The sequence below is a fragment of the Salvelinus namaycush genome, unplaced genomic scaffold, assembly GCF_016432855.1.
Source record: "Salvelinus namaycush isolate Seneca unplaced genomic scaffold, SaNama_1.0 Scaffold176, whole genome shotgun sequence".
Lineage (NCBI taxonomy): Eukaryota > Metazoa > Chordata > Actinopteri > Salmoniformes > Salmonidae > Salvelinus > Salvelinus namaycush.
In genome coordinates, this window is record NW_024058519.1 from 30278 (window position 1) to 174456 (window position 144179).

General features: G+C 44.7%; 4 protein-coding genes across 10 annotated transcripts in view; 3 read left to right on the top strand and 1 right to left on the bottom strand.

Annotated features, from left to right (window-relative positions):
- The first annotated feature begins 4568 nt into the window (after positions 1-4568).
- Positions 4569-40555, top strand: LOC120037544 (pyruvate dehydrogenase E1 component subunit beta, mitochondrial-like). Its single transcript, XM_038983574.1, is given in 12 exon segments — positions 4569-4621; positions 4717-4776; positions 8800-8907; positions 10864-10926; positions 11027-11062; positions 11294-11447; positions 11670-11747; positions 11750-11797; positions 12753-12863; positions 24192-24283; positions 29746-29887; positions 40276-40555. Coding segments are annotated over 12 exon segments (1074 nt in total). The 5' UTR covers positions 4569-4585; the 3' UTR covers positions 40422-40555.
- A 1923-nt stretch (positions 40556-42478) lies between these two features.
- Positions 42479-66187, top strand: LOC120037545 (BTB/POZ domain-containing protein KCTD6-like). 6 transcript variants are annotated; one of them, XR_005474825.1, is made up of 4 exons: positions 42480-42778; positions 60740-60955; positions 63204-63336; positions 65621-66187. XR_005474825.1 is itself a non-coding variant. In XM_038983575.1 (3 exons), exons 1-3 carry the CDS (start codon positions 42677-42679, stop codon positions 65692-65694), a joined length of 309 nt encoding a protein of 102 aa, XP_038839503.1. In that variant the 5' UTR covers positions 42479-42676; the 3' UTR covers positions 65695-66187. The 6 variants fall into 6 exon arrangements, 1 of the variants encoding a protein (XP_038839503.1); XR_005474826.1 differs by having other exon boundaries at positions 60740-60939; XR_005474828.1 differs by lacking the exon at positions 42480-42778 and adding an exon at positions 43458-43841.
- Positions 66188-77669: 11482 nt separating this feature from the next.
- Positions 77670-89613, top strand: LOC120037546. Of its 2 annotated transcripts, XM_038983577.1 has the most exons (3): positions 77689-77748; positions 79246-79320; positions 87982-89613. In XM_038983577.1, exon 3 carries the CDS (start codon positions 88041-88043, stop codon positions 88962-88964), a length of 924 nt encoding a protein of 307 aa, XP_038839505.1. In that variant the 5' UTR covers positions 77689-77748; positions 79246-79320; positions 87982-88040; the 3' UTR covers positions 88965-89613. The 2 variants fall into 2 exon arrangements, with proteins under 2 accessions (XP_038839504.1, XP_038839505.1); XM_038983576.1 differs by lacking the exon at positions 79246-79320 and having other exon boundaries at positions 77670-77748.
- A 31784-nt stretch (positions 89614-121397) lies between these two features.
- Positions 121398-144179, bottom strand: part of stab1 (stabilin 1) — a gene marked incomplete at its 5' end in the record, with an annotated part of 178735 nt that continues 155953 nt past the window's right edge. Inside the window, 9 exons of the mRNA XM_038983579.1 lie at positions 121398-121920; positions 122331-122432; positions 131060-131212; positions 132323-132436; positions 132658-132822; positions 133414-133533; positions 133760-133866; positions 139295-139460; positions 139943-140076. Of these exons, the coding sequence (XP_038839507.1) occupies positions 121855-121920; positions 122331-122432; positions 131060-131212; positions 132323-132436; positions 132658-132822; positions 133414-133533; positions 133760-133866; positions 139295-139460; positions 139943-140076 (1127 nt within the window). The remainder of the gene's footprint in view (positions 121921-122330; positions 122433-131059; positions 131213-132322; positions 132437-132657; positions 132823-133413; positions 133534-133759; positions 133867-139294; positions 139461-139942; positions 140077-144179) is intronic.

Consider the following 144179-nt stretch of genomic DNA (forward strand, 5'->3'; position numbering starts at 1 on the left):
TTACTTGAACTCCTAGAAGGCCAGCATCCCGGAGTCGCCTCTTCATTGTTAACGTTGAGACTGGTGTTTCGCGGGTACTATTTAATGAAGCTGCCAGTTGAGGACTTGTGAGGCGTCTGTTTCTAGACACTCTGATGTACTTGTCCTCTTGCTCAGTTGTGCACCAGGGCCTCCCACTCCTCTTTCTATTCTGTTTAGAGGCAGTTTGCGCTGTTCTGTGAAGGGAGTAGTACACAGCGTTGTACGAGATCTTCAGTTTCTTGGCAATTTTTTGCATGGAATAGCCTTCATTTCTCAGATCAAGAATAGACTGACGAGTTTCAGAAGAAAGTTATTTGTTTCTGGCCATTTTGAGCCTGTAATCGAACCCACAAATGCTGATGCTCCAGATAGTCAACTAGTCTAAAGAAGGCCAGTTTTATTGCTTCTTTAAATCAGGACAACTGTTTTCAGCTGTCCTAACATAATTGCAAAAGGGTTTTCTAATGATCAATTAGCCTTTTAAAATTATGAACTTGGATTAGCTAACACAACGTACCATTGGAACACAGGAGTGATGGTTGCTGATAATGGGCCTCTGTACTCCTACGTAGATATTCCATACAAAACAATCAGTCGTTTCCAGCTACAATAGTCATTTACAACATTAACGATGTCTACACTGTATTTCTGATCAATTTGATGTTATTTTAATGGACAAAAAATGTACTTTTCTTTCAAAAACAAGGACATTTCTAAGTGACCCCAAACTTTTGAACGGTAGTGTATATATATTGAATTTAATATCCTTGTCTATAACTGTTCTGTACTTTGTATTTGTACATTTTATGTGGACCCCAGGAGGAGTAACTTCTGCATGTGCTGTAGCTAATGTAAATAAACTAAAATACTGTATTATAGCCTACTGTAATCTACTGTATTATAGCCTACTGTAATCTACTGTATTATAGTCTACTGTAATCTACTGTATTATAGCCTACTGTAATCTACTGTATTATAGCCTACTGTAATCTACTGTATTATAGCCTACTGTAATCTACTGTATTATAGCCTACTGTAATCTACAGTACTATAGCCTACTGTAAACTACAGTACTATAGCCTACTGCCACCTACTGTATTATAACTGACTGTAATCTACTGTTAATAATACTGTACATCTATGGATTGGATTTTGCACAGAATTGACAGATTTTGTCTATAGCCTGTGTGCAAGGTTGGGTAGGTTACTTTAGTGCCCTTTAAGAGGCATTAGAAGAAGACAAAAATGTATGTTACCAACTGAATGAGATCTATTGCAGGATAAATCAATGTTAAAGTTTACATAGCTGGCCATATATGGATGTAAAATTTTACTTTATGAGCTGGTTATTTAGGCTTCTTCTAACCCATCGCTTTCTACTACTTATAATAATACAATTAAATTATATATTTACATTAAAAACCAAAGTCTATCAGAATTCCAGTCATTCCAATAAATGTTATACCCCTTGATCTTCAAGAATAGAACTTGGAAATATGGAAGTATAGATTAGACAAATAGTTTTACCTGAGCATGACCCCAAAACGAAGGACTTATTAGCCAGCCCTACTCTGTTGTTTAGGATTCAGTTGTCATGGACGACTGATTGGGGCTCATTGATTCAAGTTGAAAAATAAATGCTGTGCTCATGGAATGGCTTTGAGCGCTACTGAAAAGTGCTATTTACACGTGAAAAATGAATGCCATATGCTGCATTTGCTATAGGCCTGTTGTTTACCTTTTAGTTCTTGACACGTTGATATCTTGATAATATACAGCTGCTTAAAGCAGAAATCCACAGATGAAGCAATAACAAAATGGACACCCCGCCTCTGTTGATAAAAAGCTGAGGGATGGGCCTGGAGAAATGTAACCACTCTCAGATTAATAGACAGACCAATGGATGCAAGGACTGACCATCCATGATATCACAATGCTTGTTTTAACCATGTTATGAGGCTAAACAGTGTTTGTTTACATTTACAATGTTTACAAACATTGGAGTAAAACAAGTTTATATTTTGGGTTCTCCTGGAGTGTGACAGTTGAACTAAACTCATGAGGCATTTAGAAGTTATATTCTTCTATTTTATTTGTATCAGCATGAATTAGATTGAGCAATAAAATCCCCACTTTTTCTCCACAGGCTGGGATCTGTACTATGCAGCTGTTATTCTATAGGCTGGGATCTGCACTATGCAGCTGTTATTCTATAGGCTGGGATCCACACTATGCAGCTGTTATTCTATAGGCTGGGATCCACACCATGCAGCTGTTATTCTATAGGCTGGGATCCACACCATGCAGCTGTTATTCTATAGGCTGGGATCCACACCATGCAGCTGTTATTCTATAGGCTGGGATCCACACTATGCAGCTGTTATTCTATAGGCTGGGATCCACACTATGCAGCTGTTATTCTATAGGCTGGGATCCACACCATGCAGCTGTTATTCTATAGGCTGGGATCCACACTATGCAGCTGTTACAAGAGTGCATTTTTCACTGTCTGTCCACTGGTTTCAAAAACAATGATTGATTAGGCAGCTTAAACTTCTCGAATTCAACCATTTTTGGGTTCAAATACACATTTAGATTTGTGAACAGCCATCCACAACAACCACAATCCGTAAGGCGCAAATAGCTAAATGAGAGAGCAGCAGTGTGATTCACATTAATGCGCTATGTAGATATCAATAATAAGTGATATCCGTATCGCCGTAGACGACACCTCTGCTGTCATCCTGACGTCCAAGCGTTTATTCAAGTTGGATAATCTTTGGATGCCAACAGCAGTCGCACCATTGGAAGACGTAGCTTGGACTGTAGCCTATAAAAGCCTTTTCCTGCTCTTTTCCCACAATCCATCAAACACATTTGGTGAGTCATCATAGTGGTCTCTGATGTGGTCAGACTCGCTCAGGTGGAACACATTTAAATGTGCCTTTTTTCAATGCTGATTTGAATGTCATTGAGAAAACAAGAGACATTTCTAAGATTTTTTTCCCAAACATCCTTTCTGAATTAATCCTCGAGGTAATCATCTGGTTTTTCAAAAGTATCTGTAATCTGATTACAATATTTTTGCTGGTAACGTAACGGATTACAGTTACCAGTTTTTGTAATCCCTTACATGTAAATGATTACATGTAATCCGTTACTCCCCAACCCTGCCTGTGTGCTGTCCAAATATGTCCAACATCATGATGCCTAAATACGACTAGCGCTGTGAGCCTTCTATGTAAATACCCAGACAGCCTCTGGTGGTAGCTGTAATCACTGCCTCTAGTCTGGGCTAGGCTACATCAAACTTCAGTAATCTAAAGTGACAGATATGCACAGAGATTTAATTAAAAAATATGCTATTTATTTAACTAGGCAAGTCAGTTAATAAAGAACAAATTCTTATTTACAATGACGGCCAAACCCTAACCTGGACGACGGTGGGACAATTGTGCGCCGCCCTCTGGGACTCCCGATCACGGCCGGTTGTGATACAGCCTGGAATCGAACCAGGGTCTGTAGTGACACCTCTAGCACTGAGATGCAGTGCCTTGGACCGCTGTGCCATGCTATGCTATGCTATTGTAACAGTATAACTTTAAACCGTCCCCTCGCCCCGACACGGGCGCGAACCAGGGACCCTCTGCACACATCAACAACGGTCGCCCACGAAGCATCGTTACCCATCGCTCCACAAAGGCCACGGCCCTTGCAGAGCAAGGGGCAACACTACTAATAGGTTTCAGAGCAAGTGACGTAACTGATTGAAACGCTACTAGCGCGTACCCGCTAACTAGCTAGCCATTTCACATCCGTTACACTATGCTACACAGAAGTTGACTGTCGGTTCGTGGTAAAACATAGTAAGTAAGGGTTAAGGTTAGTGCAACAGGGTGATGATGGTTTTTGCTCTTGCCATTGAATTTCCCCAGTTGCTCGAGTTCTTCCGCTTCCTTTTCATGAGAGTGGTTGGTCCTGATTGGTTCTCTATACCTTGATTGCTTAGACTGACCAGAGACATTTCAGAAAGGAGGAGATATGAATTCCAAGGGTGATTGAATGGAAACCGTTAAACGCCGCACCCAACAGACGGTCGACCAATCGCATTCACGTTGTTATGCTGCGTCGCTCAGTTGCTAAACCAATCGTCACGCAATCCCTTTTCAAAGTCAGGGTATGAGTCGAGAAACCTGCCTATTTTTTTAATCGAAAGTACATAATGTCACAATTCCACAGCTATACTATATTACAGAGAAGCAGCTAATTATCTCACATCTTGTAAAATGTGTTGTACCACTTGTTGACGAAATTCATGCTAATGTTGGGTTTTGGAGCTAGCGCTCAATTGAAGGAGAGCTCTCGTTGTCCCAGAATTGTCTCAGAATCGCCCAGAATGCACCGCGAGGCCCATTGAAGACGCATATGCAAAGTTCACAATATGGGGTTAATTAGATGCCCATCTCTTCAAAAGTATCTCTGGACGGACTCAGACAACTGCTCTGATTGGACCTGATCCTTTTCCAGGACAAGTCGCTCCTCCCACTCAGAGGACAGGTCAAAGATGGCGTCGTTGAGGTGTTTTCTTCGCTCCGGGAAGGTATTTATTAACTTTAAATCCAAGTGCAGACAATTACCTATTTTTTTTCGGATGAGACAAAAAACGAGAGCCCTTTTCTGTGTTGTCTTGTGCAGAATGCCGTCTCGGTGGTCCTACGAAGGGACTTCAGCAAGACATCTCCGGCTGCTGTGCAGGTGAGAGCTAGCTGGTATCATCTTTGCTAATGGATTGATCTAATTAACAACTTTCAACGTGTTTTCACTAGTTACCACAGACAAAGTCAAAATGGTCTATATTGTAAAAATTCATGAAAACAGAAACGTGCCTTTTGGTATTAATGTTTTTTTTTTAAAATTTTAAATGTAGAAATAGATGGGGTTTATGACTTTTTGGCTTGCAGCTGTCAATTGTGTATACCCCAAAACGTAATATTTGCTCGTGTCATTGAATTTCTTGAACGGTAGCATGTACTGTCGATTCAAGTCATCATAACAAGTTGGCCAGCTCACGGCCTACGATGAACGTCTTATACTCTTGTGCGATGTTAAGGCCTGACTGACCCATTAACAAGGACAGATTCATTTATGCCGGGGATACACTAAACGATTTCGCAACGTTTTTGCCATCCCAGACACATTTTCATGCTCGGTGTGAAGTCCTATGAGCTAGGATCACCACTTCGGGACTTGCGTCGTTTGAGCGGGTCAAGGACTCACGGACGATGGCTGTTCCGTTCTCTAGACCCCTGTCTGACGTCCCGATAATTTCCTTATATGTCAGAAATGTTGATCACGCGTCTTGTAGTATGAGCAGTGCCACGACGCGGTTGGGTAAGGACTACTGCAAATAACCAATGAGCACTCAGCATGTGAGACCAAAACAATGACGTGAAGAGGAAAGCAACAACACACTTTTATTTATTTTATTTAACCTTTATTAAACCAGGTAGGTAAGTTAAGAACAAGTTCTAATTTACAACTGCGACCTGGCCAAGATAAAGCAAAGCAGTTCGACACACAACAACACAGAGTTAAACATGGAGTAAACAAACATACAGTCAATAATACAGTAGAAAAATAAGTCTATATACAATGTGAGCAAATTTTGTATTTATTTTTTATTTCACCTTTATTTAACCAGGTAGGCAAATTGAGAACACGTTCTCATTTACAATTGCGACCTGGCAAATGAGGTGAGATAAGGGAGGTAAAGGCAAAAAAAGGCCATGGTAAAGTAAATACAATTTAGCAAGTAAAACACTGGAATGGTAGATTTGCAGTGGAATAATTTGCAAAGTAAAGATAGGAATAATGGGGTGCAAAGGAGCAAAATAAATAAATAAATACAGTAGGGGAAGAGGTAGTTGTTTGGGCTAAATTATAGATGGGCTATGTACAGGTGCAGTAATCTGAGCTGCTCTGACAGCTGGTGCTTAAAGCTAGTGAGGGAGATAAGTGTTTCCAGTTTCAGAGATTTTTGTAGTTCATTCCAGTCATTGGCAGCAGAGAACTGGAAGGAGAGGTGGTCAAAGGAATAATTGGTTTTGGGGGTGACCAGAGAGATATACCTGCTGGAGCGTGTGCTACAGGTGGGTGCTGCTATGGTGACCAGCAAGCTGAGATAAGGGGGGACTTTACCTAGCAGGGTCTTGTAGATGACCTAGAGACAGTGGGTTTGGCGACGAGTATGAAGTGAGGGCCAGCCAACGAGAGGGCCAGCCAACGAGAGCGTACAGGTCGCAGTGGTGGGTAGTATATGGGGCTTTGGTGACAAAACGGATGGCACTGTGATAGACTGCATCCAATTTATTGAGTAGGGTTTTGGAGGCTATTTTGTAAATGACATCACCGAAGTCGAGGATTGGTAGGATGGTCAGTTTTACAAGGGTATGTTTGGCAGCATGAGTGAAGGATGCTTTGTTGCGAAATAGGAAGCCAATTCTAGATTTATCTTTGGATTGGAGATTAATATGAGTCTGGAAGGAAAGTTTACAGTCTAGCCAGACACCTAGGTATTTGTAGTTGTCCACATATTCTAAGTCAGAACCGTCCAGAGTAGTGATGCTAGGCGGGCGGGCAGGTGCAGGCAGCGATCGATTGAAGAGCATGCATTTAGTTTTATGTGCATTTAAGAGCAGTTGGAGGTCACGGAAGGAGAGTTGTATGGCATTGAAGCTCGTCTGGAGGTTAGTTAACACAGTGTCCAAAGAAGGGCCAGAAGTATACAGAATAGTGTCATCTGCGTAGAGGTGGATCAGGGAATCACCAGCAGCAAGAGCGACATCATTGATGTATACAGAAAAGAGAATCGGTCCAAGAATTGAACCCTGTGGCACCCCCGTAGAGACTGCCAGAGGCCCGGACAACAGGCCCTCTGATTTGACACACTGAACTCTGTCAGAGAAGTAGTTGGTGAACCAGGCGAGGCAATCATTTGAGAAACCAAGGCTATCGAGTCTGCCGATGAGGATGTGGTGATTGACAGTGTCGAAAGCCCTGGCCAGGTCAATGAATACGGCTGCACAGTATTGTTTCTTATCGATGGCGGTTAGGATATCGTTTAGGACCTTGAGTGTGGCTGAGGTGCACACATGACCAGCTCAAACCAGATTGCATAGCGGAGAAGGTATGGTGGGATTCGAAATGGTCGATAATCTGTTTGTTGACTTGGCTTTCGAAGACCTTAGAAAAGCAGTTTGCGGAAATCAAGAAATGTGAGAACTTCCAAGGGTTGGGCTAGCCGTTGACCTACCCGGGGTTGGGCTAGCCGTTGACCTACCCGGGGTTGGGCTAGCCGTTGACCTACCCGGGGTTGGGCTAGCCGTTGACCTACCTGGGGTTGGGCTAGCCGTTGACCTACCTGGGGTTGGGCTAGCCGTTGACCTACCTAGGGTTGGGCTAGCCGTTGACCTACCCGGGGTTGGGCTAGCCGTTGACCTACCCGGGGTTGGGCTAGCCGTTGACCTACCCGGGGTTGGGCTAGCCGTTGACCTACCCGGGGTTGGGCTAGCCGTTGACCTACCCGGGGTTGGGCTAGCCGTTGACCTACCCGGGGTTGGGCTAGCCGTTGACCTACCCGGGGTTGGGCTAGCCGTTGACCTACCCGGGGTTGGGCTAGCCGTTGACCTACCCGGGGTTGGGCTAGCCGTTGACCTACCCGGGGTTGGGCTAGCCGTTGACCTACCCGGGGTTGGGCTAGCCGTTGACCTACCCGGGGTTGGGCTAGCCGTTGACCTACCCGGGGTTGGGCTAGCCGTTGACCTACCCGGGGTTGGGCTAGCCGTTGACCTACCCGGGGTTGGGCTAGCCGTTGACCTACCCGGGGTTGGGCTAGCCGTTGACCTACCCGGGGTTGGGCTAGCCGTTGACCTACCCGGGGTTGGGCTAGCCGTTGACCTACCCGGGGTTGGGCTAGCCGTTGACCTACCCGGGGTTGGGCTAGCCGTTGACCTACCCGGGGTTGGGCTAGCCGTTGACCTACCCGGGGTTGGGCTAGCCGTTGACCTACCCGGGGTTGGGCTAGCCGTTGACCTACCCGGGGTTGGGCTAGCCGTTGACCTACCCGGGGTTGGGCTAGCCGTTGACCTACCCGGGGTTGGGCTAGCCGTTGACCTACCCGGGGTTGGGCTAGCCGTTGACCTACCCGGGGTTGGGCTAGCCGTTGACCTACCTAGCCGTTGACCTACCTAGGGTTGGGCTAGCCGTTGACCTACCTGGGGTTGGGCTAGCCGTTGACCTACCTGGGGTTGGGCAGCGTTTCGTTAGATCTTCTGTTTGTTTGACTTTAACATTAAATTACATTTTACGAAAACAGTTTAAACATTTTACAGTTTTGGTCATTTAGCAGACACTCTTACCAGATTCAGTGAGTCAGTATTGAGTGCATACACAATGTTTTGTACTTGTTCCCCGTGGGGATTGAACCCACCACACTGGCGTGGCGAGCGCCATGCTCTACCAACTGAGCCACATAGAATAACAACTAGTGAAGGTAGTGGCTAAAGACAGTCACAGCATCGAGCAGGGCTGCCTGTCTAAAAACCAGTTTTCGCTTTGTCATTATGGGGTGTTGTGTGTAGATATTTTTCTCCTTTAATCCATTTTAGAACGAGGCTGTAAAGTTACAAAGTGGATCAAGTAAAGGTCCTGAATACTTTCTGAATGCACTGTATTTTATTATCTTGTTTTTTTGTGTCGTTAAATGTGTCTTTATTTCAGGTGAATGTCCGAGATGCCCTCAACCAGGCGATGGATGAGGAACTGGAGAGGGATGAGAGAGTCTTCCTTCTAGGGGAGGAGGTGGCTCAGTACGATGGAGCCTACAAGGTAACAATGTACACTCGTTATTAGGTACACCACCCCATTCACCAAAATGTATCGCTCCTACAAGACAGTGAGTCACATGGCCGTGGCTTGCTATATAAAACGGGCATCGAGGCATCCGGTTACCGTTCGGTTGAATGTTAGAACGAGTGACCTAAGTGACTTTGAGAGTGGTATGATTGTCGGTGCCAGGCGCGCCGGCTCCAGTATCTCAAAAACGTCCACCGTCCTCGGCATTTCACGAACGACAGTGTCAAGGGTTTACCGAAAATGGTGCGACAAACTAAAAAAACATCTAGTCAGAAGCAGTCCTGTGGGAGAAAACAGCTTGGTAATGAGAGAGGTCTGAGGAGAATGGAAAGAGTCACGCAGGTTAACAGGCGGCAACACAGACAAATAACGGTTCAGTACAACAGTGGTCTGCAGAACGACATCTCAGAACACACAACATGTCGGTCCTTGTCATGGATTGGCTACTGCAGCAGACGACCACACCGGGTTCCAATCAGATAAAGACAAGAAGAAACGGCTCCAGTGGGCACATGATCACCAACACTGGACAAATGAGGAGTGGAAAAACATTGCCTTTAACATGACAGCAAGTTTGGTTCAGTCCCCAGACCTCTACCCAATAGAGCCTCTTTGTGATGAGATAGAACGGGCTGTTCACAGCATGAATGTACCACCTTGATCAGAAATATGGTGTAGACATTGTAGCTGGAAACGGCTGATTTTTAATGTAATATCTACATAGGCGTACACAGGCCTTTTATGGTAGAGTGGCCAAACGGAAGCCACTCCTCATTAAAAGGCACATGACAGCCCACTTGGAGTTTGCCAAAAGCCTCTCAGACCATGAGAAACACGATTCCCAGGTCTAATGAAACCATGATTGAATTATTTGTCCTGAATGCCAAGCGTCACATCGGGAGGAAACCTGGCACCATCCCTACGGTGAAGCATGGTGGTGGCAGCATCATGCTGTGGGGATGATTTTCAGCGGCAGGTACTGGGAGACTAGTCAGGATTGAGGCAAAGATGAACAGAGCAAAGTACAGAGCGATCCTTGATGATAACCTGCTCCAGAGTGCTCAGTACCTCAGACTGGAGTTAAAGTTCACTTTCCAACATGACAACGACCCTAAGCTCACAGCCAATACAACGCAGGTGTGGCTTCGGGACAAGTCTCTGAATGTCCTTGAGTGGCCCAGCCAGAGCCTGGACTTGAACCCGATCTAACATCTCTGGAGAGATCTGAAAGTAACTGTGCAGCAACGGTCCCCATCCAACCTGGCAGAGCTTTAGAGGATCTGCAGAGAAGAATTGTAGAAACTCCCCAAACTCCCCAGAACACTTGGCTGTAATCACTGCCAAAGGTGCTTCAACATAGTACTGAGTAAAGGGTCTGAATACTTGTGTAAATATGATTTTTCAGGCTTAAAAAAAAAAAAGTTTAAAAAATTGCTAACATTTCTAAAAGAACAAACAGTTTTTGTTTTGTCATTATGGGGTATTGTGTGTAGATTGACGGGGTTACAATTTTAATCCGTTTTAGAATAAGGTTTTAGAATAAGGTTGTAATCTAACAATGTGGAAAAAGTCAAGGGGTTTGAATACTTTCTGAAGGCGCAGTATATAACCATTATAATGTCTCTGACCTCTACTGCTGTTAAATACCATTATAATGTCTCTGACCTCTGCTGCTGTTAAATACCATTATAATGTCTCTGACCTCTGCTGCTGTTAAATACCATTATAATGTCTCTGACCTCTGCTGCTGTTAAATACCATTATAATGTCTCTGACCTCACTGTACACCAAACTGGACTGTCTTTATAACAATGTATGACAAACTATTGTGGATTCAAAAGTGGTTAAAAAATGTACTTTTTTCAAACAATCTATGGTTTATTTGACAACTTGAAAGGTATTAATTTATTTTAGCTTGTGTATTCATAGGTCAGCAGAGGGCTGTGGAAGAAATATGGAGACAAACGCATCATCGACACGCCAATCACAGAGGTAAACAGGACCACAAGACTGTTTATTTTTCAAAAGTTGTTTCTATGTTGTCTGATGGTCTCTTAAGGACTATAACGGATGCGTTTTTCTCCCCTTATAGATGGGCTTTGCTGGCATTGCTGTTGGTGCTGCATTCGTAAGTCAATTACTATTATTATAATGGTATGTATGGAAATGTCCTATAGAAAGTAACATTGTACAAGCATCTCCTAACCCTTTTATATTGAGTGTTAAATGTAATAAAACACAAACGAGTGAATGTCTACATCTGATTTTGGTAGAAAGATGCCAGCCTTCTCATCGTGTCCAAAGGAAGTGCGCTATATAGGCAGCCGTTTGAGAGTCATCCCTCATGCTGTGTTTCCAGGCCGGGCTGAGGCCGATCTGTGAGTTCATGACCTGGAACTTCTCCATGCAAGCCATCGACCAGGTGATCAACTCGGCTGCTAAGACCTGCTACATGTCAGCCGGAGCCCAGCCTGTCCCCATTGTGTTCCGCGGCCCCAACGGATCCTCCGCAGGTAAATTAACAAACATCTATGCCAGTGTTTCCCAATCCGGGTCCTGGGGACACAAAGGGGTCCACATTTTAGTTTTTGTCCCTTTGGTTCCCCAGGATCAGGATTGCATTGATCTATGCAGACTCTTTGCTCCGTTCTGAATTTTATTCTGGGATCGTCACCTTTTGGGGAAACTTGAAGTGTCTTGGCTAAGGAACATTTTTATGATTTCTTTGTCTGCAGGCGTGGCAGCCCAACACTCCCAGTGCTTCGCTGCCTGGTACGGCCACTGCCCCGGCCTCGGCCTCAAAGTAGTCAGCCCCAGGATGCCAGAGGACTCCTCAAAGCAACTATCAGGGACAACAACCCTGGTGAGCATTGAGTTGCGTCCCAAATAAACTCAGCAAAAAAAAAGAACCGTCCCTTTTTCAGGACCCTGTCTTTCAAAGATAATTTGTAAAAATCCAAATAACTTCACAGATCTTCATTGTAAAGGGTTTAAACACTGTTTCCCATGCTTGTTCAATGAACAATAAACAATTAATGAACATGCACCTGTGGAACGGTCGTTAAGACACTAACAACTTACAGACAGTAGGCAATTAAGGTCACAGCTATGAAAACTTAGGACACTAAAGAGGCCTTTCTACTGACTCTAAAAAACACAAAAATAAAGATGCCCAGGGTCCCTGCTCATCTGCCTGAACGTGCCTTAGGCATGCTGCAAGGAGGCCTGAGGATTGCAGATGTGGCCAGGGCAATAAATTGCAATGTCAGTACTGTGAGACTCCTAAGAAGCAAGAACTGGCAAATCTGGTGCAGTTCATGAGGAGGAGATGCACTGTATTATTTAATGCAGCTGGTGGCCACACCAGAAACTGACTGCTACTTTGGATTTTGACCCCCCCCTTTGTTCAGGGACACATTATTCAATTTCTGTCTTAGTCACATGTCTGTGGAACTTGTTCAGTTTATGTCTGTTGAATTTTATGTTCATACAAATATTAACACGTTAAGTTTGCTGAAAATATACGCCGTTGACAGTGAGAGAAAGTTGTTGTTTTTTTCTCCTGAGTTTCGCACCCTATTCCTCTACTGTTGACCAAGGGCCCATAAGGCTCTGTTGAAAAGTACTGCTCTACAAAGGGAATAGGGTGCTAATCGTCTTTTCATGTTTCCTCACATCCGCTCCCTCGGCGGTATTGGAGAAGGTTCCATGGCGAGAAGAGGGGATGTCCTGTAGTGGAGACATGGAAGTTCCTGTGCTGTAACCATGGTGACACCTGCTAATCAAAACCACGTTGTCTTGTATTTCTCCTCCAACAGTGGTGTTCCTGGAGAATGAGCTGATGTATGGTGTGCCCTTTGACCTCTCTGAGGAGGTTCTGCAGAAAGACTTTGTCGTACCTATTGGAAAGGCCAAGGTGGAAAGACAAGGTAACTAGCAACCACTGGTGAAGATAAATGTTTATTCGATATTTTTAAAATTATTTTTTATGTTCATTGTACCCTCCCCTGGAAAAACATAGAGATTATTGATGATTTTATTGTGAGCGAGAGTTGGAGATTTATGGTTTGGAGATCACAGACAGAAGCATGTCTGTTCTAGGAAATATATTCCCAAATGTATTTTATTTTCTCTGTTAAGCTGTGTGCACTGAACTGCCATTCATGATTGTTGCTGACACCGATGTTCAGATGAATTAAATAGTCCAATGTGCACCACAGCAGCCTCGACTCAGACAGCAGTGTGTAGCTGCTGGTAAAGGCATTCAAAGCCTCGACTCAGACAGCAGTGTGTAGCTGCTGGTAAAGTCATTCAAAGCCTCGACTCAGACAGCAGTGTGTAGCTGCTGGTAAAGTCATTCAAAGCCTCGACTCAGACAGCAGTGTGTAGCTGCTGGTAAAGTCATTCAAAGCCTCGACTCAGACAGCAGTGTGTAGCTGCTGGTAAAGTCATTCAAAGCCTCTATCACTCAGGATGGAACTTTCCACTCCTACTGTTTTTGCCACCTATTTACCTAGTCATGTAATGGTGTTATTATAGACAATAGTTGATCTATGTACCTAGTCATGTAATGGTGTTATTATAGACAATAGTTGATCTATTTACCTAGTCATGTAATGGTGTTATTATAGACAATAGTTGATCTATTTACCTAGTCATGTAATGGTGTTATTAAACCAGACAATAGTTGATCTATGTACCTAGTCATGTAATGGTGTTATTATAGACAATAGTTGATCTATTTACCTAGTCATGTAATGGTGTTATTATAGACAATAGTTGATCTATTTACCTAGTCATGTAATGGTGTTATTATAGACAATAGTTGATCTATGTACCTAGTCATGTAATGGTGTTATTATAGACAATAGTTGATCTATTTACCTAGTCATGTAATGGTGTTATTATAGACAATAGATGATCTATTTACCTAGTCATGTAATGGTGTTATTATAGACAATAGTTGATCTATTTACCTAGTCATGTAATGGTGTTATTATAGACAATAGTTGATCTATTTACCTAGTCATGTAATGGTGTTATTAAACCAGACAATAGTTGATCTATTTACCTGGTCATGTAATGGTGTTATTAAACCAGACAATAGTTGATCTATTTACCTAGTCATGTAATGGTGTTATTAAACCAGACAATAGTTGATCTATTTACCTAGTCATGTAATGGTGTTATTAAACCAGACAATAGTTGATCTATGTACCTAGTCATGTAATGGTGTTATTATAGACAATAGTTGATCTATTTACCTAGTCATGTAATGGTGTTATTAAACCAGACAATAGTTGATCTATGTACCTAGTCATGTAATGGTGTTATTATAGACAATAGTTGATCTATTTACCTAGTCATGTAATGGTGTTATTATAGACAATAGTTGATCTATGTACCTAGTCATGTAATGGTGTAATTATAGACAATAGTTGATCTATTTACCTAGTCATGTAATGGTGTTATTATAGACAATAGTTGATCTATTTACCTAGTCATGTAATGGTGTTATTAAACCAGACAATAGTTGATCTATTTACCTAGTCATGTAATGGTGTTATTAAACCAGACAATAGTTGATCTATTTACCTAGTCATGTAATGGTGTTATTAAACCAGACAATAGTTGATCTATGTACCTAGTCATGTAATGGTGTTATTATAGACAATAGTTGATCTATTTACCTAGTCATGTAATGGTGTTATTATAGACAATAGTTGATCTATGTACCTAGTCATGTAATGGTGTTATTATAGACAATAGTTGATCTATTTACCTAGTCATGTAATGGTGTTATTAAACCAGACAATAGTTGATCTATTTACCTAGTCATGTAATGGTGTAATTATAGACAATAGTTGATCTATGTACCTAGTCATGTAATGGTGTTATTAAACCAGACAATAGTTGATCTATTTACCTAGTCATGTAATGGTGTTATTATAGACAATAGTTGATCTATTTACCTAGTCATGTAATGGTGTTATTATAGACAATAGTTGATCTATTTACCTAGTCATGTAATGGTGTTATTAAACCAGACAATAGTTGATCTATTTACCTAGTCATGTAATGGTGTTATTATAGACAATAGTTGATATATTTACCTAGTCATGTAATGGTGTTATTATAGACAATAGTTGATCTATTTACCTAGTCATGTAATGGTGTTATTATAGACAATAGTTGATCTATTTACCTAGTCATGTAATGGTGTTATTAAACCAGACAATAGTTGATCTATTTACCTAGTCATGTAATGGTGTTATTAAACCAGACAATAGTTGATCTATGTACCTAGTCATGTAATGGTGTAATTATAGACAATAGTTGATCTATTTACCTAGTCATGTAATGGTGTTATTAAACCAGACAATAGTTGATCTATTTACCTAGTCATGTAATGGTGTTATTAAACCAGACAATAGTTGATCTATTTACCTAGTCATGTAATGGTGTTATTATAGACAATAGTTGATCTATTTACCTAGTCATGTAATGGTGTTATTAAACCAGACAATAGTTGATCTATGTACCTAGTCATGTAATGGTGTTATTATAGACAATAGTTGATCTATTTACCTAGTCATGTAATGGTGTTATTATAGACAATAGTTGATCTATGTACCTAGTCCTGTAATGGTGTTATTATAGACAATAGTTGATCTATTTAACTAGTTATGTAATGGTGTTATTAAACCAGACAATAGTTGATATATTTACCTAGTCATGTAATGGTGTTATTATAGACAATAGTTGATCTATTTACCTAGTCATGTAATGGTGTTATTAAACCAGACAATAGTTGATATATTTTCCTAGTCATGTAATGGTGTTATTATAGACAATAGTTGATCTATTTATGTAGTCGGCTTGTGTTTTAAGTGAGTAATATTCCTCTCGGGGTCCATTCCAGTTGGGAGAGCCATAGAAGAGAAACATGTCTTCTGACAAGCAGTCAATGCACAACAATTCTTAATCCAATTGCGTGGAAACTCTTTTGAAAACAGTTTTGTCCTTTTGTTAGAAAAGAGGGGGATCCTGGTTTTTCCATCGCTATAAAGTTTATTTTTCTACTCCTTCAGTTGCTTGTGTCGTTTTACAACCAGCGTTTCAAGCGTGGTTTAGGAGCGGCTGCGTACCCGACCTCTTAAAGGGGCAGTGGCGTCTTCAAAGGGGAAATGACATACTTTGTAACAGAAACAAATAATAATAATCAGGATGTTGGGGTAAATGGAGATGGACACACCCCATTCTTTAGTCATGTACTTTCTATATCGCTATGCTGCTTGTTGGGTTACAGGTGATCATGCTTATTGCTAACAGCACATCTGATAATATAGACAACAAGGCTGTATGCCTGGTCCAATATGTACACATTTCATTTAACGTCATTTTTTTTTACTGGTGGAAATTATATTTTAGATGGTGTCAGCGTCATTTTATTTGAATTTATTTTGGAGTAGTCCTTTTTAAAAAGTCCCCAGAACTGAGCTTGTCAGTCCTCGGATGACCTGAGCAAGGCAACTGGAAATGGTCCAACTTGCAGTTTTAATACATGTATACAAATTATCCTCTTTCCTTAAAAGCAAGATGGCCGTGACTTTCTGACATGAATGGGGAGGTTAACTTGGCCCCGGACAGTTCATCTCAGACTTAAGTTTCAGTTATAGGATTTTTTTTTTTTACCCCTGGAAACCTCAACCCAATCACTCACAAATTAAGTTAATGTCACAAATAATTAATTCAAGGTTTTATTTACTAGAATAAGTTGTAAATATTAGGTAACAGATACAATATAAAGACTGTATGTACAATGGGATACAATGCAATTTGAGGTGAATCTCCAAAGTTGAATATGAATGGTTTCCGTACTCGACTCAAATACAATAACACTTTCACAGGACTTTGAGAATTATGTGATTCGTATTCATTGAAAGAGAAAGTGTGAGAGGGCTACATTGACAGCTGTCACAACTGTGAATTATAGACTGTGAATTATAGCTTCACCAAACAGGAATGGACAATGGGCTAGGCTATCAGTTAGCATCCGTTGTGGACAATGGGCTAGGCTATCAGTTAGCATCCGTTGTGGACAATGCTGGGACAATGGGCTAGGCTGTCAGTTAGCATCCGTTGTGGACAATGCTGGGACAATGGGCTAGGCTGTCAGTTAGCATCCGTTGTGGACAATGGGCTAGGCTGTCAGTTAGCATCCGTTGTGGACAATGGGTTAGGCTGTCAGTTAGCATCCGTTGTGGACAATGGGCTAGGCTGTCAGTTAGCATCCGTTGTGGACAATGGGCTAGGCTGTCAGTTAGCATCCGTTGTGGACAATGGGCTAGGCTGTCAGTTAGCATCCGTTGTGGACAATGGGCTAGGCTGTCAGTTAGCATCCGTTGTGGACAATGGGCTAGGCTGTCAGTTAGCATCCGTTGTGGACAATGGGCTAGGCTGTCAGTTAGCATCCGTTGTGGACAATGGGCTAGGCTGTCAGTTAGCATCCGTTGTGGACAATGCTGGGACAGTATTGATCATGGGGCTTGTAAATTATACCTGCCATCCCACTTACTCAATGACTTCCACTACTTTACAGACACACACACACACAATGCCACTTTCAGAGGAATTTAAGAATGCTATGGGTCATTTACTTGTATGCTGACGTTGCCTGCCCGGTTGGTTCCCGCTAGGATAGGATGACGTAAAGGTCTGTTGTCCTCTTATCTTGACAGTCGTGCTTGAGGCCAAAAAATAGCTCACAGCCAAAGGCGCGAGACCGGTTCTGGCCTCAGTCCAGGAAAGTCATGTCTACTAGTTTTTCCCCCCTCCGTTTCTCTGATCCCACCCGGGATGTATTGTGAACTCAGTCCGTTGGTCTTGAATGAGCAACAGTGCTCTCCGCAGGTTCTCTGGGATTGATTGATTCTGTCTGAGTCGGATAGGGTGTCGTCGGTAGGTGTTTGTTTTCCAAGGAGATGGGATCATTCAGTTCAACTTGGTGTGGCCGCATCTCGAAGAAACTTGATCACCGCGTCTGTTAGTGATACTCACAGAGGGCGGACTCTTGATTCGGAGAACGCCACACATTTATGTTCATATGAGATAAATATGTGATTTCCTCATAAGTGTTCACAGAATGATTCTACTGTACAGAAAACAGTTTGTCTCTAGGATGAAATGCATAGCCTGCAGGTGCCAAACATACCTTCTATGTCACAGTAAATCCGTATTCTACCCCTTTTAATGACATGGAACAACCAGGAGAAAATGGTCACAATATGCGTCATGTTATACCAACATGTCCTCCAGTTATATTGTTCATAAGGGTCACTGGGCTGTATTGGCGCCATTTCTTATGTTACATAGAGTAAAAAAGGTCCTACTGCTCTTCCCCAGCAATACGCTACCCTGGCTACTGCTCTTCCCCTGCAATACGCTACCCTGGCTACTACCCTGGCTACTGCTCTTCCCCTGCACTACACTACCCTGGCTACCGCTCTTCCCCAGCAATACGCTACCCTGGCTACTACCCTGGCTACTGCTCTTCCCCTGCACTACACTACCCTGGCTACTGCTCTTCCCCTGCAATACGCTACCCTGGCTACTACCCTGGCTACTGCTCTTCCCCTGCACTACACTACCCTGGCTACTGCTCTTCCCCTGCAATACACTACCCTGGCTACTGCTCTTCCCCTGCAATACACTACCCTGGCTACTGCTCTTCCCCTGCAATACGCTACCCTGGCTACTGCTCTTCCCCTGCAATACACTACCCTGGCTACTGCTCTTCCCCTGCAATACACTACCCTGGCTACTGCTCTTCCCCTGCACTACACTACCCTGGCTACTGCTCTTCCCCTGCAATACGCTACCCTGGCTACTACCCTGGCTACCGCTCTTCCCCTGCACTACACTACCCTGGCTACTGCTCTTCCCCTGCAATACACTACCCTGGCTACTGCTCTTCCCCTGCAATACACTACCCTGGCTACTGCTCTTCCCCTGCAATACACTACCCTGGCTACTGCTCTTCCCCTGCAATACACTACCCTGGCTACTGCTCTTCCCCTGCAATACACTACCCTGGCTACTGCTCTTCCCCTGCAATACACTACCCTGGCTACTGCTCTTCCCCTGCAATACACTACCCTGGCTACTGCTCTTCCCCTGCAATACACTACCCTGGCTACTGCTCTTCCCCTGCAATACACTACCCTGGCTACTGCTCTTCCCCTGCAATACACTACCCTGGCTACTGCTCTTCCCCTGCACTACACTACCCTGGCTACCGCTCTTCCCCTGCACTACACTACCCTGGCTACTGCTCTTCCCCTGCAATACACTACCCTGGCTACTGCTCTTCCCCTGCAATACACTACCCTGGCTACTGCTCTTCCCCTGCAATACACTACCCTGGCTACTGCTCTTCCCCTGCAATACACTACCCTGGCTACTGCTCTTCCCCTGCACTACACTACCCTGGCTACTGCTCTTCCCCTCCACTACACTACCCTGGCTACCGCTCTTCCCCTGCAATACACTACCCTGGCTACTGCTCTTCCCCTGCAATACACTACCCTGGCTACTGCTCTTCCCCTGCAATACGCTACCCTGGCTACTACCCTGGCTACTGCTCTTCCCCAGCAATACGCTACCCTGGCTACTGCTCTTCCCCTGCAATACGCTACCCTGGCTACTACCCTGGCTACCGCTCTTCCCCTGCACTACACTACCCTGGCTACTGCTCTTCCCCTGCAATACACTACCCTGGCTACTGCTCTTCCCCTGCAATACACTACCCTGGCTACTGCTCTTCCCCTGCACTACACTACCCTGGCTACTGCTCTTCCCCTGCAATACACTACCCTGGCTACTGCTCTTCCCCTGCAATACACTACCCTGGCTACCGCTCTTCCCCTGCACTACACTACCCTGGCTACTGCTCTTCCCCTGCAATACGCTACCCTGGCTACTGCTCTTCCCCTGCAATACACTACCCTGGCTACCGCTCTTCCCCTCCACTACACTACCCTGGCTACCGCTCTTCCCCTGCAATACGCTACCCTGGCTACTGCTCTTCCCCAGCAATACACTACCCTGGCTACTGCTCTTCCCCTGCAATACGCTACCCTGGCTACTGCTCTTCCCCTGCAATACGCTACCCTGGCTACTGCTCTTCCCCTGCAATACGCTACCCTGGCTACTGCTCTTCCCCTGCAATACGCTACCCTGGCTACTGCTCTTCCCCTGCAATACGCTACCCTGGCTACTGCTCTTCCCCTGCAATACGCTACCCTGGCTACTGCTCTTCCCCTGCAATACGCTACCCTGGCTACTGCTCTTCCCCTGCAATACGCTACCCTGGCTACCGCTCTTCCCCTGCAATACGCTACCCTGGCTACCGCTCTTCCCCTGCACTACACTACCCTGGCTACCGCTCTTCCCCTGCACTACACTACCCTGGCTACCGCTCTTCCCCTGCACTACACTACCCTGGCTACCGCTCTTCCCCTGCACTACACTACCCTGGCTACCGCTCTTCCCCTGCAATACACTACCCTGGCTACCGCTCTTCCCCTGCAATACACTACCCTGGCTACCGCTCTTCCCCTGCAATACACTACCCTGGCTACCGCTCTTCCCCTGCAATACACTACCCTGGCTACCGCTCTTCCCCTGCAATACACTACCCTGGCTACCGCTCTTCCCCTGCAATACACTACCCTGGCTACCGCTCTTCCCCTGCAATACACTACCCTGGCTGCCGCTCTTCCCCTGCAATACACTACCCTGGCTGCCGCTCTTCCCCTGCAATACACTACCCTGGCTACTGCTCTTCCCCTGCAATACACTACCCTGGCTACTGCTCTTCCCCTCCACTACACTACCCTGGCTACCGCTCTTCCCCTGCAATACACTACCCTGGCTACTGCTCTTCCCCTGCAATACACTACCCTGGCTACTGCTCTTCCCCTGCAATACGCTACCCTGGCTACTACCCTGGCTACTGCTCTTCCCCAGCAATACGCTACCCTGGCTACTGCTCTTCCCCTGCAATACGCTACCCTGGCTACTACCCTGGCTACCGCTCTTCCCCTGCACTACACTACCCTGGCTACTGCTCTTCCCCTGCAATACACTACCCTGGCTACTGCTCTTCCCCTGCAATACACTACCCTGGCTACTGCTCTTCCCCTGCACTACACTACCCTGGCTACTGCTCTTCCCCTGCAATACACTACCCTGGCTACTGCTCTTCCCCAGCAATACACTACCCTGGCTACTGCTCTTCCCCTGCAATACACTACCCTGGCTACTGCTCTTCCCCTGCAATACGCTACCCTGGCTACTGCTCTTCCCCTGCAATACGCTACCCTGGCTACTGCTCTTCCCCTGCAATACGCTACCCTGGCTACTGCTCTTCCCCTGCAATACGCTACCCTGGCTACTGCTCTTCCCCTGCAATACGCTACCCTGGCTACTGCTCTTCCCCTGCAATACGCTACCCTGGCTACCGCTCTTCCCCTGCAATACGCTACCCTGGCTACCGCTCTTCCCCTGCAATACGCTACCCTGGCTACCGCTCTTCCCCTGCACTACGCTACCCTGGCTACCGCTCTTCCCCTGCACTACGCTACCCTGGCTACCGCTCTTCCCCTGCACTACGCTACCCTGGCTACCGCTCTTCCCCTGCACTACGCTACCCTGGCTACCGCTCTTCCCCTGCACTACACTACCCTGGCTACCGCTCTTCCCCTGCAATACACTACCCTGGCTACCGCTCTTCCCCTGCAATACACTACCCTGGCTACCGCTCTTCCCCTGCAATACACTACCCTGGCTACCGCTCTTCCCCTGCAATACGCTACCCTGGCTACCGCTCTTCCCCTGCAATACACTACCCTGGCTACCGCTCTTCCCCTGCAATACACTACCCTGGCTACTGCTCTTCCCCTGCAATACACTACCCTGGCTACTGCTCTTCCCCAGCAATACACTACCCTGGCTACTGCTCTTCCCCTGCAATACACTACCCTGGCTACTGCTCTTCCCCTGCAATACACTACCCTGGCTACTGCTCTTCCCCTGCAATACGCTACCCTGGCTACTGCTCTTCCCCTGCAATACGCTACCCTGGCTACTGCTCTTCCCCTGCAATACGCTTCCCTGGCTACTGCTCTTCCCCTGCAATACGCTACCCGGGCTACTGCTCTTCCCCTGCAATACGCTACCCGGGCTACTGCTCTTCCCCTGCACTACGCTACCCTGGCTACTGCTCTTCCCCTGCACTACGCTACCCTGGCTACTGCTCTTCCCCTGCACTACGCTACCCTGGCTACTGCTCTTCCCCTGCACTACGCTACCCTGGCTACTGCTCTTCCCCTGCACTACGCTACCCTGGCTACTGCTCTTCCCCTGCACTACGCTACCCTGGCTACTGCTCTTCCCCTGCACTACACTACCCTGGCTACTGCTCTTCCCCTGCAATACGCTACCCTGGCTACTGCTCTTCCCCTGCACTACACTACCCTGGCTACTGCTCTTCCCCTGCAATACGCTACCCTGGCTACTGCTCTTCCCCTGCACTACACTACCCTGGCTACTGCTCTTCCCCTGCAATACGCTACCCTGGCTACTGCTCTTCCCCTGCAATACACTACCCTGGCTACTGCTCTTCCCCAGCAATACACTACCCTGGCTACTGCTCTTCCCCTGCAATACACTACCCTGGCTACTGCTCTTCCCCTGCAATACGCTACCCTGGCTACTGCTCTTCCCCTGCAATACGCTACCCTGGCTACTGCTCTTCCCCTGCAATACGCTACCCTGGCTACCGCTCTTCCCCTGCAATACGCTACCCTGGCTACCGCTCTTCCCCTGCAATACGCTACCCTGGCTACCGCTCTTCCCCTGCAATACGCTACCCTGGCTACCGCTCTTCCCCTGCACTACGCTACCCTGGCTACCGCTCTTCCCCTGCACTACGCTACCCTGGCTACCGCTCTTCCCCTGCACTACGCTACCCTGGCTACCGCTCTTCCCCTGCACTACGCTACCCTGGCTACCGCTCTTCCCCTGCACTACGCTACCCTGGCTACCGCTCTTCCCCTGCACTACGCTACCCTGGCTACCGCTCTTCCCCTGCACTACACTACCCTGGCTACTGCTCTTCCCCTGCACTACGCTACCCTGGCTACTGCTCTTCCCCTGCAATACGCTACCCTGGCTACTGCTCTTCCCCTGCACTACACTACCCTGGCTACTGCTCTTCCCCTGCAATACGCTACCCTGGCTACTGCTCTTCCCCTGCACTACACTACCCTGGCTACTGCTCTTCCCCTGCAATACGCTACCCTGGCTACTGCTCTTCCCCTGCAATACGCTACCCTGGCTACTGCTCTTCCCCTGCAATACGCTACCCTGGCTACTGCTCTTCCCCTGCAATACGCTACCCTGGCTACTGCTCTTCCCCTGCAATACGCTACCCTGGCTACTGCTCTTCCCCTGCACTACGCTACCCTGGCTACTGCTCTTCCCCTGCAATACGCTACCCTGGCTACTGCTCTTCCCCTGCAATACGCTACCCTGGCTACTGCTCTTCCCCTGCAATACGCTACCCTGGCTACTGCTCTTCCCCTGCAATACGCTACCCTGGCTACTGCTCTTCCCCTGCAATACGCTACCCTGGCTACTGCTCTTCCCCAGCAATACGCTACCCTGGCTACTGCTCTTCCCCAGCACTACACTACCCTGGCTACTGCTCTTCCCCTGCACTACACTACCCTGGCTACTGCTCTTCCCCAGCAATACACTACCCTGGCTACTGCTCTTCCCCTGCAATACACTACCCTGGCTACTGCTCTTCCCCTGCACTACGCTACCCTGGCTACTGCTCTTCCTTGGCTACTTGAAAGCCTGGCTGGTCATTCCCAGTAAAACATGCAGATCACAAGGCGGTCTGCTGATTTGCAGAAGGCGTCTGTTTTTTCTGTCTCCAGACCCCCTCCTCCGGGCCACTCAGGTAAAAGGAGAAAAACAAGGCAGTTTATTTGTTCTTGTGAAGGGAAGCTTGAAGGGGTCAGTAACAGAACTGGAAATCTTGGCCTGGAATGTGCCACTTAGTTGTGGGTGGTGGAAAACAGAAAACTCCTAAGGGTGCGTAAGTTCACTCGTAGGCTCTTGTTACAACACAGATATACAAAACATTGTACATGACCCAACCATTTCTGCCTGTCTGTTTACTCCAGGAACCCATATCACTCTAGTGTCACATTCCCGTTGTGTGGGTTTCTGTCTGGATGCAGCGGCCGTCCTGGCTAAGGAGGGGGTTGAATGTGAGGTGAGTGTCCTATTTATGGGGTCAAAAATTTGATTTGTACATGTTTTTATATAAACTGAACTTACAATCATTAGTAGCCCAGCAGTTAGAGGAGAATGGCGCCAGAGGGGGTGGCTGACGTTTTTATGGGCTACTAACAAATTGATCTCTTTTCTACATTTTTATTTTTTGCATTGTTAAACTTATTTGTACATGCAGTTGAAGTCGGAAGTTTACATACACGTAGGTTGGAGTCATTAAAACTCGCTTTTCAACCTCTCCACAAATTTCTTGTTAACAAACTATAGTTTTGGCAAGTCAGTTAGGACATCTACTTTGTGAATGACACAAGTAATGTTTCCAACAATTGTTTACAGACAGATTATTTCATTTATAATTCACTGTATCACAATTCCAGTGGGTCAGAAGTTTACATACACTAAGTTGACTGTGCCTTTAAACAGCTTGGAAAATTCCAGAAAATGATGTCATGGCTTTAGAAGCTTCTGATAGGCTAATTGACATAATTTGAGTCAATTGGAGGTGTACCTGTGGATGTATTTCAAGGCCTACCTTTAAACAATAGTTTGCAAGTATAAACACCATGGGACCACGTAGCCGTCATACCGCTCAGGAAGGAGACGCGTTCTGCCTCCTAAAGATGAACGTACTTTGGGGCAAAAAGTGCAAATCAATCCCAGAACAACAGCAAAGGACCTTGTGAAGATGCTGGAGGAAACGGGTACAAAAGTATCTATATCCACAGTAAAATTAGTCTTATATCGACAACCTGAGCAAGGCAGAAGCCACTGCTCCAAAACCACCATAAAAAAGCCAGACTACGGTTTGCAACTGCACATGGGGACAAAGATCGTACTTTTTGGAGAAATGTCCTCTGGTCTGATGAAACAAAAATAGAACTGTTTGGCCATAATGACCATCGTTATGTTTGAAGGAAAAAGGGGGAGGCTTGCAAGCTGAAGAACACCATCCCAACTGTGAAGCACGTGGGAGGCAGCATCATGTTGTGGGGGTGCTTTGCTGCAGGAGGGACTGGTGCCCTTCAAAATAGATGGTATCATGAGGACGGAAAATTATGTGGATCTATTGAAGCAACATCTCAAGACATCAGTCAGGAAGTTAAAGCTTGGTCGCAAATGGGTCTTCCAAATGGACAATGACCCAAAGCATACTTCCAAAGTTATGGCAAAATGGCTTAAGGACAACAAAGTCAAGGTATTGGAGTGGCCATCACAAATCCCTGACCTCAATCCCATAGATAATTTGTGGGCAGAACTGAAAAAGCGTGTGCGAGCAAGGAGGCCTACAAACCTGACTCAGTTACACCAGCTCTGTCAGGAGGAATGGGCCAAAATTCACCCAACTTATTGTGGGAAGCTTGTGGAAGGCTACCCGAAATGTTTGACCCACGTTAAACAATTTATAGGCAATCCTACCAAATACGACTTGTGTATGTCGACTTCTGACCCACTGGGAATGTGATGAAAGAAATAAAAGCTGAAATAAATCGTTCTCTACTATTATTCTGACATTTCACATTCTTAAAATAAAGTGGCCTAAGACAGGGAATATTTACTAGGATTAAATGTCAGGAATTGTGAAAAACTGAGTGTAAATGTATTTGGCTAAGGTGTATGTAAACTTCCAACTTCAACTGTATGTCTCTTATGACCAAAAAGCTTCAGAGCAGCGATACCTCGAACTGGACTAATAATTTTTCTTTAACCAGTCGCTCGCAAAGGATATACTGCTGCTCCCAGACCAAGCCCAAATCCACATGAAGACGAGTCGGAGTGCCTTGTGAGAATTCATCCGAGAGTGGGTAACCCGCCTCTACCATCCGACCTGTTGGCCAACGTGGAATCGCTGGAGAATAAACTGGATGAGCTCCGTTCGAGACCATACTACCAACCATACTACCAACGGGACATTAACTGTAATGTTTCACCGAGTCGTCGTCATTGAACGACAACATGGATAATATACAGCTGGCTGGGTTTTCCGGCAAGACAGAACAGCTACCTCCGGTAAGACGAGCGGAAGTGGTCTGTCTATTTGTCAATAACAGCTGGTGTGCGATATTGATGAAGTCTCAAGGTGTTGCTCGCCAGAGGTAGAGTACCTCATGATAAACTGTAGACCATACTATTTACCAAGAGTTTATCTATATTTTTCATAGCTGTCTATTTACCACCACAAACTAATGCTGGCATTAAGACCGCACTCAATGAGCTGTATTCCGCCATAAGCAAACAGGAAAATGCTCATCCAGAAGTGGCGCTCCTAGTGGCCGGGGACTTTAATGCAGGGGAACTTAAATCAGTTTTACATGCAAGAAAGCTTAAATCGATTTTACCTAATTTCTACCAGCATGTCAACCAGAGGAAAAAAAACTCTTGACCACATTTACCCCACACACAGAGACACATACAAAGCTCTCCCTTGCCCTCCATTTGGCAAATCTGACCATAATTCTATCCTCCTGATTCCTGCTTACAAGCATAAACCAATGCAGGAAGTACCAGTGACTCACTCAATACGGAAGTGGTCAGATGACGCGGATGCTAAGCTACAGGACTGTTATGCACAGACTGGAATATGTTCCGGGATTCATCCGATGGCATTGAGGAGTATAGCACATCAGTCACCGGCTTCATCTATAAGTGCATCGACGACGTCGTCCCCACAGTGACCGTGCATTCGGAACGTATTCAGACCCCTTCTTTTTCCATATTTTGTTATGTTACAGCCTTATTCTAAAATGGATTAAAAAATATATAATAATAATCCTCAATCTACACACAATACCCCATAATGACAGAGCAAAAACAGGTTTTTGGAAATTTTTGCAACTGTATTAAAAATAAAAAAACATACCTTATTTACATAAGTATTAAGATGCCATGAGACTCGATATTGAGCTCAGGTGCATCCTGTTTCCATTGATCATCCTTGAGATGTTTATACAACTTGATTGGAATCTACTTGTGGTAAATGTAATTGATTGGACATGATTTGGAAAGACACAAACCGGTCTATATAAGGTTCCACAGTTGACAGTGCATGTCAGATCAAAAACCAAGCCATGAGGTCGAAGGAATTGTCCGTAGAGTTCAGAGACAGGATTGTGTCGAGGGAAGGGTACCAAAAGATGTCTACAGCATTGAAGGTCCTCAAGAACACAGTGGCCTCCATTAAATGGAAGAAGTTTGGAACCACCAAGACTTTTCTTTGAGCTTTCCACACGGCCAAATTGAGCAATTAGGGGAAAAGGGCCAATGGTCACTGACCGAGCTCCAGAGTTCTTCTGGTGAGATGGGAGAACCTTCCAGAAGGACAACCATCTCTGCGGCACTCCACCAATCAGGCCTTTATGGTAGAGTGACCAGACGGAAGCCACTCCTCAGTAAAAGGCAGGCTGCCCCCAGGTGGTAGGGTAGGTAGCAACACATCTGCCAAGTTCCTTGGTGTCCACATCACTAACAAACTATCATGGTCCAGACACACCAAGACAGTTGTGAAGAGGGCATGACAATGCCTATTTCTCCCCCAGGAGACTGAAAATATTTGTCATGGGTCCCCAGATCCTCAAACTTCTACAGCTGCACCGTCGAGATCATCCTGGCTACCCGGACTATTTGCATTGACCCCTTTTTTTCCCCAGCTGCTGCTACTTGCTGTTTGTCTATGCATAGTCACTTTACCCCTAACGACATGTACATATTACCTCGACTAACCTGTACCCCTGCACGTTGCCTCGGTACCAGTGCCCCCTGTATATAGCCTCGTTATTTGCTTTTTGCTTTTTCTTAACTGCATTGTTGGTTAAGGGCTTATAAGTAAGCATTTCACTGTAAGGTCTACTACACCTGTTGTATTCGGCGCATGTGACAAATAACATTTAATTTCAGGAAGTATTCACACCCCAAAATGTGAAAATGGAATTGATTTGGAAAAAATATATAAATAAATAAAAACTGATGTCTTGAGTCAATAGGTATTCAACCCTGTAAGTTCAGCAGTGAAAAAAAATATGATTTAATCCATTTTTTAATTCAGGCTGTAACACAAACAAAATGTGGAATAAGTCAAGGGGTATGAATACTTTCTGAAGGCATTGTATAGGTAATTGAAATGTGTTTGTTTTTTAAGTTCTGTAGACCATTGATGCATAGCACCTTTAAACAATCCCTGGAATGAGGTTTGAGTCAACGAGTGTTTTTGAAAACGTACAACATTTCTAAAGTATTGTTCTGTCTCCTGCTAGGTGGTTAACCTGTTCTGTCTCCTGCTAGGTGGTTAACCTGTTCTGTCTCCTGCTAGGTGGTTAACCTGTTCTGTCTCCTGCTAGGTGGTTAACCTGTTCTGTCCCCTGCTAGGTGGTTAACCTGTTCTGTCCCCTGCTAGGTGGTTAACCTGTTCTGTCCCCTGCTAGGTGGTTAACCTGTCCCTGTCCCCTGCTAGGTGGTTAACCTGTTCTGTCCCCTGCTAGGTGGTTAACCTGTTCTGTCCCCTGCTAGGTGGTTAACCTGTTCTGTCCCCTGCTAGGTGGTTAACCTGTTCTGTCCCCTGCTAGGTGGTTAACCTGTTCTGTCCCCCTGCTAGGTGGTTAACCTGTTCCTGTCCCCCTGCTAGGTGGTTAACCTGTTCCTGTCCCCCTGCTAGGTGGTTAACCTGTTCCTGTCCCCCTGCTAGGTGGTTAACCTGTTCCTGTCCCCCTGCTAGGTGGTTAACCTGTTCCTGTCCCCCTGCTAGGTGGTTAACCTGTTCCTGTCCCCCTGCTAGGTGGTTAACCTGTTCCTGTCCCCCTGCTAGGTGGTTAACCTGTTCTGTCCCCCTGCTAGGTGGTTAACCTGTTCCTGTCCCCCTGCTAGGTGGTTAACCTGTTCCTGTCCCCCTGCTAGGTGGTTAACCTGTTCCTGTCCCCCTGCTAGGTGGTTAACCTGTTCCTGTCCCCCTGCTAGGTGGTTAACCTGTTCCTGTCCCCTGCTAGGTGGTTAACCTGTTCTGTCCCCCTGCTAGGTGGTTAACCTGTTCTGTCCCCCTGCTAGGTGGTTAACCTGTTCCTGTCCCCCTGCTAGGTGGTTAACCTGTTCCTGTCCCCCTGCTAGGTGGTTAACCTGTCCTGTCCCCCTGCTAGGTGGTTAACCTGTTCTGTCCCCTGCTAGGTGGTTAACCTGTTCCTGTCCCCTGCTAGGTGGTTAACCTGTTCCTGTCTCCTGCTAGGTGGTTAACCTGTTCCTGTCCCCCTGCTAGGTGGTTAACCTGTTCCTGTCCCCCTGCTAGGTGGTTAACCTGTTCCTGTCCCCCTGCTAGGTGGTTAACCTGTTCTGTCCCCCTGCTAGGTGGTTAACCTGTTCCTGTCCCCCTGCTAGGTGGTTAACCTGTCCTGTCCCCCTGCTAGGTGGTTAACCTGTTCCTGTCCCCTGCTAGGTGGTTAACCTGTTCCTGTCTCCTGCTAGGTGGTTAACCTGCGCACCATAAGACCTCTGGATGTGGACACCATTGAGGCCAGTGTGATGAAAACCGGCCGTCTGGTCACAGTGGAGGGGGGCTGGCCCCAGTACGGAGTGGGTGCTGAGATCTGTGCCAGAATCATGGAGGGTACGTCGAAGTTCTCTTGTATTATACATTACGGCTACGTTTTCATAGTGCAAAAGCAATGTGAAGTGTACCATAGTGGAAGAGGCGAATCGAGAGATTTTACTCTGCCCAAAATCTGTTCACGAAGATTAAGCCCACGAAGGGAGGAATTTTTGTGGAATTTGGTTTAAAAAAAATGTTATTGCTAATTTACAACGCGAGGCTTATTGGATTTAATAAAACGTTTTGTAATGGTGAGGTTGTTATGCACTGATATGTGGAAGCACGTGGCATTTTGGCAAATTAAAAAAAAAAATCCCGGGGAGGGGGGGTGTGACTCATCAAGTTTTAGCATTGACATTGAAATAGAGGGCTTTCACCATTTAAAAAAAATCTAATTTGAATCAAATTTACACATATATTTAGATGTTATTGCGGGTGTAGCGAAATGCTTGTGTTCCTAGCTCCAACAGTGCAGTAATATCTAACAATTCACAACAATACACACACATCTAAAAGTAAAAGGGAATTAAGAAATATATAAATATTAGGACGAGCAATGTCAGAGTAGCATTGACTAAAATACAGTAGAGTAGAATACAGTATATACATATGAGATGAGTAAAGCAGTATGTAAACATTATTAAAGTGGCCAGTGATTCCATGTCTATAGGGCAGCAGCCTGTAACGGGCTTCCTCCTTCTCTTCATCCGAAGAGGAGTAGCAAGGATTGGACCAAAGTGCAGCGGGGTGTGAATTCATAATGATTTATTAGACAAGACGAAAAAACACGAGAACACTTTAACAAACTACAAAACAACAAACGACGTAGACGCACCTGAACATAGGAACTTACATGACACGAAGAACGCATGAAACAGGAACAGACTACATAAACCGAACGAACGAACAAACAAACCGAAACAGTCCCGTGTGGCGTAACATACAGACACTGACACAGGAGACAACCACCCACAACAAACAATGTGAAACAACCTACCTTAATATGACTCTCAATCAGAGGAAACGCCAAACACCTGCCTCTAATTGAGAGCCATACCAGGCAACCCATTAACCCAACATAGAAAACACATAACATAGACTACCCACCCAAAACTCACGCCCTGACCAATAAAACACATACCAAACAACAGAAAACAGGTCAGGAACGTGACACAGCCTCTCTATCAATCAATCAAATTTATTTATAAAGCCCTTCTTACATCAGCTGATGTCACAAAGTGCTGTACAGAAACCCAGCCCAAACAGCAAGCAATGCAGGTGTAGGAGCACGGTGGCTAGGAAAAACTCCCTAGAAAGGCCGGAACCTCTAAGGTGCAGGGTTGAGTAACCGGGTGGTAGCCGGCTAGTGATGGCTATTTAACAGTCTGATGGTCTTGAGATAGAAGCTGTTTTTCAGTCTGTAGGACACAGCTTTGATGCACCTGTACTGACCTCGCCTTCTGGATGGTAGCAGTGTGAACAGGCAGTGGCTCGGGTGGTTGTTGACCTTGATCTTTTTGGCCTTCCTATGACATCGGGTGCTGTAGGTGTCCTGGAGGGCAGGTAGTTTTGCCCCTGGTGATGCGTTGAGTAGACCAACACCCTCTGGAGAGCCCTGCATTTGAGGACGGTGTAGTTGCCCTACCAGGCGGTGATACAGCCCAACAGAATGCTCTCAATTGTGCATCTGTAGAAGTTTGTGAGGCTCTTAGGGGCCAAGATTAATTTCTTCAGCCTCCTGAACAGGGAGTACAGCAGAGGGCTGAGCACACATCCTTGTAGGTTGTCTCCTGTGTCAGTGTCTGTATGTTACGCCACACGGGACTGTTTCGGTTTGTTTGTTCGTTCGTTCGGTTAAGGTTGTGTTGAGGATCAGCGAAGTGGAGATGTTGTTTCCTGCCTTCACCACCTGGAAGTCCAGGATCCAGTTGCACAGGGGGTAGGGTTCAGACCCAGGGCCCCGAGCGTAATGATGAGCTTGGAGGGTACTATGGTGTTGAATGCTGAGCTATAGTCAATGAACAGCATTCTTACATAGGTATTCCTCTTGTCCAGATGGAATGCTGCCAGCTATCCACGGTTTCTGAGTTGGGTAGGTTTTAATAGTCACTGTGGGAAAAACATCCCCTTATACCCTTCCTGATGAACTCAGTCAATGTTATTCTCAGAGGCGACCCAGAACATATCCCAGTCCACGTGATCAAGACAATCTTGAAGCATGGATTCCGATTGGTCAGACTAGCATTAAATAGACCTTAGCAAGGGTGCTTCCTGTTCGAGTTTCTGCCTATAGGAAGGGAGGAGCAAAATGGAGTCATGATCTGATTTGCCGAAGGGAGAGCAGGGGAGAGCTTTGTAGGCATCTCGAAAGGGGAAGTAGCAGTGGTCGAGTGAGTACTACCGTCAATGTGGTGGTCAAACTTCGGTAGCGTTTCCCTTCAATTTGTGTTATTAAAGTCCCCAGCTAAAATGAAATGCGGTTTCCAGTTTGCATAATGTCCAGTTTAGTTATTGGAGGGTCGTCGTGGTATTGGCTTGAGGGGGAATACTCAAGTGACTATAACCGAAGATGATTCTCTTGTGAGGTATTCTAGGTCGGGTAAACAAAAGGACTTGAGTTTATGTATGTTATCACGATCACACCATGAGTAGTTAATCATGAAACATACACCACCACCAGCCTTCTTCCCGTAGAGTTCTTTATTCCAGTCTACTCTAGGGATGCACGATATATCAGTGAACATATCGGAATCGGCCGTTATTAGCCTCAAAATGCCAACATCGGTATCGGCCTGATGTCTGTCTAGTTTAACACCGATGTGCAAAACCGACGTCAAAGCTGAAGTGCCTATATAACGTAGGTACATGGCGTAATGACGCCACGTACATTTTTGCGCTACACGTGCAACACAGCATTCCTAATTTAGCCCACAATGTCTGCTGTGTGGATCAAGCAGACAACAAGTCCAGCAGTCATTTGAAAGAGTAAGAACATTTAAGCGAGACAACTCAAAAGGCGAAATCCATTAAAGCCAATATAATGGAATTCATTGCCCTTGACAATCAACTGTTCTCTGTCGTGGGTGATGTTGGTTTTCGCCGACTGGTCGAGCACCAGTACACACTACCAAGTGCGCTATTTTTTCAGATGTTTCCCTACCGGAGTTGCACAGTAATACCGTCACTGCTATTAGCTTCACGACATGCATGCTATGGAAAGCCGTTTGGGTCTTTGCATGTCAAAAAAGATACAGTAGCACTGTCAAAGCTGTACAAAAAAAGTCTGCAAACACCGGCCACAAACGATGTGTTTTCAATCCCGCGTTGGTAATAAAGCATAATTTGTTTGACCGCAACTTCTGGGTTAGCTAGCTTTTAGCTTGGTACCTAGCTAACACCAATATAACCAGCCTGAAAACAATGACCAGTAGAACCTGCAGTCATTTTCATTATTCTTAGCAATGATTTAGGAATCCTTGTGAGTAAGTATTAGCTAGGTTGCCACTTGTTGTTCGACTATTGAAATTGAACTTCAGTTCATGAAAAGTAGCTTGCCAGCTATTTAACCCTGTTGCCCAAAGCTAACGTTATAAGCAGCCAGCTAGCTTCATGTGGCTAGTGAGGCTTGACCGGACCGGGTTATGTGTTGTGAAGCTAGCCACAATAAGGATTAGGCACAATAGTGGAATTTGCAATTTGCCTTCAAAATAAATGTATGCCATTGACAGTGATGCAAATGAATACAAATAGTAGAATTATGCCATACTTTTATTTTGAAGGCTAACCGCAATGTCCACTGTTGTGGCTAACCCTTATTGTGGCTACCTTCACATAGATGGGTCCGACCACCATTAATCAAATAAGAACTGTTTTATAAATTAGGATTATTTTAGATAACACCTAGCTATATAGTTAGCTACTATAGCTACTGAAACAGATTGTCGTTTTGCTTTGTTTTGGGGGAAGAACATTGTTTGCATCCATGAGCAAACAATGACCAGCATTGATGTATCGATGAATCGCTGTGACATATGAAATACGAGTGATAGTGTAATCAATGTGTAATAACTACGTAAAAAATTTATGAAAGCGTTAAATTATTATGTGACGTACAGTCATATTCAGGTCCTGATTGGTCAACAAGCTTAATTGACACGTCAAATAGTGTATATTTTGTTTGAAATCCTGGTTGAGAATGAAATGACTGAACAACGAAACAGCAGAGCAAGTAAGTGAAATACATTTTGATTATGTTTTACTGGTAATGGGGACATGCGTAAATGCCAACAAAATAACAAAAATTATCCCTAAAATAACAAAATTTTAGGGATAGGCATCCCGCTAGCGGGACACCTGTCGACAACATCCTGTGAAATTGCAGGGCGTGCAATTCAAATAAATAATCGCAATATTAAACATACAAGTATCTTATATCATTTAAAAGCTTAAATTATTGTTAATCTAACTGCATTGTTCGATTTACAATGGGATTTACAGCGAAAGCATACCATGTGATTGTTTGAGGACAGCGCCCCACATCAACATATTTTTCAACCAGCACAGGCTTCACAAAATCACAAATAGCGATTAAATAAATCACTTACTTTTGAAGATCTTCCTCTTTGTCATCCCAAGGGTCCCAGCTACAACATGAATGGTCGTTTTGTTAGATAAAATCCTTCTTTATATCCCAAAAAGTCAGTTTAGTCGGCGCCATCGATTTCAGTAGTCCACTCGTTCAACTTGCAGACAAAGGAGTCCAAAAAGCTACCACTAAACTTTGTTCAAACAAGTCAAACTACGTTTCTATTTAATCCTCAGGTACTCTAAAATGTAAATAAACTAATATTTCATACGGAAAGTAGTATGTTCAATAGGAAAGCAAAATTAGTGAGCGCGCGCCGAAAGACTGATATTGTTCCAGTGCTCTCTTCACCAAAAACTCAATTCTTGCTTGTTTTTCAAAAAACAACCCTGAAACCTTGAATAAAGACTGACATCTAGTGGAAGACATAGGAATTGCAATCTGGGAGCCGGAATTACATAGGACGCATAGCTTACCATTGTAAGAGCCTGGGATCTCAAAAGAAAATCTTCAGATTTTTGCCTGCCAAATCAATTCTGTTATAGTCTCCGACATTATTTTAACAGTTTTAGAAACTTTAAAGTGTTTTCTATTCAATGCTACCAATTATATGCATATCCTGGCTTCTGGGCCTGAGTAACAGGTAGTTTACTTTGGGCACATCAGTCAGGTGGAAATGCAGGAAACTAGACCCTATCCCTAACAATAGTCAGTTAAGAACAAATTCTTATTTACAATGACGGCCTACCCCGGCCAAACCCAGACCACGCTGGGCCAATTGTGCGCTTTCCTATGGGACTCCCAATCACGGCCAGATGTGATACAGTCTGGATTCAAACCAGGGACTGTAGTGACGCCTCATGCACTGAGATGCAGTGCCTTAGACCGCTGCGTCCATGTGTGTGTTAACTATTTCACTGTACTAGAATGATAAACAGGCTGCTAAAAAAAATTATATCGTATTGTTTTTTTTTTGGCAAGGAAAATATCGGAATCGGCCAAAAATGTCATATCGGTGCATCACTAGTCTGCGCAATGAACTGAGAACCCAGCTGGCTGTATGGATGGGGACAGTATATCCAGAGAGTCATGATTCCGTGAAACAAAGTATGTTACAGTCCCTGATGTCTCTCTGGAAGGAGATCCTCGTCCTGAGTCGGACTAGAAGTCCAGTCCGAATACCTGTTCTCCACCGGGTGGCGTCTTGGAGCAGCCTCTGGGATAAGTTAAATTGCCCTAGGGGGTATGAACAAAGGATAACATTTATGAAAGTCGCGTTCGTGGTCGTAATGCTGGTGAGTTACCTCTCTGATATCAATAAGTTATTTCTGGCTGTATGTAATAAAAAGAACGTTCTGGACTATTAATGTAAGAAATAACACACCAAAAAACAAAGTACTGCAAAGTTGCTTCGGAGCTAGAAGCCATGTCTTATATTTAAGTAGTAAACTGGGTGGGGATTCCTTTTGATTTGTGCTCAATCAACCAATGAAGAAGAAAATGTACTACTTAAAATGGAGGTAGTCTCAATGGTGCTGCCTATACTGTCACTGATGCTATAAGGGTGCATACAAAGATGAGTCCTCTATTTATCTCTATGGCTCACAAGTGTATCTGCCCTCTCATTGGCTAGACTGGTCCCACCTGATTTTGCCTCCTGTCTGCTTTCCATTTTTGAGGACATGTATTTTTCGTTGTTTGAACGGTCACTCGAATGTCTTGTCAATATAATAGTCAATCTTTGAATTTGCCAAAATGTACCATAAACCAAATGGTAATTTAGAAGCACGATTTTAATTTACTTCCAACAAAGTGTTATAAGGAGGAAATGATTTAACATTTTAGTAAACTGAGCAATACAATTAATTAATGTAATTATTTATTTTAATGCACATTGTTGTAGAGAAGTTTAAATTATAGTTCTCACATGCATCGGGTACAGGAAATGTTTTACACAGTCATTCGTTGTCATGCTGCCAGATTACAATGAGGTTGATTGGTAAATGTTGCCCTACATCGCTTAGTGTGTGACTAGAACTGCAGCCATATCTACCTACATCCCCATGCTGGCTTTTCTCTGAAGTCTAAGCTAGGTTGTGCCAGGGTAAACATGGGTGAACTAGATGGAATGCTGCATGGGAAGATCAGGTTGCTGCTGAGAGTGGTGTTGGAGGGCCAGTACGGCTCTGGTGTTGCGGAGGGCCAGTACGGCTCTGGTGTTGCGGAGGGCCAGTACGGCTCTGGTGTTGCGGAGGGCCAGTACGGCTCTGGTGTTGGAGGGCCAGTACGGCTCTGGTGTTGCGGAGGGCCAGTACGGCTCTGGTGTTGCGGAGGGCCAGTACGGCTCTGGTGTTGCGGAGGGCCAGTACGGGTCTGGTGTTGCGGAGGGCCAGTACGGGTCTGGTGTTGCGGACGGCCAGTACGGCTCTGGTGTTGCGGAGGGCCAGTACGGCTCTGGTGTTGCGGAGGGCCAGTACGGCTCTGGTGTTGCGGAGGGCCAGTACGGCTCTGGTGTTGCGGAGGGCCAGTACGGCTCTGGTGTTGCGGAGGGCCAGTACGGCTCTGGTGTTGCGGAGGGCCAGTACGGCTCTGGTGTTGCGGAGGGCCAGTACGGCTCTGGTGTTGCGGAGGGCCAGTACGGCTCTGGTGTTGCGGAGGGCCAGTACGGCTCTGGTGTTGCGGAGGGCCAGTACGGCTCTGGTGTTGCGGAGGGCCAGTACGGCTCTGGTGTTGCGGAGGGCCAGTACGGCTCTGGTGTTGCGGAGGGCCAGTACGGCTCTGGTGTTGCGGAGGGCCAGTACGGCTCTGGTGTTGCGGAGGGCCAGTACGGGCTCTGGTGTTGCGGAGGGCCAGTACGGGTCTGGTGTTGCGGAGGGCCAGTACGGGTCTGGTGTTGCGGAGGGCCAGTACGGGTCTGGTGTTGCGGAGGGCCAGTACGGCTCTGGTGTTGCGGAGGGCCAGTACGGCTCTGGTGTTGCGGAGGGCCAGTACGGCTCTGGTGTTGCGGAGGGCCAGTACGGCTCTGGTGTTGCGGAGGGCCAGTACGGCTCTGGTGTTGCGGAGGGCCAGTACGGCTCTGGTGTTGCGGAGGGCCAGTACGGCTCTGGTGTTGCGGAGGGCCAGTACGGCTCTGGTGTTGCGGAGGGCCAGTACGGCTCTGGTGTTGCGGAGGGCCAGTACGGCTCTGGTGTTGCGGAGGGCCAGTACGGCTCTGGTGTTGCGGAGGGCCAGTACGGCTCTGGTGTTGCGGACGGCCAGTACGGCTCTGGTGTTGCGGAGGGCCAGTACGGCTCTGGTGTTGCGGAGGGCCAGTACGGCTCTGGTGTTGCGGAGGGCCAGTACGGCTCTGGTGTTGCGGAGGGCCAGTACGGCTCTGGTGTTGCGGAGGGCCAGTACGGCTCTGGTGTTGCGGAGGGCCAGTACGGCTCTGGTGTTGCGGAGGGCCAGTACGGCTCTGGTGTTGCGGAGGGCCAGTACGGCTCTGGTGTTGCGGAGGGCCAGTACGGCTCTGGTGTTGCGGAGGGCCAGTACGGGGTTCAATGGCGGGAACCTGGTTACTGGGATTTACCGCCTAAAACCACTCCCCTTTCCCAGGATAAATAACTGAGAGAAACTGGTAAATTATTTATATGAACAGCATGGCGTGAAATGGAACTGTTAAATTATATGTGATGTTTTAATCTGGCTTCTCTACGGCCTCTGCATGATGAATCATTAATGCTCAGGGTCGGGCCAGAAGAGATTTCAGTTGAATACATTCCGTTGTACAACTGACTACGTCTCCCCTTCATCTTCCCTTGTGCTCCGCTGGCCTGTCTCCTTAAACGCTCATTAGCTCTTAGAGTCCCATGCAGGAAAAGCTAGACTAGAATAGCTTGCTGGACATTATTTTTGTTAGCGTTTCTAATACCAGTGGACTATTCGAAGAGGGATGCACGCTCTTGTTTACTGAATGTTAAATACAGCAGCCAATAGAACTCCAGCTCTTGTTTACTGAATGTTAAATACAGCAGCCAATAGAACTCCAGCTCTTGTTTACTGAATGTTAAATACAGCAGCCAATAGAACTCCAGCTCTTGTTTACTGAATGTTAAATACAGCAGCCAATAGAACTCCAGGGTAGTTTGAAAGAAGAGAGAACGGGCTAGGCTATATCAGTTATTTAGTGTGTTCAGAAAGTATTCAGACCTTGACTTCTTTTTAAAACATTACAGTCTTATTCTAAAATGTATTGTTTTTTTCCCTCATCAATCTACAGACATTACCCCAAAATTACAAAGCAAAAACTATTTTTTTTTAAATAGATTTTTGCAATGTGTTTTAAAAATAAACTGAAATCACATTATGTAGATTGATGAGGGAAGAAAATGATTTAATCCATTTTAGAATAAGGCTGTAAAGTAGCAAAATGTGGAGAAAGGTTAGGGGTCTAGAAACTTCCAGAAGGACAACCATCTCTGCAGCACTCCACCAATCAGGCCTTTATTGTAGAGTGGCTAGATGGAAGCCACTCCTCAGTAAAAGGCACATGACAGCCCACTTGGAGTTTGCCAAAAGGCACCTAAAGGACTCTTAGACCATGAGAAACAAGATTCTCTGGTCTGATGAAACCAAGATTGACCTCTTTGGCCTGAATGCCAAGCGTCACATCTGGAGGAAACCTGGCACCATCCCTACAGTGAAGCATGGTGGTGGCAGCATCATGCTGTTGGGATGTTTTTCAGCGACAGGTACTGGTAGACTGGTCAGGATCGAGGGAAAGATGAACGGAGCAAAGTACAGAGATCCTTGATGAAAACCTGCTCAGGACCTCAGACCGGGGTGACAATTCACCTTCCAACAGGACATCGATCAGAAGCACACAGCCAAGACCATGCAGGAGTGGCTTCGGGACAAGTCTCCTGAATGTCCTTGAGTTGCCCAGCCAGAGCCCAGACTTAAACCCGATCTAACATCTCTGGAGAGACCTGAAAATAGCTGTGCAGCGACGCTCCCCATCCAACCTGACAGAGCTTGAGAGGATCTGCAGAGAAGAATGGGAGAAACTCCCAAAATACAGGTGTGCCAAGCTTGTTGCATCATACCCAAGAAGACTTGAGGCTGTAATCGCTGCCAAATGTGCTTTCAACAAAGTACTGAGTAAAGGGTCTGAATACTTATGTAAATGTGATATTTATTTTTTGCAAACAATTCTACAAAACTGTTTTTGCGTTGTCATTATTGGGTATTGTGATGTCATTATGGGGTATTGTGATGTCATTATTGGGTATTGTGATGTCATTATTGGGTATTGTGTGTCGATTGAGGGGGGAAAAAATATTTAATACATTTTTTGAATAAGGTTGTAATGTAACAAAATGTGGAAAAAGTCAATGGGTCTGAATACTTTCTGAATGCACTGTATGTGGATGGGTTGACTTATGTCATTGCCTTCAAACCTAGTGATAAGAGCTTTATGGGCATTTTTCCCAGATTACTCCTGCACACTAGGCTTCATCTGTGGACTAGTAGGCTTCATCTGTGGACTAGTAGGCTTCATCTGTGGACTAGTAGGCTTCATCTGTGGACTAGTAGGCTTCATCTGTGGACTAGTAGGCTTCATCTGTGGACTAGTAGGCTTCATCTGTGGACTAGTAGGCTTCATCTGTGGACTAGTAGGTTTAATATGTATCTGGGAAAACAGCCCTATAAGCAAGCTGAAGTTGTATTATGCCAATTGTAGGAATACCCACATGGGTGTGTGTTCTGAGAGTTATGACTATTAAAAAACACACGAGCCATTCTCAGGGTTTATGTTAATAATGATCTGTCCTGTTTCCAGGCCCAGCCTTCAACTACCTGGATGCCCCTGCAGTCCGCGTGACCGGTGTAGACATCCCCATGCCCTACGCTAAGATCCTGGAGGATCACAGTGTACCTCAGATCAAAGACATCATCTTCTCAGTCAAGAAGGTCTTGAATATGTAAACATACCAAATGTCTCCTTCCCACCCCTCCGTTCCTTGCAGACCAAACTTATTTACCTTCTAAGTATTGACTTATACAATAGTAAGTACTGCAGGAAGTACTTACTCCCCCCCACCCTCCCATGTCAATTTACCAGTAAATATACACACACATCACTACAGGAACATCACGTGGCTACAGGAACATTGTCCTAATTCAGATACATTAATACCTAAAATTACTTGCTCTTCTGTTTCCTGATTGGATGGTGGACAGATAAGACAGTGATGTCAAGTAAACCAACTCATCAAGTTTTGTCTAGTAGGGATCTGTCATTGATCCATTGATGAAAATAAACTCTCGAAAGAAGAAGAAGACATTGTGGATTGTAAGGAAGTGTATTTCTTGTTGTAACATCTTCAGACTGTATTTTATTGCTGTAAATTGTTCTGTTCCGTTTTATCAGTCTTGAAATATTGCTGTTTTTATCCCCAAGCATAAGCTCTGGATAAGAGTAGCAGCTAAATGACAAATGTACATGTTGATTACATTGAACAACTAGGGGGACAAATGGATTTTCACTTACAAGCTAATCCAGCCCAGGATCTAGCTGTAGTTGTAATATCTTTGTAGACGAGGTGTTACATGTTTGACAGTGCGGAAGGGGAGGTGTCATGCAAACGCACGTAACGCCCTTGACAAAAGCTACTAAATGCCGTAATGAGTAAGGACCTAGGAAGAATAAGACCTTGACCTCGACAATTTCCCTTAAGTAAAAGTCCCGCAATGAAGATGGTCAATTATACAAATGGTCAAAATTTGTAACATTTTATTTAGAAACTGTTAGGTGACTTAGAATTTTGTTTAACCATAACAAAAAAAATGACTAGCACAAGTATTATAGCATTGACTATTAACCGCATTAAAAGGAAGATTACTAGATAGTTATACAGTAACACCAATAAAATAAACCTGTATCATTCTACTGTTAATATTGATAATTATAAAATACACTTTAGGAAACATTGAAATCCCATTCGTACTGCAGGATGTTCAGTAGTTTTTTTCATTTTGGACATGCATATTGCCATCATTGTAAATAAGAATTTGTTCTTTACTGACTTGCCTAGTAAAAGGGGGAAGGGATCCAGGACCAGAGTAGCCAAGGTAGGTGGGAATGAGCAGGACCCACGGTTGGAGAAAAACAATTATTCAATTGATTTCAGATGAAGAATTTCAGGATACATGGCTTGTCTTGAAAAACACTTGTCCATAGCAGTCAGTAACACTCAGGACACAAAAATGACCATTTAGGCTTGAACATTTTTTAAATAAACCAATATCTTATAGAAATACTTTTATTTGTATGATAAGAAGTATAATATATTTCCATAATTATTAATTTACATGGTATAAGAACAGGATTTATTCTGAACCGTTCCAAAAAGCCGTGACCCGGAAGTACTTTGTTATTCTTGTCTGTTTCACAATTACGTATATCACCAATGATTGCCTATTATATTGACAAGCTATTCGAGTGACTGCTGTAACAATGGAAATACATGTCCTCAAACATGGATGGCAGGCGGGAGGAGCCGAGATCAGGTGGGACCATTCTATCCAATGAAACGGCAGATACGCTGTGAACAACAGACCATAGAGATACATAACTGATCTTTGTGTCTTTGCTATTTTAACGTCTGTGACCACATTTTTTAACTAGTTAATTTTCTTCACTGGCTGATCGCTCCCAACGCATGAAAACCCACCCAGTTTACTACTTTAAAAATAAGGAAGCGATCAATGGCAATGTCCATGCTAAAACAGGCGATATCCATGATTATCCCTTATATCTCTATGACAACAGACACAACTCCAATATAACGTTAATTGTTTTTCTCCAAAGTTGCCGGAAGGCCACATGTGTCCACTATTATCAGTGCATTCGTAACAACTTAATCATTATGAAACTTTAATTCGATCAAATAAGCCTCACGTAACAAATTAGCGATGACATTTTTTCCCCCTCACTTCGTGGCCATTATATTCGTGGACATATGTTTGTCGGAGTAAAACCTCTCGCTTCGCCTCTCCCTCTCTGATAGCATACAGACTGGTGCTCAGGCTAACTCGCCACAGAAGACCATCCAGCTGGAAGTTCTTAGTTAGCTACAATGTTGTTAATGGTTGGTTGGTTTGTTGGTTGTCTAGTCACGATTTTTGTGGCACAGGTAGCGGAGCCAAACTGAACCATATTTGTCGAAGCATCTTCTTTGATGTTGGTGCCATGGTTTAAATGTCCGACTAACCAACTCACTGCTTCAGCATGGATCCCATCTTATCTAGCTACAGAGGAACAAATGCAACATCGCAAACAGGTTGGGTAAATTAATCTCAAACCTAGTTCATGATCAAATGTTCTTTAGAAAGGGCGATCGCACAGTTAACTAGTGTGCAACTAACGAGTATTTGTTTGTTAACTAACTAATGTTAACTGGCTAACATCCCCTGCTGTTTGTATCCCAGCTTCAAATCATGGATGTAACTAGCTAGTTAACGGTACTATTAAGAGCTTAAAACATCACCTACTATTGTCTGTAAATTACTCGTTTTTGCTATTTTTGTTATTGGGAGTTTAGCTAGCTAACTAGTTACCTGTGATAATTAGCACGGCTGGCTAGTTATTATCCCTATAATGGACTAAATGAGTCCGCATGCTTCAGTTCGGCTAGCGCCTAGCTGACCCGAACGAATGTTCTCGCACACTCCCTTAAAAGACTGATGCTGCATTCCAAACACTTTAACGACGCACCCTATCCCCTCAGCCCTCAAATTCAGTGGACACTTCTGATGACGTCTGACGAGTATACACTTGAAATTCGTCCCGCGATTATTTTGTTTTCAGCCACCGGTAGATTGTGGGTGCTTTATATGCGCTACAGTCAATTATGATTGCATGTCTACTTATATTAAATATAGCATTATTAATATACGCCTACTGTATGATAGCTAGCAAATGAATTAGCAAACTAACGTTAGCCTGCCTAGCTGGAACTTCTGAAGAAGGAACATGTTTTATTTCTACAATTTCCAAAAACGAACTAAACAAAAACATAATTACTTTTACAAGACGTGTTTCTGCCATAATGTGCATTAGTAGCACAATTTCCAATTTATTTACATTTGTTTGTACTTAGACTTGTATGTTAACTTCTCCATATTGACATTGAGGTTTTAAATTTTGGCGGACTTTTCTTAGCGGATGTACAATCATCGCGAAAGGAATATGGGGCATTTCAGGCCCCGAAGTTAAAATAATTTTAAACTCGCAAACTCGATCAAAAACGAGGGCTGAGTGGCTTACATTGCGAACACCCCTTGCTTGGCTAAATGTTGGACCAACGACAAATATGGCCGCGGGGATTCCCCCAAGGGCATAAGGTGAGGTGAGTTTGAAACAAAGCCATTTGCTTGAAATACGAGGGGAAAAGCGTCAATGGTACCGTTTGTCTATTTTGAGACGCCGTAGCCAGTATTCACTTAATTAAAAATAGTCTGAATTAAGGTAACTCAAGAAATATGTCATTCATTTGGACGTTTCTGCCGAAAAGATGTTAGTCGCGCAATTTGACATCTAACTAAGATGTTTGGTGACAGTATTTCTATCAATGAAAAATATTGCATGAGAACAAGTTCTCTCGTTGAATGACAACAAAGATTTTATTGAAGAATCTCTCCTCTTGACCAATCACCTGACGAAGGGGCGTAGACTTCGGCTCCATAACAAATAGTTGTGCCCCGGCAGCGGAAGAAATGAGCCAGTAAAGGGGGGCTTTACTATTCTTGGGTGGCGGAATGACTAACTGCACTCCAGGCCTGAGGGCACACGCTTTCTAGTCGGCTTAAATTGAAGATGTGACAAATAGGAGTGTCGATATCGTCTGCTATTATCCATCCATATTGTCAGACCCAGGTGGCTTGTCATTGTTAATAGACAGTACTTTTTTCACCTCTTCCACACTGACTTAACGGGATTTAAAAGTACAATTCTTGTCTTTCATAATTTGGCCAGATATACTTGGATGTGTAGTGTCAGCGTTTGTTGCTGGCATATCATCGGTAAGTTTGCTTATCTTGCCAATGAAAAAGTAATTAAAGTAGTTGGCAATATCAGTGGGCTTTGTGATGAATGAGCCATCTGATTCAATGAATGAGGCAGCCGAGTTAGCTTTTTCCCCCCTAAATGTCATTTATCAATTTTGAGACACCGTAGCCAGTATACACTTCCTCAAGAAATCATATATATTTGGACGTTTTTGTCATATCTTAGTCGCGTAATTTTAGTCCTAAGATGTTTGGTGCAGTATTTCTCAAGTTAAAAAAAATGTGCATGAAAACGATCTAAGCTAACTTGTGGAATTGTTTTAAGATGGTCATGAAAACGTTCTAAGCTAACTTGTGGAATTGTTTTAAGATGGTCATACCAAGGAACATTTAGCTATTTAAATTTTAGGACCCCTTTTAGTTAGAAAACAAATACTTGATGAAACACTGAATTTGGCCTTACTGCTATTAGCCCATAGAAATGCATTGAAAAACAGATTCATACATAGATTTTGACTATTTTTCCATCTAAAGGAAGTTTGTTTTTTAAAGTGTCAGGCCTATATCTTGAGAGATATAAGAAGATCAGAATATTATCCCCCCATATTTAACAAACATTTTTTGGCACTAAACTACTTCCATATATATATATATACACTGCTCAAAAAAATAAAGGGAACACTTAAACAACACAATGTAACTCCAAGTCAATCACACTTCTGTGAAATCAAACTGTCCACTTAGGAAGCAACACTGATTGACAATAAATTTCACATGCTGTTGTGCAAATGGAATAGACAAAAGGTGGAAATTATAGGCAATTAGCAAGACACCCCCAAAAAAGGAGTGATTCTGCAGGTAGTGACCACAGACCACTTCTCAGTTCCTATGCTTCCTGGCTGATGTTTTGGTCACTTTTGAATGCTGGCGGTGCTCTCACTCTAGTGGTAGCATGAGACGGAGTCTACAACCCACACAAGTGGCTCAGGTAGTGCAGTTCATCCAGGATGGCACATCAATGCGAGCTGTGGCAAAAAGGTTTGCTGTGTCTGTCAGCGTAGTGTCCAGAGCATGGAGGCGCTACCAGGAGACAGGCCAGTACATCAGGAGACGTGGAGGAGGCCGTAGGAGGGCAACAACCCAGCAGCAGGACCGCTACCTCCGCCTTTGTGCAAGGAGGTGCACTGCCAGCGCCCTGCAAAATGACCTCCAGCAGGCCACAAATGTGCATGTGTCTGCTCAAACGGTCAGAAACAGACTCCATGAGGGTGGTATGAGGGCCCAACGTCCACAGGTGGGGGTTGTGCTTACAGCCCAACACCGTGCAGGACGTTTGGCATTTGCCAGAGAACACCAAGATTGGCAAATTCGCCACTGGCGCCCTGTGCTCTTCACAGATGAAAGCAGGTTCACACTGAGCACATGAGCACATGTGACAGACGTGACAGAGTCTGGAGACGCCGTGGAGAACGTTCTGCTGCCTGCAACATCCTCCAGCATGACCGGTTTGGCGATGGGTCAGTCATGGTGTGGGGTGGCATTTCTTTGTGGGGCCGCACAGCCCTCCATGTGCTCGCCAGAGGTAGCCTGACTGCCAATAGGTACCGAGATGAGATCCTCAGACCCCTTGTGAGACCATATGCTGACACATGCACATTTGTGGCCTGCTGGAGGTCATTTTGCAGGGCTCTGGCAGTGCACCTCCTTGCACAAAGGCGGAGGTAGCGGTCCTGCTGCTGGGTTGTTGCCCTCCTACGGCCTCCTCCACGTCTCCTGATGTACTGGCCTGTCTCCTGGTAGCGCCTCCATGCTCTGGACACTACGCTGACAGACACAGCAAACCTTTTTGCCACAGCTCGCATTGATGTGCCATCCTGGATGAACTGCACTACCTGAGCCACTTGTGTGGGTTGTAGACTCCGTCTCATGCTACCACTAGAGTGAGAGCACCGCCAGCATTCAAAAGTGACCAAAACATCAGCCAGGAAGCATAGGAACTGAGAAGTGGTCTGTGGTCACCACCTGCAGAATCACTCCTTTTTTGGGGGTGTCTTGCTAATTGCCTATAATTTCCACCTTTTGTCTATTCCATTTGCACAACAGCATGTGAAATTTATTGTCAATCAGTGTTGCTTCCTAAGTGGACAGTTTGATTTCACAGAAATGTGATTGACTTGGAGTTACATTGTGTTGTTTAAGTGTTCCCTTTATTTTTTTGAGCAGTGTATATACACACACACACTTCCATTTAACAGTCCGAACTGTTGGAACGCTACAGACACAAGTTGGCAGATCGGCGGTACCAACTATAGACGAGTCCCGTGGAGGTCGTAGAGCAAAACGGAGACTCATGTCCGTGAGAGTCTCATAGGGCAGTCCCCGGCTCATGTCCGTGAGAGTCTCATAGGGCAGTCCCCGGCTCATGTCCGTGAGAGTCTCATAGGGCAGTCCCCGGCTCATGTCCGTGAGAGTCTCATAGGGCAGTCCCCGGCTCATGTCCGTGAGAGTCTCATAGGGCAGTCCCCGGCTCATGTCCGTGAGAGTCTCATAGGGCAGTCCCCGGCTCATGTCCGTGAGAGTCTCATAGGGCAGTCCCCGGCTCATGTCCGTGAGAGTCTCATAGGGCAGTCCCCGGCTCATGTCCGTGAGAGTCTCATAGGGCAGTCCCCGGCTCATGTCCGTGAGAGTCTCATAGGGCAGTCCCCGGCTCATGTCCGTGAGAGTCTCATAGGGCAGTCCCCGGCTCATGTCCGTGAGAGTCTCATAGGGCAGTCCCCAGCAAAAAAAAACAAACATCTTGAGCAACCGAGAGTTGCCCGTTTTTTCCGACCAATCGATTGGTTGAAATGTTAAAACGTGTATTTTTCCATGTAGACACACCCTATGTGTTTTAATCAAATCAACTATATGTACTGAGCTTGTCTGATGCTTTACGCTCACTGTTTGATTAAATATTTAAGACATACGTGACTCGAGAGAAACAGAGATCTTCTAACCAGAAGAAGATCCTTCTCCAGCTGCTGGTCGTGGCAGATTCAGACATTAAACTCCTGTAGTTGCTGGTAATAGGCTGCATCAGGGGCCGCCTTTTCCATTCGGACTGCCAAGTTATCTTACCATTTCAACCCCATCTGCATGCCAGTTATGATTTTCATAGGCATATTTTCGTGGAACAGTTTCATTTAATCTTTATCTTAAAATCATTGTCCATATGGTTCATCTAAATTCTATCCAAATCTAAAGAAAATATTACAAATCTAAAAAATAACTTCCATTGCCAACAATGTAGAAAGAGCCTACATAAAGCCAACAAATAAAAACATTACAGAGTACAGGTAGAAAATATCCTGATTTAAAAAAAAAAAAAATAATAATAATAATATCCTGTGAATCACTGGCTAGGCATGGCGTCTCTACAACAAACTTGAAACCATTGTATCAACTATTAACTGGGTCCAACCTAGGCTTGTATAAAATATTCTGGGTCACAGTGTGCTCGGAACAGACACAGCTGTAGGCTATTTGTGCAAGCGATCAGAAGTCATCAGGTATTTTATGGCTGGATCGGTGCATTACATTTTTCCCTTTCATACCGAGTGGCAACCGAGAGCTGGACATATTTTTCAAATACATTGAGGAGCTATTGTTACTCTCAATGGATAAAAAAAAAAAGACTTGTTTTGCGGTGAAGAAAAAAATTGTACTTTGAGAAGCTCCACAGCTCATTAGTGGTGGTAAGTTAAGACAATCAGAAATACTATCGGACATCCCCATTTTATAGGCCTACATTTGCGCGCAGGCCAGCTAGCCTAGGTCTACTTCTATATGCGTAATCAGGTGCGTGTCTTTACTCAAATATTGACATGAGCGCTCCAAACAAATGACAATAAATAGATTTACATCGCGTAAATGGAATGAAATAAATCCAAAACGTGTTTCTCACAAGTGTAGGATAGGTTTTGAGCTCTGCAAACAACGTGTCCACTCTGAGAATGGTATACGACTGTAACAATAATAAACAGAACAATTAAAAAAATTTTTTTACTGAGTTAAGAGTTCATCTAAGGTAATCAGTCCATTTAAATAAATTCATTAGGTCCTAATCTATGGATTTCACTTGACTGGGCAGGGGTGCAGCCATGGGTGGGCCTGGGAGGGCATAGTCCCACCCACTGGGGAGCCAGGCCCAGCCAATCCAAATGAGTTTTTCCCCACAAAAGGACTTTATTACAGACAGAAATACTCATCCCCCTCGCGCCCCTCAGACAATCCCGCAGGTGAAGAAGCCGGATGTAGAGGTCCTGAGCTGGCGTGGTTACACGTGGTCTGCGGTTGTGAGGATGGTTGGACATACTGCCAAATCCCTAAAAGCGGCTTATGGTAGAGAAATTCTCTGGCAACAGCTCTGATGGACATTCCTCCAGTCAGCATGCTAATTGCACACTCCCTCAACTTGAGAAAAAAAACATTAAAAAAAAACATTACAAAACGGCAGTAGTACTGTTTGTCCATCTTGAGACGCCATAGCCTCTTGTGCCAAACAGCTGAAAAATCGCTTGCCCGAAGACCAAAAACGTCACAATGTCATCATGATCTATGCACAACCTGTTCTGAACTATTTCGGATACTCAGTCGATATTCACGTAATAAGGAGTTCTCCTTGATTAGGAAAACAAACATTCTTTCTCATTGTAAAAGAGACAACTTTCTCGTAGATTTTTTGTTATACAGAAAAAACTAAACATGCCGAAAAGCTGTTGTGTTGTTCAATGTAACCAGGTCAAAAGTCCCGACCTATGGATTGCAATGCTCCCATGTAGGGAAGTGGAGCCTGCGAGAAGAACCCTGTGGCTTCAGGCTATTCGTCATGGGGCGGCAGGGTAGCCTAGTGGTTAGAGCGTTGGACTTGCAAGATCGAATCCCCGAGCTGACAAGGTAAAAATCTGTCGTTCTGACCCTGAACAAGGCAGTTAACCCACTGTTCCCCGGTAGGCCGTCATTGTAAATAAGAATTTATTCTTAACTGACTTGCCTAGTTTAAATAAAGGTCAAATAAAAATAAATAAATTGGAAATTAATTCACATTTTAGCAGGACAATAACCTAAAACAGAAGGCCAAATCTACATTGTAATTGCTTACCAAGAAGACCGTGAATGTTCCTGAGTGGCGAGTTACAGTTTGGACTTAAATCTATGGCAAGACCTGAAAATGGTTGTCTAGCAATGATCAACAACCAATTTGACAGAGCTTGAAGAATGTTGAAAAGAATAATGGGCAAATATTGCACAATCCAGGTGTGGAAAGCTCTTAGAGACTTACCCAGAAAGACTCACAGCTGTAATCGCTGCCAAAGGTGCTTCTACAAAGTATTGACTCAGGGGTGTGAATACTTATGTAAATTAGATTTCTGTATTTAATTTTCAATACATTTGCAAACATTTCTAAAAAAAAACATGTTTTAACTCTATCATTATTGTGTGTCTATTGTGTGTAGACGGGTAAGAAACATTATCCATTTAATCCATTTTGAATTCAGGCTGTAACAACTAAATGTGGAATAAGTCGAGGGGTGTGAATACTTTCTGAAAGCTCTGAATCAGTCAAGGGGTGTGAATACTTTCTGAAGACTCTGTATCAGTCAAGGGGTGTGAATACTTTATGAAGACTCTGTATCAGTCAAGGGGTGTGAATACTTTATGAAGGCTCTGTGTGTGGATCGTTTCTAGCCACCACTTTTGATCTAGCCCAAATGAAATGAATTAAATTGGTGCATGAATGTGATACTATTATGGCTGGGTGGTATACTGTATTTTACTATATACCGGTATTGATGCACGGACCGGTTTGAGTTTTACTTTATCTTCTATAACGGTATTTGAATGTTTGGTTTGTTAAATGTGATTATGTGTAACTTCCATTTGTATAGTTTACTCCGCTACTTCAGTCATACCTCTCCGCTCTCTCTCAATTCAAGGGGTTTTATTGACATGGTAAACATATGGTAACGTTTCCAAAGCAAGTGAAGTAGATCATATACAAAAGTGAAATAAACAATAAAAATGAACAGTAAACATTACACTCACAGAAGTTGCAAAATAATAAAGCCATTACAAATGTCATATTATGTCTAGATAGTGTTGTAACGATGTACAAAAGGGAAAATAAATAACATAAATATGGGTTGTATTTACAATGGTGTTTGTTCTTCACTTGTTGCCCTTTTGTTGTGGCAACAGGTCACAAATCTTGCTGCTGTGATGGCACACTGTGGTATTTCACCCAGTAGATATGGGAGTTTATCAAAATAGTTTTTATTTTTTTATTCTTTGTGGATCTGTGTAATCTAAGGGAAATATGTGTCTCTAATATGGTCATAAATAGGAGGTTAGGAAGTGCAGTTTTCACCTCATTTTGTGGGCAGTGTGCACATTGACTGTCTTCTCTCGAGAGCCAGGTCTGCCTATGGCAGCCTTTCTCAATAGCAAGGCTATGCTCACTGAGTCTGTACATAGTTAAATCTTTCCTTAAGTTTAGGTCAATCAGAGTGGTCAGGTATTCTGCCACTGTGTACTCTCTGTTTAGGGCCAAATAGCATTCTATTTTTCTTTGTTATTTGTTGTTAATTCTTTCCAATGTGTCAAGTAATGATCTTTTTGTTTTCTCTTGATTTGGTTGGGTCTAGTTGTGTTGCTGTCCTGGGGCTCTGTGGGGTGTGTTTCTGAACATAGCCCCAGGAGCAGCTTGCTTAGGGGACTCTTCTCCAGGTTTATCTCTCTGTAGGTGATGGCTTTGTTTGGGAATCGCTTCCTTTCAGGTGGTTGTAGAATTTAGCGGCTCTTTTCTGTGTTTTGATAATTAGCGGGTATCGGCCTAATTCTGCTCTGCATGCATTATTTGGTGTTTTACGTTGTACACGGAGGATATTTTTGCAGAATTCTGCATGCAGAGTCTCAATTTGATGTTCGTCCCATTTTTGTTTTTGTGAATTCTTGGTTGGTGAGCGGACCCCAGACCTCACGACCAGAAAGGGCAATGGGTTCTGTAACTGATTCAAGTATTTTTAGCCAGATCCTAATTGGTATGTCTAATTTTATGTTCCTTTTGATGGCATAGATGGTCCTTCTTGCCGTGTCTCTCAGATCGTTCACAGCTTTGTGGAAGTTACCTGTGGCGCTGATGTTTAGGCCAAGGTATGTATAGTTTTTTGTGTGCTCTAGGGCAACGGTGTCTAGATGGAATTTGTATTTGTGGTCCTGGCGACTGGACCTTTTTTGGAACACCATTATTTTGGTCTTACTGAGATTTACTGTCAGGCCAGGTCTGACAGAATCTGTGCAGAAGATCTAGGTGCTGCTGTAGGCCCTCCTTGGTTGGTGACAGAAGCACCAGATCATCAGCAAACAGTAGACATTTGACTTCAGATTCTAGTAGGGTGAGGCCGGGTGCTGCAGACTGTTCTAGTGCCCTTTACAATACGTTGATATATATGTTGAAGAGGGTGGGACTTAAGCTGGATCCCTGTTTCACCCCACAGGAAGACATTTTAGTTTTTTGCCAATTTTAACCACACACTTGTTGTTTTTACATGGATTTTATAATGTCGTATGTTTTTCCCCCAACACCACTTTCCATCAATTTGTATAGCAGACCCTCATGCAAAATTGAGTTTAAGGCTTTTTTGAAATCAACAAAGCATGAGAAGACTTTGCCTTTGTTTTGTTTGTTTGTCTTTTAGGGTGTGCAGGGTGAATACGTAGTCTGTCGTATGATAATTTGGTAAACAGCCAATTTGACTTCTGCTCAGGACATTGTTTTCACTGAGGAAATGTATGAGTCTGCTGTTAATGATAATGCAGAGGATTTCCCCAAGATTGCTGTTGACGCATATCCCACGGTATTTATTGATGTCAAATTTGTCTTCATTTTTGTGGATTGGGGTGATCAATCCTTGGTTCCAAATATTGGGGAAGATGCCAGAGCTAAGGATGATGTTAAAGAGTTTAAGTATAGCCAATTTGAATTTGTTGTCTGTATATTTTATCATTTAATTGAGGATACCATCAACACCACATGCCTTTTTGGGTTGGAGGGTTTGTATTTTGTCCTGTAGTTCATTCAATGTAATTGGAGAATCTAGTGGGTTCTGGTAGTCTTTAATAGTTGATTCTAAGATTTAATTTGATCATGTTTATGTTTTTGCTGCTTGTTCTTTGTCATAGAGCCAAAAAGATTGGAGAAGTGGTTTACCCATACATCTCCGTTTTGGAAAGATAACTCTTCGTGTTGTTTTTTGTTTTTAGTGTTTTCCAATTTTCCCAGAAGTGGTTAGAGTCTATGGATTCTTCAATTACATTGAGCTGATTTCTGACGTGCTGTTCCTTCTTTTTCCGTAGTGTATTTCTGTATTGTTTTAGTGATTCACCATAGTGAAGGCGTAGACTCAGGTTTTCTGTATTGTTTTAGTGATTCACCATAGTGAAGGCGTAGACTCAGGTTTTCTGTATTGTTTTAGTGATTCACCATAGTGAAGGTGTAGACTCAGGTTTTCTGTATTGTTTTAGTGATTCACCATAGTGAAGGCGTAGACTCAGGTTTTCTGTATTGTTTTAGTGATTCACCATAGTGAAGGTGTAGACTCAGGTTTTCTGTATTGTTTTAGTGATTCACCATAGTGAAGGCGTAGACTCAGGTTTTCTGTATTGTTTTAGTGATTCACCATAGTGAAGGCGTAGACTCAGGTTTTCTGTATTGTTTTAGTGATTCACCATAGTGAAGGCGTAGACTCAGGTTTTCTGTATTGTTTTAGTGATTCACCATAGTGAAGGCGTAGACTCAGGTTTTCTGTATTGTTTTAGTGATTCACCATAGTGAAGGCGTAGACTCAGGTTTTCTGTATTGTTTTAGTGATTCACCATAGTGAAGGCGTAGACTCAGGTTTTCTGTATTGTTTTAGTGATTCACCATAGTGAAGGCGTAGACTCAGGTTTTCTGGGTCTCTATGTTTTTGGTTGGATAGGTTTCTCTTTCTTAGGTTTTTGCATTCTTCATCAAAACATTTGTCATTGTTAATTTTCTTCGGTTTTCTGTTATTATTTTTTTTGATTTGATAAGGAAGCTGAGAGGTCAAATATACTGTTTAGGTTTTCTACTGCCAAGTTTATACCTTCACTATTACAGTGGAACGTTTTGTCCAGGAAGTTGTCTAAAAGGGACTGAATATGTTGTTGCCTAATTGTTTTTTGGTTGGTTTCCACACTACTTTCCTTCCATCTATAGCATTTCTTAATATTATTCAGTTCCTTTGGCTTTGACGCCTCATGATTTGAGTATTGCTCTGTTCAGGTAGACTGTGATTTAGCTGTGGTCTGATAGGGGTGTCAGTGGGCTGACTGTGAATGCTCTGAGAGACTGGGTTGAGGTCAGTGATAAAGTAGTCTACAGTACTACTGCCAAGAGATGAGCTATAGGTGTACCTACTATAGGAGTCCCCTTGAAGCCTACCGTTGACTATGTACATACCCAGCGTGCGACAGAGCTGCAGGAGTTGTGACCTGTTTTTGTTGGTTATGTTGTCATAGTTGTGTCAAGGGGGGCATATGGGGGAGGGAATGCTGTCACCTCCAGGTAGGTGTTTGTCCCCCTGTGTGCTGAAGGTGTCAGGTTCTTGTCCGGTTCTGGCATTTAGGTCACCACAGACTAATACATGTCCCTGGGCCTGGAAATGATTCATTTCTCCCTACAGAGTGAAGAAGCTGTCTTCATTAAATATGGGGATTCTAGTGGGGGGGTATAGGTGGCACACAGGAGGACATTTTTCTCTGTTAACTTCTACTTCTACTCCGGGAGCACCCTCATCAGTAAAAAAGCTGACTAGCATAGCCTAGCATAGCGCCACAAGTAAATACTAGCATCTAAATATCATGAAATCACAAGTCCAAGACACCAGATGAAAGATACACATCTTGTGAATCCAGCCATCATTTCCGATTTTTTAAAATGTTTTACAGCGAAAACACTATGTATTTCTATTAGCTAACAAAGACCCAACTTTTTTTTTTCACCATTTTTTTACTGCATAGGTAGCTATCACAAATTCGACCAAATAAAGATATAAATAGTCACTAACCAAGAAACAACTTCATCAGATGACAGTCCTATAACAGATTTATTGTATAGCATATGTTTTGTTAGAAAAATGTGCATATTTCAGGTATAAATCATAGTTTTACATTGCAGCCACCATCACAACTCACCAAAGCAGCTAGAATAACTACAGAAACCAACATGAAATACCTAAATACTCATCATAAAACATTTATGAAAAATACACGGTGTACAGCAAATTAAAGACAAACATCTTGTGAATGCAGCCAATATTTCAGATTTTTTAAGTGTTTTACAGCGAAAACACAATATAGCATTATATTAGCTTACTACAATAGCCTACCACACAGCCCCATTCATTCAACATAACGTTAGCGATAGCGAATAAACCAGCAAAATATATAAATTTTTTCACTAACCTTCTCAAACTTCATCAGATGACAGTCCTATAACATCATATTACACAATACATATATGGTTTGTTCGAAAATGTGCATATTTAGCGGCACAAATCGTGGTTTTACAATGTGAATAGTAGCCAAACTGCAAAAAAAATGTCGGGAGAGGCACCTAATCTAATCAATAACTAATCATAAACTTGACAAAAAAATACAGGTTGGACAGCAAATTAAAGATACACTAGTTCTTAATGCAACCGCTGTGTTAGATTTTTAAAATTAACGTTACTACGACATACAGCGTACGTTAAAGCGAGACCGCGCCGAAATTAATGGCGGAATAATAGTTTAACATTTGACAGAAATACGAATTATCATCATAAATAGTTCTTACTATTTGATGAGCTTCCATCAGAATCTTGTACAAGTTGTAATTTGTCCAGAATAATCGTTGCTCGGTTGTAGAATGTCGTCTTCAACTGTGGAATTAGCAGCCATGTGGTGCAGACGTGTCCAAATCCCCAGAACGCAGCACAAAAAAAATCCCGAAAATCGCAATATACTGATATAAACTGATATAACTCGGTTTAAAATAACTACATTATGATGTTTTTAACACATATATCGAATAAAATCAGAGCCGGATATATCTAACGCCTATAACAACAGCTTTTCAGAACGCAATCCTGAGGTTTGTCTCGCGTCATGACGAACGGTGAAAAGACTACACCCACGGTTCCAAGAACTCTTGTTCGGCCTCAGATCTAGCTAGACACCCCATTCCAATTCTCACTGCCTACTGACATCTAGGGGAAGGCGTATGCAGTGCATGTCGACCCATAGATTACATGCAAATTAATAAACTGACCCTGGAACAGAGCCTTCGATTTCAGATTTCTCACTTCCTGACAGGAAGTTTGCTGCAAAATGAGTTCTGTTTTACTCACAGATATAATTCAAACGGTTTTAGAAACTAGAGAGTGTTTTCTATCCAATAGTAATAATAATATGCATATTGTACGAGCAAGAATTGACTACGAGGCAGTTTAATTTGGGAACGATTTTTTACAAAGTCGAAATGGCGCCCCCCTATTGAGAAAAGGTTTTAAGATAATTTCCTTTTGAATTTCTAGCCAAATGTAAAATGTTCCTGTTTTGATTAATTTAATGGAGTGAGTTAGGTCTGCTCTATACCAAATTAGCATAATTTGAGTCTCTTCCCTGTTTCCCACCTGGTAGTGTGGTGGATGGGACTACCAGCTCTCTGTAACCTAGAGGGCAACCAGTGGGTCCGTCTCTTTACCATGTTTCTTGTAGGATGACAATGTCTGTATTTTCGATATCTTTCAAGTCCAGTTTCCTGCTCTTTAGGCCAAAGACAGATGACCTCAGGCCTTGGATATTCCAGGATGAGATGGTGAAGGCTTTGTGTTCCATAAAGTCTCCAATGTTGTTGGTCGTGTGGTTTGGCCTCAGACCAGTAAGTGTGAGCAGAGCCTGCTGAGCATCTGGTACATGCCATTGGTTTGGACTAGTGTAAGAGTGGGGGTTGGGCCTCAGACCAGTAAGTGTGATCAGAGCCTGCTGAGCATCTGGTACATTCCATTGGTTTGGCCTAGTGTAAGAGTGGGGGTTGGGCCTTTTTGCCTGCTCACGGCCTGGGCGCATGTGTGACTTCCATGTTGAGGCCCTCTTTGCGGGAGTGGGGGGCATGGGGTGGGCAGGAGGGGCATAGGTCTGATCTGAGGGGCCTAAATGGGGTGTGGGCATGGTTGACTTGGGGGGGCGGTGTTTGGTGGGGATGTGGCTGGTGGTGTTGGGGTCTGGATGTAGGTCCTCTCGGCGTGGGTCCTCTAAAATGGAGGTCCGGGGGGGTCCCGCAAGTCTGGGAGTGTCTCGCTGGTCTGGGCGGCGTGTCTATTGATTTGTTGCTCCTGTGTGAAGTGTTGGGGCTGAGTTTGAGAGCGATGTCCTTTAGGGTCCAGGCGAAGGTCGGCACTGCTGCCTTGTAGAGGTGGACCTGGTCGTAAAGGCTGTTCAAGTCCAGGGTGGAGTGGTGGGCCAGGAAAACATTTGGTTTTGAGGCACAATCACGGAAAATATTTGCTTTTACCCACTGTATGGTAGCAGGGTGGAAGTCTTTTCGTGGTAGCAGGGTGGATATAACCACTTGTGCGTTGGGGAACGTAGAAGAAGCTTTTTCAATCCCTCACTTTCCTGCTGGGGCCTATGGTCATTTGTGCCTGTGTGTATTATTATGTGGCTGGGTGACCTTAGTTGGTCCTCAGACAGAAGGTCTAGGGCATGCTGGGTGTTTGGACACCAGAGTTTAGACACTCTTGTATATATTTCCAGTTTGAGTCCATAAGGAGTACAATCTGTGTCTTGTGTATGGCCTCAGTGGGTGTGGGGTGGTTTTCAGGAGGGCTATCAGGGTGGCCGACGGGGGGGTGCTCAGAAGGGTCTGTCCCTCTGTGATTTTGACGCTATGGTCAGGGGTGGACTTCTGCTAAGGTGTCTGGAGCTGAGGTGGGCTGTTCTGCTGGCTTCTCTGGGGGTGGCCACCTCTAATGGGTTGTTCTCTGTCACACGCCATCCCCCTCACTCTCTCCTCCAGCAGTCTGATCCTCTCCTCCATCCCCCTCACCCTCTCCTCCAGCAGTCTGATCCTCTTCCTCCATCCCCCTCACTCTCTCCTCCAGCAGTCTGATCCTCTCCTCCATCCCCCTCACCCTCTCCTCCAGCAGTCTGATCCTCTCCCTCCATCCCCCTCACCCTCTCCTCCAGCAGTCTGATCCTCTCCCTCCATCCCCCTCACCCTCTCCTCCAGCGGTCTGAGCCTCTCCCTCCATCCCCCTCACCCTCTCCTCCAGCGGTCTGAGCCTCTCCCTCCATCCCCCTCACCCTCTCCTCCAGCGGTCTGAGCCTCTCCCTCCATCCCCCTCACCCTCTCCTCCAGCGGTCTGATCCTCTCCCTCCAGCGGTCTGATTTTCTCCCTCCATCCCCCTCACCCTCTCCTCCAGCGGTCTGATCCTCTCCCTCCATCCCCCTCACCCTCTCCTCCAGCGGTCTGATCCTCTCCCTCCATCCCCCTCACCCTCTCCTCCAGCGGTCTGATCCTCTCCCTCCATCCCCCTCACCCTCTCCTCCAGCGGTCTGATCCTCTCCCTCCATCCCCCTCACCCTCTCCTCCAGCGGTCTGATTCTCTAGTGCTTTGTTCTTCTCTTTCTCCTGTAGATGTTGTCTCACTACAGTCCAGAGTGCTGATATGTCTCTCTCCACCTCCAGCTCTCTGGGTCTGGTTAAAGGGGAGGTGTTGTCTCACTACAGTCCAGAGTGCTGATATGTCTCTCTCCACCTCCAGCTCTCTGGGTCTGGTTAAAGGGGAGGTGTTGTCTCACTACAGTCCAGAGTGCTGATATGTCTCTCTCCATCCCCCTCTCCTCCAGAGGTCTGATATGTCTCTCTCCACCTCCAGCTCTCTGGGTCTGGTTAAGGGGGAGGTGTTGTCTCACTACAGTCCAGCGGTCTGATATGTCTCTCTCCACCTCCAGCTCTCTGGGTCTGGTTAAAGGGGAGGTGTTGTCTCACTACAGTCCAGCGGTCTGATATGTCTCGCTCCACCTCCAGCTCTCTGGGTCTGGTTAAAGGGGAGGTGTTGTCTCACTACAGTCCAGCGGTCTGATATGTCTCTCTCCACCTCCAGCTCTCTGGGTCTGGTTAAGGGGGAGGTGTTGTCTCACTACAGTCCAGCGGTCTGATATGTCTCTCTCCAGCTCTCTGGGTCTGGTTAAGGGGGAGGTGTTGTCTCACTACAGTCCAGCGGTCTGATATGTCTCTCTCCACCTCCAGCTCTCTGGGCCTGGTTAAAGGGGAGGTGTTGTCTCACTACAGTCCAGAGTGCTGATATGTCTCTCTCCACCTCCAGCTCTCTGGGTCTGGTTAAGGGGGAGGTGTTGTCTCACTACAGTCCAGCGGTCTGATATGTCTCTCTCCAGCTCTCTGGGTCTGGTTAAGGGGGAGGTGTTGTCTCACTACAGTCCAGAGTGCTGATATGTCTCTCTCCACCTCCAGCTCTCTGGGTCTGGTTAAGGGGGAGGTGTTGTCTCACTACAGTCCAGCGGTCTGATATGTCTCTCTCCACCTCCAGCTCTCTGGGTCTGGTTAAAGGGGAGGTGTTGTCTCACTACAGTCCAGAGTGCTGATATGTCTCTCTCCACCTCCAGCTCTCTGGGTCTGGTTAAGGGGGAGGTGTTGTCTCACTACAGTCCAGAGTGCTGATATGTCTCTCTCCACCTCCAGCTCTCTGGGTCTGGTTAAAGGGGAGGTGTTGTCTCACTACAGTCCAGAGTGCTGATATGTCTCTCTCCACCTCCAGCTCTCTGGGTCTGGTTAAGGGGGAGGTGTTGTCTCACTACAGTCCAGAGTGCTGATATGTCTCTCTCCACCTCCAGCTCTCTGGGTCTGGTTAAGGGGGAGGTGTTGTCTCACTACAGTCCAGCGGTCTGATATGTCTCTCTCCACCTCCAGCTCTCTGGGTCTGGTTAAAGGGGAGGTGTTGTCTCACTACAGTCCAGAGTGCTGATATGTCTCTCTCCACCTCCAGCTCTCTGGGTCTGGTTAAAGGGGAGGTGTTGTCTCACTACAGTCCAGAGTGCTGATATGTCTCTCTCCACCTCCAGCTCTCTGGGTCTGGTTAAGGGGGAGGTGTTGTCTCACTACAGTCCATCGGTCTGATATGTCTCTGTCCACCTCCAGCTCTCTGGGTCTGGTTAAAGGGGAGGTGTTGTCTCACTACAGTCCAGCGGTCTGATATGTCTCTCTCCACCTCCAGCTCTCTGGATCTGGTTAAGGGGGAGGTGTTGTCTCACTACAGTCCAGAGTGCTGATATGTCTCTCTCCATCCCCCTCTCCTCCAGAGGTCTGATATGTCTCTCTCCACCTCCAGCTCTCTGGGTCTGGTTAAGGGGGAGGTGTTGTCTCACTACAGTCCAGCGGTCTGATATGTCTCTCTCCACCTCCAGCTCTCTGGGTCTGGTTAAAGGGGAGGTGTTGTCTCACTACAGTCCAGAGTGCTGATATGTCTCTCTCCACCTCCAGCTCTCTGGGTCTGGTTAAGGGGGAGGTGTTGTCTCACTACAGTCCAGCGGTCTGATATGTCTCTCTCCAGCTCTCTGGGTCTGGTTAAGGGGGAGGTGTTGTCTCACTACAGTCCAGCGGTCTGATATGTCTCTCTCCACCTCCAGCTCTCTGGATCTGGTTAAGGGGGAGGTGTTGTGCCAACATTCTAGTTCCATGATTCCAAAAGTTCACCCAAGTGTTCTTATGTAAATCTCTATTGCAACATTTGGTTTAAAATAAGGCCTAGTATTATTGCCTGTATTGTGGCAGTGTGCTAATGATCTCAAATGAGTGCAGGAAATGATTGTTGATTTGAACAGTATAAAACAATCAGAATGGAGAAAGTCCCATTTTGAAATAATGTAGAATATATGTGTTGCCACCCTAGCACTACTCATGCACTACTCATGAAGCAAATTTAGAACTTTTATTAATCAAAAACATAAAATACCATAAAAAATGTGACATACCATTATATGATATTTTGGCCATATCGCCCAGCCCTACTCGCTATATTGAATTTTGATAAGGGCCAAATCAGACGAATCTATTAATGTCTTGTTGACAGTTCTTCATCCCTGACTCTTTTTCTCTCTCTGACTTCTGCAGGGTCCTCCACTGTAGCTGCTTGTTTTGTTGAACAGATCCCAGGTGTGACAAGAAAAGACAGTGGAATAACAGACGGAACAGCCCTTCGTTCCACCCTGCCTCTGTTCACCCGGGGACGAGGGTGGCGGTGCGGGCCGTATGGTTGTGAATAGGAATATTCACTACAATACAGTGGTGCAGATGGAGACTGGGGATATATGGTGAGAGTCAATAAGAGTAAGTGACAATCCATGTGTTGTGAAATGTGATGAAATAGGCTACAACAGTTAGAATAGGTCAGTGGCAGCCTGGTCCCAGATCTGTTTGTGCTGTTATGTGACGATGAATAGGTCTAACAGTTGGCTACCATTAACATATATGATCCAGTTGGCAAGACAGTACAAACAGGCCTTGGGCCAGACGAGACAGTACAAACGGGCCTTGGGCCAGACGAGACGGCACAAACGGGCCTTGGGCCAGACGAGACGGCACAAACGGGCCTTGGGCCAGACGAGACGGCACAAACGGGCCTTGGGCCAGACGAGACGGCACAAACGGGCCTTGGGCCAGACGAGACGGCACAAACGGGCCTTGGGCCAGGCGAGACGGCACAAACGGGCCTTGGGCCAGGCGAGACGGCACAAACGGGCCTTGGGCCAGGCGAGACGGCACAAACGGGCCTTGGGCCAGGCGAGACGGCACAAACGGGCCTTGGGCCAGGCGAGACGGCACAAACGGGCCTTGGGCCAGACTAGACATTTGACCCAGGATTTACACTACCAGTTTGTTTCTCTTTCTGTCTCCTGTAGATGGCTGTCTTTACAGAGCCTTCAGAAAGTATTCACACCCCTTGACTGATTCAGAGCCTTCAGAAAGTATTCACACCCCTTGACTGATACAGAGCCTTCAGAAAGTATTCACACCCCTTGACTGATACAGAGCCTTCAGAAAGTATTCACACCCCTTGACTGATACAGAGCCTTCAGAAAGTATTCACACCCCTTGACTGATACAGAGCCTTCAGAAAGTATTCACACCCCTTGACTGATACAGAGCCTTCAGAAAGTATTCACACCCCTTGACTGATTCAGAGCCTTCAGAAAGTATTCACACCCCTTGACTGATACAGAGCCTTCAGAAAGTATTCACACCCCTTGGCTGATACAGAGCCTTCAGAAAGTATTCACACCCCTTGACTGATACAGAGTCTTCAGAAAGTATTCACACCCCTTGACTGATTCAGAGCCTTCAGAAAGTATTCACACCCCTTGACTGATTCAGAGCCTTCAGAAAGTATTCACACCCCTTGACTGATACAGAGCCTTCAGAAAGTATTCACACCCCTTGACTGATACAGAGTCTTCATAAAGTATTCACACCCCTTGACTTATTCCACATTTAGTTGTTACAGCCTGAATATTTTATTTTATTTTTCTCACCCATCAACAAACAATAACTCATAATGACGAAATGAAAACATGTTTGCAAATGAATTACAGAAATGTCTCATTTCCATTCACACCCCTGAGTCAATACTTTGTAGAAAAAGCTGCAATTACTGCTGTTTTTCTGGTAAGTCTGTAAGAGCTTTCCACACATAGATTGTACATTTGCCCATTTATTGTTTTTAAAATTCTTCAAGCTCTGTCAAATATGTTGTTGATTATTGCTAGACAACAATTTTCAGGTCTTGCCATAGATTTTCAACTAGATTTAAGTCCAAACTGTAACTTGGCCACTCAGAAACATTCACTTTCTTCTTGGTAAGCAACTCCAGTGTAGATTTGGCCTTGTGGTTTAAATTATTGTCTTGCTGAATGGTGAATTAATCTCCCAGTGTCAGGTAGAAAGCAGACTGAACCAGGTCTTCCTCTAGGATTGTTCCTGTGCTTAGCTCCGTTCAGTTTATTTTTTATCCTGAAAAACTCTCCACTCCTTAACGATTACAAGCATACCCATAACATGATGCAGCCACCACTATGCTTTAAAATATGGAGAGTGCGGCTCAGTAATGTGTTGTATTGGATTTGCCTCAAACATAACACTGTGTATTCAGGACAAAAAAGTTCATTTCTTTGCCACATTTTTTGCAGTATTACTTTAGTGTCTTGTTTCAAACAGGATGCATGTTTTGGAATATTGTTATTCTGTACAGGCTTCCTCCTTCTCACTCTGTCATTTAGGTTAGTGTTGTGGAGTAACTACAATGTTGTTGATCCATCCTCAGTTTTCTCCTATCACAGCCATTAAACTCTGTAACTGTTTTAAAGTCACCATTGGCCTCATGGTGAAATCCCTGAGCGGTTTCCTTCCTCTCCGGCAATTGAGTTAGAACGCCTGTATATTCATATTGACTGGGTGTATTGATACACCATCCAAAGTGTAATTTAATAATAGTGTTCAGTATTCAGGCTGTAACACCAAAATGTGGATTACTGGATACTTTCTGTAGGCACTGTAATGTGTTTTGTCTCTGTCTATATAGATGACTGACCCGGTGACCCTCAACGTGGGTGGCTGTCTGTACACCACGTCCCAGGCCACCCTGCAGCGCTACCCTGACTCCATGCTAGGGGTCCATGTTCCACGGAGACTTCCCCACTACACGCAGCGCTCAGGTACTTTGTCACGGTTCTGTAGGTATACAGTGCATTTGGAAAATGTTCCACATTTTTGTTACGTTACAGCCTTATTCTAAAATGGATGAAATAGTTTTTTCCCCCCTAATTAATCTACACACAATACCCCATAATGACAAAGCAAAAACTGTTTTAGTTTTTTAGAAAATTGTGCAAATGTATAAAAAATAAATAACTGATATCACATTTGCATAAGTATTCAGACCCTTTAATCAGTACTTTGTTGAAGCACCTTTGGCCGCGATTACAGCCTCGAGTCTTCTTGGGTATGACTCTACAAACTTGGCACACCTGTATTTGGGGAGTTTCTCCCATTGTTCTCTGCAGATCCTCTCAAGCTCTGTCAGGTTGGATGGGGAGCGTCGCTGCACAGCTATTTTCAGGTCTCTCCAGAGATGTTAGATCGGATTTAAGTCCGGGGTCTGGCTGGGCCACTCGTGGACATTCAGAGACTTGTCCCGAAGCCACTCCTGCGTTGTCTTGGCTGTGAGCTTTGGGTCGTTGACCTGTAGAAAGGTGAACCTTCTCCCCAGTCTTAACCTGCTCCAGAGTGCTTTTCATCAAGGATCTCTCTGTACTTTGTTCCGTTTATCTTTCCCACGATCCTGACTAGTCTCCCAGAACCTGCCGCTGAAAAAACCTCCCCACAGCGTGATTGATGAGGGGGGAAAAATGATTTAATCCATTTTATAATAAGGCTGTAACGTAACAAAATGTGGGAAAAGTCAAGGGGTCTGAATACTTTCTGAATGCACTGCACACACCTGTATGTCTGCGTGATATGGGAATATGACAATCTTTGATTTGACAGGGACACTAACTACTTCGACAGAGATGGGCCCCTCTTCCACTACGTCCTCAACTTCCTGGACTAGTAACCAGCAGGTAGCCTAGTGGTTAGTGGTGGGCTAGTAACCAGCAGGTAGCCTAGTGGTTAGAGTGTTGGACCAGTAACCAGCAGGTAGCCTAGTGGTTAGAGTGTTGGACTAGTAACCAGCAGGTAGCCTAGTGGTTAGAGTGTTGGACTAGTAACCAGCAGGTAGCCTAGTGGTTAGAGTGTTGGACTAGTAACCAGCAGGTAGCCTAGGGGTTAGAGTGGTGGGCTAGTAACCAGCAGGTAGCCTAGTGGTTAGAGTGTTGGACTAGTAACCAGCAGGTAGCCTAGTGGTTAGAGCGTTGGACTAGTAACCAGCAGGTAGCCTAGTGGTTAGAGTGTTGGACTAGTAACCAGCAGGTAGCCTAGTGGTTAGAGTGTTGGACTAGTAACCAGCAGGTAGCCTAGGGGTTAGAGTGTTGGACTAGTAACCAGCAGGTAGCCTAGGGGTTAGAGTGTTGGACTAGTAACCAGCAGGTAGCCTAGGGGTTAGAGTGTTGGACTAGTAACCAGCAGGTAGCCTAGGGGTTAGAGTGTTGGACTAGTAACCAGCAGGTAGCCTAGGGGTTAGAGCGTTGGACTAGTAACCAGCAGGTAGCCTAGGGGTTAGAGTGTTGGACTAGTAACCAGCAGGTAGCCTAGTGGTTAGAGTGTTGGACTAGTAACCAGCAGGTAGCCTAGGGGTTGGAGCGGTGGGCTAGTAACCAGCAGGTAGCCTAGTGGTTAGAGCGTTGGACCAGTAACCAGCAGGTAGCCTAGTGGTTAGAGCGGTGGACTAGTAACCAGCAGGTAGCCTAGTGGTTAGAGCGGTGGGCTAGTAACCAGCAGGTAGCCTAGGGGTTAGAGTGTTGGGCTAGTAACCAGCAGATAGCCTAGGGGTTAGTGTTGGGCTAGTAACCAGCAGGTAGCCTAGTGGTTAGAGCGGTGGGCTAGTAACCAGCAGGTAGCCTAGGGGTTAGAGCGGTGGGCTAGTAACCAGCAGGTAGCCTAGGGGTTAGAGTGTTGGACTAGTAACCAGCAGGTAGCCTAGGGGTTAGAGCGGTGGACTAGTAACCAGCAGGTAGCCTAGTGGTTAGAGTGTTGGGCTAGTAACCAGCAGGTAGCCTAGGGGTTAGAGCGGTGGACTAGTAACCAGCAGGTAGCCTAGGGGTTGGAGCGGTGGGCCAGTAACCAGCAGGTAGCCTAGGGGTTGGAGCGGTGGGCCAGTAACCAGCAGGTAGCCTAGGGGTTGGAGCGGTGGGCCAGCAGCTGGAGGGTTGCCGGTTCGAATCTGAGCCAGCAGGGATTATCCTCTTAGTGTGTTTCTCGTGGATGTTAAGATAAAATAAACATTTCAGTGTCTTTGTCTTGACATTTTAAAGTAATATCCTTCTTCTTCTTCGGAGGCAGACTTCTACCAGATCGAGCCGTTGATGCAGTCTCTCACCGACACTAAACCCCTCTACCCCCTGGACACATTTTGAGGAGGTGGTGGAGCTCTCGTCAACCAGGAAGCTCTCGTCAACCAGGAAGCTCTCGTCAACCAGGAAGCTCTCGTCAACCAGGAAGCTCTCGTCAACCAGGAAGCTCTCGTCAACCAGGAAGCTCTCGTCAACCAGGAAGCTCTCGTCAACCAGGAAGCTCTCGTCAACCAGGAAGCTCTCGTCAACCAGGAAGCTCTCGTCAACCAGGAAGCTGTCCATGTACTCCAACCTTGTTGCTGCCGTCATCACCACCAAGCTCACCATCACCACCAAAGTCCACTCGCTACTGGAGAGGGTGTCTTAACAGCTTCACCAAAGTGGATCAAACACATGATTGATTCCAGTGACTTCCAGGTGTCCTTCACCTTTTGGTCCGTGTGACTATCACCAGGAGGTGTCTCTGAGAGTGCACCTGTTGGACTATATCGCCAAACGGGGCTTCAGGAACACCAGGGTCCACCAGATGAGTGAGAGGGCCAACGAGAACACAGTGGAGCACCACTGGACTTTCTGCCGGCTGGCTGGCAAGGTCGACGACTGACCAGGATGATTTGGGGTTAATTTATTGCTGAGTGGAAATCAACTCCTAGTACTTACTGTAACCCTGGTCATAATCACCCTGGTCATAATCACCCTGGCTGTAACCCTGGTCATAATCAACCCTGGTTGTAACCCTGGTCATAATCACCCTGGCTGTAACCCTGGTCATAATCACCCTGGCTGTAACCCTGGTCATAATCACCCTGGCTGTAACCCTGGTCATAATCACCCTGGCTGTAACCCTGGTCATAATCACCCTGGCTGTAACCCTGGTCATAATCACCCTGGCTGTAAGCCTGGTCATATCAACCCTGGTCATAATCACCCTGGCTGTAACCCTGATCATAATTACCCTAGTCATAAGCACCCTGGCTGTAACCCTGGTCATAATCACCCTGGCTGTAAGCCTGGTCATAATCAACCTATGTCATAATCAACCTGGTCATAATCACCCTGGCTGTAAGCCTGGTCATAATCAACCTGGTCATAATCAACCCTGGTCATAATCACTGGCTGTAACCCTGGTCATAATCACCCAGACTGTAACCCTGGTCATAATCACCCAGGATGTAACCCTGGTCATAATCACCCAGGCTGTAACCCTGGTCATAATCAACCTGTTTGTAACCCTGGTCATAATCAACCTGTTTGTAACCCTGGTCATAATCAACCTGTTTGTAACCCTGGTTGTAACCCTGGTCATAATCACCCTGGTTGTAACCCTGGTTATAATCACCCTGGTCATAATCACCCTGACTGTAACCCTGGTCATAATCACCCTGGTTGTAACCCTGGTCATAATCACCCTGGTTGTAACCCTGGTCATAATCACCCTGACTGTAACCCTGGTCATAATCACCCTGACTGTAACCCTGGTCATAATCACCCTGACTGTAACCCTGGTCATAATCACCCTGGCTGTGTAACCCTGGTCATAATCACCCTGGCTGTAACCCTGGTCATAATCAACCCTGGTCATAATCACCCCTGGTTGTAACCCAGGTCATAATCACCCTGGCTGTAAGCCTGATCATAATCAACCCTGCTCATAATCACCCTGGCTGTAACCCTGGTCATAATCACCCTGGTCATAATCCCCCTGGCTGTAACCCTGGTCATAATCACCCTGGCTGTAACCCTGGTCATAATCAACCTGGCTGTAACCCTGGTCATAATCACCCAGGCTGTAACCCTGGTCATAATCACCCAGGCTGTAACCCTGGTCATAATCACCCTGGCTGTAACCCTGGTCATAATCACCCTGACTGTAACCCTGGTCATAATCACCCTGACTGTAACCCTGGTCATAATCACCCTGGTTGTAACCCTGGTCATAATCACCCTGGTCATAATCATCCTGGTTGTAACCCTGGTCATAATCACCCTGGTTGTAACCCTGGTCATAATCACCCTGACTGTAACCCTGGTCATAATCACCCTGACTGTAACCCTGGTCATAATCACCCTGACTAACCCTGGTCATAATCACCCTGGTTGTAACCCTGGTCATAATCAACCCTGATCATAATCTCCCTGGCTGTAACCCTGGTCATAATCTCCCTGGCTGTAACCCTGGTCATAATCAACCCTGGTCATAATCACCCTGACTGTAACCCTGGTCATAATCACCCTGGTTGTAACCCTGGTCATAATCACACCTGGTTGTAACCCTGGTCATAATCACCCTGGTCATAATCACCCTGGTTGTAACCCTGGTCATAATCACACCTGGTTGTAACCCTGGTCATAATCACCCTGGTCATAATCTCCCTGGCTGTAACCCTGGTCATAATCAACCCTGGTCATAATCACCCTGGCTATAACCCTGGTCATAATCACCCTGGTTGTAACCCTGGTCATAATCAACCCTGGTCATAATCACCCTGGCTGTAACCCTGGTCATAATCACCCTGACTGTAACCCTGGTCATAATCACCCTGACTGTAACCCTGGTCATAATCACCCTGGTCATAATCACCCTGGCTGTAACCCTGGTCATAATCAACCCTGGTCATAATCACCCTGGCTGTAACCCTGGTCATAATCACCCTGGCTATAACCCTGGTCATAATCACCCTGACTGTAACCCTGGTCATAATCACCCTGACTGTAACCCTGGTCATAATCACCCTGGCTGTAACCCTGGTCATAATCAACCCTGGTCAGAATCACCCTGGCTACAACCCTGGTCATAATCAACCCTGGTCAGAATCACCCTGGCTACAACCCTGGTCATAATCACCCTGGCTATAACCCTGGTCATAATCACCCTGGCTGTAACCCTGGTCATAATCACCCTGGCTGTAACCCTGGTCATAATCACCCTGGCTGTAACCCTGGTCATAATCACCCTGGCTGTAACCCTGGTCATAATCAACCCTGGTTGTAACCCTGGTCATAATCAACCCTGGTTGTAACCCTGGTCATAATCAACCCTGGTTGTAACCCTGGTCATAATCAACCCTGGTTGTAACCCTGGTCATAATCAACCCTGGTTGTAACCCTGGTCATAATCAACCCTGGTTGTAACCCTGGTCATAATCACCCTGGTCATAATCACCCTGGTCATAATCACCCTGGCTGTAACCCGAATGTTATTATTCATGTTGCTTTTTGAGGTTTTGATAGGTGGAAGTTTGGCCGTATTACTTTGGGTTGACTTGGGATTCAACATCAGTTTCTGTGTTATTGATTTGAAGACGGTCCTCGAAGGTGCAGGTGAAATGATGGGGTACAGCGGCACGTTGTGAAATGATGGGGTACAGCGGCACGTTATGAAATGATGGGGTACAGCGGCACGTTGTGAAATGATGGGGTACAGCGGCACGTTATGAAATGATGGGGTACAAACGGCACGTTGTGAAATGATGGGGTACAAACAGCACGTTGTGAAATGATGGGGTACAAACAGCACGTTGTGAAATGATGGGGTACAGCGGCACGTTATGAAATGATGGGGTACAGCGGCACGTTATGAAATGATGGGGTACAAACAGCACGCTGTGAAATGATGGGGTACAAACAGCACGTTGTGAAATGATGGGGTACAAACAGCACGTTGTGAAATGATGGGGTACAAACAGCACGCTGTGAAATGATGGGGTACAAACAGCACGCTGTGAAATGATGGGGTACAAACAGCACGTTGTGAAATGATGGGGTACAAACAGCACGCTGTGAAATGATGGGGTACAAACAGCACGCTGTGAAATCTTCCACCCTCCTTTTATTTAACTAAACAACGTTTTCAAAGTTTTGGTCGGTTTTAAATCCAAGACGCATTATAGCGTAGGTCACTACACAGCCTTTTTAAAGGCATCTTCCACCCTTCACTGAGAACGCTTTCAGCGCTCTGCATGGCGGTTCAAATGCAAATGGCTTTATAAAAGTGCGTTGCACTATAACGCACCTTGGATTGAGTCCACGATTTGGTACCTGCCTTTTTATAAATTGAAGTTGATCACTTAAGAAATACTGTGTTGAGTTTACACCCCCCTTTACCCTCAGAACAGCCTCAATTCGTCGGGTCATGGACTCTACAAGGTGTTGAAAGCGTTCCACAGGGATGCTGGCCCGTGTTGACTCCAATGCTTCCCACAGTTGTGTCAAGTTGGCTGGATGTCCTTTGGGTGGAGGACCATTCTTGAAACTTGAGCATGAAAAACCAGGCAGCATTGCAGTTTTTGACACAAACCGGTGCGTCTGGCCAGGGCTGTGGCAGTCATGATATTCTGTCAGCTGGTTATTGTCAAGCAAAAGACTGCCTGTCTCACGGTAATTGACATTAACATGTTAGCCTGGTTAGCCTCATAGCCTGGTTCCTCTCTAGGTTTCTTCCTAGGTTTTGGCCTTTCTAGGGAGTTTTTCCTAGCCACCGTGCTGCTACACCTGCATTCTAGCTGTTTGGGGTTTTAGGCTGGGTTTCTGTACAGCACTTCGAGATATTATCTGATGTACGAAGGGCTATATAAAATAAAATTGATTGATTGATTGATTGATTTTCTCCAGGCCTCCATTCAAGCTGATTCACGTTTGGATCATCTACATGTTAAAGTACAATAAATCACCTGATTAAACACCATCACAATAAACTCATTTATTTTAGGTCTAAAGAAACACTATATGAAGAAAATATATTTCAGGAGATCAGAATATGAGTTGGCCTACTATGTTATCTGGCTATGCTCCATGCTATAGTCTGTAGGCTTGTTCATTTAGCAGACAAGATATGTTTATAAATCCTGTACCATTATTTTATATTGTAAGTGTTTTACGTGATCAACTTTTTGTGCAATTGGTATACTGACAGCAGGAATGTCCACCAGAGCTGTTGCCAGAGAATTGAATGTTAATTTCTTTGCCATAAGCTGCCTCCATCGTTTTAGAGAATTTGGCAGTACGTCCAACCGGCCTTACAACCGCGGACCAGCCCAGGACCTCCACATCTGGCTTCTTCACATGCAGGATCGTCTGAGAACAGCCACCCAGACAGCTGATGAAACAGAGACCAGCCACCCAGACAACTGAAACAATTTCTGCCTGTAATAAAGCCCTTTTGTGAGGAAAAACTCATTCTGATTGACTGGGCCTTGTTCCCAAGTGGATTGGCCTATGCCCTCCCAGGCCCACCCATGGCTGCACCCCTGCCCAGTCATGTAAAATCCATAGACAAGGGCCTATATTTTTTATTTCAGTTGACTGATTTCCTGATATGAACTGTAAATCAGTCAAATTGTTGCGTGTATATTTTTGTTCAGTATATTACTGAACACCTTTCTGCCCATCCACTTAGCATATCCAATGTACTGACGTTAGAAGCGAGAGAAGATAAGGAAAGAGGTTTTTAATTAGCTAGAGAACATCGAATTAACTTTTTCAAAACTATTGAAGGTTACTATACGCCTAGTTATCACGTTTCACAATGGATTTATTAATTACACTAAGGTAAGATGTGTTTTTAATTCTGGTGCGGCTCTACACACTCAAGCTTGTTAGCTAGCTCACACTGTTGCTTAGCAACTTCCTCCCGATTCGGCCCAAACTTACCCGCCGGTGCCTCACGATCAGCTAGCTATTCACTGGCGCAAGTGGGGACATTTCAGGCTGAGGAGTAAGTAAGTGCTACAGTCACTACTCCGATGTACTCAACAGTGCCCCCCAGCTGTAGAACCAGGTCACTGCGACACTGTGAAGGACTTCAAATCAAACGTTATTAGTCATGTGCGCTGAATACAACAGGTGTAGTAGACCTTACAGTGAAATGCTGAATACAACAGGTGTAGTAGACCTCACAGTGAAATGCTGAATACAACAGGTGTAGTAGACCTTACAGTGAAATGCTGAATACAACAGGTGTAGTAGACCTCACAGTGAAATGCTGAATACAACAGGTGTAGTAGACCTTACAGTGAAATGCTGAATACAACAGGTGTAGTAGACCTCACAGTGAAATGCTGAATACAACAGGTGTAGTAGACCTCACAGTGAAATGCTGAATACAACAGGTGTAGTAGACCTTACAGTGAAATGCTGAATACAACAGGTGTAGTAGACCTTACAGTGAAATGCTGAATACAACAGGTGTAGTAGACCTCACAGTGAAATGCTGAATACAACAGGTGTAGTAGACCTTACAGTGAAATGCTGAATACAACAGGTGTAGTAGACCTCACAGTGAAATGCTGAATACAACAGGTGTAGTAGACCTTACAGTGAAATGCTGAATACAACAGGTGTAGTAGACCTTACAGTGAAATGCTGAATACAACAGGTGTAGTAGACCTCACAGTGAAATGCTGAATACAACAGGTGTACTAGACCTTACAGTGAAATGCTGAATACAACAGGTGTAGTAGACCTTACAGTGAAATGCTGAATACAACAGGTGTAGTAGACCTCACAGTGAAATGCTGAATACAACAGGTGTAGTAGACCTCACAGTGAAATGCTGAATACAACAGGTGTAGTAGACCTCACAGTGAAATGCTGAATACAACAGGTGTAGTAGACCTCACAGTGAAATGCTGAATACAACAGGTGTAGTAGACCTTACCGTGAAATGCTGAATACAACAGGTGTAGACCTTACAGTGAAATGCTGAATACAACAGGTGTAGACCTTACAGTGAAATGCTGAATACAACAGGTGTAGTAGACCTTACAGTGAAATGCTGAATACAACAGGTGTAGTAGACCTCACAGTGAAATGCTGAATACAACAGGTGTAGTAGACCTCACAGTGAAATGCTGAATACAACAGGTGTAGTAGACCTTACAGTGAAATGCTGAATACAACAGGTGTAGTAGACCTCACAGTGAAATGCTGAATACAACAGGTGTAGTAGACCTCACAGTGAAATGCTGAATACAACAGGTGTAGTAGACCTTACAGTGAAATGCTGAATACAACAGGTGTAGACCTTACAGTGAAATGCTGAATACAACAGGTGTAGACCTCACAGTGAAATGCTGAATAAAACAGGTGTAGTAGACCTCACAGTGAAATGCTGAATACAACAGGTGTAGTAGACCTCACAGTGAAATGCTGAATACAACAGGTGTAGTAGACCTCACAGTGAAATGCTGAATACAACAGGTGTAGTAGACCTTACAGTGAAATGCTGAATACAACAGGTGTAGTAGACCTTACAGTGAAATGCTGAATACAACAGGTGTAGTAGACCTTACAGTGAAATGCTGAATACAACAGGTGTAGTAGACCTTACAGTGAAATACTGAATACAACAGGTGTAGTAGACCTCACAGTGAAATGCTGAATACAACAGGTGTAGTAGACCTTACAGTGAAATGCTGAATACAACAGGTGTAGTAGACCTTACAGTGAAATGCCGAATACAACAGGTGTAGTAGACCTTATAGTGAAATGCTGAATACAACAGGTGTAGTAGACCTTACAGTGAAATGCTGAATACAACAGGTGTAGTAGACCTTACAGTGAAATGCTGAATACAACAGGTGTAGTAGACCTCACAGTGAAATGCTGAATACAACAGGTGTAGTAGACCTTACAGTGAAATGCTGAATACAACAGGTGTAGTAGACCTCACAGTGAAATGCTGAATACAACAGGTGTAGTAGACCTTACAGTGAAATGCTGAATACAACAGGTGTAGTAGACCTTACAGTGAAATGCTGAATACAACAGGTGTAGTAGACCTCACAGTGAAATGCTGAATACAACAGGTGTACTAGACCTTACAGTGAAATGCTGAATACAACAGGTGTAGTAGACCTTACAGTGAAATGCTGAATACAACAGGTGTAGTAGACCTCACAGTGAAATGCTGAATACAACAGGTGTAGTAGACCTCACAGTGAAATGCTGAATACAACAGGTGTAGTAGACCTCACAGTGAAATGCTGAATACAACAGGTGTAGTAGACCTCACAGTGAAATGCTGAATACAACAGGTGTAGTAGACCTTACCGTGAAATGCTGAATACAACAGGTGTAGACCTTACAGTGAAATGCTGAATACAACAGGTGTAGACCTTACAGTGAAATGCTGAATACAACAGGTGTAGTAGACCTTACAGTGAAATGCTGAATACAACAGGTGTAGTAGACCTCACAGTGAAATGCTGAATACAACAGGTGTAGTAGACCTCACAGTGAAATGCTGAATACAACAGGTGTAGTAGACCTTACAGTGAAATGCTGAATACAACAGGTGTAGTAGACCTCACAGTGAAATGCTGAATACAACAGGTGTAGTAGACCTCACAGTGAAATGCTGAATACAACAGGTGTAGTAGACCTTACAGTGAAATGCTGAATACAACAGGTGTAGACCTTACAGTGAAATGCTGAATACAACAGGTGTAGACCTCACAGTGAAATGCTGAATAAAACAGGTGTAGTAGACCTCACAGTGAAATGCTGAATACAACAGGTGTAGTAGACCTCACAGTGAAATGCTGAATACAACAGGTGTAGTAGACCTCACAGTGAAATGCTGAATACAACAGGTGTAGTAGACCTTACAGTGAAATGCTGAATACAACAGGTGTAGTAGACCTTACAGTGAAATGCTGAATACAACAGGTGTAGTAGACCTTACAGTGAAATGCTGAATACAACAGGTGTAGTAGACCTTACAGTGAAATACTGAATACAACAGGTGTAGTAGACCTCACAGTGAAATGCTGAATACAACAGGTGTAGTAGACCTTACAGTGAAATGCTGAATACAACAGGTGTAGTAGACCTTACAGTGAAATGCCGAATACAACAGGTGTAGTAGACCTTATAGTGAAATGCTGAATACAACAGGTGTAGTAGACCTTACAGTGAAATGCTGAATACAACAGGTGTAGTAGACCTTACAGTGAAATGCTGAATACAACAGGTGTAGTAGACCTCACAGTGAAATGCTGAATACAACAGGTGTAGTAGACCTTACAGTGAAATGCTGAATACAACAGGTGTAGTAGACCTTACAGTGAAATGCTGAATACAACAGGTGTAGTAGACCTCACAGTGAAATGCTGAATACAACAGGTGTAGTAGACCTCACAGTGAAATGCTGAATACAACAGGTGTAGTAGACCTTACAGTGAAATGCTGAATACAACAGGTGTAGACCTCACAGTGAAATGCTGAATAAAACAGGTGTAGTAGACCTCACAGTGAAATGCTGAATACAACAGGTGTAGTAGACCTCACAGTGAAATGCTGAATACAACAGGTGTAGTAGACCTCACAGTGAAATGCTGAATACAACAGGTGTAGTAGACCTTACAGTGAAATGCTGAATACTACAGGTGTAGTAGACCTCACAGTGAAATGCTGAATACAACAGGTGTAGTAGACCTTACAGTGAAATGCTGAATACAACAGGTGTAGACCTTACAGTGAAATGCTGAATACAACAGGTGTAGACCTCACAGTGAAATGCTGAATACAACAGGTGTAGTAGACCTCACAGTGAAATGCTGAATACAACAGGTGTAGTAGACCTTACTGTGAAATGCTGAATACAACAGGTGTAGTAGACCTTACTGTGAAATGCTGAATACAACAGGTGTAGTAGACCTTACTGTGAAATGCTGAATACAACAGGTGTAGTAGACCTCACAGTGAAATGCTGAATACAACAGGTGTAGTAGACCTCACAGTGTAATGCTGAATACAACAGGTGTAGTAGACCTTACCGTGAAATGCTGAATACAACAGGTGTAGTAGACCTTACCGTGAAATGCTGAATACAACAGGTGTAGTAGACCTTACCGTGAAATGCTGAATACAACAGGTGTAGTAGACCTTACAGTGAAATGCTGAATACAACAGGTGTAGTAGACCTTACCGTGAAATGCTGAATACAACAGGTGTAGTAGACCTTACCGTGAAATGCTGAATACAACAGGTGTAGACCTTACCGTGAAATGCTGAATACAACAGGTGTAGTAGACCTTACAGTGAAATGCTGAATACAACAGGTGTAGTAGACCTCACAGTGAAATGCTGAATACAACAGGTGTAGTAGACCTCACAGTGAAATGCTGAATACAACAGGTGTAGTAGACCTTACAGTGAAATGCTGAATACAACAGGTGTAGTAGACCTTACAGTGAAATGCTGAATACAACAGGTGTAGTAGACCTCACAGTGAAATGCTGAATACAACAGGTGTAGTAGACCTCACAGTGAAATGCTGAATACAACAGGTGTAGTAGACCTCACAGTGAAATGCTGAATACAACAGGTGTAGTAGACCTTACAGTGAAATGCTGAATACAACAGGTGTAGTAGACCTCACAGTGAAATGCTGAATACAACAGGTGTAGTAGACCTCACAGTGAAATGCTGAATACAACAGGTGTAGTAGACCTTACAGTGAAATGCTGAATACAACAGGTGTAGTAGACCTTACAGTGAAATGCTGAATTACAAGCCCTTAACCAAAAATGCAGTTCAAGAAATACATTGAAGAAAATATTTACCAAATAACGTAAAGCAAAAAAAAAATATATATAAAATAAAGTAACACAAGAAAATGGCATAATAATAATGAGGCTATATGCAGGGGGTATCGGTACCGAGCCAATGTGCGGCGGTACAGGTTAGAGGTCATTTGTAAAGTGACTGCATAGATAATATACAGTGAGTAGCAGTGGGGGGGTGTCAATGTAAGTAGTCCAGGTGGCCATTTGATTAATTGTTCAGAGGTCTTATGGCTTCGGGGTAGAGGTTGTTAAGGAGCCTTTTGTTCTAGACTTGGTGCTCCGGTACCATGCGGTAGCAGAGAGAACATTCTATGACTTGGGTGACTGGAGTCTTTGACCATTGTTTGGGTCTTCCTCTGACACCGCCTAGTATAGAGGTCCTGGATGTCAGGAAGCTTGGACCCAGTGATGTACTTGCTCAGCATCTGACGCACTACCCTGTGTATCGCCTTACAGTCAGATGCCGAGCTAGTGCCATACCAGGCGGTGATGCAACCACTGCTTGCATCACGATTTGGCCCAGACCTGGCACAATCCTGGGACCTCTGCTTTGCTAGCACACATGACTGCCCTTCTGAAACGTCTAACCAGTTGGTGTATTTCGAAAAGCTAGCTATACACTGGCGCAAGTGGGGACATTTCAGGCTGAGAAGTTTCACACATCCCCATGTGCAACACTAGCTCAAAGGATATTGAACGTTCCCTCATAGAAGCCTCTCCTCCTAGGTATAATTCTGTGGACCTAATTCAGATAATGCTTGTAATAAAATGCTTAGCGCTTCAAGCTTGCTCCTCAACCCTCTCTCGCTCTCTACCCACCTGTACAATTTCTGTCACATCTTGCACCATTAGCTACACTTCTCTGTCCATCATGCATGTAAACAACTAGCTTGCCTGCTCCATCCGCACTGATTGGTGAAGTCATATAATGAACTAAAGTTAAAAATTGGTTGATTTCACAGGTTAAAAAAGGAACAGAAAGGAACAATATAAACCGTTACTTTTTGGGGGGGTTAGATCCGGTTCATGACTTTATTTTGCTGGTCAGAAACACTGGAACAGAACAAACAAATACTGGTTCTGTTCAAAACGAAACGATTGGGCAATAATTTCGGTTCCAACCCTGCGCTGGCCATGTTGTCACAGACGCTATAATGGCACAGATACAAAGATTAGTCCTCTATCTATCTCTATGGCCTGTTGTGCACTCGCGTATCTGCCGTCTCATTGGCTAGAATAGTCCCACCTGATCTCGCCTCCTCCCGCCTGCCTTACATCTTTGTGTGTTGCCATTGTTAGAGTGGTCACTCGAATATCTTGTCAATATAATAGACAATCTTTGACCGAACTAAAAAAGCGGACTTTTACGGAACGGGTGAACGTTCATAAAACGCCCCTTCTTCCTTATATGGGTGTTCATTCCACCCTGTTTCCTTTTTTTTATTATCCCCGCCTCTTTTCACTGAGTCAATTCGCACCATTGCAGCCATTTTAATCTAGACTTCAGTTGCCACTGGACCGAATGATGCTTGCTTAAAACCGTTGAAAGGTAAGGTTTTATTTAGATTAGAATGTTTGCGTCTCTTGGTCGCTGTCATGTTTCATCTAATGACATTTCCCTCAAATTCTGGGCTCAAATTTAGCGTTGAACGCAGAGAAAACGTAAGGAAACACCAAATCGCATAGCAAACTGTGTTGCTTGATAACTGAGAGGGAAGTGTGTGGTAACGTTATTCTACTAGTGACCCGGCTGTCGCTAGCTAGTTTTGTGTGAAGTCTAATTTACGTCGTATTACTGAGATTTAATTTTAAAATACATTTTATTTTCTTTGTTTGTAGGTTATTGTAAACCCCTTTCTGTTCTTACTAAGTTTATTTGGTCATATTTACATTTAATATAAAACTAGATAGTTTTGGGATGGCAGTTACTAAAGGTTTTCATATCCACTCATGGGGTGGGGGGGGAATGTGTTCCTCCATACCACAAGGGGCGCTACCACCAGTGTTGGGGTTGCTATGTGTAACGCAAAACTAAACAAACTACATACAAAAAGTAACATTTCGCTACGCAAAATGGCAATAATCCAGTGTAGTTGTTTAGCAAAAATACAGAAATGTGAGCAACTTCTCAATTCGTAACTCGCACAGAATTACGAAAGATCACCAATTTGCGTAGATTGTGTTCTTGCGTATGGTATAAATAACACTTTAGGACTACTTTCCATCAAAAGTAACTTGTTATATCACTGAAAAATGATCAATATTTAGATCTCACTGTTCAACTGTTGTGGGGGTGAGCTACAACTGCATCACCATAGAGGCTAAATGTGTAGTTGGTGTTTCGTAGTCTCTGTTTAGCACTAGTGTGCTCACATTATAGCCTACTACCTTTAACAAGGCATCGCCTAGATCTCTATGGAACAGCATGTGAAACAGTTGGTTGGCAGCCTATTCAGCACAGTGAAGATTTTCCCTCCCTTGATTGAATATTGCATAGTCAAGACGCTTTTTGAAGACCATGTTATTGACCAAAGTGATACGGTAGCTAGTAAAAAATTGTTTAGGCGTGGCTGCTAACTGTTAATAAATATAGCTAACTAGCTTAATTTTGGATTGTCATTTGAGAGGTCTGTTTTCATATACTCATGAAAATGTAGTTCTCTCACATTTTAAGCCTTTTTAAAGTAAAACTAGACTGAAGGCCAATTATTAACTGAGAAGGGAATTTACCATAACACATTTTCACTGCACTTGACATTCGGGCTGTCAGGTAAATTTATATTTGTATACCCAATGATTATTGATGAAGACCATCATTAAAATAACCCAAAAAATAAATGTATATTTTTAAATTATCTTCAAGTCCACAAACTTGACCCAAAAGCAGCATATAAAAGTAAGCCTGGTCAACATCAGGAGAGATGGGAGGAGGAGGAAGTACAGTTTTAGTATTTTGTGTTGTGGAACAAACAGCTGATTGAAGGCTTGGCATTTTTGTATTTTTTTTAATATGAAAACGTAATAACTTTGTTGCTCCTTATTTCAGCTTGTTGTACTGACTCTTCGGTTGCCTAGGCAAAGTTCCCCCTCCTCCCTGCAGCACATGCAATCAGGAGCGGAGGTGAGGAGAATTAGTCTTTAAAAAATATATATACGAATGTTTAGTCTGTTTTGCTATTGGAATGATTATAATGGGGGGCCGTGGTCATTTGGATAACCAATGAAGTCAACAAAAATTCCAAGACCGTCACAGCCCCACTTTGCGGTATACCATATTTTACTACACCGAGTATACAGTGCCTTGAGAAAGTATTCATCCCCCTTGGCATGTTTCCTATTTTGTTGCCTTACAACTTGGAATTAAAATAGATTTTTGGGGGGTTTATCATTTGATTTACACAACATGCCTATCACTTTGAAGATGCACAGTATTTTTTTGTGTGTGAAACAAACAAGAAATAAGACACAAAAACAGAGCTTGAGTGTGCATAACTATTCACCCCCCCCCAAAGTCAATAGTTTGTAGAGCCACCTTTTGCAGCAATTACAGCTGCAAGTCTCTTGGGGTATGTCTCTATAAGCTTGGCACATCTAGCCACTGGGATTTTTGCCCATTCTTTAAGGCAAAACTGCTCCAGCTCCTTGAAGTTGGATGGGTTCCTGCTTGTGTACAGCAATCTTTAAGTCATACCACAGATTCTCAATTTGATTGAGGTCTGGGCTTTGACTCGGCCATTCCAAGACATGTAAATGTTTCCCCTTAAACCACTCGAGTGTTGCTTTAGCAGTAAGCTTAGGGTCATTGTCTTGCTGGAAGGTGAACCTCTGTCCCAGTCTCAAATCTCTGGAAGACTGACAGGTTTCCCTCAAGAATTTCCCTGTATATAGCGCCATCCATCATTCCTTCAATTCTGACCAGTTTCCCAGTCCCTGCCTATGAAAAACATCCCCACAACATGATGCTGCCACCACCATGCTTCACTGTTGGGATGGTGTTCTCGGCATAATGAGAGGAGTTGGGTCTGTGCCAGACATAGTGTTTTCCTTGATGGCCAAAAAGCTACATTTTAGTCTCATCTGACCAGAGTACCTTCTTCCATATGTTTGGGGAGATTCCCACATGCCTTTTGGCGAACACCAAAACACGTTTGCTTATTTTTTTCTTTAATCAATGGCTTTTTTCTGGCCACTCTTCCGTAAAGCGTAAAGCCCAGCTCTATGGTGCTGCTTACATGGTGGTGCCCCTTGCTTAGTGGTGTTGCAGACCCTGGGGCCTTTCTGAACAGGTGTGTGTATATATACTGATATCATGTGACACTTAGATTGCACACAGGTGGACTTTAACTAATTATGTGACTTCTGAAGGTAATTGGTTGCACCAGATCTTATTTAAGGGCTTCATAGCAAAGGGGGTGAATACATATGCATGCACCATTTTTCCATTTGTAATTTTTTGGAATTGTTTGAAACAAGTTTTTTCATTTCACCAATTTGGACTATTTTATGTATGTCCATTACATGAAATCCAAATAAAAATCAATTTAAATTACAGGTTATAATGCAACAAAAATAGGAAAAATGCCAAGGGGGATGAATACTTTTGCAAGGCACTGTACCAAACATTAGGAACACCTTGAGTTGCACCCCCTCTTTTTGCCCTCAGAACAGACTTAATTCGTCAGGGCATGGACTCGACAAGGTGTCAAAAGTGTTCGACAGGGATGTTAGGCCATGTTGACTCCAATGCTTCACACAGTTGTCTAGTTGGCTGGGAGGGCGCCGTAATGATATAAATCATTTAGCCAACTGAAAACAGTCCTTTTACCAGATGAACTAATGACAGGAGCAGTTGATTGTTATTAAAGAGAGTCCAGACATGTTAGTTTAAAACACTTTCTGAATGGCCGTATAAAACAGACAACCCCCCCGCCCAAGAGCAAATATTTATCCTTGTTGTTTCTACTGAGCTCGACGGGCCCGACACTTGAGTTAAGTCGCTCTGGATAAGAGCGTCTGCTAAATGACTTAAATGTAAATGTAAATGTTAGGGCTGGGTAGGGATTGTTTTCTCATCATTAACTAGGGTAGGGATCGGGGATCACTGAATTTAACACATTTAGGGTTAGCAGTATCCAGATTGTCATACCTTTTTTTTTTATACTGACCTCGTGCCGTACTTGGTAATACCGGCACTGAACTCAAGGGGAGACATTTTCTAACCCCATGTACATGTAAAATCCCATAGAGAATGCTAACAATAGCTAACAAACACATTGCAAACATTCTTATACAGTCTGACCGAAGCTATTTGCAGAACAGACATCCCAGCTCAAAGTTATACAAGTAACTAAAAAATGCTACACAGTTTGCTGCATAAATATTAGACAGCAAGACTCTGGATCCAGGAGGGGATTTTCTCTACTTTTAACCTTTCATTGCTACCCATCCCGGATCCGGGAGCATCCTCATCAAAAAAGCTGACTAGCATAGCCTAGCCTAACGTGACAGGGATATCATATAATATAATTTTCATGAAATCACAAGTCCAATACAGCAAATGAAAGATAAACATCTTATGAATCCAGCCATCATTTCCGATTTTTAAAATGTTTTACAGCGTAAACACTATGTATTTCTATTAGCTAACCACAATAGTAAAAGACTCAACCGCATATTTTCACAATTTTTCTACTGCATAGGTAGCTATCACAAAACCGACCAAATAGAGATATAATTAGTCACTAACCAAGAAACAACTTCATCAGATGACAGTCTTATAACATGTTATACAATAAATTTATATGTTTTGTTCGAAAATGTGCATATTTGAGGTATAAATCATAGTTTTACATTGCAGCTACCATCAAAAATATCACCAAAGCAGCCAGAATAATTAGAGAGCAATGTGAAATACCTAAATACTCATCATAAAACATTTATGAAAAATACACGGTGTACAGTAAATGAAAGATAAACATCTTGTGAATCCAGCCAATATTTCCGTTTTTTTTTTTAAGTGTTTTACAGCGAAAACACAATATAGCATTATATTAGCTTACCACAATAGCTAAACACACAAATGCATTTATTAGCAGCAAAAGGTAGCGATCGCAAAAACCAGCAAAAGATATAAAATGAATCACTAACCTTGACCAACTTCATCAGATGACAGTCTTATAACATCAGGTTATACAATACACTTATGTTTTGTTCGAAAATGTGCATATTTAGAGCTGCAAACCGTGGTTATACATTGTGAATATGTAGCATCGATTCACCAAATTGTCCGGAGCTATTTTGGACACTCACCTAATCTAACCAAAGAACTCATCATAAACTTTACTAAAAAATACATGTTGGACAGCAAATGAAAGATACACTAGTTCTTAATGCAACCGCCGTGTTAGATTTTTAAAAATAACTTTACCATAACAAACAGCTTACGTTATAGCGAGACAGCGCCCGCAAAAAGGGCGGATAATAGGACTCAACATTTTCCACAGAAATATGAAATAACATCATAAATTGTTCTTTTGCTGAGCTTCCATCAGAATCTTGTACAAGGAGTCCTAGGTCCAGAATAAATCGTTGTTTGGTTTTAGAATGTCCTTCTCTCCTGTCGAATTCGCTCCACAAGGCTAGCCAATGTTGATGACGTTCCCAATTTCTCTCGACGCAGAGAACGGAAAACTCCAAAAGTCCCATTAAACGTTGAATAAACTGATGAAACTCGGTTGAAAAAACCTACTTTATGATGTTTTTCTAATATGTATCAAATAAAAACAAAGCCGGAGATATTAGCCGTGTATACCGAACGCTTATCATAAGACAATATGGAGGAGCTTCCCGCGCCTAGGTAGAGAAAGGAAATTCAGGACACGTCATTCCAAGAGCTCTTGTTCGACCTCAGATCAAGCTAGACACCCCATTCCACCTTCCACTGCCTGTTGACGTCTAGTGGAAGGCGTATGCAGTGCATGCATATCCATAAATATAAGGCAATTCAATAGGCAGGCCCTGGAACAGAGCATCGTTTTCAGATTTTTCACTTCCTGTCTGGAAGTTTGCTGCAAAATGAGTTCTGTTTTACTCACAGGTATAATTCAAACAGTTTTAGAAACTTGAAAGTGTTTTCTATCCAATAGTAATAATAATATGCATATTGTACGATCTAGAATAGAGTACGAGGCAGTTTAATTTGGGCACGATTTTTTCCAAAGTGGAAACAGCGCCCCCATATTGACAAGAAGTTAAATAGTTTATTCCATTATCTACACACAATACCCCATAATGACAAAGTAAAAACAGGTTTGTAGAAATGTTTGCTAATTTCAACAACAAAAAATATCACATTTGCATAAGTATTCAGACCCTTTAATCAGTACTTTGTTGAAGCACCTTTGGCAGCGATTACAGCCTCAAGTCTTCTTGGGTATGACGCTACAAGCTTGGCACACCTGTATTTGGGGAGTTTCTCTCATTCTTCTCTGCAGATCCTCTCAAGCTCTGTCAGGTTGGATGGGGAGCGTCGCTGCACAGCTATTTTCGGGTCTCTCCAGAGATGTTAGATCGGGTTCAAGTCCGGGGTCTGGCTGGGCCACTCATTGACATTCAGAGACTTGTCCCGAAGCCACTCCTGCGTTGTCTTGGCTGTGTGCTTAGGGTCGTTGTTCTGTTGGAAGGTGAACCTTCACCCCAGTCTGAGGTCCTGAGCGCTCTGGAGAAGGTTTTAATCAAGGATCTCTCTGTGCTTTGCTCCGTTCATCTTACCCTCGATCCTGAGTAGCCTCCCAGTCCCTGCCGCTGAAAACATCCCAACAGCATGATGCTGCAACCACCATGCCTCACCGTAGGGATGGTGCCAGGTTTCCTCCAGATGTGACGCTTGGCATTCAGGCCAAAGAGTTCAATCTTGGTTTCATCAGACTAGAGAATCTTGTTTCTCATAGTCTGAGAGTCTTTAGGTGCCTTTTGGCAAACTCCAAGCTGGCTGTCATGTGCCTTTTTTACTGAGGAATGGCTTTCGTCTGGTCACTCTACCATAAAGGCCTGATTGGTGGAGTGCTGCAGAGATGGTTGTCCTTCTGGAAGTTTCTCCCATCTCCACAAACCATCGGATTCTTGGTCACCTCCCTGACCAAGGCCCTTCTCCTCCGGTTGCTCAGTTTGGCCGGGCAGCTCTAGGAAGAGTCTTGGTGTTTCCAAACTACTAACATTTCAGAATGATGGCGGTCACTGTTTACTTGGAGACCTTGAATGCTGCAGAAATGTTTTGGTACCCTTCCCCAGATCTGTGCCTCGACACAATCCTGTCTCGGGGGTCTACAGACAATTCTTTGACCTCATGGCTTTGTTTTTGCTTTGCTATCTTTTTTTTAAATCTTTTTTTTTAACATTTGTGGAAATTTCTTCAGCTGTTTTGGCTTGGTCATTAGGGGGTGTTGTGTGTTGATTGAATTTTTAAAAATCCTCAGCAATCATTTTTAGAACAAAATGTGGAAAAAGTCAAGGGGGTCTGAATACTTTCTGAAGGCACTGTGTATCTGTATTTATAGTACCAGTCAACATTTTGGACACCTACTCATTCAAGGGTTTTTCTTTATGAAGACATCAAAACTATGAAATAACACATATGGAATCATGTAGTAACAAAAAGTGTTAAACAAATAAAAATATATTTGAGGTTCTTCAAAGTAGCCACCCTTTGTCTTGTTGACAGCTTTGCACACTTGGCATTCTCTCAACCTGCTTCACCTGGAAGGCTTTTCCAACAGTCTTGAAGGAGTTCCCATATATGCGGAGCACTTGTTGGCTGCTTGTCCCTTCACTCTGCGATCCAACTCATCCCAAACCATCTCAATTGGGTTGAGGTCGGGTGCTTGTGGAGGCCAGGTCATCTGATGCAGCACTCCATCACTCTCCTTCTTGGTCTACAGCACTCCATCACTCTCAGTCTTGGTCATATAGCCCTTACACAGCTTGGAGGTGTGTTGGGTCATTGTCCTGTTGGAAAAATAAATGATAGTCCCACTCGCTCCAGAATGCTGTGGTAGTGATGCTTGTTAAGTGTGCCTTGAATTCTAATTAATTAACTGACAGTGTCACCAGCAAAGCACCATCACACCACCACCTCCATGCTTCATGGTGGGAACCACACATGCGGAGATCATCTGTTCACCTACTCTGCGTCTCACAAAGACATGGCCAAAAATCTCCAATTTTAGAATCATCACAAAGGACAGATTTCCACCGGTCTAATGTCCATTGCTCGTGTTTCTTGGCCCAAGCAAGTCTCTTCTTATTGGTGTCCTTTAGTAGGGGTTTCTTTGCAGCAATTTGACCATGAAGGCCTGATTCACGCAGTCTCCTCTGAACAGTTGATGTTGATGTGTCTGTTACTTGCATTTATTTTGGCTGCAATTTCTGTGGCTGGTAACTCTAATGAACTGATCCTCAATAGCAGAGGTAACTCTGGGTCTTCCTTTCCTGTGGCGGTCCTCATGAGAGCCAGTTTCATCATACCGCTTGATGGTTTTTGCGACTGCACTTGAAGAAACGTTCAAAGTTCTTGAAATGTTCCGGGTTGACTGACCTTCATGTCTTAAAGTAATGATGGACTGTTTCTCTTTGCTTATTTGAGCTTTGCCATAATATGGACTTGATCTTTTACCAAATAGAGCTATCTTCTGAATACCACCCCTACCATGTCACAACACAACTGATTGGCTCAAACGCGTTAACCTCTCTGGGGTAGGTGGGACGCAATCGTCCCACCTGGCCAGGGAAAATACAGAGCGCCATATTCAAATAAAATGATATAAAAATATAACTTTCATTAAATCATACATGTAAGATACCAAATTAAAGCTACACTCGTTGTGAATCCAGCCAACATGTCAGATTTCAAAAAGGCTTTTCGGCGAAAGCATAAGATGCTATTATCTGATGATGGCACAACAGTAAACAAAGAGTAGCATATTTCAACACTGCAGGCACAACACAAAACACAGAAATAAAAATATAATTCATGCCTTACCTTTGACGAAATTCTTTTGTTGGCACTCCAATATGTCCCATAAACATCACAAATTGTCCTTTTGTTCGATTAACTTCCGTCGATATATATCCAAAATGTCAATTTATTTGGACCGTTTCATCCAGAAAAACACAGCTTCCAACTTGCGCAATGTCACTACAAAATATATCAAAAGTTACATGTAAACTTTACCAAAACATTTCAAACTACTTTTGTAATACAATGTTAGGTATTTTTAAACGTTAATAATCGATCAATTTGAAGACGGGATGATCTGTGTTCAATACAAAAAGAAAACAAACTGACGCAACTTTTTTGGTAATGTGCCTCTCAAACAATTTACTTCAAGTGATCCTCCTTTACGATGGCCGTACTTCTTCATTACACAAAGGAATAACCTCAACCAATTTCCAAAGACTGGTGACATCCAGTGGAAGCGGTAGGAACTGCAAACAAGTCCCTTAGAAATCTGGTGTCCCAATAAACTCATTGAAAGACAGTGACCTCCAAAAAAATAAAAATTCTGAATGGTTTGTCCTCGGAGTTTTGCCTGCTACATAAGTTCTGTTATTCTCACAGACATGATTCAAACAGAAAACAGTCTGAAGTTTCTAAAACTATCAAAATCTACTAATAATATGCATATCTTATATTCTGGGGATGAGTAGAAGGAAGTTGAAATTGGGCACGCTATTTATCCAAAAGTGAAAATGCTGCCCCCTACCCCGAAGAAGGAAAGAAATTCCACAAATTAAATTAACAAGGCACACCTGCCAAATTATATGCATTCCAGGTATCTGGTCGAGAGAATGTCAAGAGTGTGCAAAGCTATCAAGGCAAAAGGGTGGCTACTTTGAAGAATGTCAAATATAAAATATATATTGATTTAACACATTGTTTTTTGTCAGGCAGGTCTGGAGTATTTTCCACTTGCCTGAAGATTATGATCACTTGCCTGTAAATGATTATGATTAGCTATTTACATGCAGAAATGCCATATACAATATTGCCTGCCTTTCACCTACATGTAGGGGAGGAACCAGAAAGAACAGTTCTGGATGCTTGGTATTTTGGTTGACTGTTGGGAAATAAAATCAGAGCAAGCTCAACCTGTCTGTCTTTCACTTACAATATGGGGGAACCAGAGAGACAAGCTTTAGGCTACTGTAAATCTTTGCAGTTTGGTTGTTTTCACACCCCCCCCCCCCCCCCCACCTCTATTTTTTAAATATCACCTGCCAAATAGGGCAACCTCAGAGCAGGCTCAACTAGCATGACTGCTCAGTTTACTTTCCTCAGGCAATAAGGCAACCCTTTGTGTCAATCCCTGTCTGAAATGTTATATCAACTTGCTAATTGGTTGCATTTTTGAGAATGTTAAGTACTCATTGGTAACTGAATACAAACCTTGAATCGAGTACTTGTGCCCATCCCTACTAGCTAAACAATTAAGTTATTTACGGCTAGTTAGCTATAGCACCTCTCTTTGCAAGCAAACTGAAAAGCCGTCTCCGCTTATGTTTAGCCTTTCCAAGTGTGACAGTATAGCTATTTCCTACATGTTTGTGCAGATAGTCACATTGCTTCTTCTTTTGCAATGGGAATAAGTGCTTGAAATCAGTCCCAACCCATAGAAGTGATCCCAATAGGTACCCTTTCCAGCCTACAGCAGTAAGCATGCATTTGTTTTTAGTTTGTCTTCTTGATTTATTTATTGGAAACTTCTACTCTCAATTCTCTCAACAGGGTGAAAAGCAAGACAGACTTCGGGAGCTCTCAAACATTTTTACCTCAAGGCAGATGTCATGAATTACACAGACCCGGTTGTGGAGAAGGCCGTCAACTCCTGGTCCAGAATCGCCTCGGCTGGACAGACTGTCCTTCTAGAGGCATTACAGATCCTCAACCCCATGTCAAAGGATCTCTCAGACACCGAGGAACTAGTAACCTTTCTCCAAGGGCTTAAAGAAGAAGGCCACAAGCCCACAGTTCTGCGAAGTAAAGATGTTTATGGATATAGATCGTGTACAGCCAAAACACTATCAGAAGAGATGTACTGCACAGACATGGCTAGCAAGGGCTCAAGGACAGGCAAGAAGAGGGGAAGGAAGAAGAAGAAGAAGAAGGAGTCTAACAAGTACGCATCGTGGACTACTAGTGCATCAGAATCTCACAAGGGATCGGTCTTTCCCAGACCTCCTGTTATGACCATTGATCCTCAATGTCTGAAACTAACAAACATTACAGGTTTGACGAGAAGACACACCGCGAAACTACAGATTCACTCTCAACTTCCAACACTTTCAGGGATACCGTTGCTGCCTTCGCAGAACACGGGTAGAACACCGAAAGCAGCGGCAATGGTCGGTCAAAGGTATCATCCCTCCTGTCCGGAATGGAACGGAGCCCTTATCGGAGACTCCGCCCCGGTGATGTATCAAAACGGCCGAGGAGTTTACAACTACGAGATTGACGTGTCAAACCACAGACGGTCCTGGAGGGACGACCAGTCTCTGTGGGCGATGAACGATCAGGAGGAGTGTCGTCTGGATGAGAACAGCCTGCGGTGGAAGGTGGTCAAAGTGGACGACTGCATCACGGTGGAGGAACTGAGGAGGAAGGCCCAGAGGATCCTGCAGGTGAACCTGTCCCCTGTGATACAGATACGTCCGCTATATGAACCTGTAGCGGAATACCAGCGTGATAGCTCCAGTGACTTCTTGGTTTAGCCTAGCTAGCTTAGCAACAAGGCTCGACTGTGGTCTGACTTTTTTACTGTTGACGCCAGAAGGGAACATCATGTCGGCATCGTCTGACCACAGTAAAGTACTTTTTTTTTGTATTGTGCAGCGACGGGATGATGGCATGAATCTAACGTGTCAACAGGACTGAAGAAACTGACGTGTCACAGAAGTTACACACGGAGGTGCTTGGAAGACACTCCATAGACATTACAGTGCAGAATGGTGCTCAGTAGCTGTTTAGTTTTTTTTACTAGCTTCTGTTTTGTACCTCGAGGATGGACTGATAGATTTGGTAAACAGTGTCACTGTAGGATCATTTTTCTAGCAAGAACAAAAATGAAATGTTTACCCTATTTGGTCTAGCCTACACGACAGTTTGCAGATTTCGGGTCACCTGAAATTAATGTGCAAGACTTATCTTGATTTAGCTCTTCCTGTTGTCACGGACTCATTTGATTTGCCATTTTTATCTACTTTTGTGTAGTCTAGACTGTTTTCATTGAGTTTCAACTTTGACGGCCTCAAATGTATTCTGTGTTTGCTGAATGTAAGCACTTGAATCGTAACAAATCCATTGCAGGACTAAGTTAAAATGGCCTTATTCTTTTTACCTAAAATAAATAGTATTTTTGTAGTGGCTTTTTTTAAAAATATAATTATTTTCTCTCTGGGTAAAGCATTTAATAGCATCATCAACCACCCTCTTCATCTTTGAAGTATTTTATTGAACCTGAATTGCAAGAACTATTCCAGACTTTTGAAAATGGCAACACGAACGGATATTAGTTTTAGATCGGACGCTAACTTTGCATCGCCGCTAACTGGGAACCAGCTAAAATCTGTCCGTTTGTGAAGAAGTTGCCACAACGTGTTTTTGTGATCTATCTTTCATCATTAGTGTAGTTGAATGGTTTGGGATACGCTGCTCCCATGACTTATCTTAAGTTTGACAATTGAACATGTATCGTCAGTCAAGGGTAGCCTGCTTCACACGGACTGTGTCCCAAATGGAACCCAATTCCCTTTATAGGGAACTACTTTAGAAAAGAGCCCTATTCCCTATATAGTGCACTACTTTAGACCAGAGCCCTATTCCCTATATAGTGCACTACTTTAGACCAGAGCCCTATTCCCTTTATAGGGCACTACTTTAGACCAGAGCCCTATTCTCTATATAGTGCACTACTTTAGACCAGAGCCCTATTCCCTATATAGTGCACTACTTTAGACCAGAGCCCTATTCCCTTTATAGGGCACTACTTTTGACCAGAGCCCTATTCCCTTTATAGGGCACTACTTTTGACCTGGGTCCCATAGGGTTCTGGTCAAATGTAATGCACTTAATAGCGAATAGGGTGTGTTTTGGGACACAGTCATTGTGGTTTAGCCTCTTAGTGCTTTGTTTTTATTGGCTTGCTGCGTCTTCATCCGGCCTCACTCAGGATTTAATTGGCGCCTCGTGTTGACATTTTCACCATCCCAGAAGTTGCAGGACAAAAGTACAGTCAAATTCAGGAGTGGGTTAAGTTTTTCTTTTTGTTAGGTTAGGGGAAAGTGAAGTGTTCAAATGTTTTGAATCATGTTGTGGCCCAAAAATCAGGGCCTTAAGTTGATCCTTTGTTGCCATATGTTGAAAATATTGTAAATGTTACTGAATGGTTGTGTTCAGGCCAGGGACCAAACAGTCATTGCGATTGCCAAAGTTTTTCTTAGAGAAAATTACAGCAGATTACTATGGCTGTAAAATACGTTTTTTTTTTCTTTCCAGCCAATCTTAATTTCAATGTACCGGTATAAAATGACTAAGTTAAGTTGCCATGTTATTTTGAACTAGGGTATGTATATATGCACAATAGGTCATGGATTTTATACAACACTTATTTGCAGCAAATACAATTTTCACGGGATCTTTAAAGCCTAATTTATACCTCATGCAAGTATGCAACGCAAGAACGTAAGTGACTACTCAAAATGGCAATCCTGCATAGTTTCGAGTTAAACAAATATGTGCAGCTCTGCAATTTGTATGTACGCAGAATGGCCATTTTGCTTAAATAATTGTGTTATTTGCGTTGCACTCGCGTCTTGTATAGATAAGTACTCTTGTCACAAGACACAGTGCTAAATTTTTTGCAGGTTCCATGTGTCTCCATGTGTCTCACAGATGTGTCTGATTTGTTGCAGTTGGTTGAAATTTGCTGAACAAAACTGTACAGTGTGTGTTGGATAATTTTCAGAATTTGCTCAATAAAATGAATCTAAAAAAGGCATTTGAATGAGGTTTCCAAAGGTGTGGCGTCTACTTCTCCACGGGTGGGGGGCGTCTACTTCTCCACGGATGGGGGGGGGGCGTCTACTTCTCCACGGATGGGGGGGGGCGTCTACTTCTCCACGGATGGGGGGGGGGGCGTCTACTTCTCCACAGATGGGGGGGGGGGGGCGTCTACTTCTCCGCGGGTGGGGGGGCGTCTACTTCTCCGCGGGTGGGGGGGGGCGTCTACTTCTCCGCGGGTGGGGGTGGGGGGGGGGGGGGGGGGCGTCTACTTCTCCGCGGGTGGGGGGGGCGTCTACTTCTCCGCGGGTGGTGGGGGGCGTCTACTTCTCCACGGGTGTTCTACATACCATCAATACTTGACTTCCTTTCAGACTTGCTTGGTCAAGTATATCATTGGTGAAATACTGGAGCTGCACTTGATTTAGTTTGTCCAATGACACCAACAGTGGTGTGAAAGTACTGTACTATTTATAGTAACTTTAACTACACTATATTCCATTTTATTTAACCAGGTGTATGTATATATATATATATATGTTGAGCAGAAGTGCAAAAGCTCGCTTGATCTTGATTATTTATATATATATATATATATATAAATAACCCTAAACAGTCCTATACAGGACCTCTGGCGTTCACCTACCGTCAACCAATCATGTGAATGCTCAGTCCTCCGCATTGTTAAAGATGTGGAGAGGCGTAAAGCGTTGCGGTATAATTCATAGAGCCTGCGTGCATACGGAGGCTCCGCGTTTTGCGTCACATCATCCATCTGGTGCCTCCGACCACATTTTCAGATTGTTTATTTATTTATTTATTTATTTCACCTTTATTTAACCAGGTAGGCCAGTTGAGAACAAGTTCTCATTTACAACTGCGACCTGGACAAGATAAAGCAAAGCAGTGCAACACAAACAACACAGAGTTACACATAGGATACACAAACATACAGTCAATAATACAATAGAAAAACCTGTATACAGTGTGTGCAAATGGAGTAAGGAGGTAAGGCAATAAATAGGACAATAGTGGCAAAGTAATCACAATTTAGCAATTGACACTGGAGTGATAGATGTGCAGATGAGGATGTGCAAGTAGAAATACTGGTGTGCAAAAGAGCAGAAAAAAATATGAGGTAGGTAGTTGGTTGGATGGGCTATTTACAGATTGACTATGTACAGCTGCAGTGATCTGTAAGCTGCTCTGATAGCTGATGCTTAATGTTAGTGAAGGAGATAAGTCTCCAACTTCGGTGATTTATTTTTATTTTATAAATTGTTTTGTAATTAGTTCCAGTCATTGGCAGCTGAGAACTGGAAGGAAAGGCAGCCAAATGAGGTGTTGGCTTTGGGGGTGGCCAGTGAAATATACCTGCTTGAGCGCGTGCTACGGGTGGGTGTTGCTATGGTGACCAGTGAGCTGAGATAAGGCGGGGCTTTACCTAGCAAAGACTTATAGATGACCAGGAGCCAGTGGGTTTGGTGACGAATATGAAGCGAGGGCCAGCCAACAAGAGCATACAGGTTGCAGTGGTGGGTAGTATTGGGGCTTTGGTGACAAAATGGATGGCACTGTGATAGACTGCATCCTATTTGTTGAGTAGAGTGTTGGAGGCTATTCTGTAAATGACATCCCCGAAGTCAAGGATCGGTAGGATGGTCAGTTTTACGAGGGTATGTTTGGCAGCGTGAGTGAAGGATGCTTTGGTTGCAAAATAGGAAGCGGATTCTAGATTTAATGTTGTATTGGAGATGCTTAATGTGAGTCTGGAAGGAGAGTTTATAGTCTAACCAGACACCTAGGTATTTATAGTTGTCCACATATTCTAAGTCAGAACCGTCCAGAGTAGTGATGCTAGTCGGGCGGGCAGGCATTTAAGAGCAGTTGGAGGCCATGGAAGGAGTGTTGTATGGCGTTGAAGCTAGTTTTGGAGGTTTGTTAACAGTTTCCAAAGAAGGGCCAGAAGTATACAGAATGGTGTCGTCTGCATAGAGGTGGATCAAAGAATCACCCGCAGCAAGAGCAACATCCTTGATGTATACAGAGAAAAGTGTCAGCCCGAGAATTGAACCCTGTGGCAGCCACAGAGAGACTGCCAGAGGTCTGGACAACAGGCCCTCTGATTTGACACACTGAACTCTGTCTGAGAAGTAGTTGGTGAACCAGGCGAGGCAGTCATTTGAGAAACCAAGGCTGTTGAGTCTGACGATAACAATGTGGTGATTGACAGAGTCGAAAGCCTTGGCCAGGTCGATGAAGACAGCTGCACAGTACTGTCTTTTATCGATGGCGGTTATGATATCATTTAGGACCTTGAGCGTGGCTGAGGTGCACCCGTGACGAGCTCGGTGACCAGATTGCATAGCGGAGAAGGTACGGTGGGATTCGAAATGGTCGGTGATTTGTTTGTTAACCTGTTTGGGATAGGGGGCAGCATTTTCACTTTTGGATGAAAAGCATGCCCAGAGTAAACTGCCTCCTACTCAGTCCCAGATGCCAATATATGCATATTATTAGTAGTATTGGATAGAAAACACTGAAGTTTCTAAAACTGTTTGAATGATGTCTGTGAGTATAACAGAACTCATATGGCAGGCAAAAACCTGAGATAAAAATCCAAACAGGAAGTGGGAAATCTGAGGTTTGTAGTTTTTAAACTCAGCCCCATTGAATATACAGTGGGATATGGGTAATGCTGCACTTCCAAAGGCTTCCACTAGATGTCAACAGTCTAGAACGTTGTTTCGGGCTTCTACTGTGAAGTGGGACCGAATGAAAGCTGTTAGACTAAGGGGTCTGGCAGCAGCCTCGTTCTAAGTCACGCGCATGAGAGGTTGCTCTCGTTCCATGGCATTTCTACAGACCAATGGAATTCTCCGGTTGGGACATTATTGAACATTTATGATAAAAACATCCTAAAGATTGATTCTATACATCGTTTGATTTGTTTCTACGACCAGTAATATAACTTTTTGGAATTTTCGTCCGACATTTCCGCTGGATTTGCCCGCGCCTCGTGAGTTTCGATTTGTTTACTAAACGCCCTAACAAAAGGAGGAATTTGGACATAAATGATGGACTTTATGGAAGAAATCAAACATTTATTGTGTAAATGGGATTCCTGGAAGTGCATTTGTAACAGTGTAACTTTACGTCCGTCCCCTCGCCCTGACCCGGGCGCGAACCAGGGACCCTCTGCACACATCAACAACAGTCACCCACGAAGCATCGTTACCCATCGCTCCACAAAAGCAGCGGCCCTTGCACAGTAAGGGGAAACAATACTTCAAGGTCTCAAAGCGAGTGACGTAACCGATTGAAACGCTATTAGCGCGCACCACCGCTAACTAGCTAGCCATTTCACATTCGTTACACATTCTGAAGAAGATCATCAAAGGTAAGTGAATATTTATAATGCTATTTATGACTGTTGACTCCAGCATGGTGGATATTTCTTTGGCTGATTTTGTTGTCTTAGCTCTGTGCTCAGATTATTGCATGGTATGCTTTTTCCGTAAAGTTAAAAATTAAGGAGAAGGAGCATTAAGGAGAAGTCTATCTTTAATTCTGTGAATAACTCATAACTTTTATCAATGAGTATTATGAGTATTTCTGTGAAATTATGTGGCTCTCTGCAATTTCTCTGGATGTTTTGGAAGCAAAACATTACTGAACGTAACGCGCCAATGTAAACTCAGATTTTTGGATATAAATATGCACTTTATCGAACAAAACATACATGTATTGTGTAACATGATGTCCTATGAGTGTCATCTGATGAAGATATTCAAAGGTTAGTGTTTAATTTTATCTCTATTTCTGCTTTTTGTGATTCCTCTCTTTGGCTGGAAAAATGGCTGTGTTTTTCTGTGACTTGGTGGTAACCTAACGTAATCGTTTGTGGAGCTTTCGCTGTAAAGCATTTTTGAAATCGGACACTGTGGTGGGATTAACAAGATGTTTATCTTTCATTTGGTGTAATGCACTTGTTAATGTGTGAAAGTTACATATTTAAAAAAATATATTTTTGAATTTCCCGGGCTGCCTTTTCAGTGGAATGTTGTCGAGAGGGACCGCAGCAGCTTTCCAATCTTTAGTAATCTCAGATGATACAAAAGAGAGGTTGAACAGGCTAGTAATAGGGGTTGCAACAATGGCGGCGGATAGTTTTAGGAAGAGAGGGTCCAGATTGTCTAGCCCAGCTGATTTGTAGGGGTCCAGGTTTTGCAGCTCTTTCAGAACATCAGCTGTCTGGATTTGGGTGAAGGAGAAGCTTGGAAAATAATGTACTTTTTACTCTTTCCCTGACACCTACAAGTACCTGTTACATTTTGAATGCTTCGCAGGACAGCAAAATTGACAATTTCATGCATTTATCAAGAGAGAATCCCTGGTCATCCCTACTGTATCTTGATCTGGCGGACTCACTAAACACAAAAATGCTTTGTTTGTAAATCGTACCACCTGGTTTGCATAATATAAGGAATTTGAAATTATTTATACTTTTACTTTTGATACTTAAGTATATTTTAGCAATTACATTTACTTTAGTATTACATTTTCACAGTATTATTTTACTGGGTGACTTTCACTTGTCATTTTCTATTAAGGTATCTTTATGTTTACGCAAGTATGACAATTGGGTACTTTTTCCACCACTGGGAACCAATGACTTGGTTTTGTCCCAAAACTAGGTGCAAGCTTAATCAAGCTCACCCCTAACACCAATGTATTTGGTTTACTTAGTAGGGTGTAACGGTTCACCAAACCCACGTTTTAGGTACTATGGAGGTTTTGGGGTCACGTTTCGGTACAGCAGGGACATTTTAAATGGTATTCCTGATTCCACATGATCATGAGACATATATATGACATATACCTGATGAGAGCATCATCAGGAATAACAGCCCCTTGGATTTTCTGAAATGAACAACAATGGAGCCCTCTTTTGTCTGGAGAAGTAAATTAACGTTTCCAGCGCTGTAGGAGTTGTATCTACTTTGGTTTCCAGCGCTGTAGGAGTTGTATCTACTTTGGTTCCAGCGCTGTAGGAGTTGTATCTACTTTGGTTTCCAGCGCTGTAGGAGTTGTATCTACTTTGGTTTCAGCGCTGTAGGAGTTGTATCTACTTTGGTTCCAGCGCTGTAGGAGTTGTATCTACTTTGGTTTCCAGCGCTGTAGGAGTTGTATCTACTTTGGTTCCAGCGCTGTAGGAGTTGTATCTACTTTGGTTCCAGCGCTGTAGGAGTTGTATCCACTTTGGTTCCAGCGCTGTAGGAGTTGTATCTACTTTGGTTCCAGCGCTGTAGGAGTTGTATCTACTTTGGTTCCAGCGCTGTAGGAGTTGTATCCACTTTGGTTCCAGCGCTGTAGGAGTTGTATCTACTTTGGTTCCAGCGCTGTAGGAGTTGTATCTACTTTGGTTTCCAGCGCTGTAGGAGTTGTATCTACTTCGGTTCCAGCGCTGTAGGAGTTGTATCCACTTTGGTTCCAGCGCTGTAGGAGTTGTATCTACTTTGGTTCCAGCGCTGTAGGAGTTGTATCTACTTTGGTTCCAGCGCTGTAGGAGTTGTATCTACTTTGGTTTCCAGCGCTGTAGGAGTTGTATCTACTTTGGTTCCAGCGCTGTAGGAGTTGTATCTACTTTGGTTTCCAGCGCTGTAGGAGTTGTATCTACTTTGGTTTCCAGCGCTGTAGGAGTTGTATCTACTTCGGTTCCAGCGCTGTAGGAGTTGTATCTACTTTGGTTTCCAGCGCTGTAGGAGTTGTATCTACTTTGGTTCCCAGCGCTGTAGGAGTTGTATCTACTTTGGTTCCAGCGCTGTAGGAGTTGTATCCACTTTGGTTCCAGTGCTGTAGGAGTTGTATCTACTTTGGTTTCCAGTGCTGTAGGAGTTGTATCTACTTTGGTTTCCAGCGCTGTAGGAGTTGTATCTACTTTGGTTTCCAGCGCTGTAGGAGTTGTATCTACTTTGGTTTCCAGCGCTGTAGGAGTTGTATCTACTTTGGTTCCAGCGCTGTAGGAGTTGTATCTACTTTGGTTTCCAGCGCTGTAGGAGTTGTATCTACTTTGGTTTCCAGCGCTGTAGGAGTTGTATCTACTTTGGTTTCCAGCGCTGTAGGAGTTGTATCTACTTTGGTTTCCAGCGCTGTAGGAGTTGTATCTACTTTGGTTTCCAGCGCTGTAGGAGTTGTATCTACTTTGGTTTCCAGCGCTGTAGGAGTTGTATCTACTTTGGTTTCCAGCGCTGTAGGAGTTGTATCTACTTTGGTTTCCAGCGCTGTAGGAGTTGTATCTACTTTGGTTTCCAGCGCTGTAGGAGTTGTATCTACTTTGGTTTCCAGCGCTGTAGGAGTTGTATCTACTTTGGTTTCCAGCGCTGTAGGAGTTGTATCTACTTTGGTTCCAGCGCTGTAGGAGTTGTATCTACTTTGGTTTCCAGCGCTGTAGGAGTTGTATCTACTTTGGTTTCCAGCGCTGTAGGAGTTGTATCTACTTTGGTTCCAGCGCTGTAGGAGTTGTATCTACTTTGTTTCAGGACAAACTGGATCAATCAATGCGCCAAATGTTTGTTTGCCGAGAATTATAGGCTTGAGGTGGCTTCCTTGATCACACTGGTCGCCAGCCTACGTAAGAAACTGGGGGAAGAGGCATAGTGGAATGTTTACCTGGACGGTGCTCGTTGGATGCATCTCCGCCTTGTCGTTATCAGGCTGGGGTTGCCCAGAGTTTGCCAGGGGAGCCATCTCCTGCCTTTCCTCCCCATCTGATAGCAGAGTCGAAGGAACACAGCAAGAGGAGCATGGCAATCAACGATGGTTCAATCACTGTGGCCGCATTCCAACGATTTCGAAGTCAACGTCGGCAACTTTTCGTCCCTGCTCTGGATTGAGTGGTGCCTCTCCATCCGTCGGAGGCCTGCGCCAGGAGCAACGGGCTCAAGTTATTCTGCCTCTCGCCTGTCTATAAAGGGTTCTCAGAATCCTGTGACGCGTGGAAGTGGGTGAATTTCCTCGTCCTTCTCGCCAGCTGTAATTTTGGGCAGCTCCATGGTAAGAAACGTGACTGTTCCGGGTGCAAAAAACAATGTCCTATCCCGGAGCTTGAGTAAATGACAGTACTAAGCTGCTCCCGAAAATGTACTACGTCAGGACATGGAAATCAATTCCATCGTAGTCTATATGGGTTTTAATGACATTATGAAGGGCAGCGCTGAACAGTTGAAACTGGGTTTTAAAGAGCCCTGTGCCCTCTGGCCCTGTGCCCTCTCTGAATCGCGGCATTGAACGCTTTAGCAGAATTATTTCTCTTCACAACTGGCAATGTGATTATTGCAGATCAATGGGTGTTACTTTTTGTTGACCATTTCGATACCTTTTGGAAACAACACGTTTTATAAGGAGGATGGGATCCACCTAAATCATTTGGGTTCCTGAATCCTTTCACAGCATTATACGGCTGCGTTGAGACAATGACTTATCAATGACCCAAGCCCTGCTCAGTTAATTCCTACCATTGTGTTGCTGAGTTGTCATAATGCTTTAACAAATGTACATTATCCCAGGGGGCGTTGGAAAACACAATGTAAGTAACCTAATTTATGTCCCTCTAACTGCCCTGAATGCCTCTGGTCCGTGATGTGTAATGAGGAGCAACCAGACACGGCACTTGATACATTTATGAAATGTCTTATTCCAGTTACTAATAAGCATGCACCCATTAAGAACATTACTGTCAAAACTGTTAAATCCTCATTGATTGATGAGGAATTGAAAAATTGTATGGTTGAGAGGGCAGAGGTAAAAGGAATGGCAAATAAGTCTGGCTGCACAACCGCTTGGCAAACGTATTGCAAATTGAGAAATCATATTGGTAAACTGAATTAAAAATAAGAAACTACACTATGAAATTATAGTAAAAAGCTTTGGAGCACCTTAAATGAAATTTTGGGGAAAAGGGTGTCATGACTCTCTCCTTGGTGAGGATGAAAGGTGCTGGATCAGCTTGGAAAATGGCGGACAGATAACAGCCCCCCCTCTCTCCCACAGGAGTTAGGCTGGTTTTATGACTTAACAGCCGGTCGTAAATTTAGAGGGAACTTTCCCCCTCTGCCTTTTAGTATCCACCAAAGGAATGCTTTGTCTAGAGTTTGGCCTGACTAAAAAATCTCTAGCGTCAAAGATTGGAACATTAATTTCTGACGTCCAAATGTTAAGAATGGTCCGGGGGGACTTTTTTATTTTATTTAACCTTTATTTAACTAGGCAAGTTAGTTAACTTACGGCTGAGATCCCGTTACTTGACAACAGCCAGTGGAAGTGCAGGGAAGTGCAGGGCGCCAAATTCAAACAGAAATCTCATAATTGAAATGTCTCAAACATACAAGTATTTTACACCATTTTAAAGATAAACTTGTTGTTAATCCCACCACAGTGTCCGATTTCAAAAAGGCTATACGACGAAAGCACACCATCTGATTGTTAGGTCAGTACCTAGTCACAGAAAAACACAGCCATTTTTCCAGCAAAAGAGAGGAGTCACAAAAAGCAGAAATGGAGATAAAATTAATCACTAACCTTTGATGATCTTCATCAGATGACACTCATAGGACTTCATGTTACACAATACATGTATGTTTTGTTCGATAAAGTTCATATTTATATCCAAAAATCTTAGTTTACATTGGCGCGTTATGTTCAGTAATGTTTTGCTTCCAAAACATCTGGTGATTTTGCAGAGAGCCTCATCAATTTACAGAAATACTCATAATAAACATTGATAAAAGATACAAGTGTTTGATGCAACCGCTGTGTCAGATTTCAAAAAAACTTTACGGAAAAAGCACACCATGCAATAATCTGAGTGCGGCGCTCAGACACAAAAAGAAGCCATACAGGTACCCGCCATGTTGTGGAGTCAACAGAAGTCTGAAGTAGCATTATAAATATTCACTTACCTTTGATCTTCATCAGAATGCACTCCCAGGAATCTCAGTTCCACAATAAGTTTGTTTGTTTAATAAAGTCCATAATTTGTCCAAATACCTCCTTTTTGTTCGCGTTTAGTTAAAAAATCCTAATTCAAGACGCGCAGGCCAGACAAAGTGAAAAAATTCCATTACAGTTCGTAGGAACATGTCAAACGATGTATAGAATCAATCTTTAGGATGTTTTTAACAAATCTTCAATAATGTTTCAACCGGAGAATTCCTTTGTCTTTAGAAACGAAAAGGAACGCAGCTACCTCTCACGGGGGTGCGCCTGACTCAATCAGCTCTCATTCCCTCATCCTTCACAGTAGAAGCATCAAACAAGGTTCTAAAGACTGTTGACATCTAGTGGAGCTCACTCAGGCGTGCCTTAGGAAGTGCAATATGACCCCATATATTGGATAGGCAAACCTACAAACCTCAGATTTCCCACTTCCTGGTTGGATTTTTTCTCAGGTTTTTGCCTGCCATATGAGTTATGTTATACTCACAGACATCATTCAAACAGTTTTAGAAACTTCAGAGTGTTTTCCATCCAATAGTAATAATAATATGCATATATTGGCATCTGGGACTGAGTAGGAGGCAGTTTACTCTGGGCACCTTTTCATCCAAGCTACTTAATACTGCCCCTGCAGCCATAAGAAGTAAATGAAAGCCTCTCCAACGTAATTAAGGTAGATTCAGGAATTCCCCAGGGTAGCTGTTTAGGCCCCATGCTTTTTTCCATCTTTACTAATGACCTGCCACTGGCTTTGAGTAAAGCCAGTGTGTCTATGTATGCGGATGGCTCAACACTATACACGTCAGCTACTACAACGACTGCAACACTCAACAAAGAGCTGCAGTTAGTTTCAGAATGGGTTACAAGGAATATGTTAGGCCTAAATATTTCTAAAACTAAAAGCATTGTATTAGCCAAATGATTCACTAAACCCTTGAGGCGACTAAACTGCTTGGAGTAACCCTGGATTGTAAACTGTCATGGTCAAAACATATTGATACAACAGTTGAATGCACCAAGCTGTCTGTTTGAACTACTGGCACACAGCTCGGACGCCCATGCATACCCCACAAGACATGCCACAAAAGGTCTCTTCACAGTTCAGAACATACTATGGGAGGAGCACAGTACTACATTGAGCCATGACTACATGGAACTCTATTCCACATCAGGTAACTGATGCAGCAGTACAATTATATTTAAAAAACAGATACAAATACACCTTATGGAACAGTGGGGACTGTGAAGAGAACCAAACGGATGTATACACACACACGCATGATAACATACGTACTATACATGCATGTACACATTGATTTTGTATTGTAAATATATTGTAGTGGTGAAGGGGCCTGAGGGCACACAGTGTGTTGTGAATAGATTGTGATGTTTTTAAAATTGTATAACTGCTTTAATTTTTCTGGACCCTATGAAGAGTGCTAATATGTATCCATAATAAACCCCAGGGAGAGTGCTAATGGGTATCCATAATAAACCCCAGGGAGAGTGCTAATGGGTATCCATAATAAACCCCAGGGAGAGTGCTAATGGGTATCCATAATAAACCCCAGGGAGAGTGCTAATGGGTATCCATAATAACCCCAGGGAGAGTGCTAATATGTATCCATAATAAACCCCAGGGAGAGTGCTAATGGGTATCCATAATAACCCCAGGGAGAGTGCTAATATGTATCCATAATAAACCCCAGGGAGAGTGCTAATATGTATCCATAATAAACCCCAGGGAGAGTGCTAATATGTATCCATAATAAACCCCAGGGAGAGTGCTAATGGGTATCCATAATAACCCCAGGGAGAGTGCTAATATGTATCCATAATAAACCCCAGGGAGAGTGCTAATGGGTATCCATAATAACACCAGGGAGAGTGCTAATATGTATCCATAATAAACCCCAGGGAGAGTGCTAATGGGTATCCATAATAAACCCCAGGGAGAGTGCTAATGGGTATCCATAATAAACCCCAGGGAGAGTGCTAATGGGTATCCATAATAACCCCAGGGAGAGTGCTAATATGTATCCATAATAAACCCCAGGGAGAGTGCTAATATGTATCCATAATAAACCCCAGGGAGAGTGCTAATGGGTATCCATAATAACCCCAGGGAGAGTGCTAATATGTATCCATAATAAACCCCAGGGAGAGTGCTAATATGTATCCATAATAAACCCCAGGGAGAGTGCTAATGGGTATCCATAATAAACCCCAGGGAGAGTGCTAATGGGTATCCATAATAAACCCCAGGGAGAGTGCTAATATGTATCCATAATAAACCCCAGGGAGAGTGCTAATGGGTATCCATAATAAATACAAACAACACAATGTGCCATATGCTTATGAAATCAATATGTAAACATGGCTCAGACATTGTATAGGTGTAACAGTATAACTTTAGACCGTCCCCTCGACCTCGGGCGCGAACCAGGGACCCTCTGCACACATCAACGAAGCATCGTTACCCATCGCTCCACAAAGGCCGCGGCCCTTGCAGAGCAAGGGGCAACACTACTAATAGGTTTCAGAGCAAGTGACGTAACTGATTGAAACGCTACTAGCGTGTACCCGCTAACTAGCTAGCCATTTCACATCCGTTACACTCACCCCCCTTTCAACCTCCTCCTTTTCCGCAGCAACCAGTGATCCGGGTCACGGCACCAATCTAACAGTATAACTTTAAACCGTCCCCTCGCCCCGACACGGGCGCGAACCAGGGACCTTCTGCACACATCAACAACGGTCGCCCACGAAGCATCGTTACCCATCGCTCCACAAAGGCCGCGGCCCTTGCAGAGCAAGGTGCAACACTACTTCTAGGTTTCAGAGCAAGTGACGTAACTGATTGAAACGCTAGTAGCGCGTACCCGCTAACTAGCTAGCCATTTCACATCCGTTACATAGGCCTCTGTAATAATGTTTTCTTACAGAGAGAAAAATACGTGCCCTTTTGTGACTAAAGGGGGGCGTGTCTATAGCACTTCACATTTCCCTCTGGGGTGATGGGCTTTCACTGTTAAGTAGCCTGCCCTTTTGTGACTAAAGGGGGCGTGTCTATAGCACTTCACATTTCCCTCTGGGGTGATGGGCTTTCACTGTTAAGTAGCCTATCTTAAGTATCTCTCTGTAGAGAGTTCTCCCTGAAGGTCCATCTGTCGTAGGAGCATCACAGGGTGCATTGGCAAATTCATGGCCAATTTTGGCTTTAGCTTGCTTATATAGAGCAGGGTTCTTTCTACCTGTTTGCTGAAATGGGTGCTTATATAGAGCAGGGTTCTACCTGTTTGCTGAAATGGGTGCTTATATAGAGCGGGGTACTTCCTGTTTGCTGAAATGGGTGCTTATATAGAGTGGGGTTCTACCTGTTTGCTGAAATGGGTGCTTATATAGAGCAGGGTTCTACCTGTTTGCTGAAATGGGTGCTTATATAGAGTGGGGTTCTACCTGTTTGCTGAAATGGGTGCTTATATAGAGTGGGGTTCTACCTGTTTGCTGAAATGGGTGCTTATATAGAGCAGGGTTCTACCTGTTTGCTGAAATGGGTGCTTATATAGAGTGGGGTTCTACCTGTTTGCTGAAATGGGTGCTTATATAGAGTGGGGTTCTACCTGTTTGCTGAAATGGGTGCTTATATAGAGTGGGGTTCTACCTGTTTGCTGAAATGGGTGCTTATATAGAGTGGGGTTCTACCTGTTTGCTGAAATGGGTGCTTATATAGAGCAGGGTTCTACCTGTTTGCTGAAATGGGTGCTTATATAGAGCGGGGTACTTCCTGTTTGCTGAAATGGGTGCTTATATAGAGTGGGGTTCTACCTGTTTGCTGAAATGGGTGCTTATATAGAGCAGGGTTCTACCTGTTTGCTGAAATGGGTGCTTATATAGAGTGGGGTTCTACCTGTTTGCTGAAATGGGTGCTTATATAGAGTGGGGTTCTACCTGTTTGCTGAAATGGGTGCTTATATAGAGCGGGGTTCTACCTGTTTGCTGAAATGGGTGCTTATATAGAGTGGGGTTCTACCTGTTTGCTGAAATGGGTGCTTATATAGAGTGGGGTTCTACCTGTTTGCTGAAATGGGTGCTTATATAGAGTGGGGTTCTACCTGTTTGCTGAAATGGGTGCTTATATAGAGTGGGGTTCTACCTGTTTGCTGAAATGGGTGCTTATATAGAGTGGGGTTCTACCTGTTTGCTGAAATGGGTGCTTATATAGAGTGGGGTTCTACCTGTTTGCTGAAATGGGTGCTTATATAGAGCAGGGTTCTACCTGTTTGCTGAAATGGGTGCTTATATAGAGCGGGGTACTTCCTGTTTGCTGAAATGGGTGCTTATATAGAGTGGGGTTCTACCTGTTTGCTGAAATGGGTGCTTATATAGAGCGGGGTTCTACCTGTTTGCTGAAATGGGTGCTTATATAGAGTGGGGTTCTACCTGTTTGCTGAAATGGGTGCTTATATAGAGTGGGGTTCTACCTGTTTGCTGAAATGGGTGCTTATATAGAGCAGGGTTCTACCTGTTTGCTGAAATGGGTGCTTATATAGAGTGGGGTTCTACCTGTTTGCTGAAATGGGTGCTTATATAGAGTGGGGTTCTACCTGTTTGCTGAAATGGGTGCTTATATAGAGTGGGGTTCTACCTGTTTGCTGAAATGGGTGCTTATATAGAGCAGGGTTCTACCTGTTTGCTGAAATGGGTGCTTATATAGAGCAGGGTACTACCTGTTTGCTGAAATGGGTGCTTATATAGAGCAGGGTTCTACCTGTTTGCTGAAATGGGTGCTTATATAGAGTGGGGTTCTACCTGTTTGCTGAAATGGGTGCTTATATAGAGTGGGGTTCTACCTGTTTGCTGAAATGGGTGCTTATATAGAGTGGGGTTCTACCTGTTTGCTGAAATGGGTGCTTATATAGAGTGGGGTTCTACCTGTTTGCTGAAATGGGTGCTTATATAGAGTGGGGTTCTACCTGTTTGCTGAAATGGGTGCTTATATAGAGCGGGGTTCTACCTGTTTGCTGAAATGGGTGCTTATATAGGAGTGGGGTTCTACCTGTTTGCTGAAATGGGTGCTTATATAGAGTGGGGTTCTACCTGTTTGCTGAAATGGGTGCTTATATAGAGTGGGGTTCTACCTGTTTGCTGAAATGGGTGCTTATATAGAGTGGGGTTCTACCTGTTTGCTGACATGGGTGCTTATATAGAGCGGGGTTCTACCTGTTTGCTGAAATGGGTGCTTATATAGAGTGGGGTTCTACCTGTTTGCTGAAATGGGTGCTTATATAGAGTGGGGTTCTACCTGTTTGCTGAAATGGGTGCTTATATAGAGTGGGGTTCTACCTGTTTGCTGAAATGGGTGCTTATATAGAGTGGGGTTCTACCTGTTTGCTGAAATGGGTGCTTATATAGAGTGGGGTTCTACCTGTTTGCTGAAATGGGTGCTTATATAGAGTGGGGTTCTACCTGTTTGCTGAAATGGGTGCTTATATAGAGTGGGGTTCTACCTGTTTGCTGAAATGGGTGCTTATATAGTGGGGTTCTACCTGTTTGCTGAAATGGGTGCTTATATAGAGCAGGGTACTACCTGTTTGCTGAAATGGGTGCTTATATAGAGTGGGGTTCTACCTGTTTGCTGAAATGGGTGCTTATATAGAGCAGGGTACTACCTGTTTGCTGAAATGGGTGCTTATATAGAGTGGGGTTCTACCTGTTTGCTGAAATGGGTGCTTATATAGAGTGGGGTTCTACCTGTTTGCTGAAATGGGTGCTTATATAGAGTGGGGTTCTACCTGTTTGCTGAAATGGGTGCTTATATAGAGTGGGGTTCTACCTGTTTGCTGAAATGGGTGCTTATATAGAGTGGGGTTCTACCTGTTTGCTGAAATGGGTGCTTATATAGAGTGGGGTTCTACCTGTTTGCTGAAATGGGTGCTTATATAGAGTGGGGTTCTACCTGTTTGCTGAAATGGGTGCTTATATAGAGTGGGGTTCTACCTGTTTGCTGAAATGGGTGCTTATATAGAGTGGGGTTCTACCTGTTTGCTGAAATGGGTGCTTATATAGTGGGGTTCTACCTGTTTGCTGAAATGGGTGCTTATATAGAGCAGGGTACTACCTGTTTGCTGAAATGGGTGCTTATATAGAGTGGGGTTCTACCTGTTTGCTGAAATGGGTGCTTATATAGAGCAGGGTACTACCTGTTTGCTGAAATGGGTGCTTATATAGAGTGGGGTTCTACCTGTTTGCTGAAATGGGTGCTTATATAGAGTGGGGTTCTACCTGTTTGCTGAAATGGGTGCTTATATAGAGTGGGGTTCTACCTGTTTGCTGAAATGGGTGCTTATATAGAGTGGGGTTCTACCTGTTTGCTGAAATGGGTGCTTATATAGAGTGGGGTTCTACCTGTTTGCTGAAATGGGTGCTTATATAGAGTGGGGTTCTACCTGTTTGCTGAAATGGGTGCTTATATAGAGTGGGGTTCTACCTGTTTGCTGAAATGGGTGCTTATATAGAGTGGGGTTCTACCTGTTTGCTGAAATGGGTGCTTATATAGAGTGGGGTTCTACCAGTTTGCTGAAATGGGTGCTTATATAGAGTGGGGTTCTACCTGTTTGCTGAAATGGGTGCTTATATAGAGTGGGGTTCTACCTGTTTGCTGAAATGGGTGCTTATATAGAGTGGGGTTCTACCTGTTTGCTGAAATGGGTGCTTATATAGAGTGGGGTTCTACCTGTTTGCTGAAATGGGTGCTTATATAGAGCGAGGTACTTCCTGTTTGCTGAAATGGGTGCTTATATAGAGCGAGGTACTTCCTGTTTGCTGAAATGGGTGTTCATGATGTGACTCGGTTTCATGAAGTTCTGACACTTTCTGACATCTTCTCAACCACCAAGAATGGTGGACGCATATCTGCGGCTATAAACATGCCTATCGTTCTTGTAATTTCTTTGGCCCGGTCAGAATCAGCTCTGAAAGGGCTGCTTAAATGCAGAGGGGAGACTAAGTTATTTATTTGCGTTTCTGTCTGGCTTTGGTGGTAGGAATACTGGGGTGATGTAAATGTGTCAACATGTCTGAGGTGTTGGCAGCTGCGTAGGCTATTCTTGTTGAGCTATGGCGACATACTCTTTTGTCCATCGGCGTTGTAACTTACTGCAATGCTAAAATGGTCCCAATTCGGAAATTTGGCTCACAAAAGGACAGTTTGTGTTTTTAATTTTGTGTGTACACACACGATCAATAGCATGTGGACAGCTGCACGTTGAACATCTCATTCCAAAATCATGGACATTAATATGGAGTTGGTCCCCCCCTTTGCTGCTATAACAGCCTCCACTCTTCTGGGAAGGCTTTCCACTAGATGTTGGAACATTGCTGCTATAACAGCCTCCACTCTTCTGGGAAGGCTTTCCAGTAGATGTTGGAACATTGCTGCTATAACAGCCTCCACTCTTCTGGGAAGGCTTTCCACTAGATGTTGGAACATTGCTGCTATAACAGCCTCCACTCTTCTGGGAAGGCTTTCCACTAGATGTTGGAACATTGCTGCTATAACAGCCTCCACTCTTCTGGGAAGGCTTTCCACTAGATGATGGAACATTGCTGCTATAACAGCCTCCACTCTTCTGGGAAGGCTTTCCACTAGATGTTGGAACATTGCTGCTATAACAGCCTCCACTCTTCTGGGAAGGCTTTCCACTAGATGATGGAACATTGCTGCTATAACAGCCTCCACTCTTCTGGGAAGGCTTTCCACTAGATGATGGAACATTGCTGCTATAACAGTCTCCACTCTTCCGGGAAGGCTTTCCACTAGATGATGGAACATTGCTGCTATAACATCCTCCACTCTTCTGGGAAGGCTTTCCACTAGATGTTGGAACATTGCTGCTATAACAGCCTCCACTCTTCTGGGAAGGCTTTCCACTAGATGTTGGAACATTGCTGCTATAACAGCCTCCACTCTTCTGGGAAGGCTTTCCACTAGATGTTGGAACTTTGTTGCAGGGATTTGCTTCCATTCAGCCACAAGAGCATTAGTGAGGTCGGGCACTGATGTTGGGTGATGAGGCCTGGCTCGCAGTCGGCGTTCCAATTCATCCCAAAGGTGTTCGATGAGGTCGAGGTCAGTGCTCTGTACAGGCCAGTCAAGTTCTTCCACACCAATCTTGACAAACCATTTCTGTACGGACCTCGCTTTGTGCACGGGTGCATTGTCATGCTGAAACAGTGACTGGTGTTGGCTAATAAGAATTGAGGTATCTGAGAGAGCCATGTGAGTGTTGAGGTGCTTCTGAGCGTGGCAGCCGGGAGAAGGGAATTATAATTATTATATTCAGCCCAAGGGCACAACGGCTACTTTGGCCGCAAAAGGAGCAGATTTTTAAAGGGGACACTACGGCCACACAAGGGGGATACCGCTGGAAAATTCGAGGCCTGGTGAGGATATTATCAAGTGCTAGTGAAATTGTGAATGAGAGACTGATGAAGTGTGTGCAGCTTGAACAAGAACCAAATCAGAGCCTTTCAAATCCAAATCAAGTGTCATTGGTCACATACACACAATTATCAGATGTGATTGGTCACATACACACAATTATCAGATGTGATTGGTCACATACACACAATTATCAGATGTGATTGGTCACATACACACAATTATCAGATGTGATTGGTCACATACACACAATTATCAGATGTGATTGGTCACATACACACAATTATCAGATGTGATTGGTCACATACACACAATTATCAGATGTGATTGGTCACATACACACAATTATCAGATGTGATTGGTCACATACACACAATTATCAGATGTGATTGGTCACATACACACAATTATCAGATGTGATTGGTCACATACACACAATTATCAGATGTGATTGGTCACATACACACAATTATCAGATGTGATTGGTCACATACACACATTTAGCAGATGTGATTGGTCACATACACACATTTATCAGATGTGATTGGTCACATACACACAATTATCAGATGTGATTGGTCACATACACACATTTAGCAGATGTGATTGGTCACATACACACATTTATCAGATGTGATTGGTCACATACACACAATTATCAGATGTGATTGGTCACATACACACAATTATCAGATGTGATTGGTCACATACACACAATTATCAGATGTGATTGGTCACATACACACAATTATCAGATGTGATTGGTCACATACACACAATTATCAGATGTGATTGGTCACATACACACAATTATCAGATGTGATTGGTCACATACACACATTTAGCAGATGTGATTGGTCACATACACACAATTATCAGATGTGATTGGTCACATACACACAATTATCAGATGTGATTGGTCACATACACACAATTATCAGATGTGATTGGTCACATACACACAATTATCAGATGTGATTGGTCACATACACACAATTATCAGATGTCATTGGTCACATACACACAATTATCAGATGTGATTGGTCACATACACACAATTATCAGATGTGATTGGTCACATACACACAATTATCAGATGTGATTGGTCACATACACACATTTAGCAGATGTGATTGGTCACACACACACATTTAGCAGATGTGATTGGTCACATACACACATTTAGCAGATGTGATTGGTCACACACACACATTTAGCAGATGTGATTGGTCACACACACACACATTTAGCAGATGTGATTGGTCACACACACACATTTAGCAGATGTGATTGGTCACACACATACATTTAGCAGATGTGATTGGTCACACACACACATTTAGCAGATGTGATTGGTCACACACACACATTTAGCAGATGTGATTGGTCACACACACACATTTAGCAGATGTGATTGGTCACACACACACATTTAGCAGATGTGATTGGTCACACACACACATTTAGCAGATGTGATTGGTCACACACACACATTTAGCAGATGTGATTGGTCACACACACACATTTAGCAGATGTGATTGGTCACACACACACATTTAGCAGATGTGATTGGTCACACACACACATTTAGCAGATGTGATTGGTCACACACACACATTTAGCAGATGTGATTGGTCACACACACACACACACACATTTAGCAGATGTGATTGGTCACACACACACATTTAGCAGATGTGATTGGTCACACACACACTTTTAGCAGATGTGATTGGTCACACACACACATTTAGCAGATGTGATTGCGGGTGTAGCGAAACTCAAGTGTTCCTAGCTAACAATATCTAACAATTCACAACCATACACACATCTAAAAGAATGGAATTAAGAAATATATATGAATATTATGATGAGCAATGTCAGTGCTGAGAGAGAGAGAGAGAGAGTGCAGTGCAGTGCATTCAAGAAGTATTAAGACCCCTTGACTGTGTCCACGTTTTATGTTACAGCCTTATTCTAAAATGGATGAAACTTTTTTTCCCCTTATCTACACACAATACCCCATAATGAAAAAACAAAAACATATTTTTAGACATATTTGCAAATTTATTAAAAATAAATAAATGAAATCACATTTACATAAGTATTAACACCCTTTGCTATTAAAAATTGAGCTCAGGTGCATCCTGTTTCCATTGATCATCCTTGAGATGTTTCTTCAACTTGATTGGAGTCCACCTGTGGTAAATTCAATTGATTTGGACATGATTTGGAAAGGCACACACCTGTCTATATAAGGTCCCACAGTTGACAGTGCATGTCAGAGCAACAACCAAGCCATGAGGTCGAAGGAATTGTCCGTAGAGCCCTGAGACACAGATCTGGGGAAGGGTACCAAAAAGGAAGTCTCTAGATTTTGCTCGCCTGAAGTTAGTATCTTGTGATAAAATGCAGACCACACTATTTGCCTAGAGAGTTCGCAGCTATACTTTTCATGGCTGTTTATTTACCACCACAAACAGATGCTGGAACTAAGAACGCACTCAGTCAGCTGTATAAGGAAATAAGCAAACAGGAAACCGCTCACCCAGAGGCGGCGCTCCTAGTGGCCGGAGACTTTAATGCAGGGAAACTTAAATCAGTTTTACCTAATTTCTATCAACATGTTAAATGTGCAACCAGAGGGGAAAAAAATTCTAGATCACCTGTACTCCACACACAGAGACGCGTACAAAGCTCTCCCTCGCCCTCCATTTGGTAAATCCAACCACAATTATATCCTTCTGATTCCTGCTTACAAGAAAAAATTAAAGCAGGAAGCACTAGTGACTCGGTCTATTAAAAAGTGGTCAGATGAAGCAGATGCTAAGCTACAGGACTGTTTTGCTATCACACTGGAACATGTTCTGGGATTCTTCCGATGGCATTGAGGAGTACACCACATCAGTCACTGGCTTTATCAATAAGTGCATCGTGGACGTCATCCCCACAGTGACTGTACGTACATACCCCAACCAGAAGCCATGGATTACAGGCAACATTCGCACTGAGCTAAAGGGTAGAGCTGCCGCTTTCAAGGTGTGGCACACTAACCCGGAAGCTTTTAAGAAATCCTGCTATGCCCTCCAACGAACCATCAAACAGGCAAAGCGTCAATACAGTCTAAGATTGAATCGTACTACACCGGCTCTGATGCTCTTCTTATGTGGCAGGGCTTGCAAACTATTACAGACTACAAAGGGAAGCACAGCCGCAAGCTGCCCAGTGACACGAGCCTACCAGACAAGCTAAGTCACTTCTATGCTCGGTACGAGGCAAGCAACACTGAGGCATGCATGAAAGCATCAGCTGTTCCGGACGACTGTGTGATCACGCTCTCCGTAGCCGACGTGAGTAAGACCTTTAAAACAGGTCAAAATTCACAAGGCTGCGGGGCCAGACGGATTACCAGGACGTGCGCTCCGGGCATATGCTGACCAACTGGCATGTGTCTTCACTGAAATTTTCAACATGTCCCTGATTTGAGTCTGCAATACTAACATGTTTCAAGCAGACCACCATAGTCCCTGTGCCCAAGAACACGAAGGCAACCTGCCTAAATGACTACAGACCCGTAGCACTCACGTCCGTAGCCATGAAGTGCTTTGAAAGGCTGGTAATGGCTCACATCAACACCATTATCCCAGAAACCCTAGACCCACTCCAATTTGCATACCTCCCAAACAGATCCACAGATAATGCAATCTCTATTGCATTCCACACTGCCCTTTCCCACCTAGACAAAAGGAGCACTTATGTGAGAATGCTATTCATTGACTACAGCTCAGCGTTCAACACCATAGTACCCTCAAAGCTCATCACTAAGCTAAGGATCCTGGGACTAAACACCTCCCTCTGCAACTGGATCCTGGACTTCCCTGACGGGCCGCCCCCAGGTGGTAAGGGTAGGTAACAACACATCTGCCACGCTGATCCTCAACACAGGGGCCCTTCAGGGGGTGGAGGCTTGCTAGTAATTGCTAAATAACAGTCTGATGGCCGTGAGATAGAAGCTGTTTTTCTGTCTCTCAGTCTCAGCTTTAATGCACCTGTACTGACCTCACCTTCTGGATTATAGCGGGGTGAACAGGCCGTGGCTCAGGTGGTTGATTATCTTTTTGACCTTCCTGTGACATCGGGTGCTGTAGGTGTCCTGGAGGGCATGCAGTGTGCCCCTAGTGATGCGTTGTGCAGACCGCTGTTGTGCCTTCACCACACTGTCTGTGTGGGTGGACCATTTCAGATTGTCAGTGACGTGTACGCCGAGGAACTTGAAGCTTTCCACCTTCTCAACTGCGGCCCTGTTGATGTGGATAGTGGGGTGCTCCCGCTGCTGTTTCCTGAAGTTCACGATCAGCTCCTTTGTTTAGTTGACGTTATTTTCCTGCCACAACTCTGCCAGGGCCCTCACCTCCTACCTGTAGGCTGTCTCCTCATTGTTGGTAATCAAGCCTACTACATTTACGTCATTTAACAGACGCTCTTATCCAGAGAGATTTACAGTAGTGAGTCATTTAACAGACACTCTTATCCAGAGGGACTTAAAAAAAAAAAATTATACCTTTAACTAGGCAAGTCAGTTAAGAACAAATTCTTATTTTCAATGACGGCCTAGGAACAGTGGGTTAACTGCCTGTTCAGGGCCAGAATGACAGATTTGTACCTTGTAAGCTCGGGGGATTTGAACTTGCAACCTTTCGGTTACTAGTCCAACACTCTAACCACTAGGCTACCCTGCCGCCCCAACTTACAGTAGTGAGTGCATACATTTTCATACTGGGCCCCCGTGGCAATCAAACCCACAATCCTGGCATTGCCAGTGAGCCACACGGGACTACTACTGTGTCGTCTGCAAACTTGATGATTGAGTTGGAGGTGTGCGTGGCCACGTAGTCATGGGCGAACAGGGAGTACAGGAGGGGGCTGAGCACGTACCCTTGTGGGGCCCCTGTGTTGAGGATCAGCATAGTGGAGGTGTTGTGTCTTACCTTCACCACCTGGAGGGGGCCTGTCAGGAAGTCCAGGACCCAGTTGCACAGGGCGGGGTTCAGACCCAGGGCCCCACTGATGATCTTGGAGGGTACTATGGTGTTGAAGGTTGAGCTGGGGCTCCCGAGTGGCGCAGCGGTCTAAGGTCTGCATCTCAGTGCTCGAGGTGTCACCACAGACCCTGGTTCGATCCTGGGCTGTATCACAACCAGCCGTGATCGGGAGTCCCATAGGGTGGCGCACAATTGGCCCAGCAATGTTAGGGTAGGTTTTGGCTGGGGTAGGCCATCATTGTAAAATAAGAATTTGTTCTTAGCTGACTTGCCTAGTTAAATATATATTTTTTTAAGTAGTCGATGAACAACATTCTTACATAGGTATTCCTCTTGTATGGATTGGATAGGGCAGTGTGCAATGTAATGGCGATAGCATCATCTGTGGAGCTATTGGGGCGGTAAGCAAATTGACGTGGGTCTAGGGTGGCAGGTAAGGTACAGGTGATATGATCCTTAACTAGCCTATCAAAGCACTTCATGATGACAGAAGTGAGTGCTACGGTGCGATAGTCATTTAGTTCAGTTACCTTCACTTTCTTGGGTTCAGGAACAATGGTGGACATCTTGAAGCAAGTGGGGACAGCAGACTGGGATAGCGAGAGATTGAATATGTCCGTAAACACTCCAGCCAGCTGGTCTGCGCATGCTCTGAGGACGCGGCTAAGGATGCTGTCTGGGCTGGCAGCCTTGCAAGGGGTTATTAACACTCTTAAATGTCTTACTCACTTTGGCCACAGAGAACGAGAGACCACAGTCCTCGGGAGAGGCCCATGGCACTGTGTTATCCTCAAAGCGGGTGAAGAAGGTGTTTAGCTTGTCCAGGAGCAAGACGTGGGTGTCCGCAACGTGGGTGGTTTTTCCTTTGTAATCCGTGATTGTCTGGAGTCCCTGCCGTACGTCTCGTGTCTGAGCAGTTTGAATTGCGACTCCACATTGTCTCTGTACTGATGCTTTGCCTGTTTGATTGTCTTACGGAGGGAATAACTACACTGTTTGTAATCAATCATGTTCTCAGTCACCTTGCCATGGTTAAATGCTTTGGTTCATGCTTTCAGTTTTGCGTGAATAATGCCATCTATCCACGGTTTTTGGTTTGGGTAGGTTTTAATAGTCACAGTGGGAACAACATCCCTTATCCACTTCCTGATGAACTCAGTCACCGTGTCAGTGTATTCCTCTGCTCTATTCCTCTGCTCTCATCCTTCTAGACCTATCGGCTGCCTTTGATACTGTGAACCATCAGATCCTCCTCTCCACCCTCTCCGAGTTGGGCATCTCTGGCGCGGCCCACGCTTGGATTGCGTCCTACCTGACAGGTCGCTCCTACCAGGTGGCGTGGCGAGAATCTGTCTCCTCACCACGTGCTCTCACCACTGGTGTCCCCCAGGGCTCTGTTCTAGGCCCTCTCCTATTCTCGCTATACACCAAGTCACTTGGCTCTGTCATAACCTCACATGGTCTCTCCTATCATTGCTATGCAGACGACACACAATTAATCTTCTCCTTTCCCCCTTCTGATAACCAGGTGGCGAATCGCATCTCTGCATGTCTGGCAGACATATCAGTGTGGATGACGGATCACCACCTCAAGCTGAACCTCGGCAAGACGGAGCTGCTCTTCCTCCCGGGGAAGGACTGCCCGTTCCATGATCTCGCCATCACGGTTGACAACTCCATTGTGTCCTCCTCCCAGAGCGCTAAGAACCTTGGCGTGATCCTGGACAACACCCTGTCGTTCTCAACTAACATCAAGGCGGTGGCCCGTTCCTGTAGGTTCATGCTCTACAACATTCGCAGAGTACGACCCTGCCTCACACAGGAAGCGGCGCAGGTCCTAATCCAGGCACTTGTCATCTCCCGTCTGGATTACTGCAACTCGCTGTTGGCTGGGCTCCCTGCCTGTGCCATTAAACCCCTACAACTCATCCAGAACGCCGCAGCCCGTCTGGTGTTCAACCTTCCCAAGTTCTCTCACGTCACCCCGCTCCTCCGCTCTCTCCACTGGCTTCCAGTTGAAGCTCGCATCCGCTACAAGACCATGGTGCTTGCCTACGGAGCTGTGAGGGGAACGGCACCTCCATACCTTCAGGCTCTGATCAGGCCCTACACCCAAACAAGGGCACTGCGTTCATCCACCTCTGGCCTGCTCGCCTTCCTACCTCTGAGGAAGTACAGTTCCCGCTCAGCCCAGTCAAAACTGTTCGCTGCTCTGGCACCCCAATGGTGGAACAAACTCCCTCACGACGCCAGGTCAGCGGAGTCAATCACCACCTTCCGGAGACACCTGAAACCCCACCTCTTTAAGGAATACCTAGGATAGGATAAAGTAATCCTTCTAACCCCCCTCCCCCCCCCCCTTAAAAGATTTAGATGCACTATTGTAAAGTGGCTGTTCCACTGGATATCATAAGGTGAATGCACCAATTTGTAAGTCGCTCTGGATAAGAGCGTCTGCTAAATGACTTAAATGTAAATGTAAATGTATTCGTCAATGTTATTTTCAGAGGCAACCCGGAACATATCCCAGCCCACGTGATCAAGACAATCTTGAAGGATGGATTCTGATTGATCAGACCAGCATTGAATAGACCTTAGCAAGGGTGCTTCCTGTTTGAGTTTCTGCCTATCGGAAGGGAGGAGCAAAATGGAGTCGTGATCTGATTTGCCGGAAGGAGGGCGAGGGAGGGCCTTGTCGAAAAGGTGAGTAGCAGTGATTTGTTTTTCCAGCGCGAGTACTACAGTCAGTGTGTTGATAGAACTTTGGTAGCGTTTCCCTCAAGTTTGCTTTAGTCCCCGGCTACAATAAATAGCCTCGGGAAATGCGTTTTACAGTTTGCACAACGTCCAGTGTGTAGTGTATTGCGACTTTTTAAAAATCATAATTTGAGTCACATCATGCAGTATTAAAAATAAAAACATATAGGCCAACGTTTGTATCACAACTAAAGTTACATAAATAACTAAATGAATCATATAGTAGGACCTGTTTCTTTGTTATCCGCTCAACACAGAATAGCAACATGTGCCCACTACCTTAAATCATTTGGAGAAAATATTATTTATATTTTAATCAGCTTTGTTCAATTGTATTCTTCATACTATAAAATAATAAGAAATGTCACTCAATTCTAAGCATATCTTTTCTGCTAAATTAACGAGTCTAACTCACAGCCCTATGGCATTGCCAGATCAGGGCCTAACATAAGGACAACAACATACAAGAGTATGCTATTCAGTTCTTTTGAAATAGACTACACTTTAATTATGGGTCAGGACTTAATGAGGGGTATGGCCAATTACCACCTAAAATATTTTCATGCCTGTTCTCTCATACACACACAGAGCTAGGCATAATTAATCAACTGTAGAGATGTAGATGCTAGTATAAGCTTTAAATATTGTAAAAAAAAAAAAAAAAAATGATTTTTTTTATTGAAACAATCAATACAAACATCAAAACAGTTGAAGTGAATAAATGTCTTCACTCTAAACCTGAACTAAAGCCTTATTCTAAACCTAAACTAAAGCCTTATTCTAAACCTAAACTAAAGCCTTATTCTAAACCTGAACTAAAGCCTTATTCTAAACCTGAACTAAAGCCTTATTCTAAACCTGAACTAAAGCCTTATTCTAAACCTGAACTAAAGCCTTATTCTAAACCTGAACCAAAGCCTTATTCTAAACCTGAACCAAAGCCTTATTTTAAACCTGAACTAAAGCCTTATTCTAAACCTGAACTAAAGCCTTATTCTAAACCTGAACTAAAGCCTTATTCTAAACCTGAACTAAAGCCTTATTCTAAACCTGAACTAAAGCCTTATTCTAAACCTGAACTAAAGCCTTATTCTAAACCTGATCTAAAGCCTTATTCTAAACCTGAACTAAAGCCTTATTCTAAACCTGAACTAAAGCCTTATTCTAAACCTGAACTAAAGCCTTATTCTAAACCTGAACTAAAGCCTTATTCTAAACCTGAACTAAAGCCTTATTCTAAACCTGAACTAAAGCCTTATTCTAAACCTGAACTAAAGCCTTATTCTAAACCTGAACTAAAGCCTTGTTCTAACCCTAGCAAGCAGATCCTTAACAACAGATAGTTTGTTGATAGTATGACCATCTGTAGAAAATACACTATATATATACATAAGTATGTGGACACATCTTCAAATTAGTGGATTTGGCTATTTCAGCCAACACCTGTTGCTGACAGGTGTATACAATTGAGCACGTAGCCACGCAATCTCCATAGACAAACATTAGCAGTAGAATGGCCTTACTGAAGAGCTCATTGATTTTCAACGTGGCACCATCATAGGTGGGTCAAATTTTAAGTGCTGTTTTTGAAGTGAAAACGTCTAGGAGCAACAACGGCTCAGCCGCGAAGTGGTAGGCCACAAGCTCACAGAACAGGACGGCCGAGTGCTGAAGCGCCTGGCGCGTAAAAGTTGTCTGTGCTAGGTTGCAACACTCACTACCGAGTTCCCAACTGCCTCTGGAAGCAACGTCAGCACAAGAACTGTTCATCGGGAGCTTCAATGAAATGGGTTTTTCATGGCCTAGCAGCCGCACACAAGCCTAAGATCACCATGCGCAATGCCAAGCGTCGGCTGGAGTGGTGTAAAGTTCGCCACCATTGGACTCTGGAGCAGTGAAAACGTGTTCTCTGGAATGATGAATCACGCTTCACCATCTGACAGTCGGACGGATGGATCTGGGTTTGGCGGATGCCATGAGAATGCTACCTGCCCCAATGTATAGTGTCAACTGTAAAGTTTGGTGGAGGAGGAATAATGGTCTGGGGCTGTATTTCATGGTTCGGGCCCCTTAGTTCCAGTGAAGGGAAATCTTAACGCTACAGCATGAAATGTCATTCTAGATGATTCTGTGCTTCCAACTTTGTGGCAACAGTTTGGGGAAGGTCCTTTCCTGTTTCAGCATGACAATGCCCCCATGCACAAAGCAAGGTCCATACAGAAATGGTTTGTCGAGATCGGTGTGGAAGAACTTGACTGACCTCAACCCCATCAAACACCTTTGGGATGAATTGGAAGGCTGATTGCGAGCCGGGCCTAATCCTAGCGGAAAGCCTTCCCAGAAGAGTGGAGGCTGTTATAGCAACTAAGGGGGGGACCAACTTCATATTAATGCCCATGATTTTTGTAATGGGCATACATTTTTTTTCGACGAGCAGGTGTACACACACTTTTGGTCATGTAGTGTGTCGGCTCAATGTAAAATATCTTTACATTTCGATCGCTTCAGTGTTAGATTGAATAAATACCCTGCTCAAAAAAATTAAGGGAACACTAAAATAACACATCCTAGATCTGAATGAATGAAATATTCTTATTAAATACTTTTTTCTTTACATAGTTGAATGTGCTGACAACAAAATCACACAAAAATGATCAATGGAAATCAAATTTATCAACCCATGGAGGTCTGGATTTGGAGTCATACTCAAAATTAAAGTGGAAAACCACACTACAGGCTGATCCAACTTTGATGTAATGTCCTTAAAACAAGTCAAAATGATGCTCAGTAGTGTGTGTGGCCTCCACGTGCCTGTATGACCTCCCTACAACGCCTGGGCATGCTCCTGATGAGGTGGCGGATGGTCTCCTGAGGGATCTCCTCCCAGACCTGGACTAAAGCATCTGCCAACTCCTGGACAGTCTGTGGTGCAACGTGGCGTTGGTGGATGGAGCTCTCCCAGATGTGCTCAATTGGATTCAGGTCTGGGGAACGGGCGGGCCAGTCCATAGCATCAATGCCTTCCTCTTGCAGGAACTGCTGACACACTCCAGCCACATGAGGTCTAGCATTGTCTGCATTAGGAGGAACCCAGGGCCAACCGCACCAGCATATGGTCTCACATGGGGTCTGAGGATCTCATCTCGGTACCTAATGGCAGTCAGGCTACCTCTGGCGAGCACATGGAGGGCTGTGCGGCCCCCCAAAGAAATGCCACCCCACACCATGACTGACCCACCGCCAAACCGGTCATGCTGGAGGATGTTGCAGGCAGCAGAACGTTCTCTACGGCGTCTCCAGACTCTGTCACGTCTATCACATGTGCTCAGTGTGAAACTGCTTTCATCTGTGAAGAGCACAGGGCGCCAGTGGCGAATTTGCCAATCTTGGTGTTCTCTGGCAAATGCCAAACGTCCTGCACGGTATTGGGCTGTAAGCACAACCCCCACCTGTGGACGTTGGGCCCTCATACCACCCTCATGGAGTCTGTTTCTGACCGTTTGAGCAGACACATGCACATTTGTGGTCTGCTGGAGGTCATTTTGCAGGGCTATGGCAGTGCTCCTCCTTGCACAAAGGCGGAGGTAGCGGTCCTGCTGCTGGGTTGTTGCCCTCCTACGGCCTCCTCCACGTCTCCTGATGTACTGGCCTGTCTCCTGGTAGCGCCTCCATGCTCTGGACACTACGCTGACAGACACAGCAAACCTTCTTGCCACAGCTCGCATTGATGTGCCATCCTGGATGAGCTGCACTACCTGAGCCACTTGTGTGGGTTGTAGACTCCGTCTCATGCTACCACTAGAGTGAAAGCACCGCCAGCATTCAAAAGTGACCAAAACATCAGCCAGGAAGCATAGGAACTGAGAAGTGGTCTGTGGTCACCACCTGCAGAACCACTCCTTTATTGGGGGTGTCTTGTTAATTGCCTATAATTTCCACCTGTTGTCTATTCCATTTGCACAACAGCATGTGAAATGTATTGTCAATCAGTGTTGCTTCCTAAGTGGACAGTTTGATTTCACAGAAGTGTGATTGACTTGGAGTTACATTGTGTTGTTTAAGTGTTCCCTTTATTTTTTTGAGCAGTGTATATTGTTTTTGACAAATCTGTTTGGGTTACAGGTTTAAAAAAAGATCAGTTTCCATTGTCAATCTTGTTAGTCATCCCAGCAACCAGCTGACAAAGGTGATTCCGCTGGGATGACTAAGGTCATTCTGCTGGGAGGACTAAGGTGATGCTTTATCCATTCATATTGAACCATGTTCGTGCTGTTCCAGCTAACACTGCAGCTCGGGTCCCCCTCTCATTCCCTTCTCTCTGTTCATGCTGCTCCAGCCAACACTGCAGTTCGGGTCCCCCTCTCATTCCCTTCTCTCTGTCCATGCTGCTCCAGCCAACACTGCAGCTCGGGTCCCCCTCTCATTCCCTTCTCTCTGTTCATGCTGCTCCAGCCTACACTGCAGCTCATCTCCCTCTCTCCTTCTCTTCCCTCCATTCTGGGGGGGATGGGTGCGCTGCTTTGTGAGAGCAGAGCTCTGGGGGTGGGTGGAGCTCCCTCTGAGGAGCAGAGTCCTGGAGTTGGGGGGTGGAGCTCCCCTTTTGAGAAGGTTTGCGGCTTTAAAGGGAAGCTAGGGTGACATTTTAGAAGTAAAAATGTCGGGTAAACAAACGTCAACTTAAGGTAGGCTATCTAATGGTGTCAGTCCAGTAGATTAATATAGATTTTTTTAATCTGGTATGTGTTGTAAAATACATCTTTAATCTAAAAAAGATAAATCTGGGGAAAGTCAAATTTTAAATGAAAAATGTGATTGTTGGGTGAAAGGGAGCTCATATGAATAAATGGTTATTGTTGTAGTAACCGAATTTATACCATCAAATAACGACCAATAATCTATACAAGGGATGCATAGAAGGAATATTTTAATACAGTGTCATATAAACATGCCTGACATTTTGCATCAGTGTTGTTTCTGTCGCGTTGTCAATCCAGTTTTCAATCCAGCCTCGTCCCTTAACATTTTTTGGGGGAAAACAGACCTACTGCCGAGTTTAGGATTAAATTCAAAGCATGTAATAGAGTAGAGGATAGGACAGATGACAATGCGCCTTTTTAAAGGAGACCGCGTTTTAACACGTTTGACATTTTAAGGTAAATTCTAATAGTGTTTGCCAGTAATGCCATCTCCGCCTTTTAAAAATCACAGACGGCGTTTTCACGGATTGAAACCCAGCCATTGTCTTTGGAAAATATAGGCCTAAGTCATATTTTATTTACACATTCCCAGCATAGTTTGTTCAAATGCAGAAAGTCAATTAACTCCAACCCTTCCTTAAGTGCCCACATAATGTTGTTATTGTTCTCATAAATCCAGTAGTTGAGGAGCTGGTTCTGCTGGTTCTGCTGGTTCTGCTGGTTCAGCCTCTTCCTAGACAGGGAAAGAACATGTTAAACCATTAGGCTAGATGGTTATTTGTGAACAGTATTTCAGTCCATTCAGGGGACCCCTTTTGGCTCAAGACTACCCCCAGAGGCAGAAGTTCAGTATGGATTTACTCTTAAATCCAATGTGGTTATAACAACAAAAAGTGTTTTAAGCTTAACAGTACTGAGATATAAAATTGACTTAACATTCAATATGATTGTGGGTTATTGACAAGCAGCTTTTAAAGGCAACGTTCCCACATTTCACAGACTGCATCCACACTACATGTGTCGCCTCAATCAGTCATTACCTTTAAATATAGCATTGTTGACAGGCGGGATCAGATTGAATCCTGGCCTTACATATTGATCAGTTGTGTTATTGAGATATAACACATCATTATTGAGACTTACAAATTGTTCATTGATACCAAAAGGTTGGTTGAAGGCTCTGGAACCGATGTAGAGCGGGTTGGGAATAGACACCAGAGCAGGCTTATCGCCCTCCTCTTCATTCTGTCACCATGGGAGACGAGACATGTCAGTCAATCAAATCTGTTTTTAGAAAGCCCCCCTTTATCTGGGCATACCATGTCATTTCAACGTGGAAATGTGGGTAACCTTGATTCACCCACTCAGAGACAGGCAAATTCTCAATGTGTGCTTCTACAGGGGCTTCTACACCTGCATTACTTGCTGTTTGGGGTTTTAGGCTGGGTTTCTGTACAGCACTTTGAGATATCAGCTGATGTAAGAAGGGCTTTAATAAATACATTTGATTTGATTTATCACTGTGCTTTTATTTATTTTTTACCCCCTTTTTCTCCCCCATTACGACCTTGTCTCATCGCTGCAACTCCACAACTGGCTCGGGAGGCGAAGGTCGAGTCATGTGTTCTCCGGAACGTGACTCGCCAAATCGTGCTTCTTAACACACGCCCACTTAACCCAGAAGCCAGCCGCACCAACGTGTCAGAGGAAACACTGTTCAACTGACGGCCGAGGTCAGCCTGCAGGCGCCCGGTCCGCCACAAGGAGTCGCTAGAGCACGATGAGCCAAATAAAGCCCCCCCTGCCAAAACCTTGCCCTAACTCGGATGACGCTGGAACAATTGTGTGCCGCCCTATGGGACTCCCGATCACGGCCGGTTGCGATGCAGTGCCTTAGACCGCCGTACCACTTGGGAGGGTTCCACTGTGCTTTCAACCATTTAAAGGCACAACTAAGTTCAAATGGGAATACAATGTCAGATATTTTGTATTTATACAACAACTAGATTCAATCAGATTGACATCCATTTTGCATCGTTGGAGGCGGAACTGCGTTAGCACTGTCAAATCCACAAGCGGCTCGTTGCCATACCACTGCCATTGGATGCAACGAAACCACACCCCACTATAATCTAGCCGCGTTAAAAGTTCAAACACTCGAATTAGACTGATAGGCATAAATCTAAATGAACATGAAAACATGCATTAGCTTAACATCACTGGTTTGGCATGAGTCTTTATTTCTAACGTGGTAGCCTTTATTTCTAACGTGGTAGCCTTTATTTCTAACGTGGTAGCCTTTATTTCCAACGTGGTAGCCTTTATTTCCAACGTGGTAGCCTTTATTTCCAACGTGGTAGCCTTTATTTCTAACGTGGTAGCCTTTATTTCTAACGTGGTAGCCTTTATTTCTAACGTGGTAGCCTTTATTTCTAACGTGGTAGCCTTTATTTCTAACGTGGTAGCCTTTATTTCTAACGTGGTAGCCTTTATTTCTAAGGTGGTAGCCTTTATTTCTAAGGTGGTAGCCTTTATTTCTAAGGTGGTAGCCTTTATTTCTAAGGTGGTAGCCTTTATTTCCAACGTGGTAGCCTTTATTTCTAACGTGGTAGCCTTTATTTCTAACGTGGTAGCCTTTATTTCTAACGTGGTAGCCTTTATTTCTAACGTGGTAGCCTTTATTTCTAACGTGGTAGCCTTTATTTCTAACGTGGTAGCCTTTATTTCTAACGTGGTAGCCTTTATTTCTAACGTGGTAGCCTTTATTTCTAAGGTGGTAGCCTTTATTTCCAACGTGGTAGCCTTTATTTATAACGTGGTAGCCTAGCTTTATTTCTATCGTGGTAGCCTTTATTTCTCTCCTCAACTGTCCAGTGTTGGCGATCACGTGCCCACTGGAGCCGTTTCTTCTTGTCTTTATCTGATAGGAACCCGGTGTGGTCGTCTGCTGCAGTAGCCAATCCATGACAAGGACCGATGAGTTGTGTGTTCTGAGATGTCGTTCTGCAGACCAGTGTTGTACAGAACCGTTATTAGCCTGTTTGCTTCGACCTCTCTCAACGAGCTGTGTTCGCTCACAGGACTGCCGCTGACTGGATGTTTTGTTTGTCCCACCGTTCTCTGTAAACCCTAGACACTGTCGTACGTGAAAAACCCAGGAGGCCGGCTGTTCTGAGATACTGGATCCGGCGCGTCTGGCAACGACGATCATACCACGCTCAAATTTCGCTTAGGTCTCTCATTTTGCCCATTCTAACATTCAACCGAACAGTAACTGAATGTCTTGATGCCTGTCTGCCTGCTTTATATAAGAAGCCACAACCACGAGACTCACTGTCTGTAGGAGCAGTACATTTTCGTGAATGGGCTGGTGTACCTAATAAACAACGCTGAGGTTGGAAAAATAGTGTGAAATTGTGAAAATGATGATAATGCCTGTTTTAATGTAAACTATTTGAAAAGGCTGACTGAAATGTCAGCCTGTTTTGGTGGGATGGAGTTTTGGCCATCCACGGTGACATCATTTATACATGAGTTAATAGACAAATAAGAAAGAGTTCCAAACATCTCGGCCAATAACAGCTCGTTTTCAGTTTTCCCCCCTCCCTACCTCCTTGCTACTCCTTGTCATGGCAAACAAATTGTTTAGCTTGACAAGGAGTGGCATATTGGCGTAGATTGACTGGATTTCTGGCTTATTGTTATTCGGTGAATGTCAAATGTGTAAAATGTGTTTGTTAAAAACCCCATGAGCAGCAGCAGCAGCTACACTTCCTGGGGTCCACAAAAAAACACGACACGCTGATAGGCAAGTCACACAAATGTAAAATACAATACAACTAAAACACACTACGGAGAACACAGTCAAAGCCCTCTGAGTGACTGGTCAAAAAGTTAACTCCCGGTGCATTTGGTTCCACGTTATTGTACATTTATACGTTTTCAACCACAGAAAATTGTTAGTTTGTTTTTTTCAAATTGAAGAAAACTAAATAAAGTATTATGTAGGCTAGGGTAGAATGCAAAGTAGTGTTGATCAGAGCCCTGTGGGCCTGGTCTATAGTACTGTTGACTACAGCCCTGTGGGCCCAATGGGCCTGGTCTATAGTACTGTTGACTACAGCCCTGTGGGCCCAGTGGGCCTGGTCTATAGTACTGTTGACTACAGCCCTGTGGGCCCAGTGGGCCTGGTCTATAGTACTGTTGACTACAGCCCTGTGGGCCCAGTGGGCCTGGTCTATAGTACTGTTGACTACAGCCCTGTGGGCCTGGTCTATAGTACTGTTGACTACAGCCCTGTGGGCCCAGTGGGCCTGGTCTATAGTACTGTTGACTACAGCCCTGTGGGCCCAGTGGGCCTGGTCTATAGTACTGTTGACTACAGCCCTGTGGGCCTGGTTTATAGTACTGTTGACTACAGCCCTGTGGGCCTGGTCTATAGTACTGTTGACTACAGCCCTGTGGGCCTGGTCTATAGTACTGTTGACTACAGCCCTGTGGGCCCAGTGGGCCTGGTCTATAGTACTGTTGACTACAGCCCTGTGGGCCTGGTCTATAGTACTGTTGACTACAGCCCTGTGGGCCTGGTCTATAGTACTGTTGACTACAGCCCAGTGGGCCTGGTCTATAGTACTGTTGACTACAGCCCTGTGGGCCCAGTGGGCCTGGTCTATAGTACTGTTGACTACAGCCCTGTGGGCCTGGTCTATAGTACTGTTGACTACAGCCCTGTGGGCCCAGTGGGCCTGGTCTATAGTACTGTTGACTATAGCCCTGTGGGCCTGGTTTATAGTACTGTTGACTACAGCCCTGTGGGCCCAATGGGCCTGGTCTATAGTACTGTTGACTACAGCCCTGTGGGCCCAATGGGCCTGGTCTATAGTACTGTTGACTACAGCCCTGTGGGCCCAGTGGGCCTGGTCTATAGTACTGTTGACTACAGCCCTGTGGGCCTGGTCTATAGTACTGTTGACTACAGCCCTGTGGGCCCAATGGGCCTGGTCTATAGTACTGTTGACTACAGCCCTGTGGGCCTGGTCTATAGTACTGTTGACTACAGCCCTGTGGGCCTGGTCTATAGTACTGTTGACTACAGCCCTGTGGGCCCAGTGGGCCTGGTCTATAGTACTGTTGACTACAGCCCTGTGGGCCCAGTGGGCCTGGTCTATAGTACTGTTGACTACAGCCCTGTGGGCCCAGTGGGCCTGGTCTATAGTACTGTTGACTACAGCCCTGTGGGCCCAATGGGCCTGGTCTATAGTACTGTTGACTACAGCCCTGTGGGCCTGGTCTATAGTACTGTTGACTACAGCCCTGTGGGCCTGGTCTATAGTACTGTTGACTACAGCCCTGTGGGCCTGGTCTATAGTACTGTTGACTACAGCCCTGTGGGCCTGGTCTATAGTACTGTTGACTACAGCCCTGTGGGCCCAGTGGGCCTGGTCTATAGTACTGTTGACTACAGCCCTGTGGGCCTGGTCTATAGTACTGTTGACTACAGCCCTGTGGGCCCAGTGGGCCTGGTCTATAGTACTGTTGACTACAGCCCATTGGGCCTGGTCTATAGTACTGTTGACTACAGCCCTGTGGGCCCAGTGGGCCTGGTCTATAGTACTGTTGACTACAGCCCAGTGGGCCTGGTCTATAGTACTGTTGACTACAGCCCTGTGGGCCTGGTCTATAGTACTGTTGACTACAGCCCTGTGGGCCTGGTCTATAGTACTGTTGACTACAGCCCTGTGGGCCCAGTGGGCCTGGTCTATAGTACTGTTGACTACAGCCCTGTGGGCCCAGTGGGCCTGGTCTATAGTACTGTTGACTACAGCCCATTGGGCCTGGTCTATAGTACTGTTGACTACAGCCCTGTGGGCCCAGTGGGCCTGGTCTATAGTACTGTTGACTACAGCCCATTGGGCCTGGTCTATAGTACTGTTGACTACAGCCCTGTGGGCCTGGTCTATAGTACTGTTGACTACAGCCCTGTGGGCCCAGTGGGCCTGGTCTATAGTACTGTTGACTACAGCCCTGTGGGCCCAGTGGGCCTGGTCTATAGTACTGTTGACTACAGCCCTGTGGGCCTGGTCTATAGTACTGTTGACTACAGCCCATTGGGCCTGGTCTATAGTACTGTTGACTACAGCCCTGTGGGCCTGGTCTATAGTACTGTTGACTACAGCCCTGTGGGCCCAGTGGGCCTGGTCTATAGTACTGTTGACTACAGCCCTGTGGGCCCAGTGGGCCTGGTCTATAGTACTGTTGACTACAGCCCTGTGGGCCTGGTCTATAGTACTGTTGACTACAGCCCTATGGGCCCAGTGGGCCTGGTCTATAGTACTGTTGACTACAGCCCTGTGGGCCCAGTGGGCCTGGTCTATAGTACTGTTGACTACAGCCCTGTGGGCCCAGTGGGCCTGGTCTATAGTACTGTTGACTACAGCCCTGTGGGCCCAGTGGGCCTGGTCTATAGTACTGTTGACTACAGCCCTGTGGGCCCAGTGGGCCTGGTCTATAGTACTGTTGACTACAGCCCTGTGGGCCTGGTCTATAGTACTGTTGACTACAGCCCTATGGGCCCAGTGGGCCTGGTCTATAGTACTGTTGACTACAGCCCTGTGGGCCCAGTGGGCCTGGTCTATAGTACTGTTGACTACAGCCCTGTGGGCCCAGTGGGCCTGGTCTATAGTACTGTTGACTACAGCCCTGTGGGCCCAGTGGGCCTGGTCTATAGTACTGTTGACTACAGCCCTGTGGGCCCAGTGGGCCTGGTCTATAGTACTGTTGACTACAGCCCTGTGGGCCTGGTCTATAGTACTGTTGACTACAGCCCAGTGGGCCTGGTCTATAGTACTGTTGACTAGAGCCCTGTGGGCCTGGTCTATAGTACTGTTGACTACAGCCCAGTGGGCCCAGTGGGCCTGGTCTATAGTACTGTTGACTACAGCCCAGTGGGCCTGGTCTATAGTACTGTTGACTACAGCCCTGTGGGCCTGGTCTATAGTACTGTTGACTACAGCCCTGTGGGCCTGGTCTATAGTACTGTTGACTACAGCCCATTGGGCCTGGTCTATAGTACTGTTGACTACAGCCCTGTGGGCCCAGTGGGCCTGGTCTATAGTACTGTTGACTACAGCCCTGTGGGCCCAGTGGGCCTGGTCTATAGTACTGTTGACTACAGCCCTGTGGGCCTGGTTTATAGTACTGTTGACTACAGCCCTGTGGGCCTGGTCTATAGTACTGTTGACTACAGCCCTGTGGGCCTGGTCTATAGTACTGTTGACTACAGCCCTGTGGGCCTGGTCTATAGTACTGTTGACTACAGCCCTGTGGGCCCAGTGGGCCTGGTCTATAGTACTGTTGACTACAGCCCTGTGGGCCTGGTTTATAGTACTGTTGACTACAGCCCTGTGGGCCTGGTCTATAGTACTGTTGACTACAGCCCTGTGGGCCCAGTGGGCCTGGTCTATAGTACTGTTGACTATAGCCCTGTGGGCCTGGTTTATAGTACTGTTGACTACAGCCCTGTGGGCCCAATGGGCCTGGTCTATAGTACTGTTGACTACAGCCCTGTGGGCCCAATGGGCCTGGTCTATAGTACTGTTGACTACAGCCCTGTGGGCCCAGTGGGCCTGGTCTATAGTACTGTTGACTACAGCCCTGTGGGCCTGGTCTATAGTACTGTTGACTACAGCCCTGTGGGCCCAATGGGCCTGGTCTATAGTACTGTTGACTACAGCCCTGTGGGCCTGGTCTATAGTACTGTTGACTACAGCCCTGTGGGCCTGGTCTATAGTACTGTTGACTACAGCCCTGCGGGCCTGGTCTATAGTACTGTTGACTACAGCCCTGTGGGCCCAGTGGGCCTGGTCTATAGTACTGTTGACTACAGCCCTGTGGGCCCAGTGGGCCTGGTCTATAGTACTGTTGACTACAGCCCTGTGGGCCTGGTCTATAGTACTGGTGACTACAGCCCTGTGGGCCCAGTGGGCCTGGTCTATAGTACTGTTGACTACAGCCCATTGGGCCTGGTCTATAGTACTGTTGACTACAGCCCTGTGGGCCCAGTGGGCCTGGTCTATAGTACTGTTGACTACAGCCCATTGGGCCTGGTCTATAGTACTGTTGACTACAGCCCTGTGGGCCCAGTGGGCCTGGTCTATAGTACTGTTGACTACAGCCCTGTGGGCCTGGTCTATAGTACTGTTGACTACAGCCCTGTGGGCCTGGTCTATAGTACTGTTGACTACAGCCCTGTGGGCCCAGTGGGCCTGGTCTATAGTACTGTTGACTACAGCCCTGTGGGCCCAGTGGGCCTGGTCTATAGTACTGTTGACTACAGCCCATTGGGCCTGGTCTATAGTACTGTTGACTACAGCCCTGTGGGCCCAGTGGGCCTGGTCTATAGTACTGTTGACTACAGCCCATTGGGCCTGGTCTATAGTACTGTTGACTACAGCCCTGTGGGCCTGGTCTATAGTACTGTTGACTACAGCCCTGTGGGCCCAGTGGGCCTGGTCTATAGTACTGTTGACTACAGCCCTGTGGGCCTGGTCTATAGTACTGTTGACTACAGCCCATTGGGCCTGGTCTATAGTACTGTTGACTACAGCCCTGTGGGCCTGGTCTATAGTACTGTTGACTACAGCCCTGTGGGCCCAGTGGGCCTGGTCTATAGTACTGTTGACTACAGCCCATTGGGCCTGGTCTATAGTACTGTTGACTACAGCCCTGTGGGCCCAGTGGGCCTGGTCTATAGTACTGTTGACTACAGCCCTGTGGGCCTGGTCTATAGTACTGTTGACTACAGCCCATTGGGCCTGGTCTATAGTACTGTTGACTACAGCCCAGTGGGCCTGGTCTATAGTACTGTTGACTACAGCCCTGTGGGCCTGGTCTATAGTACTGTTGACTACAGCCCAGTGGGCCCAGTGGGCCTGGTCTATAGTACTGTTGACTACAGCCCAGTGGGCCTGGTCTATAGTACTGTTGACTACAGCCCTGTGGGCCTGGTCTATAGTACTGTTGACTACAGCCCAGTGGGCCCAGTGGGCCTGGTCTATAGTACTGTTGACTACAGCCCAGTGGGCCTGGTCTATAGTACTGTTGACTACAGCCCTGTGGGCCTGGTCTATAGTACTGTTGACTACAGCCCATTGGGCCCAGTGGGCCTGGTCTATAGTACTGTTGACTACAGCCCATTGGGCCTGGTCTATAGTACTGTTGACTACAGCCCTGTGGGCCCAATGGGCCTGGTCTATAGTACTGTTGACTACAGCCCTGTGGGCCTGGTCTATAGTACTGTTGACTACAGCCCTGTGGGCCTGGTCTATAGTACTGTTGACTACAGCCCATTGGGCCCAGTGGGCCTGGTCTATAGTACTGTTGACTACAGCCCATTGGGCCTGGTCTATAGTACTGTTGACTACAGCCCTGTGGGCCCAATGGGCCTGGTCTATAGTACTGTTGACTACAGCCCTGTGGGCCCAATGGGCCTGGTCTATAGTACTGTTGACTACAGCCCTGTGGGCCCAATGGGCCTGGTCTATAGTACTGTTGACTACAGCCCTGTGGGCCCAGTGGGCCTGGTCTATAGTACTGTTGACTATAGCCCTGTGGGCCTGGTCTATAGTACTGTTGACTACAGCCCTGTGGGCCCAGTGGGCCTGGTCTATAGTACTGTTGACTACAGCCCTGTGGGCCCAATGGGCCTGGTCTATAGTACTGTTGACTACAGCCCTGTGGGCCCAGTGGGCCTGGTCTATAGTACTGTTGACTACAGCCCTGTGGGCCCAGTGGGCCTGGTCTATAGTACTGTTGACTACAGCCCTGTGGGCCCAGTGGGCCTGGTCTATAGTACTGTTGGAAGGACTTGTTACCTTGAAGTAGTGGAAGCGGAAGGCGTCATTCTTGTGTTTGAAGACGTAATAGGTGAGGCCAGCGATGACGCAGACTATCAGACAGGTGACCAGGATGGAAGTGGCCACAGTCCCGCCCCCTTGGGCGTGGCCTGTTGACTGGGCATGGTGCACCTGGAATGATAGTCATAGAAATATAATTACTAGAAGGGACAAAGCCACTCTATTCTCTCATAATGCAGTGTGTTACTGTTGACCAGAGACCCTATTCTCCCATAATGCAGTGTGTTACTGTTGACCAGATACCCCATTCTCCCATAATGCAGTGTGTTACTGTTGACCAGAGACCCTATTCTCCCATAATGCAGTGTGTTACTGTTGACCAGAGACCCTATTCTCCCATAATGCAGTGTGTTACTGTTGACCAGAGACTCTATTCTCCCATAATGCAGTGTGTTACTGTTGACCAGAGACCCTATTCTCCCATAATGCAGTGTGTTACTGTTGACCAGAGACCCTATTCTCCCATAATGCAGTGTGTTACTGTTGACCAGAGACCCTATTCTCCCATAATGCAGTGTGTTACTGTTGACCAGAGACCCTATTCTCCCATAATGCAGTGTGTTACTGTTGACCAGAGACCCTATTCTCCCATAATGCAGTGTGTTACTGTTGACCAGAGACTCTATTCTCCCATAATGCAGTGTGGTACTGTTGACCAGAGACCCTATTCTCCCATAATGCAGTGTGTTACTGTTGACCAGAGACCCTATTCTCCCATAATGCAGTGTGTTACTGTTGACCAGAGACCCTATTCTCCCATAATGCAGTGTGTTACTGTTGACCAGAGTCCCTACTCTCCCATAATGCAGTGTGTTACTGTTGACCAGAGACCCTATTCTCCCATAATGCAGTGTGTTACTGTTGACCAGAGACCCTATTCTCCCATAATGCAGTGTGTTACTGTTGACCAGAGTCCCTACTCTCCCATAATGCAGTGTGTTACTGTTGACCAGAGACCCTATTCTCCCATAATGCAGTGTGTTACTGTTGACCAGAGACTCCTTGTGTGGCTCTGGAATAGGGCTGGAATTTGCAATGAATTAGGATTGTTATAATGGTCTGATAAGGAGCAGATGAACCCTGTTCACTCTGGGTTGACGTTTCCCCTAGTTACAGATCTAGGATCAGCTACCCCAACCTTAACCATTAGTGGGGGAAATGAAAAACTGATCCAAGATCAGCATCTAGGGTACAACTTCACTCAACTGCTTATTAACTCACTGGTAAGGGCGGGGCTCTGAGTGGGCCCTCTATGACATGGATAATTCCATTGTATGCTGGGATGTCCCAGGTCAACACTAGCCTCCGGTTCACTAGCTTGAATGTCTGGGGTTCCTGTGGAGAAACAACCGTCACACACACAAATTCAAGAATCACTTAATCCAAATCCAAACATCCATGAAATGAATTGTTGCTTTAAGAAATGTATGATATTATCCACTTCATTTTTTTGTTTATTATTATTATTTTTTATTTCTTTTACAAGTTTATTAGTAACATGTTGATCTGAAGTAAAGACTGTTTGAATTGCAAAACCATCTCCTGGACATTTTTACCAGACCGGTCCACTGGTTCTGCTGTGTGGTGTTGCTGGGGGAAATGACCAGTGAGAGATTATATCCCAGTCTGGAAGGAATGACTCCATCATGTTTCAGGTCCTCGTAGAACATAATGCTGTTGTTCGTGGAGATATGATACTCCACATCCCGGTCTGATAACGTCTACATACAGTCAAGAAAATATACATCAAATAAATAAGACAAAATTATACATCATTTATATAAACGTTGTTTTTTTAAAGGGATAGTGCACACAAATTCCAAAATGTCATTCGTTTCTTTACCCTGTAAGAAGTCTATGAACATGATATGACAGTAATCCATGCTTTAGTTTCCCTGGCACTGTTTTCAAATGCTAACGTTTTAGCATTTGTGGCACAAATCCCATTCAAGTCATGGGACCGATATAATGTCTAAATCATCAATATCTCATTGATTTTGAAGCTCACAAGTCACATAGATGATTTGGATATGATGTGCAAAAAAAATTATACCGGTCCCATGACTTGAATGAGATTTGTGCCACAAATGCTAAAGCGTTAGCATTTGAAAACGGTGCCAGGGAAACTAAACCAAAGCATGGATTACTGTCATAGCTAGTACATAGACTTCTTACAGGGTAAGCAAACCAATATGTAATTTAGGTGAACTATCCCTTTTTAAATGACAAAAAATACATTAATTTACAGGAAAAAGTAAGTAAAAATTTCTCTTTTTTTGTTCCATGATTTCAGACGTTTAAAATAAAATCACCTCATTCTCAGAGAACCCAGCGTTGAGTGGCACAAACAGAGTGGCATAGGATGAACTGCTGGACAGAAAGTCCAACAGAACTTCTCCCTCTGTCGACGAGCCTGCATACTTCAACAATATCTACAACCAGGAGAGAAAATTGAATGTTTTTCAATATTTGCAGTCACAAAGTAGGGCCAAATTCTAACTTGAGATCCATATCACCTGTAAATGTTTGCAAATGTCCCAAATATTATTTGACATTTGTGCTAATTCGATTACTTTAATTTGAATTAATACAATTAAGTCTGAGTTGCATGTGAGGATCTTAATTTAGGATTAGTCCTGAATGAAACAATACACTTACATTGTAGAATACAGAGTAGTTTAAGTTGGTAGCCACAACACTGGCCAGGTCTCCGTTACAGAAGTCCCCGTTGCCTACGTACCCACTTCCACACACACAGGACACATCTACAGGGAGACAGACGGGTTGTAATACACAGGACACATCTACACATCTACAGAGAGACAGACGGGTTGTAATACACAGGACACATCTACAGGGAGACAGACGGGGTGTAATACACAGGACACATCTACAGAGAGACAGACAGGTTGTAATACACAGGACACATCTACAGGGAGACAGACGGGTTGTAATACACAGGACACATCTACACATCTACAGAGAGACAGACGGGTTGTAATACACAGGACACATCTACAGAGAGACAGACGGGTTGTAATACACAGGACACATCTACAGAGAGACAGACAGGTTGTAATACACAGGACACATCTACAGGGAGACAGACGGGTTGTAATACACAGGACACATCTACACATCTACAGAGAGACAGACAGGGTGTAATACACAGGACACATCTACAGAGAGACAGACAGGTTGTAATACACAGGACACATCTACAGGGAGACAGACGGGTTGTAATACACAGGACACATCTACAGAGAGACAGACAGGTTGTAATACACAGGACACATCTACAGAGAGACAGACAGGTTGTAATACACAGGACACATCTACAGGGAGACAGACGGGTTGTAATACACAGGACACATCTACAGGGAGACAGACGGGTTGTAATACACAGGACACATCTACAGGGAGACAGACGGGTTGTAATACACAGGACACATCTACAGGGAGACAGACAGGTTGTAATATACAGGACACATCTACAGAGAGACAGACGGGTTGTAATACACAGTACCACAGGACACATCTACAGGGAGACAGACGGGTTGTAATACACAGAACCACAGGACACATCTACAGGGAGACAGACGGGTTGTAATACACAGGACACATCTACACATCTACAGGGAGACAGACGGGTTGTAATACACAGTACCACAGGACACATCTACAGGGAGACAGACGGGTTGTAATACACAGGACACATCTACACATCTACAGAGAGACAGACGGGTTGTAATACACAGGACACATCTACAGGGAGACAGACGGGTTGTAATACACAGGACACATCTACAGAGAGACAGACGGGTTGTAATACACAGGACACATCTACACATCTACAGGGAGACAGACGGGTTGTAATACACAGTACCACAGGACACATCTACAGGGAGACAGACGGGTTGTAATACACAGGACACATCTACAGGGAGACAGACGGGTTGTAATACACAGGACACATCTACAGAGAGACAGACGGGTTGTAATATACAGGACACATCTACAGAGAGACAGACGGGTTGTAATACACAGGACACATCTACAGAGAGACAGACGGGTTGTAATACACAGGACACATCTACACATCTACAGAGAGACAGACGGGTTGTAATACACAGGACACATCTACACATCTACAGGGAGACAGACGGGTTGTAATACACAGGACACATCTACACATCTACAGGGAGACAGACGGGTTGTAATACACAGTACCACAGGACACATCTACAGAGAGACAGACGGGTTGTAATACACAGGACACATCTACAGGGAGACAGACGGGTTGTAGTACACAGGACACATCTACAGGGAGACAGACGGGTAGTAATACACAGGACACATCTACACATCTACAGAGAGACAGACGGGTTGTAGTACACAGGACACATCTACAGGGAGACAGACGGGTAGTAATACACAGGACACATCTACAGGGAGACAGACGGGTTGTAATACACAGGACACATCTACAGGGAGACAGACGGGTAGTAATACACAGTACCACAGGACACATCTAAATGTTCTTGAAAGACTGACATGAAATTAAGGGGGATAGAGAGAATGGAGACAGTATGGCTGGTAGGCCTATATTCATAAACCTGATCTAGGATCTGTTTCCTTTTCTAATCATAATTTAGTTATTATATGGATATGGGGGGACCTGATCCTAGATCAGAAATCCTACTCTGAGACGCTTTATGACTACGGCCCTGATCCATTGTGTATTTGTAGTGTAAATAGCAGGAAGTAAACAATTCCACATTGATTGGCATTGAGGAGAATTGGAATGTCAGTGTACAGTACTTCAAGAATTTTCTGGAATTTAAATGAAGCCTGTAACAGTAAGTGGAGCCCAACCCTGGTTGATGGTGTTACCTGACAGTCTGTAAGTGGAGCCCAACCCTGGTTGACGGTGTTACCTGACAGTCTGTAAGTGGAGCCCAACCCTGGTTGACGGTGTTACCTGACAGTCTGTAAGTGGAGCCCAACCCTGGTTGATGGTGTTACCTGACAGTCTGTAAGTGGAGCCCAACCCTGGTTGATGGTGTTACCTGACAGTCTGTAAGTGGAGCCCAACCCTGGTTGACGGTGTTACCTGACAGTCTGTAAGTGGAGCCCAACCCTGGTTGATGGTGTTACCTGACAGTCTGTAAGTGGAGCCCAACCCTGGTTGATGGTGTTACCTGACAGTCTGTAAGTGGAGCCCAACCCTGGTTGATGGTGTAACCTGACAGTCTGTAAGTGGAGCCCAACCCTGGTTGACGGTGTTACCTGACAGTCTGTAAGTGGAGCCTAACCCTGGTTGATGGTGTTACCTGACAGTCTGTAAGTGGAGCCCAACCCTGGTTGATGGTGTTACCTGACAGTCTGTAAGTGGAGCCCAACCCTGGTTGATGGTGTTACCTGACAGTCTGTAAGTGGAGCCCAACCCTGGTTGATGGTGTTACCTGACAGTCTGTAAGTGGAGCCCAACCCTGGTTGATGGTGTTACCTGACAGTCTGTAAGTGGAGCCCAACCCTGGTTGATGGTGTTACCTGACAGTCTGTAAGTGGAGCCCAACCCTGGTTGATGGTGTTACCTGACAGTCTGTAAGTGGAGCCCAACCCTGGTTGATGGTGTTACCTGACAGTCTGTAAGTGGAGCCTAACCCTGGTTGATGTTGTTACCTGACAGTCTGTAAGTGGAGCCCAACCCTGGTTGATGGTGTAACCTGACAGTCTGTAAGTGGAGCCCAACCCTGGTTGATGGTGTTACCTGACAGTCTGTAAGTGGAGCACAACCCTGGTTGATGGTGTTACCTGACAGTCTGTAAGTGGAGCCCAACCCTGGTTGATGGTGTTACCTGACAGTCTGTAAGTGGAGCCCGACCCTGGTTGATGGTGTTACCTGACAGTCTGTAAGTGGAGCCCAACCCTGGTTGATGGTGTTACCTGACAGTCTGTAAGTGGAGCACAACCCTGGTTGATGGTGTTACCTGACAGTCTGTAAGTGGAGCCCAACCCTGGTTGATGGTGTTACCTGACAGTCTGTAAGTGGAGCCCAACCCTGGTTGATGGTGTTACCTGACAGTCTGTAAGTGGAGCCCAACCCTGGTTGATGGTGTAACCTGACAGTCTGTAAGTGGAGCCCAACCCTGGTTGATGGTATTACCTGACAGTCTGTAAGTGGAGCCCGACCCTGGTTGATGGTGTAACCTGACAGTCTGTAAGTGGAGCCCAACCCTGGTTGATGGTGTAACCTGACAGTCTGTAAGTGGAGCCCAACCCTGTTTGATGGTGTTACCTGACAGTCTGTAAGTGGAGCACAACCCTGGTTGATGGTGTTACCTGACAGTCTGTAAGTGGAGCACAACCCTGGTTGATGGTGTTACCTGACAGTCTGTAAGTGGAGCCCAACCCTGGTTGATGGTGTAACCTGACAGTCTGTAAGTGGAGCCCAACCCTGGTTGATGGTGTAACCTGACAGTCTGTAAGTGGAGCCCAACCCTGGTTGATGGTGTAACCTGACAGTCTGTAAGTGGAGCCCAACCCTGGTTGATGGTGTAACCTGACAGTCTGTAAATGGAGCCCAACCCTGGTTGATGGTGTTACCTGACAGTCTGTAAGTGGAGCACAACCCTGGTTGATGGTGTTACCTGACAGTCTGTAAGTGGAGCCCAACCCTGGTTGATGGTGTTACCTGACAGTCTGTAAGTGGAGCCCAACCCTGGTTGATGGTGTTACCTGACAGTCTGTAAGTGGAGCACAACCCTGGTTGATGGTGTAACCTGACAGTCTGTAAGTGGAGCACAACCCTGGTTGATGGTGTAACCTGACAGTCTGTAAGTGGAGCCCAACCCTGGTTGATGGTGTTACCTGACAGTCTGTAAGTGGAGCCCAACCCTGGTTGATGGTGTTACCTGACAGTCTGTAAGTGGAGCCCAACCCTGGTTGATGGTGTAACCTGACAGTCTGTAAGTGGAGCCCGACCCTGGTTGATGGTGTAACCTGACAGTCTGTAAGTGGAGCCCAACCCTGGTTGATGGTGTAACCTGACAGTCTGTAAGTGGAGCCCGACCCTGGTTGATGGTGTTACCTGACAGTCTGTAAGTGGAGCCCAACCCTGGTTGATGGTGTTACCTGACAGTCTGTAAGTGGAGCCCAACCCTGGTTGATGGTGTTACCTGACAGTCTGTAAGTGGAGCCCAACCCTGGTTGATGGTGTTACCTGACAGTCTGTAAGTGGAGCCCAACCCTGGTTGATGGTGTTACCTGACAGTCTGTAAGTGGAGCCCGACCCTGGTTGATGGTGTTACCTGACAGTCTGTAAGTGGAGCCCAACCCTGGTTGATGGTGTTACCTGACAGTCTGTAAGTGGAGCCCAACCCTGGTTGATGGTGTTACCTGACAGTCTGTAAGTGGAGCCCGACCCTGGTTGACGGTGTAACCTGACAGTCTGTAAGTGGAGCCCAACCCTGGTTGATGGTATTACCTGACAGTCTGTAAGTGGAGCCCAACCCTGGTTGATGGTGTTACCTGACAGTCTGTAAGTGGAGCCCAACCCTGGTTGATGGTGTAACCTGACAGTCTGTAAGTGGAGCCCAACCCTGGTTGACGGTGTAACCTGACAGTCTGTAAGTGGAGCCCAACCCTGGTTGATGGTGTAACCTGACAGTCTGTAAGTGGAGCCCAACCCTGGTTGATGGTGTTACCTGACAGTCTGTAAGTGGAGCACAACCCTGGTTGATGGTGTAACCTGACAGTCTGTAAGTGGAGCCCAACCCTGGTTGATGGTGTTACCTGACAGTCTGTAAGTGGAGCACAACCCTGGTTGATGGTGTTACCTGACAGTCTGTAAGTGGAGCCCGACCCTGGTTGATGGTGTTACCTGACAGTCTGTAAGTGGAGCCCAACCCTGGTTGATGGTGTTACCTGACAGTCTGTAAGTGGAGCCCAACCCTGGTTGATGGTGTAACCTGACAGTCTGTAAGTGGAGCACAACCCTGGTTGATGGTGTTACCTGACAGTCTGTAAGTGGAGCCCAACCCTGGTTGATGGTGTTACCTGACAGTCTGTAAGTGGAGCCCAACCCTGGTTGATGGTGTTACCTGACAGTCTGTAAGTGGAGCCCAACCCTGGTTGATGGTGTTACCTGACAGTCTGTAAGTGGAGCCCGACCCTGGTTGATGGTGTTACCTGACAGTCTGTAACAGAAGGTGTCGTATTTGCTGCTGGGGTCCACAGGGTCTTTGTATAGCACTATACCAACATGGTTGTCACCACAATTGACCGAGGGAAACCTGGTTGGATAGCCCACTTTCTTCCCTTGTATCCATCCAGCAACACATCGGTGCATTCCCAGCTAGAGAAAGACACAAACACACACACATGAACTGCAACATCAGCCGTTGGGGTGTCAATCAGACAGTTACTGGTTGCATCCCGATTCTCTGCCCTTCTCTTAAAAACTACACTTCCTGGTCGTCACGGATTTAAAAGCATTGGCTGGAGCCTGGGAGTTTCCACTGACCGAGAGTGTGCAAGTGCACAGGGGGAGAATTTGGACACTACCACTGTGAAACTTCTAAATAGTGAACTATCACTTTCAATCACCGGTATCATGTAGCTGAGAGTTAATGATGTCCTGGTTCAACTTTAAACTACTGCCACTGCCCAAGTAGTTGGTAACACTCATTTTGCTGAGTTAAATAGCCAGTCTGTGATTGGCACATCAATGTTTGAACTTTTTTAAAGTAATGATCAATAGCTATTGATGAACAGTGTCAGGGTGACTTCTTTGTTGTTTTGAATCCCAGATGTTCCTTTTAAAGGATGACCTCTGACCTGTTGTGCATCAGCCATCTGAGAGAAGGTGGCGAGTGTAGCCCCCTCAGCTTGACAGGCTAGCTCAGCATCTGTGTAGTTCAGCTGGTACTTCCCTGCACTGGAACGCAGGTGGAACACTCCGGCAGTGTTACCTGACGACACAAAGGAACAAACGGTCTCTTAATAAAGATGGAAATAACTATCACTTTAAAGGTAGGATCTGCAAAATTATGTTGTCATGAGCTGCACCGCAAATCAAATCAAAGTTTATTTGTCACGTGCGCTGAATACAACAGGTGTAGACCTTACAGTGAAATGCTTACTTAAATAAATCAAAATATATTCTAGATTCTTCGAAGTAGCTTTGCACACTCTTGGCATTCTCTCAACCAGCTTCACCTGGAATGTTTTTCCAACAGTCTTGAATGAGTTCCCACATACGCTGAGCACTTGACTGCTTTTCATTCACTCTTTGGTCCAACTCATCCCAAACCACCTCATTTGGGTTGAGGTCAGGTGATTGTGGAGGTCAGGTCATCTGATGCAGCACTCCATCACTCTCCTTCCGGGTCATATAGCCCTTACACAGCCTGGAGGTGTGTTGGGTCGTTGTCCTGTTGAAAAACAAATGATAGTCCCACTAAGCGCAAACCAGATGGGATGGTGTATCGCTAAAGAATGCTGTGGTAGCCATGCTGGGTAAGTGTGCCTTGAATTCTAAATAAATCACCTACAGTGTCACCAGCAAAGCACCATCACACCACCTCCTCCATGCTTCACACTGGGAACCACACATGCAGAGATCATCAGTTCATCTACTCTGCATGGCAGTTGGAACCAAAAATCTCACATTTGGACTCATCAGACAAAAGGACTGATTTCCACCGGTCTAATGTCCATTGCTCGTGTGTCTTGGCCCAACCAAGTCTCTTCTTCTTATTGGTGTCCTTTAGTAGTGGTTTCTTGCAGCAATTTGACCATGAAGGCCTGATTCATGCTGTCTCCTCTGAACAGTTGATGTTGAGATGTGTCTGTTACTTGAACTCTGTGAAGCATTTATTTGGGCTGCAATTTCTGAGGCAGGTAACTAATGAACTTATCCTCTGCAGCAGAGGGACCTCTGGGTCTTCCTTTCCTGTGGCGGTCCTCATGAGAGCCAGTTTCATCATAACGCTTGATGGTTTTTGTGACTGCACTTGAAGTAACGTTCAAAGTTCTTCACGTTTTCCGGATTGACTGACCTTCATGTCTTAAAGTAATGATGTACTGTCGTTTTTCTGTGCTTATTTGAGCTGTTCTTGCCATGTTATGGTCTTAGCCCTATTTGGTAAAATACCATCTTCTGTATACCTTGTCACAACACAACTGATAGGCTAAAATGCATTAAGAAGGAAAGAAATTCCACAAATTAACTTTTAACAAGGCACACCTGTTTAATTGAAATGCCTTCCAGGTGACTACCCCATGAAGCTGATTGAGAGAACGCCAAGAGTGTGCAAAGCTGTCATCAAGGCAAAGGGTGGCTACTTTGAAGAATCTCACATTTAAAATAAAAAATATTTAGATGTAACACTTTTGGTTACTACATGATTCCATATGTGTTATTTCACAGTTGTGATGTATTCACTATTATTCTACAATGTATATAGTCAGCCACCAATTGTGCAAGTTCTCCCACTTAAAAAGATGAGAGAGGCCTGTAATTTTCATCATAGGTACACTTCAACTATGACAGACAAAATGAGAAAAACAAATCCAGAAAATCACATTGTAGGATTTTTAATTAATTTGCAAATTATGGTGGAAAATAAGTATTTGGTCACCTACAAACAAGCAAGATTTCTGGCTCTCACAGACCTGTAACTTCTTCTTTAAGAGGCTCCTCTGTCCTCCACTCGTTACCTGTATTAATGGCACCTGTTTGAACTTGTTATCAGTATAAAAGACACCCGTCCACAACCTCAAACAGTCACACTCCAAGCTCCACTATGGCCAAGACCAAAGAGCTGTCAAAGGACACCAGAAACAAAATTGTAGACCTGCACCAGGCTGGGAAGACTGAATCTGCAATAGGTAAGCAGCTTGGTTTGAAGAAATCAACTGTGGTAGCAATTATTAGGAAATGGAAGACATACAAGACCACTGATAATCTCCCTCGATCTGGGGCTCCACGCAAGATCTCACCCCGTGGGGTCAAAATGATCACAAGAACGGTGAGCAAAAATCCCAGAACCACACGGGGGACCTAGTGAATGACCTGCAGAGAGCTGGGACCAAAGTAACAAAGCCTACCATCAGTAACACACTACGCCGCCAGGGACTCAAATCCTGCAGTGCCAGACGTGTCCCCCTGCTTAAGCCAGTACATGTCCAGGCCCGTCTGAAGTTTACTAGAGAGCATTTGGATGATCCAGAAGAAGATTGGGAGAATGTCATATGGTCAGATGAAACCAAAATATAACTTTTTGGTAAAAACTCAACTCGTCGTGTTTGGAGGACAAAGAATGCTGAGTTGCATCCAAAGAACACCATACCTACTGTGAAGCATGGGGGTGGAAACATCATGCTTTGGGGCTGTTTTTCTGCAAAGGGACCAGGACGACTGATCCGTGTAAAGGACAGAATGAATGGGGCCATGTATCGTGAGATTTTGAGTGAAAACCTCCTTCCATCAGCAAGGGCATTGAAGATGAAACGTGGCTGGGTCTTTCAGCATGACAATGATCACAAACACACCGCCAGGGCAACGAAGGAGTGGCTTCGTAAGAAGCATTTCAAGGTCCTGGAGTGGCCTAGCCAGTCTCCAGATCTCAACCCCATAGAAAATCTTTGGAGGGAGTTGAAAGTCCGTGTTGCCCAGCAACAGCCCCAAAACATCACTGCCCTAGAGGAGATCTGCATGGAGGAATGGGCCAAAATACCAGCAACAGTGTGTGAAAACCTTGTGAAGACTTACAGAAAACGTTTGACCTCTGTCATTGCCAACAAAGGGTATATAACAAAGTATTTAGATAAACTTTTGTTATTGACCAAATACTTATTTTCCACCATAATTTGCAAATAAATTCATTAAAAATCCTACAATGTGATTTTCTGGATTTTTTTTTCTCATTTTGTCTGTCATAGTTGAAGTGTACATATGATGAAAATTACAGGCCTCTCTCATCTTTTTAAGTGGGAGAACTTGCACAATTGGTGGCTGACTAAATACTTTTTTGCCCCACTGTATATACAGTTGAAGTCAGAAGTTTACATACACCTTAGTCAAATACATTTAAACTCAGTTTTTCACAATTCCTGACATTTAATCCTAGTAGAAATCCCTGTCTTAGGTCAGTTAGGATCACCACTATATTTTAAGAATGTAAAATGTCAGAATGATAGTAGAGAGAATGATTTATTTCAGCTTTTATTTCTTTCATCACATTCCCAGTGGGTCAGAAGTTTACATACACTCAATTAGTATTTGGTAGCATTGCCTTTAAATTGTTTAACTTGGATCAAACATTTCGGGAAGCCTTCCACAAGCTTCCCACAATAAGTTGGGTGAATTTTGTCCCATTCCTCCTGACAGAGCTGGTGTAACTGAGTCAGGTTTGTAGACCTCCTTGATCACACACGCTTTTTCAGTTCTGCCCACAAATTTTCTATAGGATTGAGGTCCGGGCTTTGTGATGGCCACTCCAATACCTTAACTTTGTTGTCCTTAAGCCATTTTGCCACAACTTTGGAAGTATGCTTGGGGTCATTGTCCATTTGGAAGACTCATTTGCGACCAAGCTTGAACTTCCTGACTTAAGTCTTGAGATTTTGCTTCAATATATCCACATCATTTCCCTCCTCATGATGCCATCTAATTTGTGAAGTGCACCAGTCCTTCCTGCAGCAAAGCACCCCCACAACATGATGCTGCCACCCCCGTGATTCATGGTTGGGATGGTGTTCTTCGGCTTGCAAGCCTCCCCCTTTTTCCTCCAAACATAATGATTGTCATTATGGCCAAACAGTTCTATTTTTGTTTCATCAGACCAGAGGACATTTCTCCAAAAAGTACAATATTTGTCCCCATGTGCAGTTGCAAACCGTAGTCTGGCTTTTTTATGGCGGTTTTGGAGCAGTGACTTCTTCCTTGCTGAGCGGCCTTTCAGGTTATGTCGATATAGGACTCGTTTTACTGTGGATATAGATACTTTTTTACCTGTTTCCTCCAGCATCTTCACAAGGTCCTTTGCTGATGTTCTGGGATTGATTTGCA

Coding starts and splice junctions, on each gene's coding strand:
- LOC120037546 (XM_038983576.1), top strand. CDS start 88,041: ATGAATTACACAGACCCGGTTGTGGAGAAGGCCGTCAACTCCTGGTCC.
- LOC120037545 (XM_038983575.1), top strand. CDS start 42,677: ATGTTGGTGCCATGGTTTAAATGTCCGACTAACCAACTCACTGCTTCA. Junction 42,779..63,203: donor AAATGCAACATCGCAAACAG/GTTGGGTAAATT, acceptor CTGTCTATATAG/ATGACTGACCCGGTGACCCT. Junction 63,337..65,620: donor CCACTACACGCAGCGCTCAG/GTACTTTGTCAC, acceptor CTTCGGAGGCAG/ACTTCTACCAGATCGAGCCG.